This window comes from Cyclopterus lumpus, chromosome 8, assembly GCF_009769545.1.
Source record: "Cyclopterus lumpus isolate fCycLum1 chromosome 8, fCycLum1.pri, whole genome shotgun sequence".
Taxonomy (NCBI): domain Eukaryota; kingdom Metazoa; phylum Chordata; class Actinopteri; order Perciformes; family Cyclopteridae; genus Cyclopterus; species Cyclopterus lumpus.
The window spans coordinates 2816216-2920774 of record NC_046973.1 but is presented as its reverse complement, the minus strand read 5'-3'; the positions used below and the strand labels follow the sequence as shown (position 1 = coordinate 2920774).

General features: G+C 40.5%; 10 protein-coding genes across 23 annotated transcripts; 5 read left to right on the top strand and 5 right to left on the bottom strand.

Annotated features, from left to right (window-relative positions):
• The first annotated feature begins 607 nt into the window (after positions 1 to 607).
• On the top strand, positions 608 to 7293 carry apol (apolipoprotein L). Of its 2 annotated transcripts, none has more exons than XM_034540293.1 (4): positions 608 to 785; positions 3923 to 4519; positions 4600 to 4719; positions 5963 to 7293. In XM_034540293.1, the coding sequence occupies exons 1-4, from the start codon at positions 772 to 774 to the stop codon at positions 6993 to 6995; spliced, it is 1764 nt and encodes a 587-aa protein (XP_034396184.1). In that variant the 5' UTR covers positions 608 to 771; the 3' UTR covers positions 6996 to 7293. The 2 variants fall into 2 exon arrangements, with proteins under 2 accessions (XP_034396184.1, XP_034396185.1); XM_034540294.1 differs by having other exon boundaries at positions 609 to 733.
• A 1120-nt stretch (positions 7294 to 8413) lies between these two features.
• On the top strand, positions 8414 to 11944 carry LOC117734719. The gene is made up of 4 exons (XM_034538982.1): positions 8414 to 8427; positions 9962 to 10429; positions 10515 to 10634; positions 10764 to 11944. The coding sequence occupies exons 1-4, from the start codon at positions 8414 to 8416 to the stop codon at positions 11662 to 11664; spliced, it is 1503 nt and encodes a 500-aa protein (XP_034394873.1). The 3' UTR covers positions 11665 to 11944.
• A 2456-nt stretch (positions 11945 to 14400) lies between these two features.
• Positions 14401 to 17086, top strand: LOC117734552 (amine sulfotransferase-like). Its single transcript, XM_034538673.1, has 6 exons — positions 14401 to 14650; positions 14812 to 15017; positions 15640 to 15766; positions 16471 to 16565; positions 16657 to 16828; positions 16914 to 17086. The coding sequence occupies exons 1-6, from the start codon at positions 14509 to 14511 to the stop codon at positions 17021 to 17023; spliced, it is 852 nt and encodes a 283-aa protein (XP_034394564.1). The 5' UTR covers positions 14401 to 14508; the 3' UTR covers positions 17024 to 17086.
• Positions 17087 to 17113: 27 nt separating this feature from the next.
• On the bottom strand, positions 17114 to 19566 carry LOC117734554 (eukaryotic translation initiation factor 3 subunit D-like). Of its 2 annotated transcripts, none has more exons than XM_034538677.1 (7): positions 19169 to 19566; positions 18920 to 19005; positions 18658 to 18787; positions 18187 to 18329; positions 17824 to 18016; positions 17634 to 17727; positions 17114 to 17222 (listed from the first exon to the last, which is right to left on the bottom strand). In XM_034538677.1, the coding sequence occupies exons 1-7, from the start codon at positions 19217 to 19219 to the stop codon at positions 17212 to 17214; spliced, it is 708 nt and encodes a 235-aa protein (XP_034394568.1). In that variant the 5' UTR covers positions 19220 to 19566; the 3' UTR covers positions 17114 to 17211. The 2 variants fall into 2 exon arrangements, with proteins under 2 accessions (XP_034394568.1, XP_034394567.1); XM_034538676.1 differs by having other exon boundaries at positions 17114 to 17225; positions 19169 to 19565.
• A 111-nt stretch (positions 19567 to 19677) lies between these two features.
• LOC117734553 (amine sulfotransferase-like) lies at positions 19678 to 22905 on the top strand. Its single transcript, XM_034538674.1, has 6 exons — positions 19678 to 20532; positions 20641 to 20846; positions 21469 to 21595; positions 22290 to 22384; positions 22476 to 22647; positions 22733 to 22905. Exons 1-6 carry the CDS (start codon positions 20391 to 20393, stop codon positions 22840 to 22842), a joined length of 852 nt encoding a protein of 283 aa, XP_034394565.1. The 5' UTR covers positions 19678 to 20390; the 3' UTR covers positions 22843 to 22905.
• Positions 22906 to 22932: 27 nt separating this feature from the next.
• On the bottom strand, positions 22933 to 28750 carry LOC117734551 (eukaryotic translation initiation factor 3 subunit D). Of its 3 annotated transcripts, none has more exons than XM_034538672.1 (16): positions 28641 to 28750; positions 27422 to 27547; positions 27286 to 27331; positions 26744 to 26880; positions 26572 to 26657; positions 26408 to 26480; positions 25953 to 26068; positions 25738 to 25870; positions 25498 to 25645; positions 24972 to 25102; positions 24723 to 24808; positions 24461 to 24590; positions 24006 to 24148; positions 23643 to 23835; positions 23443 to 23546; positions 22933 to 23044 (listed from the first exon to the last, which is right to left on the bottom strand). In XM_034538672.1, coding segments are annotated over exons 2-16 (1650 nt in total). In that variant the 5' UTR covers positions 27545 to 27547; positions 28641 to 28750; the 3' UTR covers positions 22933 to 23043. The 3 variants fall into 3 exon arrangements, with proteins under 3 accessions (XP_034394563.1, XP_034394560.1, XP_034394561.1); XM_034538669.1 differs by having other exon boundaries at positions 23453 to 23546; XM_034538670.1 differs by having other exon boundaries at positions 22933 to 23041; positions 23453 to 23546.
• Positions 28751 to 32885: 4135 nt separating this feature from the next.
• Positions 32886 to 48624, bottom strand: sstr3 (somatostatin receptor 3). Of its 2 annotated transcripts, none has more exons than XM_034539370.1 (3): positions 48454 to 48624; positions 37221 to 37307; positions 32886 to 35337 (listed from the first exon to the last, which is right to left on the bottom strand). In XM_034539370.1, exon 3 carries the CDS (start codon positions 35244 to 35246, stop codon positions 33834 to 33836), a length of 1413 nt encoding a protein of 470 aa, XP_034395261.1. In that variant the 5' UTR covers positions 35247 to 35337; positions 37221 to 37307; positions 48454 to 48624; the 3' UTR covers positions 32886 to 33833. The 2 variants fall into 2 exon arrangements, with proteins under 2 accessions (XP_034395261.1, XP_034395262.1); XM_034539371.1 differs by having other exon boundaries at positions 32886 to 35332.
• Positions 48625 to 61200: 12576 nt separating this feature from the next.
• On the top strand, positions 61201 to 71742 carry LOC117734862 (cytohesin-4-like). Of its 8 annotated transcripts, XM_034539169.1 has the most exons (14): positions 61201 to 61307; positions 61570 to 61637; positions 62300 to 62382; positions 62669 to 62733; positions 64398 to 64464; positions 65803 to 65921; positions 66376 to 66456; positions 66570 to 66682; positions 68387 to 68535; positions 69209 to 69320; positions 69402 to 69478; positions 69569 to 69640; positions 69795 to 69943; positions 70641 to 70821. In XM_034539169.1, exons 2-14 carry the CDS (start codon positions 61598 to 61600, stop codon positions 70717 to 70719), a joined length of 1206 nt encoding a protein of 401 aa, XP_034395060.1. In that variant the 5' UTR covers positions 61201 to 61307; positions 61570 to 61597; the 3' UTR covers positions 70720 to 70821. The 8 variants fall into 8 exon arrangements, with proteins under 8 accessions (XP_034395060.1, XP_034395064.1, XP_034395058.1 ...); XM_034539173.1 differs by lacking the exon at positions 62669 to 62733 and having other exon boundaries at positions 61258 to 61307; positions 70641 to 71742; XM_034539170.1 differs by lacking the exon at positions 61201 to 61307 and having other exon boundaries at positions 61489 to 61637; positions 62672 to 62733; positions 70641 to 71742.
• Positions 71743 to 72966: 1224 nt separating this feature from the next.
• On the bottom strand, positions 72967 to 86854 carry fam83fa (family with sequence similarity 83 member Fa). 2 transcript variants are annotated; one of them, XM_034540480.1, is made up of 6 exons: positions 86785 to 86854; positions 85718 to 86365; positions 78326 to 78493; positions 77028 to 77149; positions 74522 to 75309; positions 72967 to 74270 (listed from the first exon to the last, which is right to left on the bottom strand). In XM_034540480.1, exons 2-6 carry the CDS (start codon positions 86189 to 86191, stop codon positions 74221 to 74223), a joined length of 1602 nt encoding a protein of 533 aa, XP_034396371.1. In that variant the 5' UTR covers positions 86192 to 86365; positions 86785 to 86854; the 3' UTR covers positions 72967 to 74220. The 2 variants fall into 2 exon arrangements, with proteins under 2 accessions (XP_034396371.1, XP_034396370.1); XM_034540479.1 differs by lacking the exon at positions 86785 to 86854 and having other exon boundaries at positions 85718 to 86665.
• A 3099-nt stretch (positions 86855 to 89953) lies between these two features.
• grap2a (GRB2 related adaptor protein 2a) lies at positions 89954 to 100949 on the bottom strand. Its single transcript, XM_034540208.1, has 8 exons — positions 100692 to 100949; positions 95865 to 95994; positions 95670 to 95761; positions 94964 to 95083; positions 93141 to 93330; positions 92314 to 92406; positions 90684 to 90800; positions 89954 to 90429 (listed from the first exon to the last, which is right to left on the bottom strand). Exons 2-8 carry the CDS (start codon positions 95940 to 95942, stop codon positions 90250 to 90252), a joined length of 870 nt encoding a protein of 289 aa, XP_034396099.1. The 5' UTR covers positions 95943 to 95994; positions 100692 to 100949; the 3' UTR covers positions 89954 to 90249.
• Between the last annotated feature and the right edge of the window lie 3610 nt (positions 100950 to 104559).

The following is a 104559-nucleotide window of genomic DNA, read 5'->3' as shown; positions in this document are numbered from 1 at the left end:
ACATACACCCAAATCAAGCCATTTCAATTAGTATTATTTATTACATTTTCCATTTTAAATTCAAGCAACAATAGAAAAGTTTAGATTTAAAGATTCCCGGCCTACACACCGCTGGATGGTGCTGTTACACAAGACCTCTGAGAAGTGAACTGAACCTTGAAGGCATCATTGGTTTTATTTTGCATTAGCAGCCATTTTAATTTAATATTACATTTAACTTTTTTATTAAAAATACATTTATACCCAAAAGACGCTGCAAAGCCATTTTAAAAAAATCATTAACATGTAAACACTCAACTAAAGTAGCCTATGTCAAATTATTATCATAATAATAACAATACATTGTATTTGTATAGCTCTTAAAATGTACTCAAAGACACTTTAAATGGTCACAACAGAAGAACTAAATAAAGCACTAACAGTGTAAACAAGGCAGAGAGAAGACGTCACGTGTCCCGCACTTGAATCCTTTTTTGAACGGACACGCAGCTCTGTTTTTTTATTATTATTTATTTATTTATTAATGCGAAGGTTACACATTTCCGACATGAAGGCATGCGTCATAAAAATCAACGTCACGCGAGAGTTTAACCAGTACTGTGAGTTACACTGGCTTCATTGTTTTAGAGAGAGAAAAACAAGACGCGCGTGGGCGTGATGATGTGGAGACAGGAAAACGAAACCCAACGACGTGATTTGTTTTATAGCCACCCCAACAAAAAAAAACACGCAGGTAAATAACATGAGGAAGTGAAGACCAAGAGGAGAGACATGTCTGCTGCCAGGTAAAGAGTTTACATCTTTACTTCAGAAAGAGACGGGAAAGTGCATTCATGTGAATGCAAAAGGCTAAAACAACAGGTTATCCATGTGTTAACTATATTAGAGTGTGGGGGTTGTGTGTGTCTGCGTCTCCTTTATCGCCATTGATCAATGTAGTTGTTTGTCTCTTTTGTTGCATGTTTTTTGGTCTCTTTGTAGTCATCGTGTTGTCTTTTTTTAGTTGTTTAGTTGTCTTTTTGCCTCTCTGTGGTTGTTGTGTGTCTCTTTGGAGTCATTTAATGTCTCTTTGTAGTCATTTAGTGTCTCTAAGGTCATTTAATGTCTCTTTGTAGTCATTTAGTGTATCTATAAGGTCATTTAATGTCTCTATAAGGTCATTTAATGTCTCTTTGTAGTCATTTAGTGTCTCTATAAGGCCATTTAGTGTCTCTATAAGGTCATTTAATGTCTCTGTAGTCATTTAGTGTCTCTATAAGGTCATTTAATGTCTCTTCGAGGTCATTTAGTGTCTCTATAATGTCATTTAATGTCTCTCAGTAGTCATTTAATGTCTCTTTGTAGTCATTTAGTGTCTCTATAAGGTCATTTAATGTCTCTGTAGTCATTTAGTGTCTCTATAAGGTCATTTAATGTCTCTTCGAGGTCATTTAGTGTCTCTATAATGTCATTTAATGTCTCTCAGTAGTCATTTAATGTCTCTTTGTAGTCATTCAGTGTCTCTAAGGTCATTTAATGTCTCTTTGTAGTCATTTAGTGTATCTATAAGGTCATTTAATGTCTCTATAAGGTCATTTAATGTCTCTTTGTAGTCATTTAGTGTCTCTATAAGGCCATTTAGTGTCTCTATAAGGTCATTTAATGTCTCTGTAGTCATTTAGTGTCTCTATAAGGTCATTTAATGTCTCTTCGAGGTCATTTAGTGTCTCTATAATGTCATTTAATGTCTCTCAGTAGTCATTTAATGTCTCTTTGTAGTCATTTAGTGTCTCTATAAGGTCATTTAATGTCTCTGTAGTCATTTAGTGTCTCTATAAGGTCATTTAATGTCTCTTCGAGGTCATTTAGTGTCTCTATAATGTCATTTAATGTCTCTCTGTAGTCATTTAATGTCTCTTTGTAGTCATTTAGTGTCTCTAAGCTCATATAGTGTCTCTTCGAGGTCATTTAGTGTCTCTATAAGGTCATTTAATGTCTCTCTGTAGTCATTTAGTGTATCTAAGGTCATTTAGTGTCTCTATAAGGTCATTTAATGTCTCTCTGTAGTCATTTAGTGTATCTAAGGTCATTTAGTGTCTCTATAAGGTCATTTAATGTCTCTCTGTAGTCATTTAGTGTATCTAAGGTCATTTAGTGTCTCTATAAGGTCATTTAATGTCTATCTGTAGTCATTTAGTGTCTCTAAGGTCATTTAGTGTCTCTATAAGGTCATTTAATGTCTATCTGTAGTCATTTAGTGTCTCTAAGGTCATTTAGTGTCTCTTTGGGGTCATTTAGTGCAGCGGTCCTCAACCTTTTTTGAGCCACGGACCGATTTTGTGTCAGACAATATTTTCACGGACCGGCCTTCACAGTGTGGGCCATAGATATGACGTAATACATATTATGTAATAAATATGAAGTTAATAAATATGATGTAATAAATTAATACGACCGGCATAAAGTGCATAAAAATACAACTCACCATTATGCCGAATTAGTGGGAGCCCTGAGCTTGTTTATCTGCAACGACAACGACCCCCGACGTGTTTGTTACGTCCAGTCTGCTGCGTAACTTAGTTTTCGTCGCTGTCATTGCAGAAAACCGCTTCACAAAGAAGCTCTCCAAAGACGTTTGGTTTTTTTTACTCATTTTCTCTCGCTTATGGGTTCGCTATAGCTCGCTAGCTTTTCTCAAGAGGTCACGTATACGTAATACGTGACCTCTTGAGATGTGTGACGTATTTCGTGACCTCGCAATAATAATATTTTATATGTAAAACATTATTTGGGGGGTTGGGGACCTCTGATTTAGTGTCTGTACTTATTTAGTGTGTATTTGAGGTCATTTAGTGTCTCTCTGTACTTATTTAGTGTCTCTTTGAGTTAATTTAGTGTCTCTCTGTACTTATTTAGTGTCTCTTTGAGGTAGTTTAGTGTCTCTCTGTACTTTGAGGTAATTTAGTGTCTCTCTGTACTTATTTAGTGTCTATTTGAGGTAATTTAGTGTCTCTCTGTACTTATTTAGTGTCTATTTGAGGTCATTTAGTGTCTCTCTGTACTTATTTAGTGTCTATTTGAGGTCATTTAGAGTCTCTCTGTACTTATTTAGTGTCTATTTGTGTCTATTTGAGGTCATTTAGTGTCTCTCTGTACTTATTTAGTGTCTCTTTGAGGTAGTTTAGTGTCTCTCTGTACTTTGAGGTAATTTAGTGTCTCTCTGTACTTATTTAGTGTCTATTTGAGGTCATTTAGTGTCTCTCTGTACTTATTTAGTGTCTATTTGAGGTCATTTAGAGTCTCTCTGTACTTATTTAGTGTCTATTTGTGTCTATTTGAGGTCATTTAGTGTCTCTCTGTACTTATTTAGTGTCTCTTTGAGGTAGTTTAGTGTCTCTCTGTACTTTGAGGTAATTTAGTGTCTCTCTGTACTTATTTAGTGTCTATTTGAGGTCATTTAGTGTCTCTCTGTACTTATTTAGTGTCTATTTGAGGTCATTTAGAGTCTCTCTGTACTTATTTAGTGTCTATTTGTGTCTATTTGAGGTCATTTAGTGTCTCTCTGTACTTATTTAGTGTCTCTTTGAGGTAATTTAGTGTCTCTCTGTACTTATTTAGTGTCTCTTTGAGGTAATTTAGTGTCTCTCTGTACTTATTTAGTGTCTCTTTGAGGTCATTTAGTGTCTCTGTACTTATTTAGTGTCTATTTGAGGTCATTTAGTGTCTCTCTGTACTTATTTAGTGTCTCTTTGAGGTCATTTAGAGTCTCCTTCAGTGATATTGTGCAGGTTAAGCAACTCTGTGCTGCTGTCGGCTCAACCTCAGTATGTTGTTCCCTCTGGAGATGAAGGGCGGCGGTCTGACTCCAAAGCTTCACACAAGCAACAGTTTAGTTTGAATCAGTTTTGAACTTTCACAAACTGGATGATGTTTTGTGTTCCAGAAGTGAACTTCAGGAGGCCTTGTGCTGCTACGTTGGAGATACCCTCATCTACATCGACACGGTGAGAGAATTCTGCGAGAGGAGCCAGAAATGGATGCTTCAGAGGGATACAGAGTTGGAAATGATGGAGGACATCAAAGACAGGGCCGGCCGCGTCAACCTAAGCATCAACCATGTCACGCAGCCGGAGAGACGATTTAAGGCCTTTTGGGAATACATGAGGAGCAAGGCGACCCAGGTGACTGCAGACAGGCGGTATGCAGAGCTGGAGAAGGAGCTGGCGGCAGTGCTGAAGGACACTCTGGGAGGTCTGCAGAACCTCGACTCCTTTCTGGATGCGGTGGAGAGTCTGTCGGTCACCTCGCTTCACGTGTTCACGCCGGAGAACCAGATGCTACATCTGCCAGAGGGCATCAGCCCTGAAGACGTTCAGCTGGTCATCACTACTGCACGGATAATCTGCCCTCACCTCCTCGAGTTTAAAAGAGACGCGAGCGTCTTCTTCCTTCCCAAACTTAAGAACGTGGAAGTGCTGTTGTACCAGCTGAAGAAATACCGTAAGACCACCCAGAACATCTGTGGGATGTTAGAGAAAAGGTAAAGAGACATTCAATTTTTGATGCACATTTTTCGCAAAATAAACATCAATTATAAATACTTATTTGTGTCTTGTACAGCTCCCTCCATTACTTTTCCATGGAGATGAACAACGAATCTCTGATGGACCTTGATGTGGATTTGTCTGAAGATGACGTACAAATGATGCTTTCTCAAATTAATGAGCTTGATGAAATCAGGTGAGCATTAACAATCTATGGTCCCCCCCCAGATGTGCAATGTGTGATGATTGAGAGTGATGTAAATGCATACTGCAAAAAAGAAATGCACTTTACGTTCCTACTCTGCATGAATATATGAATATCTCCAAGAATTTAATTCAGATATTTAACTCCTAATGACTATGATCATCCTCTGACTTTTCCTTAAGAGCCCCTGTAAGGTCCAAATTAATCAATTAATTGTGTCCAATAGGTTTATTTATGACCAAATTACTGCAAAACTAATGACATTCCCATCAACTTCAACGCCACGTTGTGTTTAGCGCTCATTAGCAAATGTTAGCATGCTATCACGCTGGCCTTTTATAGAAAAAGAGCAGCAGCAGTAGAATTATACATTTAACTGTTTTCTGTGGTAATTGGACAAATAGGCTACCAGAGAAAATTGTGATTGTTGTTAAGGAGACAACACAAGTCAGTGTGTCGCAGCTCGCCAGGAAGAGATAGGATGCAGCTCCAGAGACGGATTGCTGGCTAGTTAGCTCGGTAGACTAGCTTGTCCTTTGCCGGCGCGGGGGGCGGGGAGAAGCACTAGCGGACAGCTAGTTAGCTAATTCCACCAGGCTCTAATAACAAAGTTGTCACCCATGTAGCGTTAGCAGTGCGCTTTCCAACGCGGTGACAAGACTGTGTATGAAGCATTAAGTTGTTACTAATTTTACCCATTTGCTCTCTACTCCACTGCTCGTTTTAGTCGCTACTTCAAAAAAAGCACACCTCACTGAGCCGGTGACTTGCTAAGTCAGTTTAGTTAATACAGAAGTTAGCACGCTACATGGGCCTCAATGGCAACGGTGCACATAAACATGGCCGCCACTCTGACTCGTTTGAATGGGAGCGTCCGTTCTACTCCCATTTTATTTCTGTGTGGCAAACCTTAGCGGCTACCTGCCTAGCATGCTGACGTTAGCATTCAGTGCATTTAAGCTGTTTATTCAGCTCAAGTTATTTATTGTCACATGCACAACAATGCAAAGAGGCAGTGGTTGGCAACGGAAATATAAACGTGCAGGCTTCCTCCAACAGTGCGGATGCCAATATGCATTTAAAAGTAACCAAAAATAATAAGAAAGTAAAACAAGAAAAAACACAAAGTTGAATAGGAGCTAAAGAAACAAGATCCTAAATCCAATATTTAAAGCTAACCTTTTGAGAGGAGTCATCTTAAGTCTTTCTTAATTTCTTCTTTGCTCTTCATCAGAATGAACCAGAGCTTCCGGACGGTGTTCTTGTTTCAGGGGCAATGTTCTTGCTTCATCACTGAGTTCCAAAAGCGAACGCCCGGGATGCGTCAGTCTCTAAAAGACCTGGAGGAGAATGCCGTTCAGCTCAACAGAATGAACAAGGGGGCAAAGATCTCCAGTGTGGCGGGCAGCTCGGTGGGCGCAGCTGGAGGCGTGCTTTCCATCATTGGCTTTGCGTTAATCCCTGTCACGGCCGGAGCGTCTCTCACTCTGATATTGACTGGGTTGGGGCTGGGAATTACCAGCGGGGTCAACAGCGCGGTCACCACCGCCACGGAGATCGGCGTAAACCACAAACATCAAAAGAAAGCCTGTGAGATCTTCCAGAGCTTCATGGAGGACGTGCAGATTCTGCAGGATTGTCTGGAACAGGTCACCAGGAGGGAAACAAGCAAAGCCAGTGGTGTGGTTCTGGGAGTAGGCACGGTGCTTTATAAATCTGCCACTATTGGAAAGGGTATCGATTCGCTTGTTGATACAGCCTCAGCTCTTAAGATGTTAAAAGTTGACGAGCTGGCTGTCAGTGCTGGCAAAGTGACATTGCAGGAAGGGAAAGCGATACGCAACGTGCCCAAGTTGGCGGCAGATATCCCAGATATTGGTCAGGCAGCACTCAAAGGGCCTCTTGCCTTCTCCAAGTCGGCCAGGGCCGGTTTCATCGCGCTCAACGCTCTCTTCCTGGGCCTGGATGTCTTCTTCATCTGTAAAGACAGCATCAGTCTGGCCAAAGGCTGCGAAACCGAAGTGTCGCAGTTAATCAGAGCCAGATCCGCCGTCTGGCGCTCGGAGATGGACTCGTGGCAGAAGATCCATGACTTCCTGTGCAAAGGTCTGCCGACGTCAGAGGAGAACGAAGCCGTCCTGGAGAAGCCGTTTTATCCAGAGAGGGAGATGAAGAAAGAAACGGGAATGAACTTTTCCTTCGATGAAGTGGATGAAAAGAAGAAGAAGAAGAAAAATGAGAAAAAGGTTGCGTATGTGATGCAGTAGACGATTATCAGCTAATAATGATAATCAGATCCATTTAAATTCACTGCAGCAAACATCATCAACATGTTTCTTTGAGGAATTTTTAATCGGCTGTTCTTCAGCTAGCACTTTACCTGATGATTGAAACACTACTGAAAAATTAGAATTACTATTTTTATTTCTCGAGTTGCAATTACTTTTAAAACGAAATTAGAGCAAGAATATTATGCAGATCACATTCTGTACAATCTGTGTGCTCTTTATTATTATTATTATTATTATTATTATGATGTATGTAAAATTCAATCTGCACCTTTTTCTTGCACAAATTAATAAATACAAATTTGAAAATGAATGTGGTTTTCTGTTAATGAAAAAACAACAATGTTATGAATTAATATTATTATAGAAATAATTAATATTATTATAGAAATACTTTCCTATGTAACACACACATCTGACCAAGTATCCCTCCACTTGCCGGCCTTCTCTAGCGACAAACGCTGAGTACTATTATTTAATATTACCATACACTATTACTACCATAGTGTGCTGTCCTAGCAGATGACGAATTACTTTACAGCTAAATGAATTGCTGCTAATAATCACACCGTTATGTCGCTTTGTTTGAGACGTGCGATGGGAAAATATTTTTACCTTGAATCAAAGATTGAAATGAAGAGCACAAACAACCTTAAAGCAGTAACATTCATGTAGTGCACGTAAACAAAATTATATATATATTTATATAATCTGACTGATATGATAGAAGCCATTTTACAATTTCACCACACTTTACCACCACTGAAGTATTTCATAAGGCTCTAATCCAGATATCAAATGAAAGGTTGACAGTCCAAAGGTTCATTTAACCTGATAGCTCTATAAATGCTAGTTATGTTTGTAGAATCACACGATCAGTGCATAAGCCATTACAGCTCTTCTATGTTTATTTGGCCTTTTTGTTTGCAGCATAATTATACGGTGGCAACTCACTTTCTGCTTTTACTTTTTTAAATGTCCTTTTGGTAAATGCACTTTTTGTTAGATGAGACTCTTTTTCAGTGGTTTGATAATATGACTGGAGGTTGGAAGTAGCACTTGAATTTTTGTATTATTTGCAAATGTCAACCTTTAGTTTTTGTTATTCAAGCAGCTATGTGTTCGGGTACTGTGTGTTGGATGGTATTTAGTGATTTTAAAACCCACTGTAAGGTTTTAGGAACATTAACCCAGTTGAACTCAATCCTGCCTCACCTTGAATAAGTCAAAGTCAAGGGTTGGTGTGGTTCACATAGAGATTAAGAAATGCAAACAGCAAACTCAACATTGCATATATATTCAAGTGCTAGTATTTCCATATTTCCGTATTTCTGTCTCCACAGCTATTATCTGAAGCCACAAGGAGCTGTAGACAGTGACCAGGTGCAGAGAAAAAGATGTCGGGGAAGAGGTAAGGTTTGAATATTTATGCTGCCGATGACCAGACTCCAGATTATTTTCAGAGCAACGGCCAAAATATTAGCAGCACATAATAAGATAAAGTTATATTTACAATAACGTCTAATATTTTTAGCTTGTAAATATACTATACATATATATATATATATATATAATATATATCATTTATAGGTATTTGTTATATGACATCAATTATGTATTTTTCCCCTGGCTGGGACATACACACAGTGTATACGATTATCGAATTAAATGCATTATTTATCCCCTCATTGGCATCTCAGCATTCAACACTAGGATTATGTTTTTGCCGCAGACAACACATGAGGAACTTGTATCAAAGATTGAGATGTAGAGAGCCAACAACCACATCCTCATTCTGTTATTTATTCAGGATGTTGCTGATAAGGCTCTAACGCAAATATCAGATGAAAGGTCGACACTTGTATAGTCACAGTGTCTCTTTGCAGTCACTTTGTGTCTCTTTGTAGTCACTTTGTGTCTATTTGTATAGTCACAGTGTCTCTTTGTAGTCACATTGTGTCTCTTTGTAGTCACATTGTCTCTTTGTAGTCACTTTGTGTCTCTTTGTAGTCACATTGTGTCTATTTGTAGTCACATTGTATCTCTTTGTAATCACATTGTATCTCTTTGTAGTCACATTGTGTCTCATTGTAGTCACATTGTATCTCTTTGTAATCACATTGTGTCTCTTTGTAGTCACATTGTATCTCTTTGTAATCACATTGTGTCTCTTTGTAGTCACATTGTATCTCTTTGTAGTCACATTGTCTCTTTGTAGTCACATTGTATCTCTTTGTAATCACATTGTATCTCTTTGTAGTCACATTGTGTCTCATTGTAGTCACATTGTATCTCTTTGTAATCACATTGTATCTCTTTGTAGTCACATTGTGTCTCATTGTAGTCACATTGTATCTCTTTGTAATCACATTGTGTCTCTTTGTAGTCACATTGTATCTCTTTGTAGTCACATTGTGTCTCATTGTAGTCACATTGTATCTCTTTGTAATCACATTGTGTCTCTTTGTAGTCACATTGTATCTCTTTGTAATCACATTGTGTCTCTTTGTAGTCACATTGTATCTCTTTGTAGTCACATTGTGGCTCATTGTAGTCACATTGTATCTCTTTGTAATCACATTGTATCTCTTTGTAGTCACATTGTGTCTCATTGTAGTCACATTGTATCTCTTTGTAGTCACATTGTGTCTCATTGTAGTCACATTGTATCTCTTTGTAGTCACATTGTGTCTCTTTGTAGTCACATTGTGTCTCATTGTTGTCACTTTGTAGTCGTCTGATGTTTCTTTGTGGTCATTTTGAGTCTCTTCCTGTTTGGTACGTATCTTTTTGAGTAACGTGTTTTAGGTGAAGACCAGTAATGGCACCACCACTTTGGGCCCCTGGGCCTGTGCCCGGTAGGCCCTTTCAGTAATCCATCTTTCAGCCTCCTCCCCCCCCCCCCCCCCCCCCCCCCATCACTGAGATCGGCCTTTGTGTTACAGAGAGAAGCTGCAGATGGCCTTACGCCAGTACATCAAAGATACCTTCAGCCACATTGGCACAGTCAGAGGATTCTGTGAGAGCCGCTCTAAATGGACGGATGCAAGGAAGACAGAGTTGACGAATATGACAAAAGACACAGATCAACAAAAACTGACTGCAGTGCTGAAGGACACTCTGGGAGGTCTGGAAGAGCTCGACTCCTTTCTGGATGCGGTGGAGAATCTGGCGGTCACCTCGCTTCATGTGTTCGCGCTGGAGAACCAGGTGCTACATCTGCCAGAGGGCATCAGCCCTGAAGACGTTCAGCTGGCCATCTTTGCTTCACGGATAATCTGCCCTCACCTCCTCGAGTTTAAAAGAGATCCGAGGGTCTTCTTCCGTCCCAAACTTCAGAATGTGGAAGTGATGTCGTACCAGCTGAAGAAATACATTGAGACCACCCAGAACATCTGTGAGCTACAGAAAAGGTAAAGAGACATTTTGCTTGCATCATTTCATATGAATTAGGATGCAACATCTAGTAGAAAGTCACAGCGACCGTGTCTTTCACAGCTCCTTCAGCGACTTTTGCCTGAAGACGAACGACGAAACCCTGGTGGACCTCCATGTGGATTTGTCAGAAGATGACATACAAAGGATGCTTTGCCACATCAATGAGCTCAAGGAAATCCGGTAAGCGTTTTAAATTTCATCACATGATGATCATGTTATACTTTACCTTCGCCCAATACAATGTTTTGCTGAATGGAGCGTGAATGCACCATCTTCTTCTTGATCTTCTTCTTCTCTCCTCTTCACCAGGATGAACCGGCACTTCCGCACGGTGTTCTTGTTCCAGGGCGTTTCGTGTTCTGACTTCATGCGTGAGTTCAGCGGGCGTCAGAGCGGGATGCGTCAGTCTCTAAGAGACGTGGAGCAGAATGCCGTTCAGCTCGACCGGATGAACAAGAGGGCAAAGATCTCCAGTGTGGCGGGCAGCTCAGTGGGGGCAGCTGGAGGCGTGCTTTCCATCGTTGGCTTGGCGTTAAGTCCTTTCACAGCTGGGCTTTCTCTAGGTTTAATAATAGGTGGGACGACTCTTGGAATTACCAGCGGAGTCAACAGTGTGGTCACCGCATCCACCGAGGTTTTGGTAAACCGTAGTTCTAAAAAAAAAGCCGATGAGTCCTTCAAGAGCTTCATGAATGATGTGCAGAGTATCCAGGATTGTCTGGACGTGGTGTCCGCTCAACCAGCTGTGAACATCCATAGGTGGAAAGATATTAAGCTAGTTAAGCTGAAAGCTGCTGTGTCAGTTTTAAGTCAAACTAAATTACTTGTTACAGATATCAGATATTTGCGGAGAGGAAGAGCCCTACGTAACATCGCCAGGGTGACGTTAGAAACACAAGATGTTGGACAGACAGCGGTCAAGGGGTCCCTTGCCCTCACCAAGTCAGGCAGGAGAATGGCCATCGGGCTCAACGCTCTCTTCCTCGGCGTAGATGTCTTCTTCATCTGTCACGACAGCATCAGTCTGGCCAAAGGCAACGAGACTGAAGTCTCGCGGTTAATCAGAGCCCGAGCCGCACTCTGGAGCTCAGAGATGGGCTCGTGGCAGAAGATCTATGACTTCCTGCGCAGAGGTGAGCCGACATCAGAGGAGAAGGAGGCCGTCCTGGAGAAGCCGTTTTATCCAGAGAGCCAGATGAAGAAAGAATGAAAGACCAACCATGATGTGGTAGAGAGTGATCCGATTGAGTCGATTTACTTATCATATGTGACGATGAGGATCTGTCTCAATACATAATGTCAATCGTTTTTATTAAGAATGATTGTAAGAGAGAAATGCCACTTTCTGCTATTTCCAATGATTCAATGTGTGTTTTTATGCTTTTAAGATGCCTTTTCTGCTTCAGCCGTTCAACACCGAGAGGCCAAATCACATCAGTACTCAGATGTTGAGGTACCTGCTTGTCTTAGCAAAGTGTTATTGTCGCAATGCTTCGATTCCACAACGAAAGAACTGTATATAGAATAAATGAATCTCGCTTTAGGACAGTTTGACTTCCTTTATATGTAATATACTTATTGCTAAATCTTTTACAGTTAATAAAGAGATTTCTTCCACCTCTTTTATAATGCGGCCTCTTCATTAATTTAGGAAGACAGAGGCAGATTGTCCGTTTCGTTTTTAAAAAAAGACAATATTTTCACACAAAAACACGAAAAGAAAGCAAAATCACTGATGTGTACAAGCCTTTTAGTTTACAAGTATACATTTAGAACATAGCATGATAAAAAAACAACACTCGGATACAAACATAGAAATCAGTTTCCTGAAGTCAAATTAAAAAAAAGACACAAATTTCCCAGACACAAATTACAGCTGCTACGTGTTGTTATTCTGTACTTGAGTAAACTGACAAGAACATAAGAATGGAACAATATGTAAGAATTATATTATCAATCCCCCGTTTTACATAATTTATTATAATAATATAAAGCTAGAAAAATGGGCCATATCAGTTCATAACTATGTGTGTGTGACTTATTTAACAGAGTGGAAATCTGTAACAGCCTAAAAGCTTGTACCTATATTATAAAAAGCTAAGCTAAATCCACCTATATCCAGGATCTTAATATAACCCTCGTACTAGAGAACTGTTGTCTCTAGGTATTTGTAACCCTCTCATTCTACTGGATAACCCTCTAAGCGCATCGTACCCATTATAGCTGCATTCATTTCTCCCAGGAAAGTTTTACAATCTGTCAAAAATTCTTCTGTCCGTTGCATACTTTTCTTTTCCACAACATTTTTCCGGCCACTGACAGCACCGCATGTGCTTTGTCTCTACCTTTCTTAGTCATCTTAAGATGGCTCATTAACTCTCTGTATGTTGGTGAGGGAGTTTTCTCCCCTCCAAACATGCCTCTCTCTCGCATTATCTCTGTCCAGTCCGTGCACCTTTCTTATCTCCTTCTGGGGTGTTATCCATAAACCGTTTATATGTTCTCAGTAGGGTGTGCCCTAGTGTGCCTTCTTTCCACACCTCTACCATTTTCTTAGTTTCCCCCATATCTGAGCTGCTTAGGGAGGTGTGTTGCGGCTGAACAAATGCAGTTATGCTCGGAAAACAAATTAATTAATTAAAAGAAAATAATTAAAAAAGAAAAAGGAAAAAAACAAGGCGTTCAAACTGCGAATGAATGATTATTGTGCCTTCAGTTACTGTTTTGATGGTGTATGTCAGCGTCAGTTTGGTTGCTAAAGTGTGTGTCAGCCTGTGGGGAGGAACAGGTGTATATTAATCTCGTTGTTGTTGTAATACCTGACTTTGGCCACAAGATGGTGTCAAAGGGTTAAGTCCCTACAGTAACCTTCCTGCCCACTGGGGTATGAGTGTTCCTACCTCTAGAGGCGCTATTTCTTATTTTGGGTGCAGTACGCCCTCCGACCACTAAGTGTCTCGCTTCTATTTATCCTGTATCTTGAGGCACTCTTGTTTCCTCTTTTCTTTTCTATTTCCGGTCCCGCTCTTCCTGTTGACAACTGTTAGCTGTAGGCTAGCTACAGTGACTTACTGCTCTCTGCCCCCTTTATCCTTTTTTTTTATCAGGTAAGAAGAAGCCGTAAACTTTCCTAAAATAAATTTGACTAAATCCACCGGACTCTCAAACGCTTTGAATCATTTAACCCTTCGATGACCTACTCACACAGAACAAAATCATTTAAAACGTATACACCAGAGGAAAAGTTATAGTAGTTCACAAATAATGTTTTATTTCTCCCTTAGTCCTATTTAAATTATTTATTATTTTACCTAACTCCCTACCAGTTATACTCTTTCCCTTTTAAAAACCCAGTGGAAATATGTGCTCTTACTTTACGTGTGACCAGGTACAATTTCCTTTAAACACATTGGAAATCTGAGTCAACAGTTCATAAAAAACCCTGTAATAAGAAGGAAAAATACAAAATATAAAAAGAAAACACGACACAGAAGGGTGGCACTATGTACACGGACAAGACAGGTGCTAGTATGTACAGTTTGGGATACAGTTTTTAAATTATATAGTTTTAAGTAATACTATGTCACACATTGCACATGATAAGTGTAGTGAGGTAGTGTTGGGTTCTGTAGACATATTTCAATGGTTTTGTGATAAGAATGGAACAACATATAAGAATTAGATTCTCAGTGGCCATGGCATTTGGCCACCAGGTGGCACTGTGGCAGCAGCCTCCTGGTGTACATTTAGGAATCTGTCTGTTTGTATGTCCAGCTTCCCCACAGGTAGATCTGATGAAGTTTAAATGCTTCTGTCAATAAAAACATGCTAATAGACATTAAAAAACCCTCAACACCGGTGTGTGTGTGGCTGTTTGGTGGCAGCGTCCCACCCGGCTGTGATTGCAGAGACGGGCCGGGGACGAGGGAGAAGCCGATAACAGGCACATGAAAGCAAAGTCCAGAGTCCAGCTGCTGCCGCACACCTGTGAGCGGAGAGGCTTTTCTCTTTGCCATTTCTCCAATTGTTCCGTGAGATTCGGGGGGGAGAAAACATGGAGCAGATCACCGACTGCCTCTGCAGGTATAAAAACTACAACTTTGGCATCGGTCTCACAACTCCGGAGCACATCGATTCCCTCCAGAGCTTTGAGATCCGAGACAGCGACGTCCTCCTCGTCACGTATCCAAAGTCAGGTGAGCGAGACAAACCTTTTTGTTTTTTTTAAATAGTGACCAGGTATGCTGACCCGCCCCCACACACACACACGCACACACACACACACACACACACACACACACACACACACACACACACACACACACACACACACACACACACACACACACACACACAGGTACCATATGGACCCAACAGATCATCATCTCCATCTGCGAGTCGGCCGGTGGTCTGCACGAATATCCAAACAACTTGGAGCAGATGCCGTGGCTGGAGTACACGGAGGGCCGAGGAGACTACGCCCTGCGCCCGTCTCCTCGCCTGTTCTCCTCTCACCTCACCCCGGCCCTCCTGCCCCCGGGACTGAAGGCCAAGAAGGCCAAGGTCAGTAGTGCAAATCGGTATGAATATGCATATTAATATAGCGTCTCTTCACTATCTATTCCACGTGTGGAGATAGCGGCGCAACGCTATCTCCACACGTGGAAGAGATAGGGAAGAGCTTCTAATTGGATGCTTGATTTAATTTTATGTTGTGATATTGGGTTATAAAAAATAAACTGAATTGAATCTAAAAGTTTTAAAGAGAAAATAAAAACGTTCTGATGTTTTTATTTAAAAGTAGAAAAAACACAGTTCTCATAGTTTAGTCTCATGGTAATCAAAACTAAAGATCAGAAAGGAGATAAGCTCTTTTTAAACAACCAGTAAAATGCATTTCCCAGTTTTATTCCCGTGTTAATTGTTCATGTCAATAAATCAGTAACAGAGTTTTTTTCTTTTTAGATCAAATTTCTGAGTATTTTAAATTGTCTTATAAACCTTTAATGACTCTAAATGACTTTACAAAAACAAAAAGACGAACTACGTGTAAAACCTCACTGTTGGTGTCTCACAGACAACTGAGACATTTAAAAAATCGAGGTATCGTTAAAAAGTAAATTGTTTTGTCATGGAGGCGAAAACGGTGCGATTTCATCTCTGGGATGTTTTTTTTATTTTTCAGATTATCTACGTGACGCGGAATCCAAAGGACAACATCGTCTCCTATTTCCACTTCAGCGGCAACAGCGGCGACCTGGAGACGCCCAAAAGTTTTGAGGACTTCTTTGAGCAATATGTGACGGGAAATGGTAAGAAGTCTGGAAGATGAAAACCCATCTGATCGTGACGAGGGATTAACAAAAAAAAAAGAACCAAACATTGTGTTTTTATCACTTTTTACTTTCGGGTTGTCCGTCCAGTTTATTCTTTTGCCATTTTGGCACCAACATCCACTTGTATTAAAAGGATGAAATGACGAGATTCTTGGAGGTCAAAGGTCAAGGTCGTGGCCACCTCACATGCTCGTGATATCGCAGGAACGACTTGAGGGAATTCTTTTTCATGGCCGGCTTCAACATCCACTTGGATAAAAAAGGTAGAATTGATTAAAATGCGGGGGTCAAAGGTCACAAATGTTTTTGGGCCATAACTCCAGGATTCAGGGTAAAAACAAGAGTTTCACACACAAATGTCTAATAGGAAAAAAATGGAGGCGCGAAAGTTTTAGGCCATGAAATATTTAACTTAATTTTCTTTTAGGAAATACTATTTAAGATCGGAGCCCAACTACAAGCCAATTAAACTTTTCACATGTATTGGTTTCTGAAGAACGCGGTCTAAACTGACATTTTTATAGCATAATACCATAACTTTTATATTTTCATAGCGTAGATACGATGACATTTTAATTAAATGCACTTTACTTAAGATTTTTCTGCTACATTATATACATTTTTCATACTGTTTGTACTGTGTGGCTCACGCACATCGCCCCTCGTGTGTAAATGTGCAGTTGGAGCGTCGTCCTGGTTTGACCACATCAGGGACTGGCATTCAAAGAGAGACCAGTACAACATCCTCTTCCTGTCCTACGAGGACATGATTCTGGTGAGACTTTAAGCTCTAAACATTCAATTTAGAATGACATTGTCGTCAGCGCCTCAACTCGCTGGGCGTTCTTTACGTTTCCCCCTTCCAGGACCTGAAGGAGGCGGTGACCAAGATCTGCCACTTCTTAGGGAAGAACCTGAGCGACGCAGCCGTTGAGCAAGTCGTGGAAAAATCCACATTTAAGACCATGAAGAAAGACGTAAAAGCAAACTACGAGTTTTTGCCAGAAGAAAAGGTGAAGAAAGACTTCATGCGCAAAGGTAACGCGAACGCAGCAACAATACAGAAAACCGGACATCGGGGGCGAGTTTCTCTTAATTAGTTGTTTAAAAAAATTCATTGCAGGTAAAATCGGTGACTGGAAGAACACCTTGACCGAGGCTCAGAGTCAAAGAGTGGATCAACTCCTTCACGAGACACTCGGTGAGATGTCTCTGAAGTTCATCTGGGAGTAGGACCTCGACATGTTAATATCCAACTTTTATGAGAGGCATCGCCATAATAATGTAAAATCATTTGTTTGGACAAAAAACAGAAACCACGAATAAATTCAATCTGTTTATTGAACGTCAAAAATGAATTAAATTGTGTTTCTTTACGCAAGACGACGGCTCGCTTTGGTCTCTGGAGCTCGATCCGCTCTTTAGGCCTCTTCTTCTAGAACGGGAGGAAAGAAAAACAGAATTAATGTGGAACCGTGATGTCAGACAACCGCTGCGTTTCAGGTCGGAGTTGGTTCAGAACGTCATATTCAGAATAAGGAAGCAGGCGCATTCTACTTAAAAAAAAACTTTGAAAGTGAACCAGAGAATATTCTTCGGACTGATTCACATTTTTTCTACAAATCGCAACTTAAACTTGATCGAAATATCATGCTTTTAGGATTTCACGTGCAATACGGCTTCGCATTAATATTTAAAAAAAATTGCTCTCAGCCCTAAAGTGAAATTTTGACTAATGTAAAACTATACAAACATGGTGTTTATGTTACCAAAACATTTTGACTCACTTGTGGAGCCAAAAGCTGCATCGGGAGTAAAAGTGGGGATACATACTAAATCTCACCTTCCTCCTCCTCCTCCTCATCATCTTCCTCCTCTTCCTCCTCCTCATCGGAGCTGAAGGTCCCATCGGGCAGGCTGTACACCCGAATCACTTGCTGTTAAAAACAAAAACATCGACCCATCAGCGCAACGAATCCCGACGACCGTAGAAAACGGGCACCGCTAAGGGCTCCTTGTGACGAGCCACTCACCTTGTTGGGGTCCTTCAGGATGAGGTACTTGCCCTCGTCCAGCTTGCGGCAGATGTCGATGACGCAGCGCAGGATCCCCCAGGCGTTCTCCATGCTCAGGTTGATCTGGCTGGCGAACTCGTTGGGCTTGAACTGCTGCGTTCCCAGGACGACGTGGCGGGCGGAGTCCTTTGCGTGGTACCGAGACACGTACCTGAAGACGGACACACACAGTCAGTTGAAGGTATCGAGGACACACGGTAACCTTCCTAAAGCAGGCGTCTGAAAGTAACATGAAAGCTGGCTCCGCTCGGTTCTCGGTGACACTGCGGTAGTATTATTATATCGTCCGTATTGATAAAGAGTGGAACAGAAGCTCCTCACCCCAGCTTGAGGTACTCCGACCCGGCCAGCATGGCGCAGCAGGTCCAGCGGGCCAGTTTGTAGCTGTTGTTCTTCAGCTCGGTGGCGAGGACGGCTCCTCTCTGGGAGTCCAGCTTCTGACGCCAGTCCACCCCGTTGCAGTGCTGGTGAGAGAACGGAGCAACAGCAGCGGTTTAGTTGGAAAGATATTTGAATTTTTTTAAATAACTAAACCGTAGTTTAGTTATTTAAAATAACTGAACCGTAGTTTAGTTATTTTATATGTATATATGTATGACACACACACACACACACACACACACACACACACTATATACTTATTTTTTTATTCGCTGCATGTTCATTCCACACAAGGATGATTTTTTTGTGGTTATTATTTGACCTAAATATCTTTTTGAGTCATCTGCCGTCATGAATCCTCTTGTGGAAACAACAGAATATGGACCATTTGATATTTAGCTTTACACTCACCCTGGAGTCCCACTCGTTGAGGGTCTTGACGTTAATGAAGGACACTTCTCCGTTGGCGCCCGTCATCACTCCGTCGTGTTCACAGCGGACGATCAGATCGATGTCGTCCCCGAGCTTCCAGTGGCGGTACCTTAAAGAACAAAAACAGAGTTATTACGTGCTTTATCATCTTGTGATCATAGGATAAAACAAATAAAATCTACCAGTTTGCATACAAGTAGCAGTATCAGTTCTTTACGACATGTTTGTGTTTAGTGCCTACCTGTAGGCGACAGATGCCACCTCGCCCTTGTCCGTATCCTCCTCCACAAATGGGTTGGAGGTAGGAAACTTGTACCGCTCTCCACCCTGAAGAAAAGAAAACCACAACACATGTTCATAAAAAGTAGTATTACTGGATGCGTTCATACGCTTTTTATGAGAAAATGTATCCAACTCTCGCATGTCCGTCTGCAGCAGCTAGTTAGCTTAGCACAAAGACTGAACGGTTCAGGTTAACGCGTGTTCTCACCACGCGTAAACACTGCTGGCTGAAGTTGTGGTTGATGTAGGTGGCCTCCATCGCCAAGTTACGAGGAGAGTTGAAGGAGTTGCCCTCGTCCTGCGGCGGCTCGTTGGCGGTCTCGCTCACGGTGAGCAGATCTGAGAGCAGCGGTTACAGATGTAAAAAGGTACGAATATCACACTCCGCGGGAAGTAGAAGTACCGCATTCAAAACCTTACTTTAAGTGAAAGAATGAAAAGTAGTATCAGCTAAATGGATCTTTCCTACATTAAAGTATTGATGTTAAAATGTTCCCCGTCATTGTTTTAACGCATCATCTATTCCTGCTGCATTTATGTGCATGTTGCATGTTTTTAACACCTTCATATCCCGTTGGCTAAAGCATTATATTCTATAAGATCATCACGTTTGTAGTCCTGTGAGAACCGTGTATCCAAAAAGCTTTTTTCTCCCTTAGTCCTATTTAAATTATTTATTCTTTTACCTAACTCCCTACCAGTTATACTCTTTTCCCTTTTAAAAACCCAGTGGAAATATGTGCTCTTACTTTACGTGTGACCAGGTACAATTTCCTTTAAACACATTGGAAATCTGAGTCAACAGTTCATAAAAAACCCTGTAATAAGAAGGAAAAATACAAAATATAAAAAGAAAACACGACACAGAAGGGTGGCACTATGTACACGGACAAGACAGGTGCTAGTATGTACAGTTTGGGATACAGTTTTTAAATTATATAGTTTTAAGTAATACTATGTCACACATTGCACATGATAAGTGTAGTGAGGTAGTGTTGGGTTCTGTAGACATATTTCAATGGTTTTGTGATAAGAATGGAACAACATATAAGAATTAGATTCTCAGTGGCCATGGCATTTGGCCACCAGGTGGCACTGTGGCAGCAGCCTCCTGGTGTACATTTAGGAATCTGTCTGTTTGTATGTCCAGCTTCCCCACAGGTAGATCTGATGAAGTTTAAATGCTTCTGTCAATAAAAACATGCTAATAGACATTAAAAAACCCTCAACACCGGTGTGTGTGGGGCTGTTTGGTGGCAGCGTCCCACCCGGCTGTGATTGCAGAGACGGGCCGGGGACGAGGGAGAAGCCGATAACAGGCACATGAAAGCAAAGTCCAGAGTCCAGCTGCTGCCGCACACCTGTGAGCGGAGAGGCTTTTCTCTTTGCCATTTCTCCAATTGTTCCGTGAGATTCGGGGGGGAGAAAACATGGAGCAGATCACCGACTGCCTCTGCAGGTATAAAAACTACAACTTTGGCATCGGTCTCACAACTCCGGAGCACATCGATTCCCTCCAGAGCTTTGAGATCCGAGACAGCGACGTCCTCCTCGTCACGTATCCAAAGTCAGGTGAGCGAGACAAACCTTTTTGTTTTTTTTAAATAGTGACCAGGTATGCTGACCCCCCCCCCCCCCCCCCCCCCCCCCCACCCCACACACACACACACACACACACAGGTACCATATGGACCCAACAGATCATCATCTCCATCTGCGAGTCGGCCGGTGGTCTGCACGAATATCCAAACTACTTGGAGCAGATGCCGTGGCTGGAGTACACGGAGGGCCGAGGAGACTACGCCCTGCGCCCGTCTCCTCGCCTGTTCTCCTCTCACCTCACCCCGGCCCTCCTGCCCCCGGGACTGAAGGCCAAGAAGGCCAAGGTCAGTAGTGCAAATCGGTATGAATATGCATATTAATATAGCTTCTCTTCCCTATCTATTCCACATGTGGAGATAGCGGCGCAACACTATCTCCACACGTGGAAGAGATAGGGAAGAGCTTCTAATTGGATGCTTGATTTAATTTTATGTTGTGATATTGGGTTATAAAAAATAAACTGAATTGAATCTAAAAGTTTTAAAGAGAAAATAAAAACGTTCTGATGTTTTTATTTAAAAGTAGAAAAAACACAGTTCTCATAGTTTAGTCTCATGGTAATCAAAACTAAAGATCAGAAAGGAGATAAGCTCTTTTTAAACAACCAGTAAAATGCATTTCCCAGTTTTATTCCCGTGTTAATTGTTCATGTCAATAAATCAGTAACAGAGTTTTTTTCTTTTTAGATCAAATTTCTGAGTATTTTAAATTGTCTTATAAACCTTTAATGACTCTAAATGACTTTACAAAAACAAAAAGACGAACTACGTGTAAAACCTCACTGTTGGTGTCTCACAGACAACTGAGACATTTAAAAAATCGAGGTATCGTTAAAAAGTAAATTGTTTTGTCATGGAGGCGAAAACGGTGCGATTTCATCTCTGGGATGTTTTTTTTATTTTTCAGATTATCTACGTGACGCGGAATCCAAAGGACAACATCGTCTCCTATTTCCACTTCAGCGGCAACAGCGGCGACCTGGAGACGCCCAAAAGTTTTGAGGACTTCTTTGAGCAATATGTGACGGGAAATGGTAAGAAGTCTGGAAGATGAAAACCCATCTGATCGTGACGAGGGATTAACAAAAAAAAAAGAACCAAACATTGTGTTTTTATCACTTTTTACTTTCGGGTTGTCCGTCCAGTTTATTCTTTTGCCATTTTGGCACCAACATCCACTTGTATTAAAAGGATGAAATGACGAGATTCTTGGAGGTCAAAGGTCAAGGTCAAGGTCACCTCACATGCTCGTGATATCGCAGGAACGACTTGAGGGAATTCTTTTTCATGGCCGGCTTCAACATCCACTTGGATAAAAAAGGTAGAATTGATTAAAATGCGGGGGTCAAAGGTCACAAATGTTTTTGGGCCATAACTCCAGGATTCAGGGTAAAAACAACAAATGTCTAATAGGAAAAAAATGGAGGCGCGAAAGTTTTAGGCCATGAAATATTTAACTATTAATTTTCTTTTAGGAAATACTATTTAAGATCGGAGCCCAAATACAAGCAAATTAAACTTTTCACATGTATTGGTTTCTGAAAAACGCGGTCTAAACTGACATTTCTATAGCATAATACCATAACTTTTATATTTTCATAGCGTAGATACGATGACATTTTAATTAAATGCTCTTTACTTAAGATTTTTCTGCTACATTATATACATTTTTCATACTGTTTGTACTGTGTGGCTCACGCACATCGCCCCTCGTGTGTAAATGTGCAGTTGGAGCGTCGTCCTGGTTTGACCACATCAGGGACTGGCATTCAAAGAGAGACCAGTACAACATCCTCTTCCTGTCCTACGAGGACATGATTCTGGTGAGACTTTAAGCTCTAAACATTCAATTTAGAATGACATTGTCGTCAGCGCCTCAACTCGCTGGGCGTTCTTTACGTTTCCCCCTTCCAGGACCTGAAGGAGGCGGTGACCAAGATCTGCCACTTCTTAGGGAAGAACCTGAGCGACGCAGCCGTTGAGCAAGTCGTGGAAAAATCCACATTTAAGACCATGAAGAAAGACGTAAAAGCAAACTACGAGTTTTTGCCAGAAGAAAAGGTGAAGAAAGACTTCATGCGCAAAGGTAACGCGAACGCAGCAACAATACAGAAAACCGGACATCGGGGGCGAGTTTCTCTTAATTAGTTGTTTAAAAAAATTCATTGCAGGTAAAATCGGTGACTGGAAGAACACCTTGACCGAGGCTCAGAGTCAAAGAGTCGATCAACTCCTTCACGAGACACTCGGTGAGATGTCTCTGAAGTTCATCTGGGAGTAGGACCTCGACATGTTAATATCCAACTTTTATGAGAGGCATCGCCATAATAATGTAAAATCATTTGTTTGGACAAAAAACAGAAACCACGAATAAATTCAATCTGTTTATTGAACGTCAAAAATGAATTAAATTGTGTTTCTTTACGCAAGACGACGGCTCGCTTTGGTCTCTGGAGCTCGATCCGCTCTTTAGGCCTCTTCTTCTAGAACGGGAGGAAAGAAAAACAGAATTAATGTGGAACCGTGATGTCAGACAACCGCTGCGTTTCAGGTCGGAGTTGGTTCAGAACGTCATATTCAGAATAAGGAAGCAGGCGCATTCTACTTAAAAAAAAACTTTGAAAGTGAACCAGAGAATATTCTTCGGACTGATTCACATTTTTTCTACAAATCGCAACTTAAACTTGATCGAAATATCATGCTTTTAGGATTTCACGTGCAATACGGCTTCGCATTAATATTTAAAAAAAATTGCTCTCAGCCCTAAAGTGAAATTTTGACTAATGTAAAACTATACAAACATGGTGTTTATGTTACCAAAACATTTTGACTCACTTGTGGAGCCAAAAGCTGCATCGGGAGTAAAAGTGGGGATACATACTAAATCTCACCTTCCTCCTCCTCCTCCTCCTCATCTTCCTCCTCTTCCTCCTCCTCATCGGAGCTGAAGGTCCCATCGGGCAGGCTGTACACCCGAATCACTTGCTGTTAAAAACAAAAACATCGACCCATCAGCGCAACGAATCCCGACGACCGTAGAAAACGGGCACCGCTAAGGGCTCCTCGTGACGAGCCACTCACCTTGTTGGGGTCCTTCAGGATGAGGTACTTGCCCTCGTCCAGCTTGCGGCAGATGTCGATGACGCAGCGCAGGATCCCCCAGGCGTTCTCCATGCTCAGGTTGATCTGGCTGGCGAACTCGTTGGGCTTGAACTGCTGCGTTCCCAGGACGACGTGGCGGGCGGAGTCCTTTGCGTGGTACCGAGACACGTACCTGAAGACGGACACACACAGTCAGTTGAAGGTATCGAGGACACACGGTAACCTTCCTAAAGCAGGCGTCTGAAAGTAACATGAAAGCTGGCTCCGCTCGGTTCTCGGTGACACTGCGGTAGTATTATTATATCGTCCGTATTGATAAAGAGTGGAACAGAAGCTCCTCACCCCAGCTTGAGGTACTCCGACCCGGCCAGCATGGCGCAGCAGGTCCAGCGGGCCAGTTTGTAGCTGTTGTTCTTCAGCTCGGTGGCGAGGACGGCTCCTCTCTGGGAGTCCAGCTTCTGACGCCAGTCCACCCCGTTGCAGTGCTGGTGAGAGAACGGAGCAACAGCAGCGGTTTAGTTGGAAAGATATTTGAATTTTTTTAAATAACTAAACCGTAGTTTAGTTATTTAAAATAACTGAACCGTAGTTTAGTTATTTTATATGTATATATGTATGACACACACACACACACACTATATACTTATTTTTTTATTCGCTGCATGTTCATTCCACACAAGGATGATTTTTTTGTGGTTATTATTTGACCTAAATATCTTTTTGAGTCATCTGCCGTCATGAATCCTCTTGTGGAAACAACAGAATATGGACCATTTGATATTTAGCTTTACACTCACCCTGGAGTCCCACTCGTTGAGGGTCTTGACGTTAATGAAGGACACTTCTCCGTTGGCGCCCGTCATCACTCCGTCGTGTTCACAGCGGACGATCAGATCGATGTCGTCCCCGAGCTTCCAGTGGCGGTACCTTAAAGAACAAAAACAGAGTTATTACGTGCTTTATCATCTTGTGATCATAGGATAAAACAAATAAAATCTACCAGTTTGCATACAAGTAGCAGTATCAGTTCTTTACGACATGTTTGTGTTTAGTGCCTACCTGTAGGCGACAGATGCCACCTCGCCCTTGTCCGTATCCTCCTCCACAAATGGGTTGGAGGTAGGAAACTTGTACCGCTCTCCACCCTGAAGAAAAGAAAACCACAACACATGTTCATAAAAAGTAGTATTACTGGATGCGTTCATACGCTTTTTATGAGAAAATGTATCCAACTCTCGCATGTCCGTCTGCAGCAGCTAGTTAGCTTAGCACAAAGACTGAACGGTTCAGGTTAACGCGTGTTCTCACCACGCGTAAACACTGCTGGCTGAAGTTGTGGTTGATGTAGGTGGCCTCCATCGCCAAGTTACGAGGAGAGTTGAAGGAGTTGCCCTCGTCCTGCGGCGGCTCGTTGGCGGTCTCGCTCACGGTGAGCAGATCTGAGAGCAGCGGTTACAGATGTAAAAAGGTACGAATATCACACTCCGCGGGAAGTAGAAGTACCGCATTCAAAACCTTACTTTAAGTGAAAGAATGAAAAGTAGTATCAGCTAAATGGATCTTTCCTACATTAAAGTATTGATGTTAAAATGTTCCCCGTCATTGTTTTAACGCATCATCTATTCCTGCTGCATTTATGTGCATGTTGCATGTTTTTAACACCTTCATATCCCGTTGGCTAAAGCATTATATTCTATAAGATCATCACGTTTGTAGTCCTGTGAGAACCGTGTATCCAAAAAGCTTTTTAAAGAGTTTATTTCTAAGAAGGAGGAGGAGGATTTGCTCAACACTATAACCTATCAAAAGTATTTCAATGTTGTCCAAGCCTCACCAAAGTCAGAGTTGTCTCTCTTATCAAAGAACAGCTTGTTGCCGACTCTCTGCACGATGATGTCCCAGGAGTTGACTGAGCGCGTGCAGCACATCAAGGTGGCCAAGATGGCGTCCGTGGCGAACACGTTACCCTGAGTCTTGGCCAGCTGCAAGAGATCAACACAAAGACACGTTGTCGTTGTAAAAGAAAGCGTCAAAACGGCAACGAGTTGAGCTGGACGTGGTGAAGTCCGCCCACCTTGCGGATGACGGGGTCGTCGGTGGTGGTGACGGTGTGGAAGATCCTCTTGATGCTCTTCAGCTGCTTCTCATTGCGGGTGGTGACGCGGTCGAAAGCCTTGTCGTAGTGCTCCAGAGCGCCGCAGCACTCGCTGCAGGAAACACAAGAGTCACCTTCTGCAGTCGGGAGGTTTGATTGGTCGACGGGGGGGGCGGGGGAGGAGTTTCACTTACATGTCAGTCGGGTCTTCCACCTCCAAGTATCTCATCTTCATCAGTCTGGGGAAGTCCATCTCCTCCTTCACCTCCCAGTCGCTCCTAACCTCCACAGAGGAGTCTCTGGGTTTCAGCTGGGCCGAGAAGTACATGGACACGGAGAGAGGGAGGAGAGAGCAGGTATAGAGGGAGGGGAGAGAAAGAAAGAGGTATAGAGGGAGGGGAGATAGGGTGGTATAAAGGGAGGAGAGAGAAAGAAAGAGGTGGTATAGAGGGAGGGGAGATAGGGTGGTATAAAGGGAGGAGAAATAGGGGAGAGAGAGAGGCAGTTTAGAGGGAGGTATAGAGGGAGAGAGAAGGATTGTATGAATGTTTTATATCCAATTAAAGTTCTGACCACCCAGTGGCTGGGTGGGTAACTGCAGCTACGGGCCGCAGCTCTCATCCAGTAATAAAACAGTAGCGATCGATACCTGAGACTTCTGGTCCCACTTCTGACGGACGCCAAACTGCTTCTGGAACTTCTTCTGCAGGCGCATGCGATCCCTGAAGGACCGAAAAAGTGAGAATGAACTTAGAACGTGGCGCGGTGAGCTCGCCCTAAAGGACCAACAGCGGACAGAACATCTGTTCCCACCTCTCCTTCTGCTTGGCGCTCTTCGGGAGCGTCTGCATGTTGAACTGAGTCAGGTTCCTGCGGTCCTTGTCCCGGCGAAGATTCCTCTGTTGAACCGAGCAAAGCGCGTTACGAGACATTTACATGTTAAAAATCAACCTTAAATCAACCTTAATTCTTCGGCGGTTTGTACCTGAGCGAACCTCATGCGGTTCCTCTGGTAGGCCGTCTTCTGCGTCTTGGCCGTGTCCACCAGCTGGAAGCTCGTCTCGTCCTCCTCGTGGAAGTAGGCGTACTGACTGCCACCCCCGAACTGAGAGGAGTACTTATCTGAAGACAACAAAATGTAATGTTAACTTTGTGTTCCTGTTATTTACTCAGCGAATGTTCCAACAGCATTTACGTTTTGATTGGCGGTTCAAATAAAATGAATTACATGCGAGTAAAAAAGGACTTTAGATTATCTGTTGTTTCGAGATGTTTAAAACGCCTCCTTTTCACACCAGCGGAGAATTTATTTGCGGTGATTATTTTGACGGACAGCTGCATAGAAGAAGTGTATTCCTCGTCTCTCAATCTGCATTCGCAACCGCTTTGGACACAAAACGTGTGGAGTAAAAGCACTAAACTATATATATTATATATATATATATATTAAATTATATATATATTTTAGAAGGAGGCACACCCAAATAAAATCTACACACGAGGAAACCTTTTGAACGGATCTCTTACTCGTGTATCTCTTGTCTTGATAAGTGGCTCCGGTCCAGTCGGCAACCTGACGGGAAAGAACAAACGACGTGAGGAACAACGTGGTTCTTTCATGGTTCTTGCATTAGAGAACGTTACACTGTGGAGGAACACAAACCTTTCCCAGGCGGTCTCCTTTGCTGAAAGGCTGGTACGGCATGTCTTTAAACTTGTCGGGGACAGCACACGGGCCCCATCCCGACGGATTGTCCTGGATCACGGGGGCGTTGAACTTTGCCATGGCCTGAAGTCAAGAGTGAAAAAAAGAGAGAGACGCCTTTAACGTGAATTAAAGATGTTTTTATACAACAGTGCACAGCGTGACGGTCTACACATGCACAGGGTCTCAGGCAATGCACCGATATAAATAGGAACCGATCACATTCATAAACATTCATCCCATTTACCCCAAAACCAAACGTGACAGACAAGAACACTAAAACTTTTACTTAATAAATGATTGAAACAATTATTACGGCAACTGCATAAACATCGTTGTCGATTTATTGACTATTGATTGGACAATCTAATATTTAATGCGCTGCTCACATCTCTTCTTACTAGTAATTACACAAAACATCAAAGTTGAATAGTTTTAATTATTAAAAAAGAAGCTTTAGTTGTAATAAGAGTAACTTTAACCGTATTCATCCGAACAACAGGGGCTGATGGTTAAGAATGTAATAGAAAGGAAGTGCAAAGATTAAATCTAAATAAATAGCTTCTCTTTTATGTATTTTCATGATCACGGAGACGTTGGATATTTACCAATAAAACATATTATTCAAAAGGAAAAATGCTCTGGTGGATAATAAATCTTGAACGATGACGATATTTTTGTGAAAGAATAATCATAAAACACTCGGTGACGGTGGTGCAAAACTATGAGTTTGCATATTGAATATCTTATTTATATTCTGGGAGTAAAGCTCTTTGTGGGGGGGGGGTCATCGTTATATTTCACAGCATCGATACGAGTATCGATCAGCGGCACCAGCATGTTCTATCCTCACTTGTACTGACGTCACATAAAGGATGATCTCATATCTGATAAATATCGATCGGGACACATAACAGATTTACCGAAACTAACAATTTAACGAGAACAAATGAAGAAAACAAAGCTTCCCTCCGGAGGGTGGATGTGTTCTTTGTATCGGTTTGAGTCGGTTGGGACTCACGGTCGCCATCTTACCAGGTGGCCGCGCGAGCGTTCGCTCAGCTAAACTGGGTTTTAGGGCCACGCGACCGGAAACAGGAACCGTTACAATAACATTTAAACACGACAAGAAACGGCGGCTTTTTATACGTCCGTGTATATCCCTCCGTGATCTTACCGTGAAAGATGTCACACCCTATAGCGACTTTAAATCCAACCAGTCCTCAAACTGTAAAAAACCCCGACGGAGCGCCGGTGGGAAAGGAAGTGACGCGTTGCCGTAAAGCGGAAGCCACTTCCTGCCGTATTACGAGTGCTTCTGTCATAATGCTAGAAGGCCTCCGAGGCGTAGATATAATTATCATCATAAAGAAAGTATTTTAGTGTAACTGTATTGTAATGTATTTTGCCGTTTCTTAATTTATAAATTGCAAATGTTGAATAAATAAATAAATAAAATGTATATAATAGATAATATAACAACAACTGTAGTTGGAACATTTTAATGTCTGCCATGGGTTGCTAGAGCTACTGTCAGATATAATCAAGCGTAATAAACTGACTTCTCGTGGTCGTAGTGCGGAACTACATCTGTTTACAAAGTACGTTTTATTTTACTACTGTTCAATTGTGTCTAACTCGATTATTGTAGCACATGATTGTAATGACTCACTGTCGACGCTAGAGGGCATAAATATTCACATTTTGTGGAACTCAAAATCCAGGGATGCAGTTCGTCTCTGTGACCACCAGAGGGCAGTGAACGCTCATGGTTCTAAAGTAAAGTTTCAATGCAAAAAAATCACTTCCGGTGAATGTTTTTATTAAGACAACCAAATAATCTAAATAATAATAAGCAATATAATTTATAATTTATAATACAAAATAAAGATAGGAGGCTTTTCGAAGGGCAGACAGAAAATAAATACATTTAAATTTAAATTAATTACCATTAACACATATATGTACACACAAATTCCCAGATTTGTTTATTTCACATATATGGAGACATACAGCAAGATACATCGTGATCATGTTGCCCTGATATTTCCTGTTTCTAATTATTATTTGTGCGCTCTTCCGATTATTCTAAATGTGCAATATAATGAATTCAGTAGTTTTTCATGCCCTTAATATTATGTTTTCATAGTAAGACTATCATTTCAAACAGGTAAACAGGTTCAATTTGCACAGAACCACAACAGCATTATTATTTCTTTACAAAAATAATGTACAAATTGAGAATAAAGAAATGTCCTATTACATCTTTTGCTCTATTTGCATCCTTTCCTTTCCTTTCCTTCCACTTCATCATCATTCAAGCTTTGTTTACTCTCCACCGGAGCATTTTTCCTTTTGAATAATATGTTTTATTGGTAAATATCCAGCGTAACAACACCTCACTCACACTCAGATGAGTGTCTTTAGAAACACCTTCTGTGTATACAGAAGGATAACTGAGCATCTTCTCTGCTGTCACTCGTCAGGCCTACAGTGTATTTTTATTATTATTATTACAAAACAAACCTCTAAATCTAATTAAGATGTTGTTTACGCACCGCAAAAGGTCAACAAATCTGATTAATTCAGTAAGTGGTCGTCTGTGTGATGGATGATATTTCTGAGGGGGTGAATGATGCTGCCATCGTTGCGCATCAGTTTTTTACCTCGACCACAGATTATTTCTGTATTTTTACATCCTCACATCGACTTATGCACAGGAACGAGATTACCGGGGTACATTTATGACGTACTGTTGCGCAATACTGGTATTTTTCTCCAGTCATAGTTTTAATATATAATGAATTCACATCCTACGAACCATTCATGGTCCCCAGAGGATAAAAGTCAGTTTTCTTACAGCACTAAATGCATTAAAAGCTTTGAGAAATACTGATTTGTCTCACATCTGATAAACAAAGCGCCAGTTAGCGTAGCTTAGCATAAAGATAGTTTTAATATCCCGTTTGTTTCATCTGTATAAAACCCAAACGTAACCATTAAAACGTTGTTGTTTACATGAACAACATTTCTTCGCCAGGCTAGCTGCTTCCCTCCGTTTCAAGTCTTTGTGCTAAGCTAAGCTAACTGAGTTCAGGTGTTAGCAAACTTCTCCTGAACCCCAATTAACTCTCGTATTCAGAATCGATCAACAAGAGGATTTACAGGACATTAAAGGTTTTTTTGTCTCAAACTCAGGCTTCTAAATATATCCGGGTGAAAAACTCTCCAACGAACATCAGGAAAATTATTTTTTTAATTAACACAGATTAGAGTGACACAAAAAAAGAAAAAAACACGTTAACGCCCCCCCGTGGTTACGGCGTGACTCTCACTTCCTCCAAACACCTTTTTATTGCCTGTTTTAACACCGGCCACCGACTCCTCGATCAATACTCGTGGGGGGCCGCTAATGAAAACACAGCTGAGGCCGTGAGGGGAACTACTTGTACACAGTTAATGTTTATTTTAGTCTTAGTCCAGATTGAAGTGCTCTGAGCCGACGGCCTGCAGACATCAGTGATGGTTTTTGAGTGTTTTATGACGCCGGGGATGATGCTCACCTGTGAGGGATCTTTTCCAGCTCGGTCCGTCGTCACAGAGACGTTTTCTTGTTCAATGAACTAATTAAAGCCGACGGTGTGTGGAGGTCTTCTCCCTCCTTTCTATAACTCTGAATAATATTAAATAACTTATTTGTGTTGCCAGAAAAAAATACTTAAAAAAAAAGAAATGTCTAAAATTAATAATGAATCAATTGTATTTTGCTTTTTATTCATGGGTGTTCACCTACAAATCCACTAATTACAGTTTCATGAAGACACATTTGTTATTTCTTCTTATTTCTAAAGGGCAGATTTGTCTTTATGGCGCAAAACACATTTAAGCTTCAGCTGCACAATTAGAAAACAAACAAACAAACAAAACCTGCAGAGATATATCACTCTCGAAGAGACGTAAAAACACAACATGGCGATGAGAGTTTATTTTAATCAACAACAACACTTCAACTTAGATGAAGGTTTAAAGTGATGAAGACTCCCACTCTGTCGGTGGGGTGAAATCCTAATTACCGGGGTAATAAACAAGCATTATCCTATATTTGCATTTAAATGTGCAACAGAATAAGCCGGAAATATGTTCATGGGGATCATGCGTGTTGTTGTTGTTGTTTTCAGGGTTTCCATAGTTTCTCAGGCCCCCAAAAAAGTGAAGAGTTAACTTGTCCACATTGTCCGTGGGCGAAATTCGGAGTCATCAGCAGCACATCGACAGATAGGTGTGTGACCAGCAAGCTGCTCGTTGTTTATACACACAAACAATTAGTAAACCCCCCCCCCCCCCCCCCCCCCCCCCCTCCTCATGCTCCTCGGTGGGTCTTTGCAGGCGTGGGCGTGTGTGTGCCGGAGGCCAGCCGAGAGCCGAAACAACCAGTCTGTTGTTTTACTGAATTTACAGCTAAATATAGCAGCAGTCATATTGTGTGTGGGTGTATGTGTGTGTGTGTGTGTGTGTGTGTGTGTGTTGGCTCATGAATAAACTGCTGGGAGACGAGTTCCTTGTGAATGACGGCCAGTTAAAAGGGAGATTATTTTTGTTTTACCTGCTTGGTGGAAAAGTACAAAGTTCAATGTGGCAAAAGCAGAGGTGGAAGAAGTACTGATATATTTTACTGAAGTACCACCAGGTAGAAATACTCTGTTTCAGGTGCATTCAAAATCCCATTCAAAGCTACGACGAGGAACGTTCATGTTGTGTTAGTTCTGGCGCCCCCTGTGGACTAAAGTGGTAGTGTTGGTTCTGGTGCCCCCTGTGGTCTAAAGTGGTAGTGTTGGTTCTGGTGCCCCCTGTAGTCTAAAGTGGTAGTGTTGATTCTGGCGCCCCCTGTGGTCTAAAGTGGTAGTGTTGGTTCTGTCACCCCCTGTGGACTAAAGGGGTAGTGTTGGTTCTGTCGCCCCCTGTGGTCTAAAGTGGTAGTGTTGGTTATGGCGCCCCCTGGGGACTAAAGTGGTAGTCTTGGTTCTGGCGCCCCCTGTGGTCTAAAGTGGTAGTGTTGGTTCTGGTGCCCCCTGTAGTCTAAAGTGGTAGTGTTGATTCTGGCGCCCCCTGTGGTCTAAAGTGGTAGTGTTGGTTCTGTCACCCCCTGTGGACTAAAGGGGTAGTGTTGGTTCTGTCGCCCCCTGTGGTCTAAAGTGGTAGTGTTGGTTATGGCGCCCCCTGGGGACTAAAGTGGTAGTCTTGGTTCTGGCGCCCCCTGTGAACTAAAGTGGTAGTGTTGGTTCTGGTGCCCCCTGTGGACTAAAGTGGTAGTCTTGGTTCTGGCGCCCCCTGTGGTCTAAAGTGGTAGTATTGGTTCTGGCGCCCCCTGTGGACTAAAGTGGTAGTGTTGGTTCTGGCGCCCCCTGTGGACTAAAGTGGTAGTGTCTCTGAAATAATTCCTCCGTAAATTATGAACATTTTTAATTTGAACATTTTTGTAGGATGAAACGAAGAAAATAATCTAAAATAAATCTTTGTTGCACTGGACAGTACACGTGTGTTTTTTTGTGCGTTGATAACAGAAACGACAAAAGCAACGTCGTCTCCGTCTCGCGTGTTCGTCGTCCGACGTCATCGAGAAGTCAAAGTTATGAGAACGAACTTTATGCTTTTCAGGAAAACCAACTGCAGTAAAACGAGAGAACACCCAACTGGAGGTAAAGATACAAAGCATAACGGCTAATTTAAACAGCGATTAAATATGCAAGAACTGTGACATGCAACCCAGCCTCTTAGAAATGATCTTTGTACGACAGAATGAGAAAACATTTAGTCGACTTTGTTTAAAGCGTTCACCAATTTCTTCTACGACTTTAAATTTACGAGTGGTTGTAAATCTGTTGTAAAGATAATCTACTTTAATACTATTTAATATAAAGGAAAACACTCATTTGACCCCAAAAATCATGAATAAAACCTCACATTAAATTTGTAGTTTTAAAAGCCAAACACTGTTAACTCAGTCAGCACTGTTGTCGTTGCACATTAAGCACCTTTAACCAAAAATAACATATATATGACTAAGTAATGCAACGTTAGTATGATTAGTTAAAAAGCTTCGGTAACGTCTCACTCTGACAGCTGCTGGTCTGAGGTCAGTGCGGCGTCACCTTCTAACTATGAACACTATACGCTACGTCAGCCCGACATCCATCCCAAAACACCTCCCTAAAACCTAACGTAATCCTAACAGCGATGATACCTCCCGTAAAACATTCATGAACATAATTCATAGGAGACGGGGTCGCAGTGAACGTCGGATTAAGTTGGTTTTGTTGTTTTGTTGCTTTACAAACAGCAACGCCGTGTTCCCTTTGAGTAGCGTCCGCTTCTATAAGTAACTGATCTCCAGCGAGGGGCTCCGATCCGACGTTTCCTCCGGCAGAGTTTTAACGCTCCCGTTTTTGGTCCCGTTGAGAAGCGTCGGCGGCGCGGCCTGCGTGGACCCGGCGGTGGCGGCGTCCTTCCCCCTCGGGTCCCCAGCTCGTTCCTTCCCGTCTGGGGCCGAAGGATCCGGCTGCGAGCTCTGCGGATGGAAGCTGTCGTTGCCGTCTTGGGCGATCCGGTAGATCTCGGTCATTTCCGAGAGGTCTTCCTCGTCGTCCTCTTCGTCCCCGACCGCCCGGCCCGGGCTCTCCCTGGGCAAGAGGGCCGACCTGCCCTCCTCCTCCTTCTGCTGCTGCTGCTGCTGCTGGCGCTCCATGGGCTCGTGGTTCTCCACCTTCCTCGTGGAGCGGCAGAGGGCCTTCCGGAAACCCCTCTTGAAGTTGTCCGACAGGAAGCAGTAGACGATGGGGTTGGCGCAGCTGTTGGCGTAGCAGAGCACCACCACGAAGTAGTAAAGGCCCTGGTACTCCGAGGGGAGCGACACCAGCAGGTTGATGATGTTGAGGGCGTAGAAGGGCAGCCAGCAGAAGACGAACACGGCGACCACGATCACCACCATGCGTGTCACTTTCCTCTCCGACTTCCGGCGCTTGGTGGAGGTGGCGTGGACTTTTTTGCCTGAGCTGCGGATCTTGAAGACGATGAGCAGGTAGCAGAGGCAGATGATGAGGAGGGGGCAGAAGAACCCCACCGTGGAGGTGTAGATGATGAAAGCCGCCCGCCAGATGTTCGCCGGCTGCGGCCAGGCGATGTTGCAGGTGCCTCCGGCCTTCTGGATGTTGGCGAAGATCACCACGGGCAGCACTACCAGAAACGACAGAGCCCACACCGTGCCGTTCACCACCTTGGCCGCCTGGGGGCGCCGCCACTTGGACGACCGGATGGGGTGCACCACGGCGAGGTAGCGGTCGATGCTCATCACGGTCAGGCAGAAGATGCTGGTGAACTGGTTGATGGAGTCGACCGTCATCACCAGGCGGCACATGAAGGAGCCGAACGGCCACGACTGGAGCGTGTTCTGGACCGCCAGGAAGGGCAGGCCGAGCATGAAGAGCTCGTCGGCGATGGCCAGGTTCAGGATGTAGATGTTGGTCACCGACTCTATCTTGGAGTAGCGCAGCACGATGTGGATCACCAGTGTGTTGCCGCCGAGGCCGATGACGCACACGACAATGTATATGAGCGGTATGAGGACGCCGGCCACGCTGGGACCCGAGGGGACGCCGGCCGCGCTGCAGTTGGTGGCGTTGAAGAGCGTCTCGTTGGCGTCGCTGTCGTTGAACGCCAGAAGGAGCGACAGGGAGAGTCCGGGCGACGGGCCGGCGGAGCTGCCGCTCTCCCAAGCGTCATCCGTCATCTCTGGAGAAGCGAAGAGACGCCAACCCACGGTGGATGTGCTCCTTCTGTTGCTCCGTCCTTCTGTTCGTCTCAGCTGCCGACCATCTGCTCTGTCGGAGCGGAGAAAGAAAGAAAAAAAACAATTAAGTTATCTTACTGAATATTATTTTCTTTCTCCGAGGAGACTAAAAGGAATAAAACACATCGTTGTCTCCCAAGGACTCAGTCAGCTTTCTACCAGTGTGGCCGACACCAAAAGGACATTTAATAGATATTTGAAAATCTTTATGTTCGCACATTTAAACCTTGAGAACCTCGAGCGAGTACGTCATCCACTGGGATCCGACAAAAGGAGGTTGAGTCGAGTACTTCTGCCTCGTCATTATGTTTTTCAGGGACATTTTATTTTGAAATGACTCATTTTCACTTCACATTGACTCTTATTTTGTTCATTATATAAAATCAAGCCCGAATGTCGTAACTCAGAAACATTTATTTATAATTACCAGATGGTTGTATTCATTTCGAGGGTATTTTGCGCTTGTTGCAGTATTTGATGGATGCTTTATAATTTGCACTTAACGTTTAGCATCTCAACATTGTAAATGTTTACCCATTGATTTTAATCATTGTTAAAAAACAACATTTAGATAAAAGCAGACAGCTGATGATCCTTTCCTCAAACTCCTTCAAATAACAAAGAGCATAAGAATATAAATGTATGCAGAGTAAGGATAACTTTATTATGACTATTGATTGTACTGTTTTACCGTCGATAATTACGGCACTAAATCGTGCACATCTCAATCACTTGTTCCAATATACTTTGATAATATTTTTTAATTTGAAGAGTCCCCTTGTTACCAACCTATTAAAAGTAAATAAATAAAAAAACATGCTCCCATTTTTGAGATGCGAGACGTAATTAGCAATTATGTTGCAGCATAGATATTTAAAAAAAACGTTTTTGCAAACACGTGCACTATTTTCAGCGATTCGCCAACTCAGCTCGGGGTCGTCTTGCGTGTGCGAAACAATCATTAAAAACGGTAACGTCGTCAATATGTTTACAGTGAAAAACACAGGAAGCAGGAAAACGATAACACTGAGAGCGAGACAACAAGAACAACAAAGGACCCTGATAAAACGGAGGTGGATATGGAACCATGTGCCACACTGGAGACGATTAAAAACCGGCCAAAGATGGATGTTTTCAGGTACATTGATTGGACCGGCTGTATTTAGTCGGGCTATTGATACGGCAGGCAGATTAAACAGAGCGCGTTCCCACATGTGGGCCATGCGACGATTCATAGTTAATAGCAACATCAGCAGCTTTCCGGTTAACGCCGACTTCATTTTGTGCAGACGTTCACGTTCCCCAGAGGATAAATTATAATAGTATGATTATAAATTATACTACCATAATGCATGTTACCTGCAAAACTACCAGCCTCCGCTGTGCTTTGTGTTTAGTGGGAATTATGAAATGTTAGCATGCTAATTAGAAATGTTAGCATGCTAACGAACCGAAGATACAACACGCTGTTGCTCAAATTACAGCTTTTTATTAACGTATACAAGTATGTGCTCACTATGCAGCCAAATGGGCTTTTTTTTTTAGCCGTTACAATATTACATTATATAGTATTATATTATTATTATTATCAATGCATTTTTATTGTTGTAGCCGGCGGCAATATAGAGCTAATTTTAATAATATGTATAGGCTTCTATTGGGTGGATTAATTTGTACACCTTTTCCTAAAGTTACTAATGCATCTTAACTAAAGTCATCAAATAAATGTAGTGAAGGTAAAAGTACAATATTTACCACTGAAATGTAGTAGAAGTAGAAAGAAGCATAAAACACTCAAGTAAAGTACAAATACTTCAACATTGTACTTAATACAGCACGTACACACATATGTGCCACTTCATTTCATGCTTCATTAACCACACAGCTGTAACCACGGAGAAGTCAATATCTTACCACAATAAAAGCACCGCAAGCACCATTTCAGAGGAAATATCTTCCACCATCTTCTTTTTTCTTCTTCTTCTAAATGTTCGACGTCGCCTTCAGAAAATCAACAGTGAGAAAAGCACAGCTGTGACCGGAGCTCATTGATAAGAGTTCATCAAACAAAGCCACTGAAAGGTTATTGTCACCTCCACGGCGACAGCTGCAGACACAGGTACATTAAAAAAGGCTTCTATTAAAGAAGACTTCTATTTTACAGATATTTTACATAGTTAAGAAAATCAACAAACAGAAAGAAAGTGTCTTTTTTCATGAGAGCAGAGCGGTTTACTTTGATTTCACCGTCACATTATTAATCATTTTTTCCAATATCTCCCATATCTCCTCGTGATTGCGAAACGTTTCACATTGAATTTGGCAATCTGGATCACCATGGAAACCAGCCAAGCAGAGGAAAAAAAAAACAGTGAGAGATCAGTGTCGTAAATCAAACCCAACCAAATAAACGGGGCAGCACACGGCAGCAAAAATGAGGATTTATATATTAATATTTTTTTTACTGTTCTTCTCCAGTGAAAATGTTTTAAAGAGGAAAAGAAATGATATCTACCCACTCGTCTCCAGGTCCTTTGTGACGAATGAGAATAAAGAATAAAATAACAAACGAGCTCCAGTGCAGCCATTGAAGGGTTATTTCATCATAATTATATTGTTTTGTTTTCCGCTTCTCGTCCCCGTCCTCGTGGTTTAGATTGCAGTTATCATCGCTCGTTTGTGGAGATTCATCTTTTTAATATAGCGTTCACGCAGTTAAGTCCAAACAGACCATAAAACTAGGTGAAAAGGGAACAGAAAGATGCAGCCAGAACAAAAACAAGGCCACATATGTTCGTACGATATCCAACGAAAACTAGCTCCTCGATTTTTCGTGCGTTTTCCATAAATAGACTTTTATAAAATAAACTTCCGTCTTCACAGGAAACAACTCAGTTAGGTTTAAGAAACACAACTACTGAGTTAAATTTAAGAAAATATTGTCGTTTGGGTAAATCACCAAAGTGAGCTTTACTGACAATAATGATAATAAGATTAATAAGAATACACCTTTTGGGCAGATTGGAGAGCAGGTATCACGCTAACAAGCTAAGAAGTGTAAAGAAAGATGGATTTGTTTGTGTCGGAACTAAACCGCTCAAGTGTGTTGTTGTTGTTGTTGTTGTTTACAACGTTGCGCCGCTGATTTACACAAACCTGGTAATCGATAAGACCGCGTTAACTGGTCATGTGATCAAATCTCGCTCGCAGCGGGATTTGATCACATGACCACACGGAGACAGAATCAGGACAATCTACCTAATGTAGCTCTCTGGGACTTTAATAGCTAATAATAATAATTATTATTATTGATAGTTGCAGAACAATAAGATAATAATCCTAACATCCACTTGCTCGTCCCTGAAGTCTGATATCTGCATCGTCTTGGCCGCTCTCTCACATTAAACATCTCATTGATCTTTCGCTCTCCACACTTTCAAAGACCTTCTCAGGCGCCTCGGAGAGAGCGAATCCATCCGGTTCTGAACCGCCGCCCGGTGTCGTGGTCACGTGACCAACGAGGCCGTTTGACCTGAATGCCGCCGAGCAGATGGATCGAGAGCCGAAGAAGAAGAAGAAGAAGAAGACGAAGAAGAAGACGGGATGAAGGAGGCCGGCTATGAATAAATCTGTATCTGAATCTTCTGCTTCGGTCATTCTGATCTGCATCCAGGACTCGTCTCTCGTGCTCACGCTGTGACGGCTGACACACTTCTGAATGATTTACACCGTAGACAGACTCACGTTTCATATATACGTTTATATATATATATATATATATATATATATATATATATATATATATATATACATATAACTTTGCAGCAGCAGTTATCATTTTGAAGGAAAACGGCCTTGAAATGCCAACTAAAGAATCTGGAAACACAATAAAAGGATCAATTTGATTTCCATCAAAATGCCTAATTGTACAATATAATATTCACTTAATGCACAGCACCGGAAACCTTATCTTAAGATCAAAACAAATATTTTTGTATTATTCTTTTCCTCTTTAATCTTTAATGTATTTTTCCATAAAGATTGTTTCTCTTTCCCCCTTTTTAAACGACATTAATCTACCTTTGCCCACCGGAGCTCCTTCTCTCCGTTAAATTCATCTCAGACCAATGAAGCTGAACTCTTATTTTATTATTTATAATCATAAGTGAACAACAGACCTGGTGCTATCAGAGCGGCTGAAGGTGAACGTCTCTTTATCTCCAGCGCGTTTTTCTCGGAAGTGACTGATACGCAGATTAAAGAAACGACAAAGCGGGGGAAGGGCAGTTCTTCACAACGAGTCCGGGGGCAAATTATGCAAACATGAGAATGTTTCACTGATCAAACAAAAACATTTACGGCTAACGGTTCATAACCTCCCCGTTAGCCGTAAATGTACGGCTAACGGGGAGGTTATGAACCGTCTGTGAAAATCATATCTCAGAACGACCGTTAAGTTTTTCAGAAATCAATGCAGTTATTCAGAGTTTCTCTTTATTTAATTTTTTTAAATGTACCTGTTGATCTTAAAATAAGTACCATGTACTCGTCCATATATATATATATATATATATATATATATATATATATATATATATATATATATATATATGCATTGAAGTAGTTTGTGTTTCATTTCATGGCGGTTTTGTTCCATTATTTGTTTAATATATGTGTTGATTTTGAGACATTAGTACAAGAAAGCTGTAGTTTAATTTGACAATATGTGTATGTTTCTTTCCTGATACGTTACGTTTTGTTTAAAAAATACCGGCTTTTGTAATAATATAAAAAGTCTTCACAGGAGACACAATGTCCTTATATATATATATAATATATATGTATAGTGACCATTATAAACCATGTATTAAATGTTTATAGAGTGCTTATAATGTGTTCATGTAAATGTCCTCGGAACACAATTGATGTGACAAGGACACACACATATTAACGCACACGATTTAACATCAATGAAGATAAGCTGCAGGTAAACAAGGTGAGGAGACATTTGTGTCAGCAGGAGCATAAATGCTGCCGACGTTCTCCTCAGCTTCACTATTTTGGTTCACTGTCATCGTGTATTTTCAATTTGCACATAACATTTTTTAACAAACAGGCTTGAATTGCCAGAAAAAAAAGTGCTAAATATGGTTTATTGCTGCAAACGGCAATGAAAACACACTTTGTGAATAAATGCTGTCGTACATGATGAACTTGTATCGTATCCGTGACCTTCCTCACATTGACACACGAAACAAACTGAACGCTTTTAGTAAAAAACGACTCCTAATATTCACAAAACAATAGCGGTCGGAAGACACAACACAATGGTTTGCATTTTCTTTCGCTACTTTTCTGGAAACTGGTTAAATTCTGCGCTTAATTTAAATGGGAACTTCTCTGGAGAGAAACAACTCTGTTCACCACCTGCTGGGCAAAGATAGAGTTGGTGGAGACCAAAGTCAGAGTTACAAGAGAGAGAATCCTGCTTTTCATCATGTTATCTCATGTATGGCGGCTGTGCAGCAAGAAGAAACTGAAACCCCAAATGTAGGGATCATTTTTGAATGGATTGATCTCAAAGTTTTACCTCGACGCCGTCTGAGACACAGAAAGTTCACAGCTACATTTACTCCATCGAGCACAATGTTCACTCCCGCTCGGACTCGGCGACTCAGGAGTGAGAGCGAGCCGGCGAGGGTCACGGCGAAGGACGCCAGCAGAGCTGTTTGATCAGCGTATATTTGTTTAGCTCTCTTTTGTATTTGTTCCTTCTTCGAGAGCCGCGAGCGAACGTTCAGAGTTTTGCCCGACGACCGACTGAACGGAAGAGAATAAAAACATCATTATTAAAGTTTAGACACAAAGTAAATAGATGAAGTGCTTTAATGTTGAATAAGGTATTCACGTTAGCGTATTCTTCCATTGCACTGACATCGAGCTGTGATAAATACGTCACATTTAAGTAAACCATAATCACAATAATACACTCGGTCCACTATTCCCTAACAACAGGACCCTTCTTCGGGTCACAATGTCAACTGGCAACACGACCCGAGCTTTAAAACCTGAGGAGGAACCTGGTTTTAGAGCTTTTCGGTGCAGGTGGAACTTCTCAACATCTCCTCAATTCACGTCACAAATATGTTCGACCGTTTTTATTTGATTTTTTTCAAATGTCTGATGTTATTTTCAGACAGTCAGCAGTGGGAGCCGAAGTGTTTCTGAGGTATCGATCGTTAAATACTGAGAAATTCTCTCTGAACACGCTGCATTTTTCAACCGTTAGATATCGCCATGAAACGCCAGTTGATTACTTATCATCGAGCCAATTATCTTAAGTTTTATGTTTAAACCTTCAGGTTCCTTCGTCTCAAATTCATTGTGTTTTTTTAATTTTTATTGTGTTTTTGGTTAGAAACCTGAAAAAGAGAGATTTTAACATTTGTTCTACGATTAAAATATGTCAGGCAACACCCCTTTACAAAAGCTATGAAGTGGATAAATAATTCTATATAATTTTTTTAAACCTTTAAAGAAGTGTATTATAAAACTGTAAACATTTTGAAGACTGCAGGTGATAGAGTATTACAAGTTTTCTGAGATTTGATGTCTAAATATGCATATAAGGCATTTTTCTAATGCTAACCGTTGGTGAATTTAGAATAAATATACAAACAAAAGTAGACAAAGTAGTAAAATAAGGATTTTATATTTCCACTGGTCTGAATGAAGATCTCAAAAAGTGTATCAGTGCATTAAAAAAACTATATTTATTTGACATCTTTGTGCATTTCCTTTGATTGTTTCAATAATTGTGCCCCTCACCCAATTCATCACAAAGGCATACAGTTATTGTATTCATCTGTATCACACAGCTCCAATATCTGAACTGCATCTGTATCCACGAGCAGCTAAAATATCTTAACTGTTGTTCCGTTTGTCGACAGACGGTTCGAAGCTGCCTTTTCACGCCATCCAAAAAAAAAGGACACAAGCTCAGCGATATCGAGCTTCGTTTGCCGGGTCGTATCAAAGTTTAGCCGATGGTGGATTCACATGAACGACAACAACTCTGCCGTCTCTAGAGGAGGATGAACAACAGCTTGAGCTACAGGAGAGGATCAGTGAACCGGTCTCAGTTCTGGTAGATATTCTTTAATCCATCCAACACAAACGGTCTTAAGGCTAAACGACGCCTTGAGATTTACAATACAAAGGTTCATCCAAACCTACTGCTGTGTGCTGTTTATGTGAAGGTACTGACATCAGATTTCCTCCTGTCATCTCTCTCAGTTTTACTTTATCATACAAAAAATATCCGAGAGAAGCCGAATTGCAACCGGAAGTAACGCGAGAGGGCGGAGCTTAGTATAACACGACTGTTGAATAAGACATTGTTTTGAAAAGGTTAAAGTTCTCAGATGACCGGACAACACCGAGGTAGAGACCTGTCAATCTGGTGTTCTTGTGTTTGTTTCCCTAAAGAATCCACCAAGAAATCTGCAAAAAGGCTTTAGCCATATCAGCTATAAAGGCCGTGTGTGGCTCTTTGGCGTTTCATGGACCAAAGTGGACTGGATATATAATAATGTGTATGACACGATGATGTCACCGGTCCATTCTGGGGCTCAGAGAAGCGAACGAGGCTTCTCCTCTTGGGATCGGTGAGTCAGACGGACTCATTAAGTGAATTCACACCAAGCCTGGCGTCCAATCCTGGCTTAAGATCTAAGCTTGGATGTCGTCTACAGGTTTCCAATGTGAGGTAGATGCCAATCTTAAGGGCCGGGGGATGAAAAGAAAAAAACATCAGCGCAAGATGGAAATATCCTGTTAACCTTTCTCTTTCTTTTTCCAGCTTAATCTTTGAGGGATAAAAAACATGCACCTCTTTAGACAAATGTGAGAGCAATTTAACACGTGAATCTCATGTCAGAAGACAATCACAGCAGATAAGTCTGTAAAGAGATAAAGGAAACAATTAGAGAAGCTGTCTCCCTCCTTATATCTACGATCTTTCAATCAAACTTAAAATAAAGGAATTTTATTTCTGTAAGATGATAAGATGGGTACCACAAATATAGACGCTTTTTACTGCAGACGTAAACAAATATGTCGTCTGACTATCTTGTTGTTGCACGTTGGTTTAGAGTTGATACTCCAACAGAGGACTAGAGTTCAACGGTAGCCCCGGTTTCTCTGTTTCCAGTTTTTGAGGAGAGAACACGCCAATGTTTAAACATAGTAATTGTGCTATTAAATACTGCTTATTATTATTATTATTATTAGGCACTAGATTGTTCCTAATTTCTGCCCTTTTGACCTCTTATAAAGGAAAAACTGTGGGATGTGATTAACACACTTGTGTGCGTGTGTGTGTGTGTGCGTGTGTGTGTGTGTGTGTGTGAATGATGGCATAATTTTGCAATTACTGTGTGAATTAATCATTATTTCCATTTCCAGGATCACACATTGAATACTAACTCGATCCTTTGCCTCTATATGAAAATGTACTATAAAAAAAAGAATTTAAGGCACCATAAATATGCACAATTTAACATCTAAAGGGCTTTCCAAATGGAGGAGCGTGATTATGTTTTGTTCCTTTGAACCGAATCCTGAACAAATCACGTCGGATGGTAATCGGTCATAAACGCATTTGTTTATGTTCCAAGAAAAATCTGTGTTTTTCCCCGAAAAAGCTGAACTGACAAACAATTCTCAGAAGAAGATGCACAAAGCAATTTGAACCAAGCAAAACTAAAACAATAATACTTATTGAGAAAAAGCTGAGTGATATAATAATACTGATTTTGACTGCTAGTGGCAGAGAGACGGGTCTGTTTTCCCACGAAGACGCCTGTATATCGTTGTTTTGTTTGTGAAGTGCCGCTTTCTTAATTATGTTTGACAAAAATGTGTCTGTTTACGCAGAACTTGTGATTTTATATACAGATAAAGATACTTATTGATATACTAAGTTAACATTAGCGCTTGACATCACTCAGTTTTTGACTGCTTCTTTTGTGAAGAAAATTATAACATCGCATTTCAAAATTTCATGGGCTGACGGGCTTTCTCAAGGAAATATTACATATGCAAACGACTACAAAGATACCACAATGACTCAAACTGATCGAAAAATATGCAACATAACAATTAAGAGATCCACAGAGACACGCAAAATGACTCTCAAGAGACACAACATGGAACAAAAAGACCACAAAGACAAAATGACTACAAGGAGACACAAACTAAAAAGACACACAAAATGACTTTAAGAATACACAAAATGACTACACAGACACGCAAAATGACTACAAGAAGACACAAAATGACAACAAGGAGACACAAAATGACTACAAGGAGACACACAATGACTAAAAAGACACACAAAATGACTTTAAGAATACACAAAATGACTACACAGACACACAAAATGACTACAAGAAGACACAAAATGACAACAAGGAGACACACAATGACAACAAGGAGACACACAATGACTAAAAAGACACACAAAATGACTACACAGACACACAAAATGACTACAAGAAGACACAAAATGACAACAAGAATACACACAATGACAACAAAGAGAGACACAATGAGTACAAGAAGACACACAATGAGTACAAGGAGACACAAAATGACTACAAGAAGACACAAAATGACAACAAGGTGACACACAATGACTAAAAAGACGCACAAAATGACTTTAAGAATACACAAAATGACTACACAGACACAAAATGACTACAAGAAGACACAAAATGACAACAAGGAGACACAAAATGACAACAAGGAGACACACAATGAGTACAAGGAGAGACACAATGAGTACAAGAAGACACACAATGAGTACAAAGAGACACAAAATGACAACAAGAAGACACAAAATGACAACAAGAAGACACACAATGAGTACAAGGAGAGACACAATGAGTACAAGAAGACACACAATGAGTAAAAAGAGACACAAAATGACAACAAGGAGACACAAAATGACAACAAGAAGACACACAATGAGTACAAGGAGACACAAAATGACTACAAGAAGACACAAAATGACAACAAGGTGACACACAATGACTAAAAAGACGCACAAAATGACTTTAAGAATACACAAAATGACTACACAGACACACAAAATGACTACAATAAGACACAAAATGAAAACAAGGAGACACACAATGACTAAAAAGACACACAATGACTACACAGACACAAAATGACTACAAGAAGACACAAAATGACAACAAGGAGACACAAAATGACAACAAGGAGACACACAATGAGTACAAGGAGAGACACAATGAGTACAAGAAGACACACAATGAGTACAAAGAGACACAAAATGACAACAAGAAGACACAAAATGACAACAAGAAGACACACAATGAGTACAAGGAGAGACACAATGAGTACAAGAAGACACACAATGAGTAAAAAGAGACACAAAATGACAACAAGGAGACACAAAATGACAACAAGAAGACACACAATGAGTACAAGGAGAGACACAATGAGTACAAGAAGACACACAATGAGTACAAAGAGACACAAAATGACAACAAGAAGACACAAAATGACAACAAGAAGACACACAATGAGTACAAGGAGACACACAATGACTACAAGAAGACACAAAATGACAACAAGGAGACACAAAATGAGTACAAGGAGACACAAAATGACTACAAGGAGACACACAATGAGTACAAGGAGACACAAAATGACAACAAGAAGACACACAATGAGTACAAGGAGACACAAAATGACAACAAGAAGACACAAAATGAGTACAAGGAGACACAAAATTACAACAATAAGACACAATGAGTACAAGGAGACACACAATGACTACAAGAAGACACAAAATGACAACAAGAAGACACAAAATGACAACAAGGAGACACAAAATGAGTACAAGGAGACACAAAATGAGTACAAGAAGACACAAAATGACAACAAGGAGACACAAAATGAGTACAAGGAGACACAAAATGACAACAAGAAGACACAAAATGAGTACAAGGAGACACAAAATGAGTACAAGAAGACACAAAATGACAACAAGGAGACACAAAATGAGTACAAGGAGACACAAAATGACAACAAGAAAACACAATGAGTACAAGGAGACACACAATGAGTACAAGGAGACACAAAATGACAACAAGAAGACACACAATGAGTACAAGGAGACACAAAATTACAACAAGAAGACACAATGAGTACAAGGAGACACACAATGACTACAAGAAGACACAAAATGACAACAAGGAGACACAAAATGAGTACAAGGAGACACAAAATGACAACAAGAAGACACAAAATGAGTACAAGGAGACACACAATGACTACAAGAAGACACAAAATGACAACAAGGAGACACAAAATGAGTACAAGAAGACACAATGAGTACAAGGAGACACACAATGACTACAAGAAGACACAAAATGACAACAAGGAGACACAAAATGAGTACAAGGAGACACAAAATGAGTACAAGAAGACACAAAATGACAACAAGGAGACACAAAATGAGTACAAGGAGACACAAAATGACAACAAGAAGACACAAAATGAGTACAAGGAGACACACAATGACTACAAGAAGACACAAAATGACAACAAGGAGACACAAAATGAGTACAAGAAGACACAAAATTACAACAAGAAAACACAATGAGTACAAGGAGACACACAATGACTACAAGAAGACACAAAATGACTACAAGGAGACACACAATGAGTACAAGAAGACACACAATGAGTACAAGGAGACACAAAATGACAACAAGAAGACACACAATGAGTACAAGGAGACACAAAATGACAACAAGAAGACACACAATGAGTACAAGGAGACACAAAATTACAACAAGAAGACACACAATGAGTACAAGAAGACACACAATGACTACAAGAAGACACAAAATGACAACAAGAAGACACACAATGAGTACAAGAAGACACACAATGACTACAAGAAGACACAAAATGACAACAAGGAGACACACAATGAGTACAAGGAGACACAAAATGAGTACAAGGAGACACAAAATGACTACAAGGAGACACACAATTGACTAAAAAGACACACAAAATTACTACACAGACACACAAAATTACTACAAGAAGACACAAAATGACAACAAGAAGACACACAATGAGTACAAGGAGACACAAAATTACAACAAGAAGACACACAATGAGTACAAGGAGAGACACAAAATGACAACAAGGAGACACACAATGAGTACAAGGAGAGACACAAAATGACTACAAGGAGACACAAAATGACAACAAGGAGACACACAATTGACTAAAAAGACACACAAAATGACTACACAGACACACAAAATGACTACACAGACACACAAAATTACTACAAGAAGACACAAAATGACTACAAGGAGACACACAATGAGTACAAGGAGACACACAATGACTACAAGGAGACACAAAATGAGTACAAGGAGACACACAATGACTACAAGGAGACACACAATGAGTACAAGGAGACACACAATGACTACAAGGAGACACACAATGAGTACAAGGAGACACAAAATGAGTACAAGGAGACACAAAATGACTACAAGGAGACACAAAATGACTACAAGAAGACACACAATGAGTACAAGGAGAGACACAATGAGTACAAGAAGACACACAATGAGTAAAAAGAGACACAAAATGACAACAAGGAGACACACAATGACGACTAAGACACACAAAATGACTACAAGGAGATGCAAAAGAGGAAGTGGTCTTCTGTGCTGTGTCTCGTTAAGTGCGGGTGGAAGGGGGGGGGGGGGGCTTTGCTGTTTGGGGGCCTTTTGGCTCACAACTCCCTCCGTGGAGTTACAAATATAGCTTCTATTATTGCTATTATTAAATATCAACACACAATATGTCAAGTAGTTTTGTTATCATTTATTACATCGAATAAGTAAAAAAATAATGTACAGTTTATTATTGCAGAGAACCCCCCCCCCCCCCCTTTAAATCTGTGCCCCCTGATAAAAAGTTTGTAAACCTGCCTCTGGGATTCATCATGAACATAAACGGGTGTGTGAGTGCTTACGGGTTTCCACCGGTCCTGGTCCACATGTCACGCGCTCCGTGAACTCACCTTTATGACGAGGCGGTCTCCGGAAGCTCCGTCTCTCCGGTGGTGGTTATTATTTTGGGAGATTTAATGACGGAACGGCGCGAGGCTGAGCGGTCGCGGTCGGTTAATTCCCGGTCGGCACGTGTTTAATCTTCATCCTCAGCCGTGGAACGGTCCGCTCCTCCCGGTGTGTGTGTGTGTGTGTGTGTGTGTGTGTTTTGTCGGTGAGTTTTTTTTTTTTTCCTCCACCTCCGTCTGTTCCGGGACCGACTGATGCACCGAGAGTCAGCGCCGCAACATTGTAGCAGTCTCTTGCTCGTAACTAGGTAACAGCTCTGCTGGCTGCACGGAGTCGGGGAGGAGGTCCTCTGCGTGTGCGTGCGCGTGCGCGCGCGCGTGTGTCAGGAGATGTGTTCTCCGGTGACAAGGCTGAAGAACCGTTCAACTAGAGCACTGCTGTTCAGAAACTAAGACATGCTTCTTTTACAATAAAGGTAAAAAGTGATTAAAATTAAACAGAAAAGAAAATTTGTACCGAAATGTATCAGGTAAATGCAGCGAAATACAATATTTACCTCTGAAATGTAGTGACGTAACAGTATAAACTACAAATAGTATGAATAAGTGCAACATTGTGTTAAGTTGTATTCAAACCCTGTTTTTTAAAGCTACTTGTGGTCTGCTGTAATTGAAGATGCAAATCTATCACAAAGAGACACAAAACAACCACAACGAGACACAAAATGAATGCAAAGACACCAAAACAAACGACTATATGACTAAAAAGGAGACCGAAAACAATAACAAAGATACACAAAAGCACTACAAAGATGTACAAAACAACTACAGGTACACAAAAGAACCACAAAGATAAACAAAACAGCTACAAAGAGATACAAAACAACTACAAAGAGATACAAAAACAACAACAAAGAATTACAAAACAACTACAAAGACATGCAAAACAACAACAAAGAGATACAAAACAACTACAAAGACATGCAAAACAACAACAAAGATATACAAAACAACTACAAAGACATGCAAAACAACAACAAAGAGATACAAAACAACCAAAAAGAGATACAAAACAACTACAAAGAGACACAAAGCAACTACAAAATGACAATACAGCTACTAAAGACACAAAGGACTCCAAGACACGCAAACCCTAAAGACAAAATATTACCAATATATATTTCATAAACATGTAACTAAGCTCATAAATGCAGTGAGGAAAAAATGAGAAGTATGAATAATATAGATTATACTAAAGTAAGTGTTCTTTGATCAGTAACTGCCATGTTTTGCATCCACATTCAGATAATACAGTTATATATCCATATGGCAGTTTTCACGAGGCATGTTATCGATTTAATGCAGTTACAATTGTTCATTTTAACAAAATCCATCCGGATTCTTGTTGATTGATGATTTTAATACTGTTTGGTTCCTGAAAAAAAAATCAATAAAAAGAGCAATAAAGATATCACAAATGAGAATGTTCACGAGATTGATTGATAAGAGCGGACTTTACACAAATAAATAAGAGCGTACGTTTCATGCTCTCTGGAGGAGTGATTTACAGCTATTGGGGGGGGGGGGGGGCTCGTAAAGCAGATCCATACATCAGTCTTTCAGATGTATGGATGAGCCGATGTTGCGCAGCAGATCAATAGATTGTTAACGCCGACACACGGCCTTCATGAAGCATCCTTTCCTCTCCTTTAGATGCTGCAGGAGACAGGGAGGATCGGCCCATCTGTTGCTGCATACGAGTCGTGTGTTTGTGTGTGTGTGTGTGTGTGTTTGTGTGTGTGTGTGTGTGTGTGTGTGTGTTTGTGTGTGTGTGTTCTTCCAGATTCGTTCCACATTTCACGTCCGTCCCACATTACACAACAAGGGTGACCTCTGCCCTCTGCAAGTGTTTCTCTTGTTGAGGAGGTCGGGCGTGCGCCTCTTAGCACACGGAGAATTCAATTTAAATTCAATTCAGTTTATTTTGTATAGCCCAATACCACAAATTACAAATTATCCTCAGAGGGCTTTTACAATGTACACATATGACATCCCTGACCTTTGACCTCACATCGGATCAGGAAAAACTCCCCAAAAATAACCTTTCACAGGGAAAAAAGGGAAGAAACCTTCAGGAGAGCAACAGAGGAGGATCCCTCTCCCCGGATGGACAGAAGCAATAGATGTCATGTGTACAGATGAACAGCATTACAGAGTTACATAAACACATTACATGAATATAGAAGAAATGCTTTTCTATTTCATAAAACTTCTCAACAAAACTGCCTTTTGTGCGTTTCATTTCATGCAGCAACCGGATCTCAAAGATCCCGACGCGTCCGTGTACTCAGAAGTTTTTGAGATTTTTCTATGTGAGGATTTATTAAATGGAGAAAAATCAAAAGTTTGTTCTGTGTGCTGATCAAAAAAGAAATCTTGAAAATGACCACGTCTTTTTGTTGGAGACGCATATTTGTTCAGCGTGTTGCAAAAAACATATTTCTTTGCGTTTACAATAAAAGATAAATAAAAGCCACTCTACCAGTGTGGCTCTTTTAATGTGAAGGGGCAGCAGCAGGAAATATAACTTCCTGCAACGCGCTGGCAGAGACAGAAGAACACACAATGAGGTACGACGGGAACGCGGTAGCGGCGGACTCCGCTTCTTAACGATAGGAAATACTGTTTGGAGAGATAATTACAGAATGCAAATACATTCAGTGAGTTTTGCTAGAAAAATGCTTGCAGGTTTAACATCTCAATAAAGCATTATAACTTTAAATTCTCCACATAAAGGACCATTTGCCTTTCTGTGGAGCGCCACATAAAGGACTCATGACTGTAAAACCACCTACAGCACCAACCACATGGTCAAGTTCGCAGACGACACTACTCTGGTCGGTCTCATCACCAAGGATGATGAGACTCACTACAGGAAGGAGGTCAGTCTTCTGACCACGTGGTGCGGAGACAACAACCTCCTTCTCAACAACAGCCAGACCAAGGAGATTGTTGTTGACTTCCGGAGAGCCCCCACTGAACACCCACCACTGACCATCAATGGAGCTGTCATAGAGAGAGTGAGCAGCACCAATTTCCTGGGGGTGGACATCAGTGAGGACCTCTCCTGGACAGCCAAAACAACATCCCTGGCAAAGAAAGCACAGAGGCGCCTCTACTTCCTTCGGAAACTGAGGAAGGCAAGAACCCCCCCACCCATCATGTGCACCTTTTACCGTGGCACCATTGAGAGCATCCTGACCAACTGCATCACTGTGTGGGGCGGAAGCTTAATTGCAGTTTACAAGAATAAACAACAAGAAAGCAAAAAATGTGTCACTTATACAACACAAGTCAGTGAATAGATGTTATCAAAGTGCACGTCTATTATATCCTTTATGTGGCTCCTTTTTCTTCAAGGTGCCACATGCAACAATCACATAACTCAAGAGACATCAAGGTCTTCCATCTCGTTATTCCATCTGGATCCGGCAGCAGCTAACATGAAGCTTTTCACATTACACTCTCTTTATCATGTAACGCACCATGTGTGGAGTGGGAGGGGCGCGGCGCCTCGGGGGAGGGACTCCCACAGCGCCATAAAGGTCGTTACCGGATGCCCACGTCCTCCCCGCCTGTCGTCATCGTCGCAAATAACATCAAATGTAAATGGAAAACTAGGGAGGGGGGGAGAAATAAAAAATCCATCTGAATCAGCCTGCAGATGGGGAATTTACCTTGTGTTCATGCTCGTGTAATTAAATTGGCAGCCCATAAAAGGGGGATCGGCACGCCGGGGTGCACATGAGAGATTATTAGGTTGAATGCCAGCGGGGTGGAGGAGTCACGAGGTACAAAGAACCATCTTCTTAATGGGAGCCGGGCTTTCTGCCTTTTAGCTCTCTAACGGGCCTCAAAAGCCTCAGAAATCCACCGTAAGTCCTTTAAATGTTTAACAGCTTCTGCTCCACCTCGACTCAGAGGGCTGTCACTCACGTCCTGGAAAATACATTTAAGGTTATTTTTATGCTGCTTCTATACTCAACATGTAAGAGGAAAATATTGTTCTTTTTACTCCACTAAGTTCACTTGACAGCTACAGTTACTTTTCATATTACAATGTTACATTAATATATATATATGTATATATGTATGTTTTCTATATGTATAATTCTGGTGCTAACTCTGGTGCTAACTCTGGTGCTACTTCTGGTGCTAATTCTGGTCCAAAATGCGAATAGATGGATGTGAGAAAGTGTCAACGGCCCGGGGACGCATTTAATGCTGTAGGTTTTAATTGTCTTCAAAAGAGAGAAAACACAGGTTCCTTTTTCTGAATAGACGCTGGAATGGAAGAATATTCTGGTTTTCGGCTGTTTTCCATTTCCTTAATGGATTTCTGCCTCAATTTAAAGGATGACGGGAGAGAGAAAAGAGCACCTGATGTGGAAACTGAATGCAGCCTCGTGATCACAAGGAAATATAAACCATAAGGGTGATGCAGCAGCTGTGGTGCATAACTCGTGTGTTCTTTGATAGAAATAGAGTCTAAGTATCAAGTGGAAATGAAGCAGTCAACCAAAGCTGATGGATTTCTACTCTAATCAACAATTATATAACAAAGATGACAGATGTAAGCATTCAAAAGACAAATTAAGCTCCGATATATATATATATATATATATATATATATATATATATATATATATATATATATATGACACCTGTGCACCTGTGCACCTGCATTGTTCCCACACTGGCACTCTTCTTCTGGCTACCATGCGTCTAGTTGTGGCTTCTTGTCGTACACACAGTGGTACATTTAGTATTCAGATCCTTTACATGAGCAACAGTAGGAATACCAAGCTGTGAGAGTACTGACATACTTGATTATAAGTCATAAGTATGTATGAAAGACGTCTTCTATCAGGAGCACGGCGTGTTGTATTGTTCACACTGTTTTTATACTTGATTCTCATCGCAGTCGTGCCCTTTAAAGGTCGCTACACGCCGTCTCCCCCACGGTCCAAATATGGTCACTTCCTGTCCACTGGTTGCAAAAAATAAAAATAAACACTGAAAATCGAGGCTTCAAACCCGGCGGGTCGTGACGACGTCTCGACAACATTTATTTATTTTTATTTTTGTAATTCAGCTGCAGAACTGTATGGGGGGTCTCTGCACTGAAATCTCATTATATTAACATCTTTAGAGCATTCATGGCGCCGCCAATGGCCGCAATCAATTCCAGTGTTAGTCCCACGGGAGAGACACGAGGGCGTCTGCAGCGCCAGCTGTCGCTCTGATTTATTTATATATATACATAAGTATATACATACTGTATATATACATGACTCAAATGAAGAGAATTTAATTTTATCCCTCAATGTTGCAAAACCTAAACAGCCTCTTTCCGTAACTATTGTGACCAAATAAATATGACCAATTACCCGGAGTCCATCTTTTCCCAGTTTGTTGCTCAGGAGACGTTTTTTGGGGGTTTCATTTCCATCTCGAGCGTCTCGGCTGGGGGATTAGAAACTCATCTTTCTTCCAGATCGACTTTGTGATTTAGATTGATTACGCAACCGTCTTGCTCAGTGCAGAGTGCTAAACAAAAAAAAATCATTATTATGAAAACAGATGGTTGCCCCCCTCGAGCTGTGGCTACCAAACCTAGAGGGGAAATAATCCATCAAAAATGTGCAATATTTTGGATTTAGTGCTATAAGACCCACTCGCATACTACATTAAAATAATTATTTGTTACTCGTAATATAACAAACCACGGCTCCTCCCGTACTCTCACACACGTGAGAACTCAAACCCGTGTGTGTGTGTTCAGGTGCGGCGGCGGGCGGCTCAGGTTGAGTGCTTATCGCTCCTCTAATTGAAAAAAGTTTTTCTCGACCTCCTTTTATCCTCTTTCCACGGGAACCAGCTGCTATACTCCGATTAGATAAGTGCTCTCTTTTCAGGCCGCCACCTTCACACCCCTTTGATCTCGTTCCAGATGGACTCCCCTTTTTTACCTTACCTTATTATACCTTATTTTTTGTTGGCAGGTTTCAGAATGTCAAAAAACACAAAAAAGGAAATCGACAGACAAAAGCATGATTAAGTAGATGGATGTAATTCTGTTGGTTGACTCCTCATCATGTTTCTCTTCATCTCTGAGAAATCCAAAAGTCCTGCATTTCAAACTAGTACTGTTTATTTATTTTGTATTAATATTACTGCAGCATTAATGTGTATGTTGCATTTCTAACTCTTTTATCTCCCGTTGGTTAATTTAATCTGCACCAATGCATCATATTCTATAAGATCATCCCATCTTAAAGCCTCTGAGAACCTCGCATGTTAGTTTATTTTTGTTTTTTTCTCCACACTTCATCACAAACATTTAACGTCAACACATCTGGAGATACGAGGTTTCACCTGGACAGGAACAAAAAATCTGAAAACTAACTCAAGTAGAAAGTAGGAAGTTGCAGAACATGTTTTTATCTGTTGATTTATAGCATGAAACCATATAAATGCTCCGCTGGATTACTTCACGTGTTTACACGGTTTACACAGTCCTTTGTGATCTTCACAGCCTCCCCGCTAATCAATATTTCCACATGTGTGCAGATATCACAAGATGACCACTGTTGGACATATTCAATTATTAAAAACCCTCGAGCAACATGTTTGGAATCAGCAATGTGTGTGTTTTTTCCCCCCGTCTCGCACATTAAAATCAGTTTCTGTGTACATTTTGCTTCATAAAGACAACACTTTCTCATTCGCTGCCGGCGGTGAAGCTCTCGGCGGACCCGGCGGCACTTTTGGTTCAATCGTGTCCGGGGCGCATTAACTTACGGCCAGTTACGCCCCAAGAGGAGCTCCTCCTTCGCCGCGGAGATGAATATTTGGTGTCTCTTTCTCATCCGTGGAGCACCGTGAGGGGATTGCGTCATCTTCTCCTCGACCCCCAACCATCGTTCAGAAAAGTGTCACATTCTTACTTTTAAACTTCTGCCGTTTAGCAACGCAAAGGTGGAATAATTAGCCTAAGTCCACTTTCTACCACGCTAAAAGGGACATTAAAGTATATTAATATGTAAGCAACAACCAATAAGAAGCTCTGTCTCCTAACAATTACTTTCCTATACAACAAAACTGCATTTTGAAATGCATTTAAAGGGAAATGTAAAATGAGTCTTTGGTGGCGGGTGGCTGGGTCACAAAGCACAGGACTTTCACCCAGGAGGCCTCTGTTCACGTCCCGTGTGAACGCCTCAACAGAACACAGGTAGTTCTGTTGCGTGGTGAAGCCCAAACCGTCATGTTTGATTCGACTATTTTGGATTCTTTTTTGTCGCCCCGTAACCTTGAGAGTATACGGTCAGGTTGAACGTATATTTGAAGGCCACGGGGTTGACGTCATGAACTCAAACAAAACGCCGGCTTTCCTTTTCGTTTGTTTGACCCTTCCCCTCCCTCACGTTATACTACAGACTCCGTGGTGGGAGACGACACACAGGAGAGCAAGAAAGGCGTTCTTCTTGCAGTTAAAAGGGTCACGACCTCCATACGGCAACTGGTGTGAGCGGGTTGGCACGAACAGAAGGAATAAGGAGTTAAAGCTAAGCTTCATGTCGGTGTGTTATTTCTTTTTTCTTCTTCTTTCTTTTTAATAAGGGAAAATATACATATAAATCTGCCCCCCGAGCAGGTATCTTCTCAACATAGAAAAGTATGCTTCCAGTCTGGGCTGCAGCACTTTGATGAATCAATAAACTCGAGGGTCCTTTTCTAAAAATCTTCAATGAAAAAGTACCGCGACCCTTCAGAGGAAAACAGAAGATAAAAAGATGTTCCCATGATGGTGTACAGGGCCTTTGAAGTGTGTCTGAGAATTGAAGAACAGAGTGTGTGTGTGTGTGTGTGTGTGTGTCCAAACTTTCATTCAGCATCAGTTGTGTTACTTGGACAAAGTACTTGTTTTATTACTGAAACAACACACATTCATTTAAAACTCAGTCACGTATGATGATTCAACAAATATAAAAGTATTTCAACAAATATAAAAGTATTTCATAGATGTGAATGGTGAAAATAAGATATATGTCAGTAAATCTTATTTTCACCATATATATATATATATATATATATATAGTATATATATATACTTTATTGTGAAGGGAGGATCAAACTTATATATATACATGACTGCATATAGCTGCATTCTCTCTACTGACCACCAGGGGGCGACTCCTCTGGTTGTATAGAAGTCTATGCTTCATGTGTTAAAGCTGCATTCTCTCTCCTGACCACCAGGGGGCGACTCCTCTGGTTGTATAGAAGTCTATGCTTCATGTGTTAAAGCTGCATTCTCTCTCCTGACCATCAGGGGACGACTCCTCTGGTTGTATAGAAGTCTATGCTTCATGTGTTAAAGCTGCATTCTCTCTGCTGACCACCAGGGGGCGACTCCTCTGGTTGTATAGAAGTCTATATAAATGACTCTCTTGACTTCTCTCTTGATGTATTCCCTCAGTAAACATTGTAAACATGAGTTTAAACAGACCATAAAGCAGGGTATGCTTTAGGGCGGGGCTACAAGGTGATTGACAGGTTGCTCTTGGCACTCCTCCACAGTCCAGATATGGTCACTTCTGTTAACTGGTTACACAAAAAACAAGATGGCGAGATGTAATGGGTTCTTCGGAGTAGGAGGATGCTCCACCTGAACACCAATGTTTTCCAAACAAACAAACATAACATAACCTCCCCCGTGACGCTAAACACGCTAACTCTGCGTGAATCGCACTCATGTTAATTCATAATTGACGAGCTGTTTCTGGGCATTCAACGGTCCCCTCTGGAAATCAGTTGTTTCGGAGCCTCTAACTGAGCAGGAGCTGAACAGTGATTGTGAGGAGACCTCGAGAACCAGAGCACAAGCACGCACTTTATTTATAGACCAAACCTTCACTGAGTCTCTGTCTGCTGAACAATATCGACTTCGGGGTTTAGAGATGAATAAAAAGCCGGGCGGCGAAAACGTTTTAAACATTTTTTATCGCCCAGCCTTGAGCGCTAGGTGATCACTGCTAGTACACTGACAACGTTTCTAAAAGGAGAAGGAAGAACTGTTCTGTAAATATTACATATCCGTCGGCATAAAACGGGGCCAATGTCTTTGCTCCAATCAGAAACCCTCACGGTCCCAATAAAACTATGAATGAATAATAACTTACCAACCTTTTGTTTAGTAAATATTTAATATTTAAAGTCCCCGATAATTTAGCTGATAACGGAGACTCATTGATGACCCATGACCGCCATGTGGCGTGCGTGGCGTTCCGACTTTTGGATTTTACCACCGAGCGAGGGAGGCACGAGCAAGTGACCGAAATATCCCAAATATCTCTTTGGAATCTGTTGATTTCCCAGATGCTGTGACAGTGACCTGTTCCTGCTGGCGGGGGCTTCAATTGCCCCAATTGACATCCAATAATATCTATTTGAACTGCATATTCTCCTAAATATATGGCAGTGAAGTAACTTCTATTTATTTAATATGTTATGTACTAAAAAAAGGAATCACAAAAAAGTGTCTGGTGTTACCAGCTGTACTTTCCTACGCTGGAGAATCAGACAATAGGACATCAGACGACCCCTGTGACCTCTGCAACCCCCCTTTCTGTAAATAGGCCCAAGGATCTCCTCTCTGGCACGGTGCAGCGTCGTCCGGTTAATTCGGCAGCCGAAAATGAAACTCCGAGGGGGCTTGAATGAGTTCAATAAATAAGAGTTTCACGGTGAAACGGGTGTCGGAGGCTCGGACCCTCAAAATCAAAGCACTTGAAAAGCGGAGAGACACACTAAATGTCACAAAACGGGACGAACGCCAGCACAATAACCACCAATATCAAAGGCAATTTCCCCTCTCCTGCGCCTCACGTTGTGCAGCTGCGGTTCGTGCAGTTAAACGCTCGTTCCTGGCCACTTGTCGCGTTTTTGCTTTGTGCGGATGGTGATGTCGTGGACAGATAACGGGACGACACACACACACACACACACACACGCGCGTTCTGGAGCTACACACACGCTTCCCCTGCCGTTGCTGTGCACTGGTGTCTCTTTGTGGTCATCTTGCGTCTCTTTTGTGGTTGTTTTTCAAGCCTCTTTGTCGTCATTTTGCATCCCTCTGATTTTGCCTCCATGCAGTCGATGTGTGTCTTTGGTCGTCTTCAATCTCTTGTCATTCTTCACATTTCTTTGAGGTCAGTTTAGTCTCTTCGTAGTTGATTTGTGTCTCATGTGTCGGTTTAGTCGTTATTTAGCCTCTGCGGATTGTTTTATCGCTTTGTAGCCATGTTCCATCTTTTGTCTCTTTGCAGTAGACTTGTGTCTCTTTGCAACAACGTTGCATCTTTTGCGTCTCTTAGAGGTCATTGTGCGTCTCTCGGTGATGGTTTTGCGTATCTTTGCGACCATTGTGAGGGTCTTTTGGTTCGTTTTGCTTTCTTTTGTGGTTTGTTTTGTCTCTTTGCAGTCGAGTTGCGTCTCCTTGGATGATTTGTGTCGCTCTGTAGTTGTCTCGCGCCTCTTTGCAGTTGTTATTATTCGCTCGGTGGTCACGTTTCGTCGTCAAATCTTCGCAGATATCTAGTTTTGGTAATTCACTGAGGATTATTTTGTACCTTTTTTCATCTCTTCGTGGCCATTGGGAGTGTCCTTCTCTTGTCTCTTTGCAGCAGTTCTTTTTTCATTTATTTGTGGTTGTTTGATTTAAATTCAAGCAAGAAATGCTAACAGTCACCTCAAAGCGAGGCTCCGGCCCGGTGTCCTGATCCCCTGGACTCCTGCTCTATAATAATAACAACAATAATAACCCATTCATAGTCGATGTTCAACAACTCTCCTCCTAAGTATGACATTCTGGCAACAATCCATTCCTCAAATACAGGAGGAACAGGCGACAGCTGGTAGATTAACTCGTCTCATAACAAACGCTCCTGATGATTGACAGAACGGGATTTGAGCCTAATTAACGAGGGTCAACTCGGACCAATCCAGCTGCAAACTGTCAAGCGCATTTGTTCTGGAGGGCATGAAGTAGCTTTTCACTAACATGTTGTGACACTTTTGACAGTCAGCAGTTTGAGATGACACCATTTATGATTGTACTTTTCTGTCTCCTCACACGCAGACAATATTGTCCTCAACTGCCGAGTAAAGGTATACACATTCATAATAATTCAGTATACACATTTTGTTTGTAGGATAAAATTATGCTTTAATGTGGCGTTAATTATAAATTTTAGCGTGCGATACATGTGAAGAGTTCAATTTATATATTCCTGGCAGATTCACAAAAGGTGCTTTATTTTATAATATATGAAGTTGCGCAATTAAAATGTCCCCCTATTCAGTAAGGAACCATAGTGTTCACTGTTACAGTCAGCATGATACATGCTGCTGAACATACACTCTGACTTTGACTCATGAAGTTTAAAATAGTAGATGACTGATTGCACAGAACTAACCCACACAAACACACACACACACACACACACAAGCACACACACACACACACACACACAAGCACACACACACACACACACACACACACACACACACACACACACACACACACACACACACACAGATGAGACTTGCATAGTCTAAAGTATATTCAGAAGTTGTTGTCTTTCTTAACCAAAACCCTCAAAATATATGAAAATTAGACACATTGGAAAACAAATCCATTGATAGTAAATGAAGAAATTCCATGAACGCAGAAATTAATCAAATAAACATAAACATAGTCCACGAGATTATAAATATAAATAGCCCATTTACACTAAATTAGCTGTTACAGAGAACGTTGCATTCGACAGGCTGGGACGTCAGAAAGTAACACGTTGCTTTGGTCTTCTCATGGGATTTGTTGACAATAACTTAATATTACATTTTACTTATGAACATAACGCACATTAATCAATATTTCTGTGAATGTGCAAGAGTTAGCAATATGGCTAATTTTTTGAAAACCTTTTGGGCGAGATGTGTTGAAACCAATCAGGTCATTGGTTTGAGATTGATATTCTCAAAACAGAGGACGACGAGATGCCACGAAGACAACAACAACAACAACAACAACAACAACAACACAATAAGCATTCTCGAGCCATGCAGAGCAACAGGAAAATAGCAAAAACACGATCACAATAAAACAGCAACAATATGCACTTTTTGGTTCATGCAGCAACACAAAGCAACAAAACAAAAACACAGCTTGACTACGAATACGGTAAATAAATGTAAAAACACAGCTTGATTTGTGCCTTCTTCTTCAATATAATGCTACTTGCTGAATGGCAGCTTGTTTTCTGTACAAATATGGTAAATAAATGTAAAAACACAGCTTGATTTGTGCCTTCTTCTTCAATATAATGCTACTTGCTGAATGGCAGCTTGTTTTCCGTACAAATACGGTAAATAAATGTAAAAACACAGCTTGATTTGTGCCTTCTTCTTCAATATAATGCTACTCGCTGAATGGCAGCTTGTTTTTCGTACAAATACGGTACATAAATGTAAAAACACAGCATGATTTGTGCCAACAGTCTGAGAGTTGTTAAGAGGTGTCGAAGGCCCCACTAGATGGGGCCTCATATTCAGAAATTAAAGAGGCATTGCTCAAGTTGTTTCCTTCCTGCTGCACCGCCTCTTAAACAAATATTCACATGGTTATTTTTACCATTACCACACACAACAAGGTCCATTTTACCAGTACAGATGTGCCGTGACATCACTGTAGTAACCAAACTACCAGACGCTGTGGTAGAATAGCATTGGTAATATGGAGGATGTCTCATACTGGTTTATTAGAGCTATTTGTGATAATAGATGTGTAATAATGGCCGTGATAGTGGTGTAGTTCTTAAAGAAATGTCCACACACACACATACACACAGGCTGCATGGCAACATGTTGTCGCGCGCGTCACCAGAAGTGTAGCAAGAGGCTGTTGAGTGAACTCGGCGTCTCCACGCCGTCACCGAATGGCAGCGCCGGCCCTTTTTCTTCCCTCTGACACTCGGTTTGTTTCCTGTACAGGTTTCAGTCGCTCTCCACCATCGACAACATGGCTATACGCAGAAAAGACAGCTTCCTCTGGGGGAAAGGTACGCTATTGTTATTCTGATCAATACTTTTTTTTAATATGGAAAGCCGCTGCTCGAAAAACAAATAGCGTGGTGTTTGTGGGATGATTCAATGTACTAGTCAAATTATTTGTGTGGTTTAGGTCAGTAAGACTAACTTTTTTTTTCTTTTTCCAAAAATACGCATGTTTTTATTCAACATTTGTATCAAAAATGTATGTATAAAAATGTTCAATGTAAATTGTATGTAAAAAAAAAAAAGAAAGAAATGTATCGTAATGTATCATTTGAGACCTGCGATGCGCAATAAATGAAACTTAACATGTTATTATAATGCTGCAAATCATCCTCCCGTAAAAACACAAAAAACATACACAAATTCAGATACATTGTACATTAATGACAAGGCTTAAAATCAACCTGACTCAATAAAAAAAAAAAAAAAAAAATTAAAACGGAAGAGAAGCAGCTATTTTCAGCCCTCTTCCTTCTCTCATTCATTGACCACTTCTCTTAACTGGTGGAGGATGAAGTTGTGATGCCTGCTGGTCTGTGACCGCGAGCGTAGGTGTGAGGGAGGATGTCAAGACGGCCCACAGTGCTGCAAGTATATATATATCTATATATATATATATATATGAACCGGTCTTGTCTAAGTGTTGAAGCCTGTTGTCGCCCCACAGCTCCACCGAAACTCCCCCCAGGAGAGAAGAGACAGGATGACACCATCAAGATCCACAAGTTTGAGCTGCTGGATCACATTCAGGTACTTTAGTGAATATATATATATCTATATATCTCTCTCCAAGGTCTGACATTAAAAAACCCTCATTATGCTTCACGCCCACTCCTGGCATCCCTCAGCAGAGCTTACAGTCACACAGAATGTGTTTTATCCACCATCTTTTAATTGTCTCTGAGTATACTGTAACATTGGGGTCTACGGGGGTCTACGGGGTTCTACGGGAGTCTACGGGGGTCTACGGGGGTCTACGGGGGTCTGTGACGTCACGGAAAAAACCAAGCTAACGACCTTCTCAACTGCCTCTCAGAAGCTGAGGTTGGAGATCGACCACGCTATGCCTGAAATCCAAAGCGAGGAACTGAAAGAGCAGAAGTGAGTGTGAGCAAATGTATCCAAGCAGCTCCTCTGTGAGTCAGTGACCTTGTGACCTCAGAAGACTCCCACTCCTGCACATAACGCTCAGCTTGACAAAGTCATGAAAAGCAGCTGCTTTGGGATTTTTTTAAATTTGGGTCAGAAGTTCAAAATAGTTTCTAATACATGCTGCCTATCTGAAGTTTAACCTTTAACCCCCGGCTACTCAAACCTTTCACCCTGATGTTTTTTAACTCATGAAAATGCTGTCAGATTAATTTAAATCCATGATTCCAATTCAACCATTTATTGCATGTACTTTAGGATAATTACTTTAAACTGTTTATCCTACTTTTAGTTAAGTATTTCTAATGTTTATACATTACTTTTACAAGCTATCCCTTTTCCGGTAACCCTGGGTAACCCTTTCAACTGTCCGCTAGCTAACCTTTTCCACTGTCTTTCCGTTAGCTCACTATTTCAATTAACTAACTACTTCAATTGTTAATCCAATTCTTTAAGATAACTATTTTAACTGTGTTTCGGTTATATAAATATGTTAACTGTTTATCCAATAGCTAAGTATTTTAAATGTTTATTTACTACTTAAAGTGCTAATACATTACTTTTGTCTCACTATATTAACTAATCCATTAGCTAACTACTCCTGTTTATTCATTGCTTTATTTAACGTAACAAGCTAACGAGCTATCTGGCCATCCGCTACTCTCGGTTCACTTTTTCAGCTTAGTTACCAATTTCCACCATTTCTCCATCACTCGATCTCGTGATATCTACTTTTCATGCACTAAACCCGTCACGCTCGGCAGTTAAAGCCGACTCAATATGTAGATTTTTTATTTAAATTGTTATAAATTAGTTTTTCATTGGCTCTGCACAATCTCTCCATTTACCCCTAAGCACCTGCAGAAGTAACCCCTTGGGTACAATTCACCCCTGGGTGCATTATGAAGGAGGAAGCTCCGAGTGTAACACACACACAGATTGGAGAGGAAGTCTTGACGTTTGTGTGCATGAGGCTGTCTAACTACATATTTCAACTTCCTGTTGCTGTTCTCGCTGCTTTCAGAAGGTGCTAACGATCATAATATGTCTGTGTGGTACTGGAGCATAAACTTAATAAACAAAATACTCAGAAAATTGACAGAAAATGAATTTATGACCATCGTGATGTTTTAATCTTTGATATTTGATAAGTCAAAATACCAATTAGTGCCTACCTTCTGGTTAAAACCTCTGAAATGTGGGAATTTGCTTGTTTTTCATTATTTCATAGCATTGTAGATTGTATAGATAAGATAATACTCAGACTCCTCAATAACTTGTGAATGCTAAGTTTTCTTATTGCAGTTAATTGTGCACATTTCCCTGCTCTGACTTGTGCAGCAGATTAATGCAGAATTATCCAGAAAAAACTGCCCATTTAGAAATATATTTTAAAAAGTCAAAACATCTGTGAATCAGACAAAGCAAAATAAATAAATAATGTATACAATACAATTTATTAAAAGGAAATAGTCAAATTTGCCTCTGTCTTTTTTACTCTATCTTTTTCATACAAACAATGAAACAAGCTTATTTTGAGCATTATTTGAACATTTATATTCTATATTTATATATTCTATACATTTAAAAATCTATATTTTGGTCTTTTGTTGCAGTAAAAATGTTGTGATGAACAAGAGATTCTTACGTGGAAAAAAGAAATTCAACATGGACCCCAAAAAGGTGAGTTTATATTGTAATTTGGTGTATACAAACAATAAAAAGAGGATTTAATAGTTATAGATCCCGTTGATTTCTTGCTCTGAAGGTATTATATATTTAACAGAAATCAGCAGAAATCTTATCAAATTACTTTTACTAAATATTTAGTAAAAAGTACTATATTTGCCTGCAAACATTGTGGAGTAGAAGTATAATGCAGCATTAAATGAAAATAATAGTACCTGGGAATTACACTAAAGTATACAGTACTTGACTGGAATTCAGTATCACCTGCTTCGTACAGTGTAAACCCGACCAACACCTGTACACCTGGTATACCTGTACACAGAGTCCACAGTATAGCTTCCTAGAGATATCTCCAAGAGTGATAACCTCCTCTTTGGTGCTGACAACGTTACACATAATTAGATTCAGCACTTTAAGTTGAATCAGTAGAGTCACAGTCGTGGTGCAGGAGGTGAAATCATATTTCCACTCCTCTGATCCTAAAGGTCAACAGCCAGACGACAGAGAATGTATCTCCACGCACAGCGGATGTGGATTTGAGTGTGTGTGTGTGAGTGTGTGTGTGAGTGTGTGTGTGAGGTGCAGAAATGCAAACCATGCACAGACGATGACTGAATAGCGAGAAAAGCCACATCCGGTTCCCTGAAGTGGGGCAGAAGTGCCACTTCACCGCAGCGACCTGCGTCTTTCTCGTCGCGTCCTCGGTTAATAAAAAAGCGAGTCGGCCCGCTCGGTCGCTCAGGCCTGAGGACACGTGGGAGGATGAGAAGTTCAACACTTCCTGGGGTTGTAAAGGTCTGAGTGCACACTCATGTTGAGATTAAGAGAGTTAGCTGATCAACCCTTCGTCATCCTCTTCCTCTGGTGAATCAAACCGAGAGGAACACTTTCTTTGCTTAACCTATAAGGTTACCGGTGCCGATAAGAATTAAACATTTGACATGAAAGCTTCCTGTGGTGTTTATTTGTAGCTTCATCTTCAAAATATCGTAGAAGTCCAACCGAAATAAATTCCTATTTGATCTAAGTAATCATGAAACAGGAAACGGGCAACAGCTGTTCGTGCTGCGTATGAAACGAGAAGTCAACGTTGATTAAATATGTTTATTCCTGTGAAGATGGAAGTTTATTGACACATGTTGCTGGACTTTTTGGAGGAAAACACACAAAAAAACGAGTACGATATCTGACTCAATTTACGAGGATCCGTAGACAGGAAACAGGAATTAAATGAATGAACATTTCAACTTTAAACTAAGCCAAATGGGCCAGAATGCACTCTGAACAACCAGTTTCTGTGTAAACAACCCCCCCCCTCTTGCTTTTATTCAGGGCGTCCGTTACCTGGTGGAAAACGAGCTGCTGGAATGGCGAGCGGAGTCGGTGGCCGAGTTTCTTTACAAAGAGGACGGACTGAACAAGACCGCCATCGGAAACTTCTTGGGAGAAAGGTATACGGTGTATACGCACGGACGGGATGAGGTCACCGCAGAGAGACGGGGCCAATCAGAAGCCTTCATTTAGATGGTGGAAGAAGAGCTCAGATCCTTTGCAAGCATGTAGAAATACTCATTATTATGCAGTCAAAATTCTAGAAGTTCCAGTAGAAAATATCATGCTTCTTTTTTACCTTTTTGCCCAGAATGAAATAGTGAAATCTTTAAAATCCCCAATTGACGACTTTCTATTAAGTGTGGAACCTTTTTGTATTGCTTGGGGACACACGCTGCATTTTAATATTATTAGTCAACCTGGAGAGGATTACATCTATCATATCTAGATATTATCATCTTCTGTTCCTCCATTCTGATGCTGAAAGAGTTTTCACACATTGACCTTGAGTTTGATAATGCACCTCATATTTTCTATTTGGTTGATTCTTCTTCTTCTTTCTCTCTCACACAGAGAGGAAATGCATCTGCAGACCCTGAAGGCGTTTGTGGGCCTGCATGAATTCTCAGACCTGAATCTGGTGCAAGCGCTGAGGTTAGTGTTGCAGCAGTTTTCTTTTACCCTTTAGTCCTCCAACTTCTAACCGGCGTCTGTTTGACATTGTGAGTGCTGTGTGGGTTTTTTATGACACCTCTTCCGTCTTGCAGGCAGTTTCTGTGGAGCTTTCGTCTCCCGGGAGAATCGCAGAAGATTGACAGGATGATGGAGGCGTTTGCGACTCGCTACTGCGACTGTAACCCAGGGGTCTTCCAATCCACAGGTAGGGACAACAGAGACTTATTATCTGCTGTTAAGATTAAGTGCATTAAACCATGAGTCCAAACTCAGAACAACAAGAATCAAGCAAGTACAATTTCTTCAATAACGTTAAACTACAGAGTGCTATCCCTAAGTGCCATTTAAGTGCTACTAAGTGCTAAACAACAAAGTGCTGATTATATATATTATTTTGTTCAGTGTAAGTGTTCCTGCTCAGGTCCATTCATCACACAACACTGCGCTAAGATGAGCCGCCGAGGCAAAATATATTAATCATATTAGTGTTTATTTTGGTTCATGAAAGAACACAGACAGAACCTGAAAGAAAACGTGTATCCACCTCGTTCAGAACAGGCGGCAACCTCCGGTTCTGAACGGTGAAGTCTGTGCTTCACAGGTTAAAGCTGCATTCTCTCTCCTGACCACCAGGGGGCGACTCCTCTGGTTGTATAGAAGTCTATGCTTCACAGGTTAAAGCTGCATTCTCTCTCCTGACCACCAGGGGGCGACTCCTCTGGTTGTATAGAAGTCTATGCTTCATGTGTTAAAGCTGCATTCTCTCTACTGACCACCAGGGGGCGACTCCTCTGGTTGTATAGAAGTCTATGCTTCACGTGTTAAAGCTGCATTCTCTCTCCTGACCACCAGGGGGCGACTCCTCTGGTTGTATAGAAGTCTATGCTTCACGTGTTAAAGCTGCATTCTCTCTCCTGACCACCAGGGGGCGACTCCTCTGGTTGTATAGAAGTCTATGCTTCACGTGTTAAAGCTGCATTCTCTCTACTGACCACCAGGGGGCGACTCCTCTGGTTGTATAGAAGTCTATGCTTCACGTGTTAAAGCTGCATTCTCTCTACTGACCACCAGGGGGCGACTCCTCTGGTTGTATAGAAGTCTATGCTTCACGTGTTAAAGCTGCATTCTCTCTCCTGACCACCAGGGGGCGACTCCTCTGGTTGTATAGAAGTCTATGCTTCACGTGTTAAAGCTGCATTCTCTCTCCTGACCACCAGGGGGCGACTCCTCTGGTTGTATAGAAGTCTATATAAATGACTCTACTTCTCTTGATGTATTCCCTCAGTAAACATTGTAAACATTAGTTTTTGGTCTCAATCTCTAGTTTCAAGTCTTCTTCAATACAGCGTGATGTTCATTTAGTGGTCAAACAGACCATAAAGCAGGATATGCTTTAGGGTGGGGCTGCAAGGTGATTGACAGCTCGAGACCAGAGCCGTACACGGCGTCTCGACCTCACACCTCCGCAGTCCAAATATGATCAGTTCCCGTTCACTCGTTGCAAAAAAAACCCAAGATGGCGGCGGCCCAAACGCAGGACGACTGCGGCCACTTCTTATGTCGAGTCTGTGGTTTGGAGGCTGCGCGTCAGAGGAAACCGTCAATCTGTAGGATTCATCTGATGAATGAAGATAAAGTGCAATGAATACCGACGACAGCATTCTGCTCGTGCAATAACACAGAAAGATCAGATGCCGTGCTTATCATAAGAACCTCCTGTATTACTTGAGGCGCTGGCGTTACCATGGTTATACACAATTTCACTTTATGACTTTCTCGTGAGTTTTTTTCTCAGAATTGTTTTTTTATTTATTTACATGCAGTAAAATATTCATTGACAACAATGCACAGCTGAAGAAAACTAACTGTGTGTGTGTTGTGTGTGTGTGTGTGTGTGTGTGTGTAACAGACACGTGCTACATCCTGTCTTTTTCCATCATCATGCTCAACACGAGTCTCCACAACCCCAACGTGAAGGACAAGCCCAGTCTGCAGCGATTCGTCTACATGAACAGAGGAATCAACCACGGGAAGGACCTGCCCACCGAGCTGCTCACGGTCTGCTCCCAAAACCAGCGTCTTCATAATGTCCTCATAATAATGATAATAATAATATCATAATGAACTCAAAGGTTATTGCAGTTCATCCTCAGTTGAATATGAACGTGTGAACCAGATGTCATGGCAATCCAACGGGTGGGATTCATCCTCTGGGGACCACGAATGTTCAAACGAAATGTTATCGCGGTCCATCCGTCGAGACGTTTCAGTTAAATGACTAAATGTGAACTGTCGTCATTATTTAAATAGAGAATTTGGTGACGAGAGAATCTGAATTATTATAAATTATAAATCATCAGTTTATTTTTTTTCTGTAGTTTAGATTTCACTTTTAGATTTTCACATTTTCGTTTTTGGGAGACTTTGTAGATTTCCTTCCAAGTTACAGAGAAGGGTATTATTCTATTTACACGTAACACTAAACATGGAATCCTCCCTGAAATATGTACTATATGTAATATCTACATAACTTTTAAGGTGGTGTGGTCGCACAATGAGTTCAAGATTTTTATCTAATAAAAGAGAAACTAGAGATGAATCCTCCACTCAAATATTGGGCCATTCCACTTCCGCTATCTCCAATTTTTTTTTAAAGGAATTGTATTCTTTCATTATCTTCAATCTCCTGGATATTAAATTCTGACAAATGAACCTGACGTCCTCTTTCCAGAAACTGTACGCGAGCATCCGCAGCGAGCCGTTCAAAATCCCCGTGGACGACGGGAACGACCTCACGCTGACCTTCTTCAACCCGGACCGAGAAGGCTGGCTCCTCAAGATGGGTGAGACGAATGGAAAAACCCGATCCGAGTCGCTCGGGAGGCTTTTCAGAGGATGTTATGAAACGTGTGTTTCTGTTGAAGGTGGTCGAGTTAAAACCTGGAAGAGGAGGTGGTTCATTTTGACAGACAGCTGCTTGTACTACTTTGAATACACCACAGTAAGAATCGCGTCTTTCTGCTCCCAACGTCCATGTGCAAATGTTGAAATGTCCCCCGTCTTTAATGTCCTCCTTCTCCTCCTCCTGCAGGATAAAGACCCCATCGGGATTATTCCTCTGGAGAACCTGTGTGTCGGGAAGCTGCAAGACGCCAGCAAACCGGTAGGACATTATCACACGTTAGCTGCTAAGTGAATCGCGCGGCCGCCGCTCAATGAATTCCCGACGCTAGCGCTGGAACCAATGAGTCACGAGGGCCCGACGACGCACACAGTAACGGTGCCGCGTTGTGCGTCTGCTTCCTGTGTTTGTACAGTATTGTCTGGAGTTGTATAACCCCAAAGGACAAAAGATCAAGGCGTGCAAGACGGAGAACAAAGGCCGAGTGGTGCAGGGCAAACACCAGTCCTACAAGCTCAGTGCAGCCGGCAGCGAGGAGCGCGACGCCTGGATCGATGCGGTCAGGTGAGAGCCGGCGAGTCGCGTTGGTCCTTCGGGTTTAGAGATATCAAACACGCGGTCACACACAGACAAAATTATTTAAAAAGCAAAAAAAAACGTACCAAAGTATTTCTTGGCTTGGAGTCTCAACACTTCAGCTTTTTGAACAAATTAAACAAATGAGCTTTAAAGGTATTGATGGGCGGACAGAGCTAGGCTAGCTCCCCCCCCCCCCCCCCCCCCCCCCCCCCCCCCCCCGTTTCCAGTCGTTATGCTAAGCTAAGCTAACCAGCTGGTGGCTGCAGCTCCATAGTGAAAATAAAGAACTAGAGAGTTGCATCCATCTTCTCATCTAATAGTCTAGCATAGCGTAAACCGGCCTATTTCCTAAAATGTCAATCTGTTAGATGAAACATCGACATTTTATTATACAAAATGATATATAAAGTACAAATGTTTGAACCAAATATTATAGAAATCGGTCCAATATTTGTTGGACATTTGAGATGGAGATAAAAACATTTGAAGGTTTCAGTTCAAATCGAGCAATTAGAAAATGTTTCTTTGGGTTCTGGGACATTTTTTATGGATGCTATTAACTAACTTAAAAACATAATCACCAGATTGATTGATTATGATGATGAATCATTAGTTGCACCTCTAGATAGCAGGTCTCACATGAAAAAAAGCTAATTTTTAAAATCTTAATCTTCTCCTTCAGGGCGAGTATCACCAAAGACCCGTTTTATGACCTGGTGTCTCTACGAAAGAGGAAAGTCATCAGCAACACCTCCTCATAGTGTTTGGATCTTGGACCACAACGTTGTTATGGATCAATCATCCGGGGATTTTATGCCAAGAGACCGTTCAGGAAAAATAAAACGGAATCGCTGTGTAAAGTGTAAAAAGAAAAGAAAAGAAAAGAGAACTTTAATGTAAAGTCTTCATATCACTGCACCGACTTCAGGGACTCACAATCCTACTGACTAACATCTGCAACATGCCATCCCTGGAATCTGATTGGCTGCTCCTGATGCCCCCCCCACCAGAGCCAGGTGGCTGGTGAGCGTCATGCACGGATTACTGAGCAGGCCAACTGGGTGCAGGTCCAGGGGCCTTAACCTCTGCCTCAAGTGGCTGTTAAAATTTGCGTTAGGAAAGAAGTGCAAAACCACCCCAAAATGACTAGAAAGAGACGTAAAACACCGACAAAGATGCACAGAAGGACTAAAACAAGATTTAAAATGACCACAGAGACAGAAAACTTCCACAAAGACAAGACAAATGACCAAAACAAGACTCAGAATGACCATAAAGAGGCTAAAAATGACTAAAACAAGATTTAAAATGACCACAAAGAGGCTCAAAATGACTTAAAGACACACAACTACTACGAAGGAGGAGCAGCCCGTCATTCATTCAGTCTGGGGGTCCAATGTCTCATCATCTGTCCGTGACTATTTATTGATATTATCTCATATTAGAATATGTCTGCATTCATTCATAACCGGGGCTTTAAATTTAAGCCTCAAAACATGTTTTATTATACATTTTTCTCTCTTGGTTTGTGATTTTTTTCCCTTTCCTGTAAACGTGTGGCTTTCCTCCTTCATGGATATCAGATTTGTACCTTTTAATGCTCAAATTGTTGTACATAAAGAGAAAAAAAGTCTTTCAATTAACTTATGAATACAAAATACTTTGGAGTTGTACAGTATATTTCTTTCTAGCTTGAACATATTTTTAATGACTGCATTTATAATATAATGACTGTAAACGGATGGAAGACTCAAACTACGTGTACATTAAACTGGTTTATTGTCCGTTTGTGTGTCTGTTTCTCCAGCAGATGGAGGTACATCATCACTTCAAACATTAACAATAACTTTCACGCCCCGACTATCTTCATCTTTTCATTACTGCGTGTGCCGATAAGAATTATGAAGCTGCTCAGAGGTCCTGTGGTGAGCTGACGAGCGTGGGAAGTCTCTTCCTGTGCAGTTCCTGAGAGTGTGTGTATGTGTGTGTGCGCGTGTGTGTGTGTGTGTGCGAAGCCGTGATAGAGAGCTGGGAGCAGGTGCAACAAAACACAAACAGAATTAAACATCTTCGGTATTCTTTGCTCGTTGTTTGATCGACTCGCCTGTAAAAAAAAATTACTTTTACTTCTTATATACTGTTATAGCTTTTATTAATAAATGTGTATAAATGAGTCTCTGAATGCTGTGTGAACTAACCCCTCTGCATAAAGCTTCATAATATATAGTTTTATTAATAAATGTGTATAAATGAGTCTCTGAATGCTGTGTGAACAAACCCCTCTGCATAAAGCTTCATAATATAGTTTTTATTAATAAATGTAATATAAATGAGGCTCTGAATGCTGTGTAAACTAACCCCTCTGCATAAACCTTCATAATATATATTTTTTATTAATAAATGTGTATAAATGAGGCTCTGAATGCGGTGAACTAACCCCTCTGCATAAACCTTCATAATATATAGTTTTATTAATAAATGTGTATAAATGAGTCTCTGAATGCTGTGTGAACTAACCCCTCTGCATAAAGCTTCATAATATAGTTTTTATTAATAAATGAGGCTCTGAATGCTGTGTGAACTAACCCTCTGCATAAAGCTTCATAATATAGTTTTTATTAATAAATGAGGCTCTGGATGCTGTGTGAACTAACCCCTCTGCATAAACCTTCATAATATATAGTTTTATTAATAAATGTGTATAAATGAGTCTCTGAATGCTGTGTGAACTAACCCCTCTGCATAAACCTTCATAATATATAGTTTTTATTAATAAATGTGTATAAATGAGGCTCTGAATGCTGTGTGAACTAACCCCTCTGCATAAACCTTCATACTATATAGTTTTTATTAATAAATATGTATACATGAGTCTCTGAATGCTGTGTGAACAAACCCCTCTCCATAAAGCTTCATAATATATAGTTTTTTATTAATAAATGTGTATAAATGAGTCTCTGAATGCTGTGTGAACTAACCCCTCTGCATAAAGCTTCATAATATATTTATGTGGAGATTTCTGGGTCAAAACATGACCTCATAGATATCACATGAAACTTCACCACTGACATTAAGAGGAGGGTTTATTGAATTACACGTTTTATGAGATGTGATGTTTAAATATGTAAATGAGGTGTTATTTAATGGTAACTTTTGGTAAATTTAGGAGAAATATGTGCAAATAAAGTAATTTTGTGTTTGATGAAGGTAACTAAATACAGAAATGTCGAGATGTATCTATATACACACACACACACACACACCTTCATGATAGTGCCTCGCCAACACCTATCACAGATATAGAGCAAAGAGGAAAATACACATTTTACTGACCTTAAGACATAATACATAGTTTTCTGTAAATCATTATCAAGGAATTCAAATTTACAAAAAAGCTCAAAAGAAATAAAGAAAATATCACAAATCATCATGAAGTGAGACATGAACTGGACTTTGTCTTTAGTCATACGTGTTCGAGCTGATGATGATGATGATGATGTACCTGAATGCAACTTAGATTTGTGTCTAAATTCTGATTAACTTTGAGCAAAGATAACCGACATTTTGTTCACACATTCATTAACTGAGACTTTTTACTCGACATTCAAAATCACACAAAACTCTGTTATTTTCATGTCTTTTATGCTACAGAAGCAGGATCTCAAGTGGTTCTCAGGGATTCACATTTTAAAACGCTTGTTTTCTCCTGAACAAACAAACCCAAAGTGTAAACATACAAAGTCCTCGCACAGCGTGTCATCAACACCGCACGGCGTACATTATTCACAGGCCGTGCAACACTTAATCTGTTACCGAGGGTCCCCTGCAAGGCGACACTCGGGGGGGAACAAACGGCACGGCTCAACACTTCTCCTGTCTCCATAGCAACCAGGTGTGATGTAATACCCCCGCGCTACCTGGGGTGACGCAGCCTTGGGCCGCTCTGTGGAGTTCAGGGTCGAGCATGAAATATAAAGAAATAAAATTTAAAAAAACCACTCTATTGTATTAATTTAATACAAAAAAACAACAACAATATAGAAAAAAACAAAACAAAACAACTGCGATGGAATTTCCCTCCGGCAGCACTTTGGCTTCAGTGTTGAGATTCTCTGGAGTTTTTTTGTCCTCACACGAGTAGTTAAACGACAGCGTCTTCTCGCCGGTCGCTCCCAGCAGGACCTCTTACCCAGAGTGCAACAGGACAAGGGCGTCACCGGGTCTCAGTGACGGGACGCCGGGACTTTTACGAGTGTCTGATCTCACGACTGGATGCAGTTCTTCTTTTGATGCCGCCGGCGGCCTTTCGATCCTGTTTAGAACAAAGAGAAAAAAGGATCAATAGCTCATTATTATTTTTGTGGGATGAAAAATGGCTCGTGAATAAAAACAAAAAAAAGGTATCAAAAAAGATACTAGAGATACTGACTAAGCCTGAACAGTTTGTAACTTTATAAACATGCACTTTTCACTTCATTTAATAGACCAAATAATGAATCAAATAAATAATCTGCAGATCCATTGCTAATAAAAAAGGGATTATTAGCATTATTGAGGACGTACCGTCGTCTCCGGTGTTGATGGTCTGCAGAGACATACTTCTCTGGAGGAGCTTTGTGGGCTTCTTGGTTTTGGGTTTCATTTGACCCAGTGTCTCAATGACCTCGAACGAGTCCTCCGCCTCAATTCCTGCGACGCCATTGGTCTCCGACGCCTTATAGATGGGGGCGGGGCTCTGAGGAGTGACCACGCCTTCCACTAAAGTCTCTGCGGCTCCTCTGGATTTCAAGAAATGCCTGAAAGAGGTGATTTGTTTCTTCGCTCCGAAGAGCTGGTTCTTCTTCGAGTCCCCCTTTCCATCCACGTCGTCGTCCTCTGCGGGTGCACCGGGACTCTGTGGGGGGGCGCGGTCCACCTTGTCCCCGCTGTTCCTGCCGGCGTGAAGGACGTGGTTCTGCAGGCCGTTCCTCGCATTCAGGCCGTTCCTCGCGTTCAGCGAGTCGCTCTGGGTTGAAAGGTCTTGCATGGAACCGCTGTGGCCCATGCTGTTCCCGAAAACTAAAGAGTACTTAGGATTGTGGTACTTATGCGCAGGTACCTTGAGTTCCACCTGTCTGGAGTCCCCGACGGACACTTGAAAGCGAGACGTGGAGACGGGCAGAGGCTGGATCTTCTCCACCTTCCTGATGGGCGTCGCGATCGGCGGCTTCGTGACGCTGAACTCGGTGTAGAGGTCCACCTGCTCGGACACGGCGTACAACTCCCTGAAGTCGCTGTCGAAGGAGTCCACGATCTGCCCCGACATCACGGTGATCGTGTTCCTGTCCATCCGAGAGGCGCTCCAGGTGAAGCTGCGGGAGAAGAGACGGCGTGAACGTGGAAGAAAGGAAACCCCAGCCGACATGAAGCCCGTTAGCGTAGCTTAGCATAAATACTGAAAACGGAGGGGGGAAACGGGTAGCCTGGCTTTGTCCAAAGGCAACACCATCGACCTCCCAGCAGCCAAAAGCCCACTAATCATCTTGTCATATGTCACTAGATCCACCTGGACAATAACAAAGAGTAAAACTAGTGTTTTCAATGGGGATCGTGTGCCGGACTGTTTCTGGACCGTGCAACAAGCAGAAACTAAAGAGTCACTGGTCCCATCCAGGAACCAGTCTGGTTCTGGTTCATAACCCACCTTAAAAACATGGAACGTGTCATATTTATTGATCAGATTAAACAAACAAGGTGTGTCGTCATTAGAGAGCTTTAAAAAAGGTGCCGATAGGTGGATGCTGTATACCTTTACACACAGCCAGGCTTCCAGACTTTATGCTAAGCTAAGTGCTATCAATGGTCTCATCTAACTCTCAGCAAGAAAGTAAACAAGCGAACGAATCCGTTGAAATATAAAATGTGTTTTAACTGGTTTGAATCGCCATATGTGATGTTTACAGGTGTGAGAACATCTGGAGTGTTGCGGGTTAACAACTGTATTTCACTGAAGCTGATCAATCCTTATAAAACGGCTTCCTGCCTCCGCGTAACAGCCTCATGCAGCTTCTCCACGTCGATCCCCAACTACAGATTAACCTGCAGCACCGACTGCTGATAAGAAGCATTCCAGTCATTCCACAAGATATTATGCTTCACAAAGTCTTACATAAGTTAGTAGTCTGAGAGGGTTTTCTATTGTGCTGCAGGCTGAACATTTTAAATATTAAAAGATTAAAACATTTGGATATGGAGTGGAAAACAGCCAGCAGTCAGTTTGAGTCACTCTGAACGTGCAAAGTGGAAATAAATGTAATAAAATGGAGAAATGCACAATGTTTTGAACAATAGAATCGTGCAGGGATGACGTGCTTCAGTGGACCGACGCGAGAAACACCCCAAAAGGATTCTTCCTTTAAATTTGGATTATTGCAGAAACTAAACTCTGTGAACTTGGGACAGCGACTTCGTTATGTATTGGATTATCTAAAAAAAAATGCCGACAAACTTGATGTGGCGTGCTGGTGATATGATGACGTCACGCACAACCGGTCTGGTTCATTCATGAATTTAATTTGCACCTCAGAGAAGTTCCCTTGAATTGTCTGTGAGAACGGGTCTGTTTACGGGACCTTGAAACGGATGTTCCTACGCTTATTAAAATGTTACGCATTTCATTTTATTTGATCAGATATAAAAGAAGTTTGTTTACGCGGGGAATGTTTTGTTTTTGTTTGTCGATTGTGGGTCTTTGTTTTGCAGGAAGTGTATGTATTGAGAAATCTTGTTTTTGTTTTCGAAAAAGCTTTTATTTATATATATATATATATATATATATATATATATATATATAAATAAATAAATAAATAAATAATTAAAAAATATATACATTTAATAAAAAACAAATATATATATATATATATACATTTTAAAAGAATTAATATATATATATTTAAAAAATATATTATATATATGTATATTATAAAAAAAGATATATATTTTTTTCTTCACAAAAGAGTTACTAGAAATAATAATAATACATCTTTCAAAAGATCCGTCTCAGCTGTGAATAATGGATAACCATGCTCACCTGTAAGACCCAAACATGACTTTCTCTCCGTCCACCAGCATGTATTTAGAGCACAGGGACCCGGGCAGCTTCCCAAATGACAGGGCCAGCCCCGAACCTCTCACCATCCGCACACGGAGATTCTGTGAAGAAACACCCGCCTGATTACACACGCCGGGTAGCTTAGCATCACACGGGCGAGCCCCAGTAAACTCACTGGGCTGTCACACATTGTGCATTGTGCATTACTGACATAATGACGCGCCAAGTCAAACACTGAGGAACATTTCTCAAGGAAATAAAACCCTTTTAGCTGCATGTGTTTACTTAAAGGGAAGAGAAAGGAAAGGAGACGTGAACACCGAGTGGACACACTGGGAAGGGAGGCGTCCAGTTACGTTGGACTTGTTCTAGGAGTCTCTGAATGTTCACTTGTGAGAAGTGAGAGTAACGGAGCCCAGCGCTCTGAAAAGGCCTTTCACTGCCTCATCAACCGACACCACTGTAACCAGGTGTCCCAGTGCTCCAGGTAAACCGGACTGGAGCTACACAGCTCGGATCCCATGTGGAGATCGGATGACCGTCTGGCTCGGTGAACTGCTGTTCGCTCCGAACCCAGATCAGCTCTTAGTGTCACACATAAAACTGCATTACGTATTAATTTATAAAAAGCAAGATGATTAGTCTTTTTTTAACCCCCATATACAGAAGAGGGGCGAAAGCATCAATGCATTTGCTAAAAAGATCTTTACTAAAAACTTATTAGTCCTCATTTATGAAAGTTTGTTTTTTGTAGAATTCATTATTTCCAATCATATTATTAGTGTGGAATATATTATTACAATATATATTTTAAATCAATGAGTTATAATATGGGTAATTCTTGATCTAGGTACAAAAGAATGAAGGTTAAAGGGTTAGTTCATCCAAAAATCAGTCATCCCAAGCAACATCAAGCAATGAAAACAAATAGGTGGTTTTGAATTTCTTAACATTTTGTTCAAATGCTGTAAACACCACAAATGAAAATGCCTTTCCCCTCCATTGTGAAGGTAGAAGTCCCAAAGCCGAGGGCAATACACCTGAAACCAGCCTCACGAAACAACGAGGGGTTTGTTTAGATTTCTGCGGTTTGAATGCGGTTATTAAAAAAAGAAAAAAGACCAGAATGCAGCAGCAACTATATCGACTGAAGGAGGCATAGAGCCGTGACCCACTTGGGTGTTTCCATGTTCCTTTAGTTTGTGTATTTGTATTAACGAGTCGTCCCCCCCCCACCCACCCTCTCTGTCACGCGCTCCAGTGTTTGCTGAGCTCACCCGCAGATGCACTGCATTGATCTGCAGCCGAGTGCACATGTCCAGGAAGTGGGGCACGCCCCGGGCCTCCAGCAGAGCGTAGACGGCCACCCCGCGCCGTGACGTGGCATCCAGCAGGTCCTGGAGGATCTGCAGGTCTGTCAGGGAGTCCATGACTATGGCTACCACCTGGGGAACATAGAAGAGGGGGTGGGGGGTTAAGTGCAGCCAAGCAGGCACAGCAGCAGTAATGTAATATAACTAAGAACATTTACATATTTTAAATACAGAGTATTTCCATGTCGTGCTTCTTTATACTTCTACTCACGAGGATTCAGAGGGGGGGGATTGGACTCTTTTTTTTTTTTTTTTTTTTTTTACACAGCTACTTTACATTTTACATCCACAATATATGATGAGCTTGAAAAATAAAAAAGCATAGTTATTAAACCAGTGGTTTACAGACCCATCTGATGAAGCAGTGTCAACCATCATGTCAATCATTTAAACTCATGGCTATTAAGTCAACAGTTAGCTAGCATTCAGCTACATTTTTTAACAGCATCCTACATTAAAAGCAAACTTTAACTGTATTCGTTAGCTATCCATTTGAACCATTTATCAAATAGTTTCAGCGAGCTAAATGTCGCCATTTATCCTTTACGTTAAAGGTGCCATTGATAGCATTAAGCCAATAGATGTGGATGGTCCCAACCATTTCACGTGTAGCTTATGTTTTACCCGTTTATCCATTACTTTTTGCTAATTATTTATTTTGCTAACTATTCCACCTGTATCACTTTTAGCTAACGGTTTTAACGGTTCCATTAGCTTACTGTTTCAGCTATCCACTACTATTCTTCCATAACCTTTACCCACGGGACATTTTGTTTAGGTTTCTTTTTCTTGGTGAACCTTTTCTTTGTCAATACCTAACTTCAACTTAACCTTGGAGTCATCTTTTATTTCAGGATGACTTAGTTTCACTGTAAAACCCTCCCCAACCGGACGGTTTGGTAAAGATGTCACATGTGATGATTTCCGGGAATATTTCGATAATGTACGTCTCCCTACAGCAACCAATAACCCGCCTGCTGCAACATTATGAATTGTGACATCTTTCACCACCCTCACTGCTGATGAACACAATCTCACACATAAGCGGTGTTGTGATACAAAACTAACAGTTGATGCTTCCGGGGAACCTGTTTTTCCAGCCGATTCAAAGGTCGACGAGACAAAGCCGAGCCACAGCTAGGAATAACATGCAACGGCTAATTATTATTTCAACAGCAGTTTCTGTGATCAAGACAACAAACATACGAGCTGAAGGAAGTAATCATCCGGTCACAAGACACCACATAAAATACAGGAATCAGTCAACTGTACACAGAGCAAAAGGTAATTTCCTCTTTTTTTTTTTTTTTTGTACTTCAATGAATACTGTATTGAAGAAATACTGTATGCTCCAATAAATAAACATGACGACGATTACAGTGAAGCATTTTACAGACAAATTTACAGTTAATCACGTGAGGCATTTTACCACCCGATTTCCTTATTATGGTTCTCATCTACGCGTTTGGGCCGGATCCAACAACCACCAAACAAGTTTTCCTGGCAGACAGACAAGGTAACGTGAGAAAGAGGTCCAGTCACATTTGAATAGGCGTCAATTACCAAAAGTAAACCATGCAGGAGGCTATATTAAGTCACAAATACGCGTCTTAACTGGTTTATTAGGTCGAGTGTTGAGAAAAACATTAGTACAGGGAAGCAGACGCGATACGTCAGTCAGTGTAAATTCAGGTTAAATGTGAAACACTTTGGTGAAGGAAACCGTGAAACATTTTGGGAACAAAACTCATCGCATTCTTTCCCAAAGTTAAGGGGCCAGTAGCTCTAAAAAGTCAACTTTTTCAACAAACTCTTTATCCATTACTTCTTGCAAACTATTTCTTTTAGCCAACTGTTTCAACTCTTTATCCATTACTCTTGGCTCGTGATTTCAACTGTTTTACTTTTGTGCTTTTATGTCCTCGAGTGCAATTTAGAGTTAATCATTTTCCCATTACGGCTCTCATCTACCTTCTTGGGCCGGATCCAACAACCTCCAAACAAGTTTATTCTGGCAGACGGACAACGTTACGTGTGAAAGAGGCACAGTCAAATTTGAATAGGCATCAATTATCACAAGTAAACCATTCATGAGTCTAAATAAAGTCTAAACTTCGACTATACCTTGAATAGGGAGGGTAGAGCCGTAGTAGCACTCTAGTAGCACTTTAATGTCCTTGACTGATAGCACTTTGTTGTTTAGCACTTAGTAGCACTTACGGATAGCACTTTGTTGTTTAGCACTTTAGTAGCACTTAAATGTCTCTTACTGATAGTACTCTGTAGTTTAACACTTTAGTAGCACTTAAATGTCTCTTACTGATAGTACTCTGTAGTTTAACGTTATTGAAGAAATTGTACTTGCTTGATTCTTGTTGTTCTGAGTTTGGACTCATGGTTTAATGCACTTATTGTAAGTCGCTTTGGATAAAAGCGTCAGCTGAATGACATGTAATGTAAACAAAGTAAACACACACTTGTCTTAACTGGTTAGTAGGTTGAGTCTTGAGTGTAAATCCACCTGTTGCTTTTAGGTCAACGACTTTGGTCTAGATTGAAATATCTCAACAACTATTTGAAGGATTTCCATTCAATTTTGTACAGACAGTCATGATCCCCAAAGGATGAATCCTAATGGTTTGGTGATCCTCTGACTTTTTCCTCTAGCGCCACCATGAGGTTGATATGTGTGGTTTTTGAACGACATGCGTCTAGAACCATTGGATTGCCATGAACTTTGGTTCATGTTCCCCTCAGGTTACATGTGAACCACCTTGGTGAAGGAAATAGTTAAATAGTTCGAGAACAACACTCATTGGTTCTTGGCCAGAGTTAAGGGAACGGTATCTCTAAAAAGTCTACTTTTATTAAGCTGAGAAAACAGCCCTCTTTTCAGCTTTGGGACAAAAGCATTTTCCAGCTGATTAAAGAGACTTTTTAAAAATAGTTTATTTAGCTTTAGAAGTAGGAGAATGTTCTCAAGACATAAAGGAACACTGTGGAGCAGAAAAAGTTGCACACAATGGTACATTGAACTTGTACAGAAGTACACCATTAAGTGCTGTATTATGCATGGTTTCGGAGAAATAAACGCTACATTAAAAAACAGATATAATATATATATATACTGTAAAGGCCTTATGTCACCGTGGGAATGCAAAACACTTGCCAGCAAATATGAAATGTCTTTATTAAATAGTTTTATTGTTAAAGGTAAGAACAGGAGTGGTCTGTGCTGCCTTGGAAGTATTAAGTTCCTATGTGCTGTCGTTTCATGAATACAACCGCAATTCACTCCTATCGGCACAACTTGATTAATTTGATGCCTCCAATCACGCTGCAAAAGCTCAGAAAAAGCAACTTTGTTCAGAGACAAAGTTTGTGGGTTTATTTGCGCCACATAATATGAAAGAAAAACGTGTGAATTGATTGCACAGGAAAAAAAACACCCAGGTGTTAGTCCAGGTGTATAAACATGACGGGAGTATAATTATGCTTCTTGTTCAAGACTATAAATACATTAAAAAAAATAAATATATATATATATATATATATATATGTAAATTAAAAAATATATATATAAATTAAAATATTTTTTTTAATATATATATATATATATATATATATATATATATATATATATATATATATATATATATATATATACACACACACACACACACACACACATACATACATATACACACACAAATACATTACATTTAGCTGACTCAATAAGTGCATTCAACCATGAGTACAAACTCAGAACAACAAGAATCGAGAAAGTACAAATACTGTTGAATATGTATATATATATATATATATATATATATATATATATATATATATATATATATATATATATATATATATATATATATATATATATATATATATATATATATTTTTTTTTTTTATACACCTGGACTAACCCTGTCTGCTTGCAACCCACAACTGGACAACTGTGCTTTATTTATTGATTTGACATTTTTTAAATATATATGATGTAGCCTTTTTCTGCTTCCAGAAGTGAGTGTGTGTGTGTGTGTCTTTCTGTATAAAGAAACTCTTAACTTCAGGATACTGAAACTAAAATGTACCCCGTGTCATGTTTGGCAGGCTCTCGGGAGTAGACGATTCCCTTCCCTTCAAGGGGAACAATCTCAGTGTGCTGTCATGGCCCTGAGCAGTCATTCACATCTCAAAGTAAGTCAGATTATTCACCAATAACGGCTCCAACTAACCAATCCCTCAGCCAGCCTTGTCCGGATAAGTTTATCTTCGATCAGAGGGAGCTGCGGGAATCTCTGAGTGGGTGAAGGAAAAATACAGAAGCACTGTACCAACTGTATCTTTCTGCTGCAAGTCCTGATGTGAAGCTGACATTTAGAGCCGCTTGGCCTTTCACCGTCTGCACTTAGAACTCAGCTTGTTTAAACTTGCACATGACTCTCCCATTGATGCGCGTTTGTTTTATTGAAGCCGTGGGCGTGCGATAAACCCTTCCCCGTCTTTGTGTCTTACCGGAAAACTCAAGAGTGTGCAAAATGTGATTCTGTCTGTACATATCAGGTTTTATAAGAGGTCTGTAGAGGAGTCGGTTGTGTGATTACTGCAGCTGACAGTTGCGTAATAATGATGAATACGTTAGGTTTTTCTGTACCTAAAGATCTACCTGAATGTTCTGCACTTGACTGTAATATAGATTTTATTAAGAGCTAAAGAGACACATCATCATCTTAATTTGGCTTTGGAACCAGGTGCAGGGATGACGTTGTGTGCGTTTACTACCATTTCTCTTGTATTAACCCACCAGAAGATGACATGAACAGGTAATGGAAAATGGAAAAGCAAATACCACTTCCAGTCAATCAACAATAATTAAAAATGCAATGAAAATTGAGCAGTGAGTACAGTAATCAGATGTTAGCTTATCAACCTTTGACACAGCAAACAAAAGCAAGCCTATGAATCTTGTAACACAGTGCAATGGTGTGCGTGGGGCTCTAATACGATCAAACAATACTGCAATATGCAGTATACACCGATTGAGCGTGTAGTATACACAACCATCGTTTTTTTTTAGCATTAGGTCATGTAGCCATAAGTCATTAAATATACCACTGTAAGCTTCTTGTTTAAAAATGGAACGATTAAAAGTCTACCGGATTAAGAGTTTTTCCAACAACTCATAAGAGAGAGTTGTAATTTAAACCAACAAAATATACAGCAGTAGGAAAGTCAGCTATAAAAATAAAGAAATAAAGACGGTTTGTTTTCAACAGACTCACAAAGCTAACGTTGGCTTAATTAGCTCGTTAGTTAAAGCTGATTAAATCTGTCAGAATCAGACGTCATTTCAGTCGAACAAATCCACGGCCGTCAGTCAAACATCAGAACGAGTCAGCTGGAAAAATGTGAAGGTCAGTGAAAGTTAAATAAAATTTTAAAAAAGACTGTGTTTATTCATAAGCTAACATTCGCTGAATTAGCCAGTTAGCTCGAGTTAATTAACTCTACCGGCAACAATCAATGTCAGGTGGTAAAAGAAGGCCGGCTCACCGACTATTAAAGTAAAACACTACTTTTGTTTACGTCTGTGCCAAGAACCATTGTTTATGAAATGACAATGAATTTTGAAGCTAAATCTGCCACCGTTATGGGGTCGGCTGTAGCTCATGGGGATGAGTGGCCGTCCCGTAAGGTAGTCGGTTCGATCCCCGCTCTCCCCATTAGTTGCATGTCAAAGTGTCCTGGAGCAAGGCACCGAACCTCCAGTTGCTCCCCGGGCTCCTTAATAACTAAGGATGGGTCAAATGCAGACAAGATTTTCCCCGCGGGGATGAATAAAAGTTTACATTTCTTACCATGTAGCTCGACAGGAAGCTAGTTTACCTTTCCATTAAATTTAAGGATGTAAAAGATTATAAAACCAAACATATCAAAATGATTGATGCGATACAAAGCAAACTGCATGCATGCATCAATTGTAGGTAATAACTCCGAACTGTCATTTTGATTTGAATTTTCTCGTAAAGTCGAAGTGCGTTTCGAACAAACAAGTTAAAACACGTCTGAAGCTCGTCGCGCGCACCGGAAGGCTGAGGAGTAAAGTCCTTGTTTAGTCAGAATCCTCGACTAAACAAAAAAAAAAGGGACGAATCGTCTGTTAGTTGTCTATATTTTACTCAAGTTGATGTCGACACCAATATGTTATTCTCAATAAAAAAACGTCCGATGGTTTATTTACGATTAAATACACGTTAAGTATGCTTTAAACGTCACGCTGTCATTTCAAGCCGTCTCATGTACTCACAAAGACATGACACGTGTGGAGAGATTTCATTCAGCTCAGCCTGGGGGGGTCTTCGTCTCTTTCACCTGGCGGAGGCGGTCACATGATCACCTGTAGCCAATCATTTTGAATATTTCAGAAGCATTGTTCTGCTGTGGGCCAAGTATTTCGGGGACGGTCGGTTATTTTCACGTGGTCCTAAAATGTGTTTTACTTTTTCTTTTCTTTTTTAAAAAAGGGCCACGTGAGGACTTCAGGTTCAACAATGTGGTTTGTGACACACAAACACCGGCTTTGAGATTTAGAAGACTGTTCTGATCCATTAAATCTGCATGAGTCATTCCTTTTCTGCCTTAATTTATTGGCACGCAGCGTAAAACGGTTTGACGAACATTGTGCAAGAGCAAAGTAGAAGGGCAAATGAGAAATAATTGGTTTTGCAATTTAATAGTCAACTGTTTTGGTCTTTGATTCCTTTTTGAAGTCTTAGTTTTTTTTTTTCAATCAAAGCGTAAACTAATTATAATATAATGAATAATTTAAATAAATGATAGCTAATCAAATATTAATATGTGTTGCTTTCAATCTGAAATGGAAATGTGTGAATAAAATTGAGACCAAATAAGATATTTGAAGACGTCGCCATTGACTTTAGAAAACTGGAAATATTTCCCCCCATTTTCTGATATTTTACACATAAATCAAATTGATTGGTCAAGATAATAACAGGTTAAATACAAATGTAGTTTTTTATAAAGGTTGGACTGTTTTACATCATTTTTTTCTCGTGATTCTCACACACAAACAGGTATTAATGCAGTATTAAACCAGGGAAGAGAATACTTTAACAATTAGGCAACGGATGCTCAATAATACTTTTGCTTAATTTATGAAACAAAATATTGCTAAACATGTATTCGTGTTAGAAACAGGTTGACAGATGTATATACATTGAATTACAATAAAAAGGTAATCAATACAATAATAATTCCATAAGTTACCTTGTGCGCGTCCTGTATGAGACTCCTCACCACCTGCTTGATGCGGGGCCCGGACCCTTTGGGGGGGTTGGAGTACATGGACACCCGGGTCACCCCCTTGTAGACCCCGCTGCTGCCGGGCCAGCCGATGTCCAGAGGTGGGACCTCCGTGTCGGACATCTCGGGCCAGTAGGTGGAGTGGACCCCGGAGTCCGCGCTGGGGGACTCCTTGGCCTTCTCGTGCTCTCCGGACTCGGACTCGCTGTCCGTCTCGTACTCCTGAAACGTCTTCCGGAGGACCGCGACCTCCCCGGCCGAGAGGAAGTCCTTGACGTGGTCCTCCTTGAGGCGCATCTTGAACGCGCCGTCCCCGTTCTTCAGGAGCTGCTCCAGGGCCGCGCGCTGCTCCTCGCTGTAGTAGAAGCCCGGTTGGGTCTCCGGGATCTTCTCGTTCACGTGCTCGTCGTCCAAGCACACCAGCTGGGACTCCGCCATGGCAAAAGGTGCAAGTTCCGCCTCCCCCGCGGGCCGCCGGTCGCTCCTGGTCGGCTGCTCTCCCGACGCTGTGCGGGCAGGTACTGCGGGTTCTCAGGTGAGTCTTCTCAGGTGAGACGCAGGGGGCGGGACCCAACGGAACTGTTTTGAAAGGCCCACTTCCTGTTGTAAAACCTTCGGAATAAAAGACACATTTGGTGTTAAAAGTTGTGCTTGTTTAGTTATTTTGTGTTATGTACTTTTCTTTTTGAGGGTAACATTTAGCTTGTAAATTAAAAGAAATTAAAAGAAAGGAGTGTTTTGGGAGTCTCCCCTGGTTGAACTCACTAACATAGAAAATATGATTCATCTTTATAATGGTGAGATTATATTAATTAACAATGCACTATTTGTTTAACTAGTCACTGGTGCTGACATGCTGTACAAACAGTAACTTAAGTACACAGCTGTACTTTTCAAGGCAGCACTTGTACTACTCCACATTACGATACTTAATACATTCATCTAAAACATACATTCTATCAGATCAAGATTTCACATTAAAAGACCAGAAAATACAACACAGTTAAAGAACAAAGAAGTAGTCTCCCAACCTTTTTGACTTGTGACTCTTCACAGAAATAACAGTGTAGTTGTGTCTCCTTGTTGTTGTTGTGTTGTCATTGTTGTGTCCTCCTTGTTGTTGTCGTTGTCATTGTGTCCTCCTTGTTGTCGTTGTGTCCTCCTTGTTGTCGTTGTGTCCTCCTTGTTGTTGTCGTTGTCATTGTGTCCTCCTTCTTGTCGTTGTGTCCTCCTTCTTGTCGTTGTTGTCATTGTGTCCTCCTTGTTGTCGTTGTGTCCTCCTTGTTGTCGTTGTGTCCTCCTTGTTGTCCTTGTTGTCCTTGTTGTCGTTGTGTCTCCTTGTTGTCCTTGTGTCCTCCTTGTTGTCCTTGTGTCCTCCTTGTTGTCCTTGTGTCGTCGTTGTGTCTCCTTGTTGTCGTTGTGTCCTCCTTGTTGTCGTTGTGTCCTCCTTGTTGTCCTTGTGTCTCATTGTTGTCGTTGTGTCCTCATTGTTGTCGTTGTGTCCTCCTTGTTGTCGTTGTGTCCTCCTTGTTGTCGTTTGTGTCCTCCTTGTTGTGGTTGTGTCCTCCTTGTTGTCGTTGTGTCCTCATTGTTGTCGTTGTGTCCTCCTTGTCGTTGTGTCCTCCTTGTTGTGGTTGTGTCTCCTTGTTGTCGTTGTGTCCTCCTTGTTGTCGTTGTGTCTCCTTGTTGTGGTTGTGTCTCCTTGTTGTCGTTGTGTCCTCCTTCTTGTTGTCGTTGTGTCCTCCTTGTTGTCGTTGTGTCCTCCTTGTTGTCGTTGTGTCTCCTTGTTGTCGTTGTGTCCTCCTTGTTGTCGTTGTGTCCTCCTTGTTGTCGTTGTGTCCTCCTTGTTGTCGTTGTGTCTCCTTGTTGTCGTTGTGTCCTCCTTGTTGTCGTTGTGTCCTCCTCGATGTTGTTTTGAGTTCCACCAACGAAACCCAAAAAATCCCCAAATTTGTAAATCAGAACTTTTCTTCTTCTTCTTCTCACATTTATCCCCTCGGAGTCATCTGGTGACCCTTTGGAGGGGCCCGACCCTGAGGTTGAGAACCACTGGACAAAACTGGCTGTATATTAAAACGAGCTCCACCAATCTAATGTCATGTATAATAATATATCGGTCACATGGGACTTTTTACTGCAATACTTTTGATACCAGTTGCAAATACTTTTAGGTGGGAGTTTTAAAACGCAGGACTTTTATTAGTAATGTGAGTTATAATCTGAATTAACTCTCAATTTAAATATAATTATTTTAAAGAAGAATCATAATTTCAATAGAGAATTATCGAGGGCCAGTTTGATGGTTGCGTTTGTGTGCTTCTCGTCCACTTGTAAAGATGAAAACTACTGTCTGTGGCCTGCAGGGAGTATTAATGGCGTGTTTGATCTGCGGCTCCTGCTGTTGAAGTGTCCTTGAGCCATGCGACACTGAGGCCTCATTACTCCTGAAGACCAAGACCAGGCTGCCTTTCATGTGCTGGGTAAGTGGAACCACTTTACTGGAAAAGCATTACATATAATTGCCGTCCATTATATGTCAGCAAGGGTGTGTTTTTAATGACAGGTTTTACAGATGAATGGATTAATTTGTCTATAGACGGAAGTGTACTTACGGTCCTATAATCTTCTGAAGCCTCACAGTGTGTTGAGGAAAGAGGCTGAGATTTCAGATTGTCTAGACTTTATTCTTTTTTTAGCATCAATTCATTACAGATTCCTATAATAACGGCTACTGATGCATAGTTACTTGTTGACTCAGTTATTTGAACGGACAATATGTATTAAAAGGGGTTACGCTTCTGCCTATCAAGGTCATGACTGGGTAGAAAAATATAATATAATGTATATAAGTAGTGGACGTGCGGTCACGACTTCACCCATTTGTTTGTAGACTGATCTTTTGAAGCCTTTTGGCCGTCGCCATCTTGGCTTTTTGCAACCAGTGAACGAATGGGACGATATTTTGACTTCGGATGAGTGACGTAGAGACGGCGTATACGCCTGGTAGCCCCGCCCTAAAGCATCCCCTGCTTTATGGTCTGTTTCACTCTAAATGGACTATAATGTACTAAATGAACATCACGCTGTATTGAAGAAGACTTGAAACTAGAGATTGAGACCAAAAACTAATGTTTACAATGTTTACTGAGGGAATAAATCAAGAGAAGTAGAGTCATTTATATAGACTTCTATACAACCAGAGGAGTCGCCCCCTGGTGGTCAGGAGAGAGAATGCAGCTTTAACACATGAAGCATAGACTTCTATACAACCAGAGGAGTCGCCCCCTGGTGGTCAGTAGAGAGAATGCAGCTTTAACACATGAAGCATAGACTTCTATACAACCAGAGGAGTCGCCCCCTGGTGGTCAGTAGAGAATGCAGCTTTAACACATGGAGCATAGACTTCTATACAACCAGAGGATTTGCGCCCTGGTGGTCAGGAGAGAGAATGCAGCTTTAACACATGGAGCATAGACTTCTATACAACCAGAGGAGTCGCCCCCTGGTGGTCAGTAGAGAGAATGCAGCTTTAACACATGAAGCATAGACTTCTATACAACCAGAGGAGTCGCCCCCTGGTGGTCAGTAGAGAATGCTGCTTTAACACATGGAGCATAGACTTCTATACAACCAGAGGATTTGCGCCCTGGTGGTCAGGAGAGAGAATGCAGCTTTAACACATGGAGCATAGACTTCTATACAACCAGAGGAGTCGCCCCCTGGTGGTCAGTAGAGAGAATGCAGCTTTAACACATGAAGCATAGACTTCTATACAACCAGAGGATTTGCGCCCTGGTGGTCAGGAGAGAGAATGCAGCTTTAACACATGGAGCATAGACTTCTATACAACCAGAGGAGTTGCCCCCTGGTGGACAGTAGAGAGAATGCAGCTTTAACACATGAAGTATAGACTTCTATACAACCAGAGGAGTTGCCCCCTGGTGGACAGTAGAGAGAATGCAGCTTTAACACATGAAGTATAGACTTCTATACAACCAGAGGAGTCGCGCCCTGGTGGTCAGGAGAGAGAAAGCAGCTTTAACACATGAAGCATAGACTTCTATACAACCAGAGGAGTCGCCCCCTGGTTGTCCGTAGAGAGAAAAAAAAGGCAATTCAGCAATGATTTTACTTTTCAGAACCTTACCAGTAAGTCTGTACGCGGCTTCTCTTTCTATGAATTACCTCAGAAGTCTCTCGTCGTCGTCAAGGATTTTATTGCGAGTAAGTTACACGTCAAGCTTTTTTTTTCCATAAGAAAACTTTTTTGTGGTATAAAAACGGGACTCCACAAACAGCATGAGCAGAAAAAGTTGTTCAACGGTCGATTCTCCGGCAGACATTCTGCAAATAGTAAAAAAGTTTCCTCGGCGCCGCATGTCGCAGAGTCAGTGTTTCTGCTCCTTTCTGCAGAGCACATGTGAATGTTAAACGACTCAGTTCTTTGGGCACTCGTGACGACCTCGAGGTTAGACGAGTCTTTCTCTGCATCGCCCTCACAGCCGCACTGTGTAGTTGGCAGGAAACAGCCCGCTTTTCCCCCGCAGCCGCCCTCTCCACCACGACGCGTCAGAGCGGTCCAACAGCTCGATGACGTCGCCGGCTTTGAAGCCGAGTTCGTCGTCTTCCTCCGCGTGGAAGTCGTACAGCGCCTTCGCCTGGTGCGTGGTCGCCCTCTGTGGGACGGAGGAAGCACGACGGTCAATACCTCGCGGACGACTCGGTTATCTTCAGTGATAAATATGAGTTCAATGGGGTGTTGAAGTTTGATTTATTATATATATAAAAAAAATGTTAGTACATAGAAATGTGTGTACAATAACTCCATGATTTGTTTTAATTTATTCAATTTAAACTAAAACATTTGTTTATGTTGCGTCATTCTTAATTCTCTTGTTTTTGTTGTGAGGAGAGAGGACGGCAGGCTGACCTGAGGCAGCGGCAGGGTTTCAGACGCCCGGTGAGGGGGATGAGCGGCTGTGACGGGGCTGCTTCTTCCTGTGTGACCGATGGTGTGCGCTCGCTCCTCCAGACCCACTTTCTTAGCCTGGAAGAGACATCATAAACCTAAGTATTTAATCTTTTATTAAACTTAACTAAGTATTTCATCATCTTTTATTAAACCTAACTATTTCATCTTTATTTAACCTAACTAAGTATTTCATATTTTATATTTAACCTAACTAAGTATTTAATAATCTTTATTAAACCTAACTAAGTATTTTATCATCTTCATTAAATCTAAGTATTTCATCTTTATTAAACCTAACTAAGTATTCCATCTTTTATTTAACACAATTAAGTATTTAATCATATTTTATTAAACCTAACTAAGTATTTCATATTTAACCTAACTATGTATTTCATCATCTTTTATTAAACCTAACTAAGTATTTCATCATCTTTATTAAACTTAACAAAGTATTTCATCATCTTTATTAAACTTAACTAACTATTTCATCTTTATTTAACTAAGTATTTCATATTTAACCTAACTATGTATTTCATCATCTTTTATTAAACCTAACTAAGTATTTCATCATCTTTATTAAACTTAACAAAGTATTTCATCATCTTTATTAAACTTAACTAACTATTTCATCTTTATTTAACTAAGTATTTCATATTTAACCTAACTATGTATTTCATCATCTTTTATTAAACATAACTATGTATTTCATCATCTTTATTAAACTTAAAGTATTTCATCATCTTTATTAAACTTAACTAACTATTTCATCTTTATTTAACTAAGTATTTCATATTTAACCTAACTATGTATTTCATCATCTTTTATTAAACATAAATAAGTATTTCATCATCTTTATTAAACTTAACAAAGTATTTCATCATCTTTATTAAACTTAACTAACTATTTCATCTTTATTTAACTAAGTATTTCATATTTAACCTAACTATGTATTTCATCATCTTTTATTAAACCTAACTAAGTATTTCATCATCTTTATTAAACTTAACAAAGTATTTCATCATCTTTATTAAACTTAACTAACTATTTCATCTTTATTTAACTAAGTATTTCATATTTAACCTAACTATGTATTTCATCATCTTTTATTAAACATAACTATGTATTTCATCATCTTTATTAAACTTAAAGTATTTCATCATCTTTATTAAACTTAACTAACTATTTCATCTTTATTTAACTAAGTATTTCATATTTAACCTAACTATGTATTTCATCATCTTTTATTAAACATAAATAAGTATTTCATCATCTTTATTAAACTTAACAAAGTATTTCATCATCTTTATTAAACTTAACTAAGTATGTAATACTCTTAATTAAACCTAACTAAGTATTTCATCTTTATTAAACCTAACTAAGTATTTAATCATCTTTTATTAAACCTAAAGTTGTTTCCTTTGAAGTCTGAGGTTTATTTTGAAAAACCTGTCCATGTTGCTCCACCTGACAGACTGCTGCTTTAAAATAAACACGTGTCCACGTTGACCCAGTTATAGTTAATAGTCTGACTAGATCTTCTCCAATGTCATTAAAATAATTAAAGTCAGACAGGTGGAGGAAAGTGTACCAGCTGGTTGTGAGGCGGGTCTGAAGCTCGGCGGCTGGCAGCGGCGATGGCTGCCGCCGCGTTACGTTGTTCAGGTAGACTTCCCCTCTTCACCTGGAGAAACACAGCTTTTATATCCACATGTTCAATAATCGAGTGTTTCTCATCTGATGGGAAAACAAATTAAACATTGAGGCTACGATCTATTATTTATAAATAAAAACACATGACAGTATTCATTATTTACCAACATGCAAAAAAATTGTTAAACAAATGTAGATGAGAAAATTGGTGTTCAAGATGTGGAAATCAATCATGAATTATTTAATAAACAAATTATTGATTTATAGGTTATTCAAGAATATTTCCGTTTGTGAAAGTAATCATTTAGTTTTTGTTGTCAATTTAGTACAATATATGTTAATAATCTAGCAAAACATTATAATCATAACACTATAAGAATTAAATAATTAATTATTTAAATCGTAAAGAAAATGAATGAATGAATCAAACCAAGCAATATTCACGATTACATGTTTGACTGCTGAAACACGTCAACAGCTTTCAGATGCACGACAATTAATACATATAAAAAGGTGTAAATATGACAATTAATGATTAATATTAACAAGGACTTCCTCCGCAGCTGATTTCGCGCTCATTAAGGAGCAAATCCACAAAGAATGGACTGCGAAAAAATAAAAAAAAACATTGTGCACACGGTCGCTTTTTTGTTTGCACAATAACTTTGTAGAAGTAGAAATCCTTCTTGTCCATTTCTAAGCACGTTGCTATGGTAACGACCTCTTTAGCTTCTTCTTTTTACGAACTCAGTCTGAACAACTTACGGACGGGACGACGGCGGGGTTCTTGTTGTCCGAGCTGCCGTCGTTGAGGTAGATCTCCTTGGTCTTGGAGATGGAGGTGGACTTGTAGAACTCCACCAGCTTGTTGAGGGAGGTGAACTTCTCCGACCACAGGAAGTACTGGCCTTTGTTGTCTTTCATCACTTTGAAGTGCTGAACGTCGCTCTCGTGCCTGAGGGAGACACGTTGGTAAAATGTTAATGTCGGCTGGACCTGAACAACTAACTGAAGGAGCAGGGCCGAGGACCAGGACCAGGACCAGGACCAGGACCAGGACCATCGAACGTCTGGCTGAATAGGTTTAAGTTTAAGACCAGGACCATTAAGAAAGATTTATAGACATTATTTACATCCTTTTATTCACTTACTTTATTGTTTTCACATTTTTGTAAATGATATTGTATTTCATTGTCAATTAATCAATCACTAACTTTATCGTGTTTAAGTTGAACAATGTTTTTTTATAAATCACTTTATTTATTGTATTTGAAATGTAAAATTGTATTCTATTTAAAAAAAATATTTAATCAATGTAGTTTTCATCTACTACTGCCGCTATCATAGCTTTTAATTATATTTAATTATAATGTATACATCAATTATTTGATTGCATTTAGCATGTCTAGAAAAGCGCTATACAAATTCAAAGTATTATTATTATTTAAGTTGAAAAAAGTTATTCTTGTTCTATTAATGTGTTTTTTTCTAATATTTCTGCCATTATAGCTTTTATTTCAATTGTATTACATTTTATATAATTTTTATTGTCTTTTCTGTTGTCCAAATAAGTTTTAATTGATTGATTGATTGATTCATTGACTCCACACTGCATCATTGCAGATGGATTTCCTCGGCTGGCTTGTCCTCTGCTGGTCACTGTGCAAAACTACAACCTCACGGGGAACTGCAGAGGGAATAAGTCCGATCCTGGAGGCCCTCGGCGGTGAACCAGGAAGCTGGATCTTTTCTCTGGTGGTCTGAAGGACCGCAGACGCTCCGGCGTAAACAAACTGAACTTGTTTACGGCGTCGCTGCAGCTGCAGCCGCCTCCCGCTTCTAAATATGTGAAGTCTTGCAGAGTTTGCAGCACATCGGAGAAGCGGCGACGACGAGTTTCAGGTTTCATGTTTCAGTCGCACATTTATGTGTTAAAACCCACCGCATCGACAACTAGATGAGTAATAAAATCATTTGAATACGTTGTTGTCCATCAGGAGTTTAAAGACCCAGAGAAATGAAGAATACATGCGTACCAGTGGAAATAAAATATATTTTAAATCAGTATTTTTAAGTCTTTTTTCTTTTGTAAAACAGTTTCAAATGTTTAAAAGACTCATCCTGCACTCAGGAATGTTTACACAAAGATCCTCCAATCAAATGAGACTTTGGGCGATAAGCTATCAAATACAAGCGTACTTCCCTGTTTGTGGGTCGTAGTCGTAAACAAAGCAAACAGGAAATAGAATAAAACATCCGACTGCAGCTCAAGTTACACGACAGCGATCCTCAGACAGCTTTCGGTCAACAGGATCCCGGGAGTTGATCTCATGAATCTATATTCGCAAATTCAATGATGCTAACGGCAGCTAGCACGCCAGCTAGTTCCACATTAACAGGAAGTTAGTTGTGTCACAGGAAGTTGATTCAGTCACAGGAAGCTCCTTTCGGGGGCCGAGATAACGAATCAAACAAATCCACTTTCATCTGGAGCTGCACTGATCGTGATTGATGTGGGTGCAAAAGGCTTTTTGTTGTTGTGATGCGTCTCAGGTTGTTTTTTTTTTAAGACCCAGAGCTTCACTCACCTGACAGAGATGGAGAAGTCTCCCGGGGAGCTCTGGGACCCTCGGATCACAAAGTCTCCCACGTTCTCGTACCGGAGGACTTCCTCTGCAGCGCTGCGACTGGCGTTCTCCTGAAACCACCTGAGACAGAGAGGATGTTGTGTGATGTTAACACACACACACGCACGCACAAGCACACGCACATGCACATGCACACACACACACACACACACACAGCGCTACACAACCTGCTGCAACTTCTCCTAAAACAAGTTCAGCTTTTTTTGTCCATGACGAACCCAGAATATTGGTCTCTTCTGAAAAGGGAACATTTTGAATTTAAAAGGGCACAAACTATTGTAATTATATTGTAACTCATTGTTAATTAATCAATCACTTACTTTATTGCGTTTAAGTTAAACAGTGTTTATTATAAATCACTTCATTTGTTGTTTTTAAAATGTAAAATTGTATTCTATTCTATTGTTTGTTTTTTTAAATCAATGTAGTTTTCATCTAATTTTCTTTCAAGTAATCAAATGACATTTTTTAAAAAGGACACAAAGTAGTAAAATATGTGTTCTTTCTTTTCTTATCGCCGTGTTTTTTTGGCAGTCTTGTTGCCAAATTAGCAAACAGATCTTTAAATGCGTTGCACGGGTGGGTTTTGTGCCTTCTAACGGCGTCGTCCCAAATAAGAGAACCTTTTCCCTTCCGGGTTTCTAACCTCGGAGTCTGCATCTCGATGTAGTTCTGCGGCACGAATCCTTTCTGTCCGTTCATCTCCGCTTCGTACCAGTCGTCTTGCGGGCTTAAGATCTGATCCGGAGTAAGCAAAGAAACGAGACGTCACATACTGAAATGCATTCAAGGGCATATTGAGGACAGAAGCCCCCCCCCTCCCCCTGACCCTGACCCTGACCTTCAGCACGTCGCCCTTTTTGAAGCTGAGGTCGTCGGCTCCCGTTGCAGTGAAGTCGTACTTTCCTCTGGCTTCCATCGGGACGTTTGTTCAACCAAGAAAAGCAACGAGACGATCGCCACAAGGGTTTCTACACAGGGGAGAAAGAGTATGAAAATGTCAATAACAATAATAATAATTTCTTCCTTTACATTTAGTTGTTATTGTCTTTAAACACACATTACAGCTGGAAGCCTCCTATTTGACACAAATGTTCACCGGACACAGAAATGACCATAAAATATTGTTATTACACCAAAATTAAGTGTAAATTATTTTAAAGTTTTATTTTACATGTTAAAAAACATGCAAAACACGTTATTCTATGAATGACGATACTGAAGTTTGGTGCCAATTCCCTGTTTGATTTCTTCCGCAGATTTCATAATAATCTTATTGGGGATCTGGAGAAATTATCCAAAACATTAGGTTGAATGAAAAAAAGATAGAAGTTAAATATAATGCATTCTAAATCACGTAATAGATGCGTAGAACCCAACGTACCAGGGAGCTGGAGAGCAGGTTTTAAACATTTCCTCCATAAAAGTCCTAATTCATCCGACTTGTGTTTGTTTTTAGGGGGATGTGATGGAGGGGAGCAGGATGTTGACTGAATATAAACACCGAGCACAAACAGCAGCACTCGGGCCATCTAATACTTCCTGGTAATAATCACACGGCGGGTTGGTCATGTGTGACGGGTCAAAAATCTGTCGCCATGAACGCGCCGAGGTTATAGGAAAATTAAATAATCATTTGTAATCCATTCTTGAATTAGGGTACAAAAAGCCACTTTCTCGTTCGCTAACTGTACCTGCAGACGCACAAAACAGACGTCAACACTTCATCAGTGGAAATCCAAAGTTAAACTAACGGTGTGCAGAAGAAAAAAGACCAATTAAAACCACACATTGATGATTTGAATCCCATGATAAGTGACTTATTGACAGATGTGAATCAGAGCGTCGCTGGGCTCGTGGTTTCGGGGTGAAGGATGTGGAGTCGTGAAGTGAACTGCGTCTACCTTCGTTTCCCCTCGTGCAGCTTTGCAAATGGACAACTTTGTACGGCTAACCAATACCCGGTGTGACCGCTTTCCCCACGGGGCGAACACACAACTCAGGTTCACACAACAAAGTCACATTTCTGGATGCACATACTTTAACTTTCACTTTAAACTAGTTATCCAGAAGAAGAAGAGGAATTAAAAAGATTAAAAGTCAGTTAGTTGACCCAATCTAATGGTTTTAGAGTAAAGAAATTTCACGTCCAATTAATACATTTTGTCTCATAAATCACAGGCTTTTCCCCTTATTGTCACATATTCTACACAAATTTCAACGTAATCTTAATATGAAGCGTGTACAGTGGGGTAGAAATGAATGCACTTTGTTTCATAATCACATGAATCGGCCTCGTTCTCAGTCCGGCCTCAACTCCTGACTGTGTGTTTGAATGCAGAAATAAATAAAAGTTATTGCACTTTTAGGACAGCGAGCTGTTGCTGCATGACCTCTTTTTTTATATCTCATCTTTGATATCCAACACCTGCTTCGAGTCGACCACATTAAGGCTTTTAGCTTTTTATGTGCTGGAAGTTTAAAACACCTGTGGGAATACTAATGAAACTATGAGGGTCAAAGTGGGTCTTGCCTCAGTAACTCCTTTGATGATATGTCTGAGGTTCTCCAGGTATCGGCAAAGACTTTCTCTTATTGTTTACAGTCCGATTAGCAACGAGACGTTTGGGACGACAGCTATGACCGGATTGTTTATTAACTCATTTCAACATACTGAATCATCGGCAGGCGACAGCAAACCAATGGATGTATAAAGAGAACCAATGGATGTATAAAGAGAACCAATACATGTATAAAGGGAACCAATACATGTATAAAGATAACCAATACATGTATAAAGGGAACCAATACATGTATAAAGATAACCAATACATGTATAAAGGGAACCAATACATGTATAAAGATAACCAATGGATGTATAAAGAGAACCAATACATGTATAAAGAGAACCAATACATGTATAAAGGGAACCAATACATGTATAAAGAGAACCAATACATGTATAAAGAGAACCAATACATGTATAAAGAGAACCAATACATGTATAAAGGGAACCAATACATGTATAAAGAGAACCAATACATGTATAAAGATAACCAATACATGTATAAAGATAACCAATACATGTATAAAGATAACCAATGGATGTATAAAGAGAACCAATACATGTATAAAGATAACCAATACATGTATAAAGGGAACCAATACATGTATAAAGGGAACCAATACATGTATAAAGGGAACCAATACATGTATAAAGATAACCAATGGATGTATAAAGAGAACCAATACATGTATAAAGGGAACCAATACATGTATAAAGAGAACCAATACATGTATAAAGAGAACCAATACATGTATAAAGAGAACCAATACATGTATAAAGGGAACCAATGGATGTATAAAGGAAACCAATGGATGTATAAAGAGAACCAATGGATGTATAAAGAGAACAAATGGATGTATAAAGGAAACCAATGGATGTATAAAGAGAACCAATACATGTATAAAGGGAACCAATGGATGTATAAAGGGAACCAATGGATGTATAAAGGGAACCAATGGATGTATAAAGATAACCAATGGATGTATAAAGAGAACCAATACATGTATAAAGATAACCAATACATGTATAAAGGGAACCAATACATGTATAAAGAGAACCAATACATGTATAAAGAGAACCAATACATGTATAAAGAGAACCAATACATGTATAAAGGGAACCAATACATGTATAAAGAGAACCAATACATGTATAAAGATAACCAATACATGTATAAAGATAACCAATACATGTATAAAGATAACCAATGGATGTATAAAGAGAACCAATACATGTATAAAGATAACCAATACATGTATAAAGGGAACCAATACATGTATAAAGGGAACCAATACATGTATAAAGGGAACCAATACATGTATAAAGATAACCAATGGATGTATAAAGAGAACCAATACATGTATAAAGGGAACCAATACATGTATAAAGAGAACCAATACATGTATAAAGAGAACCAATACATGTATAAAGAGAACCAATACATGTATAAAGGGAACCAATGGATGTATAAAGGAAACCAATGGATGTATAAAGAGAACCAATGGATGTATAAAGAGAACAAATGGATGTATAAAGGAAACCAATGGATGTATAAAGAGAACCAATACATGTATAAAGGGAACCAATGGATGTATAAAGGGAACCAATGGATGTATAAAGGGAACCAATGGATGTATAAAGATAACCAATGGATGTATAAAGGAAACCAATGGATGTATAAAGAGAACCAATGGTGGTATAAAGAGAACCAATGGATGTATAAAGAGAACCAATGGATGTATAAAGGGAACCAATGGATGTATAAAGAGAACCAATGGTGGTATAAAGAGAACCAATGGTGGTATAAAGGGAACCAATGGATGTATAAAGAGAACCAATGGTGGTATAAAGAGAACCAATGGTGGTATAAAGGGAACCAGTGGATGTATAAAGGAAATGGAACCAATAGATGTATAAAGGGAACCAATATATGTGTAAAAGGGAACCAATTGATGTATAAAGGGAACCAATGGATGTATAAAGGGAACCAATGGATGTATAAAGGGAACCAATGGTGGTATAAATGGAACCAATAGATGTATAAAGGGAACCAATATATGCATAAAAGGGAACCAGTGGATCATTAAATACAACCAATGGTGGTATAAAGGGAACCAATAGATGTATAAAGGGAACCAATTGATGTATGAAGGGAACCAATTGATGTATGAAGGGAACCAGTGGATGATTAAAGACAACCAATGGATGTATAAAGGGAACCAATGGATGTTTTTAGCGTTAAATAACTCATTGCAATCTCTCAGGTAACGTCTTCATATTCCTTGTTTTGTCCGACCAAAGGTCCACAACCTAAGGATATACATACATTTTATTTTTAGCAAATAAAAGCGACGGAACTAAGAGAAGGTTTGTCATAGTTAATAGTTAAAGACTAATTTACTTATCGTTAGTTTTTGGTCAGGTCAGAAAAGACATAAAGACACAAAGTTTAAAAGCCATTTTTTAAACTGTTCTCTCACAGATTAAAGACCAAAGGGGAGAACATAATTAATAGTTGTGGAAATAAGTTTTCTCCCACCACAGGGTGCAGAAGGGTGTGTCACTCACAGAGCCCAACATTGACCTTTAATCCTTGATATCTGACCTCACTGGGGACAGGCATGCAGAGATCTCCTCTGATTTACACAAACAAATGTAACATATTATTCTGAAATAGTGACATTATGAAGGATTATTATTTAGCATCGAAAACCACTTCCCCAAAATGAGAGGAGTAAAAACATGCAAACCAGTCGGATCCACAAGGGGAACAATATTATCAAAAACAATAAACATAAGCTTTGCATCAAAGAGGTTATAAGTCAGCCTGCTGTAGGTCTTCAGATAATATATAGTCATTTAAGCCAGATTTTCTATGTTTTGTTGACTTGCAGATTCAATCAGTAAAAAAAGAAAGACATATATTGTAAAATATTCCCATCAAAATGTCGATGCATGGACAAGTGAGAACGAAAGAGAGAGAAATAAAAGAGGAACACACAACTGAGCTCTTACTAACATCCATACGTTATTACGAGGAAGTATGGTTCTACTTTTCAGTATAAAGTGTGTCTGATATTGAATCCACATCGCGCGGCTTACCTGGGAGTTTATTCTAAGGCTGGCCTGGTCTCCTTCCGCAGAGTGAAGGCAGCAGCATGTCTGAAGGCTCAGAGAATAAACGCGTTGGCATGAACAAATAAGAGTCCTGGTCTCGGGGAGTGACGGGTGTCCCCTCTGCTCTGCGGCCGGCCGTATAGACGGATGATTCGGGAGCTCCGTGTGTGTCTCTGCTCTGCTCTGCGTGACGAGAAAATCCGCCCGTGAGAGAAGAAGGACCACGGGGAGCGCGTTACAGGGTCACTTCCGCCGCGCGTTTTCAAAATAAAACTCCGCTATTTAAATACAACGCCAACTAATGAACTAAAGCTGTCAAATAGGCGAGATGTAAAGGAGTAAAAGTACATACAAAATACAAAACGTAAAGTAGAAGTATTACAGTTGCATGAAGCCAGAGTCCACCACCAGGCTACGACAGGTAGTGTTTACAACAGGTACAGGAGTCAGCTGGTCCAAGCAGATCAAAGCATGTGAATGCAACACAATCAATACAGAACGAGTAAAAAAAACTATTTTTTAAAACATACTCAAACAGCTGGAGGTCTCACAACTATTTAAATCTTTTAGGAAAAGTACCAATACAACAATACGACATTACAAGTAAAAAAATACTGCATTTCAACTCCTATCAGCTAAAAAAAAGTAGTGTGGCGTTAGGCTATTAAAAGTAAAAGTAGTCCACTTGTTTAAGCATTTTAAGCAAGTGTTTGCATTTTTGGTAAATGATTTGCTTCCTTGCAGAGAGTTAGATTGATACCGTTCTTCCATTTTAATGTGAAGATTTAGCCTAGCTTAGCATAATGACTGAAAACAGGGGGAATACCTAGCGTGGCTCTGGCCAACCTGATAAAAGCACCACTAATTGACGCATAATATCTTGTTTGTTTAATTTGTAGTAAACAGACATTTCTGAGTAATATTAACACTCATGTTCCTGATTATTAGAGCCTCGGAGGTGTAACTGTTTACAAGAAGCTTAGTACTCATACTGTGAAGCGTTATTGTTGTTTTTATATTTTGGATTAAATAAAACACAAAGTAGTCACGGTCAAAATTGACTATATTTGCATATTCATATATTTATATATGTTTTGTTTAAATGAGGGCTTAATGTAGCTTTAAAAATCCTTTAAGAATTAAAACGTGTTTCAGTTGAAACCTTTCTCTCTCTTTGTGTCTGCATGTACAGTAGGTTACACTATAGTTCATGCAATTGAGTTGAATGAAAATATGTTTCTGGTGCACTTAACCTGACACAGCTTCCTCTTCCTTTCCTCGTATGTTCACCACAAACCTTCCTCATCAGCAAAGCTTTATATCAGTGGAAGGTCATACATAATACTCAGTACTTCTGCTATAGTAGTTTAGTCGCACGTGTACACAAGAACACACACAAAAAACCTGAACATGAACCGTTAAACAGCTTAATTAGATATTCACCAAATATATTGTGTGCACATTAATGAAGAAAAGTCAAAGTATGTTCCTGTTGTTACTGCTGGTTTATACTAAAATAATGATCATGCACATGTTTTGATAATTCATTAATATTTCGAGAGAGAACAAAATAAAAGCCAGAGACACTTGACCTTTTCTTCCACATAAAACAGTGAACTTTTTATCTCTTTTTTTAAATCCTCTGTTTAAATAATGGGCGTTCATTTAAAAAAATAACAAAATAAAAACATTTCTAAAGGAAGTCACTGATTTTATAGTTTTTCATGTTTTACAGCAACATAGTCACTCCGGTAGCATCAACATTATGTTTTGTATGAGGCAGAACAGTTAGAAAATCCCCTTGCTGAGACTTGAAACTTGTTAGAGATTAAAAAGATAATAAACTAATAGTGAAAACATTTTTGTTGAGCGATAATCAAATGAAAAGCCTGCACGGTTTTATCATGCATAAAGGTTAAAATGGACAGAACCACTGGCTGCTCGGATAGTTGGAAAAACATAAATTCCACGATAGAATCCTGCAGAAAAGAGTCGGAATATATTATAAAGCATAAAAAGATAATGGTAAATATCATCAGTTATGTCCCGTATATATATATTTTTGGTTAAACATGCAGAACACGGGTGCGTTACTCCACTGCAAATGTGTATTCATGAATAAATAGATAACTAATGTTTATAGTGATATGCACCACAAAAGTAAGATATAAACTAAAGGGACACACGCCTGAGTTTGCCTCTGCATTTTAACCTAATCTTAAGGCCCCCGCATTTAGAGATATGATATTTATCTGTATATGTATATGTATTAACAGGCGCACCACCATGCAAAATGCAATCGGTGAATCTGTCATTAATTCCTGAGGAGTTACTGTTTCTGCAAAGGAACCTTTTAATTGTTTAATGTTGTGCACGTGTAAAACAAACGTCTCTCTCGCAGATGAAATATGATTGATATTGTTTTGTGTTATCATAAAACATGTGAGCAATGACATTTTAACACCAATCTATGAACATTATCTTGACGGAGTGTTATCGTACATGACAGAAAGTCTGATTACCTCAAGTGCTAGATTGCTTCATGAAAATGCTATTTAGTATCAATTAATATTACTTTAATCTACTATAATCAACCTGTCAACGTGTTCATGTGAATTAGTGAGTAAAGAAAACTTTTTATGACTAAATGTCCTTTGTTAATATCATAAACAAGCACAATTGGGTTATTAATTATTGTCAAAGTATAAAACTCTCAAGTAATGTTGTTTGGTCAGAGCTGGATGAAGCTACTTAATTTGACGTTTTTCTCTGCATGAATTTAAATAACTCAATCAATAACTTTGAGGAATATGGTGCTGCCAGACCTAAAAATAGATTTAAACTGTGTTGACGTTTGACCAATAAGTCTGGCCTATTGTTCTTTTTTATCCTTTAAACTTGCTAATACGATCACAAATAATACATTTAATAATACATTTATTTATATAGCACCTTTAAAAACATGGTTTACAAAGTGCTCTACATAGAAGCAAGGTAAAAACATAAAATCAATACAAGTAAACATTTCAGAAAATACATGAGGCAAAGGAGACAATACCATATAGGCAATGAACACAATAGAGGAATAGAAAATTACAAATACAAAATAAAGCAGAACAGACAAACTAAAATAGGGGAATCAAAGAACTGCATGAAAGGACGAATGACACCATGCATGACAAATGACAAATGACAAATGACACCATGCAGTGTCTTGTCATCGCATGAATGTCCCTCCCTTCCCCCATGGAGGTTTTTTCTCTACTTGTCATCAATAAGCATCCATTCCAGCTTCTAACCCGTCTGATAGAAGCTCAGCACAGTTAAATATACTGAAGTCTCCATCTGACAGCAGAGAGTTGTTCCTGTTTGCAGACAACAGAGATGCAAGTTTGACCTGAATCTCCGCCGGCTTCAAACCACTCGCTGTGCACAGCAGCAGCAGACGGAGCTCAGTCACATCCGCCTCTCAGCCTTTTACTCAATACCACAAAACTACACAGGCGTGTGTGTGTGTGTGTGTGTGACAAAGAGTATATTTGTTAAGTATTGCAGGTGTTAGTGGTTGCATATCATAAGCACATGTGTGTGAAAGTTGTGTCAGGAAACGCTCAAACTTGGAGCACCTTGGTGACCAAATGACTGCAGCTTCATTGGCTCATGACTGCAACGTTTTTGGTTTGATTAAAAACATTTGATGCATGTCGCCCCCCCCGCTTCCCCCTCGCTGTTTCCTGTCTTGTGAGCTGTCCAGTGAACAAAAAAAAATCAAAAATAGGAAAAAGATAAGAGGAAATACTCAAATACTCAAAACCAACAGGCCATTACAATTTGCAAACATTCATCAGAGGTG

Bases quoted from the DNA above. Each gene is read 5' to 3' on its own strand.
- apol (XM_034540293.1), top strand. The intron at 4,520-4,599 runs GTAAAGAGACAT...TGTCTTGTACAG, and splicing joins TGTGGGATGTTAGAGAAAAG to CTCCCTCCATTACTTTTCCA. The intron at 4,720-5,962 runs GTGAGCATTAAC...GCTCTTCATCAG, and splicing joins AATGAGCTTGATGAAATCAG to AATGAACCAGAGCTTCCGGA.
- LOC117734719 (XM_034538982.1), top strand. The intron at 10,430-10,514 runs GTAAAGAGACAT...TGTCTTTCACAG, and splicing joins ATCTGTGAGCTACAGAAAAG to CTCCTTCAGCGACTTTTGCC. The intron at 10,635-10,763 runs GTAAGCGTTTTA...CCTCTTCACCAG, and splicing joins AATGAGCTCAAGGAAATCCG to GATGAACCGGCACTTCCGCA.
- LOC117734552 (XM_034538673.1), top strand. From the start codon at position 14,509: ATGGAGCAGATCACCGACTGCCTCTGCAGGTATAAAAACTACAACTTT. The intron at 15,018-15,639 runs GTCAGTAGTGCA...TTTATTTTTCAG, and splicing joins TGAAGGCCAAGAAGGCCAAG to ATTATCTACGTGACGCGGAA. The intron at 16,829-16,913 runs GTAACGCGAACG...AATTCATTGCAG, and splicing joins GAAAGACTTCATGCGCAAAG to GTAAAATCGGTGACTGGAAG.
- LOC117734554 (XM_034538676.1), bottom strand. From the start codon at position 19,219: ATGGAGGCCACCTACATCAACCACAACTTCAGCCAGCAGTGTTTACGC. The intron at 19,006-19,168 runs GTGAGAACACGC...TCTTTTCTTCAG, and splicing joins GCCAGCAGTGTTTACGCGTG to GGTGGAGAGCGGTACAAGTT. The intron at 18,788-18,919 runs GTAGGCACTAAA...TTGTTCTTTAAG, and splicing joins GTGGCATCTGTCGCCTACAG to GTACCGCCACTGGAAGCTCG.
- LOC117734553 (XM_034538674.1), top strand. From the start codon at position 20,391: ATGGAGCAGATCACCGACTGCCTCTGCAGGTATAAAAACTACAACTTT. The intron at 20,847-21,468 runs GTCAGTAGTGCA...TTTATTTTTCAG, and splicing joins TGAAGGCCAAGAAGGCCAAG to ATTATCTACGTGACGCGGAA. The intron at 21,596-22,289 runs GTAAGAAGTCTG...GTAAATGTGCAG, and splicing joins GCAATATGTGACGGGAAATG to TTGGAGCGTCGTCCTGGTTT.
- LOC117734551 (XM_034538669.1), bottom strand. From the start codon at position 27,544: ATGGCAAAGTTCAACGCCCCCGTGATCCAGGACAATCCGTCGGGATGG. The intron at 26,069-26,407 runs GTATCGATCGCT...TTCTCGGCCCAG, and splicing joins AGTGGGACCAGAAGTCTCAG to CTGAAACCCAGAGACTCCTC. The intron at 24,149-24,460 runs GTGAGTGTAAAG...TTCTCTCACCAG, and splicing joins TCAACGAGTGGGACTCCAGG to CACTGCAACGGGGTGGACTG.
- sstr3 (XM_034539370.1), bottom strand. From the start codon at position 35,246: ATGACGGATGACGCTTGGGAGAGCGGCAGCTCCGCCGGCCCGTCGCCC.
- LOC117734862 (XM_034539167.1), top strand. From the start codon at position 61,515: ATGGCAGCGCCGGCCCTTTTTCTTCCCTCTGACACTCGGTTTGTTTCC. The intron at 68,536-69,208 runs GTCTGCTCCCAA...TCCTCTTTCCAG, and splicing joins TGCCCACCGAGCTGCTCACG to AAACTGTACGCGAGCATCCG. The intron at 69,641-69,794 runs GTAGGACATTAT...GTGTTTGTACAG, and splicing joins TGCAAGACGCCAGCAAACCG to TATTGTCTGGAGTTGTATAA.
- fam83fa (XM_034540480.1), bottom strand. From the start codon at position 86,191: ATGGCGGAGTCCCAGCTGGTGTGCTTGGACGACGAGCACGTGAACGAG. The intron at 78,494-85,717 runs GTAACTTATGGA...TATGTTCCCCAG, and splicing joins TCATACAGGACGCGCACAAG to GTGGTAGCCATAGTCATGGA. The intron at 77,150-78,325 runs GTGAGCTCAGCA...GTTTCTTCACAG, and splicing joins TCAATGCAGTGCATCTGCGG to AATCTCCGTGTGCGGATGGT.
- grap2a (XM_034540208.1), bottom strand. From the start codon at position 95,942: ATGGAAGCCAGAGGAAAGTACGACTTCACTGCAACGGGAGCCGACGAC. The intron at 95,762-95,864 runs GTCAGGGTCAGG...ACTCCGGATCAG, and splicing joins AAAAGGGCGACGTGCTGAAG to ATCTTAAGCCCGCAAGACGA. The intron at 90,801-92,313 runs GTACACTTTCCT...TGTCTCTTCCAG, and splicing joins ACCCGCCTCACAACCAGCTG to GCTAAGAAAGTGGGTCTGGA.